Source organism: Parasteatoda tepidariorum, chromosome 2, assembly GCF_982258835.1.
Source record: "Parasteatoda tepidariorum strain Cologne lab strain chromosome 2, Ptep-v5.0, whole genome shotgun sequence".
Lineage (NCBI taxonomy): Eukaryota > Metazoa > Arthropoda > Arachnida > Araneae > Theridiidae > Parasteatoda > Parasteatoda tepidariorum.
Genome location: NC_141756.1, coordinates 89544581 through 89688759, shown reverse-complemented (window position 1 = coordinate 89688759; position 144179 = coordinate 89544581). Strand labels below are relative to the sequence as shown.

At 28.0% G+C, this 144179-nt stretch overlaps 1 protein-coding gene across 2 annotated transcripts; it reads right to left on the bottom strand.

Moving 5' to 3' along the window:
* Positions 1 to 32814: 32814 nt before the first annotated feature.
* LOC107445732 (uncharacterized) lies at positions 32815 to 134467 on the bottom strand. 2 transcript variants are annotated; one of them, XM_016060211.4, is made up of 10 exons: positions 133813 to 134467; positions 64188 to 64288; positions 47889 to 48064; positions 46432 to 46568; positions 44035 to 44188; positions 39710 to 39934; positions 37828 to 38064; positions 35163 to 35291; positions 34837 to 35083; positions 32815 to 33287 (listed from the first exon to the last, which is right to left on the bottom strand). In XM_016060211.4, the coding sequence occupies exons 1-10, from the start codon at positions 133978 to 133980 to the stop codon at positions 33245 to 33247; spliced, it is 1617 nt and encodes a 538-aa protein (XP_015915697.1). In that variant the 5' UTR covers positions 133981 to 134467; the 3' UTR covers positions 32815 to 33244. The 2 variants fall into 2 exon arrangements, with proteins under 2 accessions (XP_015915697.1, XP_015915696.1); XM_016060210.4 differs by having other exon boundaries at positions 32815 to 33292; positions 133813 to 134456.
* Positions 134468 to 144179: the final 9712 nt, after the last annotated feature.

Sequence of the window (144179 nt, the reverse complement as noted above, 5' to 3'; positions counted from 1 at the left end):
ATAGGCGCAAATGTATCAGGACTCATTATGTTACAAATAATGGAAACTAAGCAAAAGTCACAGGTCTAATTATTTGGAGTAGATTCTATAAAAAAAAAGCAAATTAAATAGTTTGATGTTAATGTGACACTGGTGCTATAATAATAAGCTGCCACTGGGGGTCTAGGATTTGTCCTAAAAGAAGATCCGAAGGCAATGTGCATTTGGACACTACACTGCCACAATTTAAATCGGAGAACAGTTGTGGCATAATTTATCGACCTCCACACACCATGACCCGCAACCACCTAACTATACGTAGAGTTTTTTGAATCTGAAACCACAGGGCTTCTTGCTTTGGAGTTGATTCTCAATCTATAAATCCTGATGGGGGAAAGTGTAGAAAGTGTAAAGAATTCGGCTTAAAGATTTGAAATACTAGGTAGGCGAAGATTAAACCCATCACATGGATTTCATGAAGTAAAAATATTTAAAAAAATATCGAGAAACATCGATTAAAGTAAAATTGGAGGAAAATATTGGTTATACTATCCTACATTATTTCAGCCTCTTTATTATTATTTTGATAATATCTTGTCCCTCTTCCTACATTATTTTTCCACTGAATAGCACGAAGAAAACCCTGTTCATTAGAATGTGAAGAAGTCAATTTACAGTGCCAAATATTCCAACTCACGTGCTGAAAGGATTAGAAAGCTTTTATTTTTTTCATTTTTAAGGCAAATAGCAATTCGAAACAACGCAAATCTACCTTTGTAAGCACTATGTAAACAGTTTGTAAGCACTGAGTTGCACAGTATACATTTCAACATTTTGAAAAGGCAATTTATTCTATAAATGTTATCATTTTCAATCAGAGTGTTGATAAATAACTGAACTAATCAAAAATAAGCCTATATACTATTGAGTTGTCTGGAATTTTTTTTCTTTTTTTTATAAATTAAAGGCGATTTTCTTACATTGAAAAATATTTTTTTAAACATAATATTGTTCTTTCTGGTCGAAATTGTCCTCTTGTTGACAGTAGCATGATTCTACATGCATTAAATTTTTGTTCCTTACTGGCAAAAAACTGATCACGAGAATTTTTGATCTCCATACTTGAAGGCTTTACGGTCTAAAAAATGCCTTAGAGACCGGAAAATTGCTGCAGACAACCCATTTCTTTTTCCATTGATCATGCACTACAAAAATATATAATTTTCTGGTGATTGAGAAGCAAATCACAGACGTCAACGCGACGGTACAAATGTCTTGCCTTAAAAACTTGAGCAAACCATACATCACGCTATGAAATAAAATGTTTAGGTTTTTCAGATGATCATGGAATGGTCGGTTTCGATCAATTTTATCTCTGAGTGATCTCACGAGGTGCTAGTTTACGTCAATTAATGCCTTTATTGTGTCTTCATCAGTTTTGACTGACGCAGTGCATCTACACGATTAATCGAAATTTTTCATACTGATTTCGGCCCTGGTGTACTGCAATATATCTCCTCTATATACATCGGATTTTTTTGACTTGAACAGTATTGTTTTCCTATTATAAAATTGTAAAATATGGCTTTTCTCTTCTCATACTTGAAAATGATGACGGTCAAGTTGCCGAGCGGTCAGCTTGCCCGACTGTGAAGTCAATGGTTGCGGGTTCAAATCCTGCTTAGGGCATGGATGTTTCTCTCTGTGTGATGTTCACTGTTGTGTGAATCAGGCCCACTCCATAAAGGGGTATATGTGGCAGTGTGGCGTGGGTAATGTTGCTCCGCGACTTAGATTCACAGGTGTCAACCGCGTATCGTTAAATGAGCAACACTTCCGGCATCTTCCTAGGTGAAGAACGAGTGTTCAGTGCCTGCCGTAGAAAAAAAAATATTTGAAAGGGCACCAGCCAAAATTTACTGCAGAGAATCGATCAAAATTTTCAAAAACAAGATCAGTTGTTGAACTATGTAATGATTATGCGGCTTAAGTGTAAAGTACGTCATAAAAAAATGTAATTTATTCCTGTGTTCGGAAAAAAAATGAAAAGATTTGCCGAATAACCTAATTGATAATGTAACAATATAAATAATTTATAGTATAGACAGTTTGATACATTATTTAAATTGAAATTTTCCTCGTGGCTAAGTCAAATTGTTCTAAATGTGATAAACTATTTTGTTTCCTAATATTATATGACAAGTTAAAACGGCTGTCAACTAAAATAACATAGATGAGGCAATTTAGATTTAGCAGCACCAAAATTTCCTTCAACTATTTTAGTAAGTCATTTTCTAGGAAATGATTGTCATTACCATGTTGTTGCTTCTAACTAATTAGTTATTTCATATTTATGAAAATAACATACAAAGCTGAATATCACAGACTGCTTTAGGATATTTTGATGATGAAATCTAAGCTCATGTTTGAAAGATCCTGTTATGCATTATGTCTCATTCCTGGAATGCATTAATTATTAATTTCTTCAAAATTCCCATCTTTTATTTTGAATAATATCTCTTAATATATATTCATATAAAATATTTATTTATGTCAATAAAAAGTGCTATTTAAAAAATATTTGAAAAATAATAAATAACAAAGTTTTTTAATTATTAGTTTATTTCTGCAAAACACATCAGGGATTAGGATTTAAGTATTTATTCTTATTTTTTATAATTAGCTTTTATTGGTATTCACTCAATGAAATATAAGTTAGGCTTTAGAGCGTCGCAAATTATATTAAAACATTTTTCAAATTATTTTTTGAAGAGAAGTTAAAGCAATAATATTTTTTTTATAATTTTATATAAGAATGTTTTTCAAAATATAGTTCTAAAAATATTTTAGTTCTTTTTTAAACTGGTAACGGAAAAAAAAATATTCGAAATTCTGATGCCTTTTCATTATGTAAAATAATGCGATATTTTATTTTCTTATAAATATAGAGATTTTTTTAATTTATTGAACATGATTTAATTTTTATTGATTACAGACTATTTTATAAAAGTACAATTATAATTTCAATTATTGAATTTTTAAAAGTATAATTTATTGATAAATTGAATATTTTTTGAATATTTTTAAATAATCATTCATTTTAAGGTTCATTTAATTTGATAGTATTCAAAATATAAAATTAAAGTTTAACTTTGAGATAAAGGTATACGACTATATGGTAACTATACTACTATATGGAAGGTAAAAGGTATGGTCAAAATTTCCAGACTTGTAGCAAAATATGTCATGCTCCTGGTTCTAATGGAATACTAATTTCGGAAATTTTTGCTGAAGAGAGCTTTGGTGAAATAAACAAAGAAATATGGTTTTAAAATATGTGATAAAATTTGGTAAATGGGATAAAACTGTTTACTTTTATCATGATACCTTAGATCATGGCATGAAACCATTTATTAGGCTAAATTTATTTTTCAGTTTTGTTTTTTTTTTTCTACAAAAAGTATAATATTTTTTAAAAACAGAATTTCTGGCAACCATTATCATGTGAACAGATGATAACCCCATATTTTTGTTTTGCCAAACAGAATTGTGGTTTTATTTAACAGAAAATATCATTACCATACAGTACGGCAATTTTATCAGAATTGTTTCTTTGTATAATCAAACTTTATTTTTAAATATTAAAAATTTTTCTACAGCACCTTTAAATAATTTCTAACTCAAAATAAATACTAAACTATCTTTATTATTCTCCAGTACTTGACAACTTTTAATTTTCATAGTAAGCTTACCACAAAATTTCCTCATTCTCTAACAAACAAAATAAATTAACAAAAATCAGCCTTCTACATCTATTAAGTAAATATAACAATACAGCATAAATATGATATCCTTTTTAAAGACTTCTTGCGTTTGGTTTTGATTTTTTGACAAATTTAGACAAAAAAAAATTTAAAAAATTGACTCCCTCCTGATTTTTAAAGAACCGAACTTTTAACTTTTCTTTGGATTTGAATCTTAAAATTCCTTAGACTTCTTTTGTTGATACTTTTAAAACTCAAGAAAGCCAAGTTTATTCTGGGTTCTCATCTAATTTTGTGCTCACCACAGGTCTCTGAAGACTCAAACTAGCAAAAACAGATGTTTAAAAAATACATAAGGGAATAGGAAGCCTCCTTTACTGTTTTCTCAGAGCTTGTATAACTACCCGAAGTTCTTCAAAAGATTTCTCTGTTGTAAATAAAACAAAATCCTACCTCATTTCTCGAGCAATTCCTTAGAGAAATAGTTTAAAAATATTACAAGGCATTTTTACACAATTTGATTCAGAAAAACACTGTTACAATAGCAAAACCGCCCACAAATAGCTAAACGCACAAATGATGACAATTGATTTAAGCTAAAAATTTGGTTATCATAGGCAATAACTATTCAAAAATTTCTTGCATGGCTGGTTTAAATGAGTATTATCTTATTTTAAACGAGTATCAGTGAAATGCATGAAAACACATAAACTGTATTTTGAAACATTTAAAAAATATCAAAGTAAATCTGCATTCAGCAGGCAACAACACGCATGAAGTCTCCAATTCTAACTGTTGGTTTTCTTTTGCAGATTTTATTTTATTTTATAACCGTCGTGGAACAGACGACCCAATTTTTAGTGCTTACGACTGCTAGTGTTTAACTCCGTAGCCTTGTAATTTTGAACCCAATCCAGAAAACAAAGGAACTCCTTGATCAAGAATTAGGAGAATGTTTCCTTCATGGAGGACTCTTCGAAGGAACTAATCAGAATTTGCGTTACATGAAGAGGAAGACCACAGGAATCTCCCATGGTCAGCTTAACAGCAAAGAGACTCTAACCCATAATCCGTCTACCCCTGAGGATATTTCACGTCTCCACTGTGGTCAGTGCAAATAGGTTGTGGATTCGTATCAACCAGCCATCCCCGGGATTCGAACCCGTTTCACCTCATTGGAAGGCGAATGCTCTATCCCTTGAGCCATTGCGGCTCTTCTTTTGCAGATTCAGAAAGATAAAAAATGCAACGCATTTTCTTCACTGAAAATAAAGAGCTATTGTCCGCTTAAGCACTTCCTCGGTATTCTTTTCGCTGACGTTTCTTTTAGTCAAAGGGAGTCTTCCAGGTATGCTTTTAATTGGTACGACTTAGATACATTTAACGTATAAGTACAATTGCCCGGTATTCTTTGCATAGATGTTTTAAAATGTTAAGGATACTTACTGACTTTTTTCCTGATCTAAATTACAGGAAATTTGTAACCATCTACGAGAAAATAAGAACTACCTTACAATTAAAGAAAAATGAATAAATGTAATTATACTACTAAAGCAGTTCCCAGATCCTAGAATTGGTGAGTGGTAGTGAGCAGGGGTAGTGTCTCCTATTTTTTGTATGCAATTTAGCTGAAAACATCTGGCTATCATATGTTTCACTTATGTAGAATTTTTGAGAACTGATAAGCGCGAATTAATAGCTTTTTGATGGCACAAAAGTGCGTTTACTTAAGTTAAACTTTTATTTATAAGAAATGATCATATCAGCAATAAATAGTAACAAACTTATATTTTTAAACAACTCATGTTTTTTTTTTTTGAAAGTACGTTAATAAAGAAAATATATGTAGTCTTGTTTTTTTCTAACTAGTTTATATATTAACGTTTAAACTTTCATTTAATGTTTTCTTTATCTATTAAATAATGAATCTAACTACCTGAAAAATAATTTGAAAGCAATGTGGGGCACTTGCGGTGATAAAAAGAGGAAAATAAATTTTAATTTGTGAATGGAATATCTAACAACGAGTATTTTTTTTAATATGTATATAAAGTTTAGAAATTATACTTCGGATATTGAAAAAAACCAACGAACCAATCAGTGATTTGCCGCATTTATAGGTGGTGATTTTATACACTTCGCAATTTATTTTGAAGGTCTTTAAAGTGAAATGCCTTTTGGACGAATTCGAATAATCATATTTTCTATAGATTGCAGGAATAGTGGGACGAGTTCTTTGCGTAAGCTTATGGATGTTTATTAACATTAATCATGTAATATATCTACCACTACAAAATTAAAATTACAATAAACTAGTATATAAAAAAACACGTTAACTCGATTCTATGTGGAGGTACCTTTTGATAGATGTAGGTTGGCATAGTCTATAGCATCTTGCACCCTCACATTGGTGACCCGGGAGTGTTGTGAACACGCCTACTTTAACAGAAACTCCAACTTCGATTTGAATACACCTTCTTTGATGGATGGTAATCATTGAAATGTTAAATTTCTACTTGCGACTGTTACCATATCCAACTCACGCTGTTGCTACTTAACCTCGATCACGCACAAGTTTAACCTGTATACACTCGGCTGTTAATAGCAACACAGGAGCGACCACAACCGTGAACTTAATACAGCTCTCGCAATCAGCATTTAAAGTGCGGTGGTCTTAACACAGCTCTCCCAGATTCGACAAAATTGCAATGAATCAACTAGTGGAGTCCCATTCATCGAATTCTATCACAGATACAATTCTGGTGGTGGAGTACTGAATTGTATCTACCACTACAAAAATACAATTCCAATTCACTAGTATATAAAAAGAAATATGCTTACTCTATTCTATGTCGAAGTACCTTTTGATAGATGAAGGTTAGCATAGTCGATAACATCTTCCCCCATAAGCATATTTATGTATAAAATTACCTAAAGCCGTTTCTGGTACCCTTTGATCCGAACTTGAGCTAACTTGGCTAGAAGCAAAATTTACAAATCTATATTATATAAAACGCTTATACGTACGTATGTATCAATAAAACCGATGATATTTCTTTCCTCGCGTTGACAACAGTTTACATTTTTAATTGTAGGCGTTTTGTTTTTAATTGTAGGCGTTTTGTACAAATCTCTATACTTTTTTTTGTATTTATTTGCATTTTACAACTTCATATTAAACTTCTGTTGTGTGTCTGAATACTGACATTTAGAACAAAATTAAGGTTTAGAATTGCCTCGGAGAAATTTGAATTGTTAGCAACGACTTAAATAAAAAGTTTTATTTTAACTGACAAAAACTATATTATAATTTTAACTTTTTCCACTACTATACTCATTTTCTTACTCTTTTCTTTGTTTTTTATACATTTTATATTTTTGTGATAGAATAAAAAACGTATAGTTGTTCTGCTTCTGAACACTGATGAAAACACAAAATGACGGGCTTCATCAATAATCAAAAATATATGCATTTATTTTACAAATTCCATATTATTAGGGTGGACCCTTCAGAGAATTAAAAATACAAAATTATCTTCATCGAAGCTAATGCTTTACATCCGGCGTTCAGTGGCAGACTACTATTTCATATTGTTTTACAACACATGGCTTTAGCCCTCTGGTGGGAAAGACTTTAAAACAAAACTTACAACAGTTACTTTTCTCAACAACTGAAATTTAGAATAGTGTGATTAAGAAAAATATGTGAACTGTTTGCAATTTCAAACTAATATTGAAATGTACAGGTTTAGAATTTTCTACAATAAAAAGTTTTCGGAACTTCAGTGTTCAAAAAAGTATATAAAAGCTAAACGTTAAGAACGTTCCAACGAGCAAGCAAAGCGAGCATCGGATTGCGAAGCAATCCGAAATGAACTGCGAAAGCAGTTCCGGAGGTTGGCGAGAGCCAGCGAGCAAGGGGCGAAGCCTCCTAGTAGTAAAATATTTGCTTAAAAAATTTGTAATAATTTTTAACTTACTTTAGAGTTGAGTGAACTTACCACTATTCCACACAAAAATATTTTACTACAAAAAGCCTATCGATCTGAGCTTGAGCTATCTTACTTTCAAGCTAAAAATACAAATAGTAAAATATTTTTAAAAATATTGTAATCATTTTTTAACTTACTTTGGAGTTGAATGAACTTACTACTATTCCACACAAAAACATTTTATCACAAAAAAAACATCGATCTAAACGTGAGATAACTTGGCTTCAAGCTAAAAAAACGAATATAATTTTTTTTTTTTAATTGTAATAATTTTTGACTTACTTGAACTTACTACCATTCCACACTAAGGCATTTTTCATATTTTAGTGCGAATCTCTGTCTCTACCATTTGTGAAAATACTACATTTGAGAGTAATTAACCTTTTTATCTAACTATTTCCCTCTCAGAGACTAAAAATGAATAACGACAAACAGATTTTTGAATTGATAATTGCTTATTTTCGTTCAGACATAATGAAGGGACGATAGCTATTAACTAAATTCATTACACTTATCTGAAAGAAAAACTTTTTGAAAGTAGCAGCATCTTAGAGAAAAATTTATTTTCTTCGTTCCTAAAAAGAATTCCTACTTCAAACTTTTAATGTCAAAAAATGTTTCTTGAAAAAACTGTTTCTTTGACCTAATAGCATTTTGTAAAAGCCTATATTTTATGTTCGAAACATCATGTCTCTTTCTAGACATTACAGTTTCTTCTCTCCATTTTTTTCTAAAGCTTTGCAATTAAATGAGTTGCGATAAAGCATAAATAGTTCCTTTGAATGTTCAGTGATTTTTAAATTTATAGTAATTTCCCAATTTTTTATTAGTTTGGTCCCAGAATTCTCTCTTAATGCGCAAATTCTTTGGTATACAAAGTACTGTTTTAAATCTAGGCACTTTGTGAGATTTTTCTACTGATAATAAATTCTGCTTAATACATTCCCCTTGATTTCGGCATAGAAAACACTTTTCGGTATTTACTATGAAACATTTCATCCAAACACGTATATGCGTATGTTGTACGTGATGCATGAAACTATCTAACTATAAAGAAATCTTCCATGTAAAATGATTAAATAATATTAAGTATTCTCCAATAAACTAAGGAAAACAAGCTAAAGCAAGCAAAGCAAAAATAACAAATAATATCAAGAATCAAAATATTTATATATTATATCTGTTGTTGCTGTACAACCCAATATCGCACATAAAATGCTTTTTCAGCTCTAGAAGAAAAAATAGATAATATTTAACCAGCTAAAAATTTAAAACATAAATGTCGAACTAATTTTTTATTACATTTATGCAAAATACTTGATTTTCTCCAATTTGGGCGTGAAGATTTAATATCTGAAATTAGTTTTGATCCAAAAGATAAAGATTTTCTTAAAGTAGCATTTTTAGTCCTATTACACTGAAGAGTTTAAAAAATTTGTACAGGCATGAGTATGCAAATAAAGGGGGTATGGAGCCAATCAAAGTACAGCGCTGCGATCGGCAACGCGTATATAAGACAACGAGTGTCTAGCACAGTTCTTAGATCGGTTACTGTTGCTACACTGCCAGGTTATACAGAATTAAGTGAGTTTGAACGTGGTGTTATAGTCGGCGCACGGGAGATGGGACATAGCATCTCCGATATAGCAATGAAATTTGGATTTTCACGTACGACCATTTCACGAGTATACCGTGAGTATCGAAAATCCGGTAAAACATCAAATCTACGACATCGCATACATATTTGGGATACCTTGCAACGTGATGTTCAGAAGATATCCCCACCCCCTCTTACTCCCACTGGTTTATGGACAGCCCTACAGGATTCATGGTGTCAATTATCTCCAGCACGACTTCACACATTGATCGAATCCATGCCACGTCGTGTTGCGGCACTTCTGCGTGCTCGCTGGGGCCCTACACGATATTAGGCAGGTATACCAGTTTTTTTGGCTCTTCAGTGTATGAGAAGCACTCAAGAAAACAGCGCACAACAGGTAAGCACCTCTAAAGGCGTATGGCGACATTTTCGAGCATATGTTTCGATGCAATTTTAATCTTGATGATGTATTCTAACTCCCATTGGAGCAAAACTTATTTCAGATTTGAAATCCTCTCACCCGAACTAGGCAATGCAGCAAAAGGCTTCTTCCTCAGTGTTATCTACAACGTAGATTTCCTCGTTATTCAATATCAATATATAACAAATTAATCTGAATTTTGACTTTAAATTGATTTCATCTTAAGCAGGATGATTGTGAGATCTCTATTACTTCGATCTGGACGTAGGATTAGACGTCTTTAATCCTGATGTTTTATCCTTACTTTCCCAGAAGTTTGTTGCAGCATTTACGTAATCCCCTGTTTTATAGATAGTTTTAATACTTGTACCTTTCAACAAGAAATAGACTAAATATGCCATTTAAAAAAATGTAGCTTGGGGAGAAAAATCGACCAATTGCAGATTTGAAATCAGTAATACGGAAAATATCTAAGAAATGTTAAAAAAAATATCATGCAGCAGAAAGCAAAAAAAAAAAAAAAAATCGAAAATATAATTCTCAGTGAAGTTTTTTAAATGCATAAAAAGCTTTGCTGTTTTCGAAATGTTGGTGCTTTATTTAATAAATTTAAATGTGTGGCTAAATATTGTAATTTTATTTAAAAACTATAAAAATAAAAATGTTTCTCTGCTAGCCAATAAAGTGAGTGCATTTTTCCTTTTATACAATATCGTCATTATTCCCGTTTTTTTAGCATGATCTAAATTTGAATTTTAATAGAAACTTACAATGAACTCAGCTATTTTACGATGAGATAAAATGCAAATGTCACACATTTTACATAGCACAAAGTCGAAAGTCTTTGTTCAAATCATAAGTTAAATGAAATACTTTTAAAAACACAACAATGTCACACATATTCTGAATAAGTAATGAATTGGGACAAAAATGTATCGCAAAATAACTTGTTTAAATATGCTCCAATTGAAACGGAAACACTTTATTGAAAATACGAGTACAATACATGAAAATAAATTTTTCTACTTGCCCAATCAGTTAAGTTGTCGCACCAAACAATTTTCCAGATTAAATAAATGTTCCTCGCATCAGAACAAAAGCGTTCCAATATCTGCTATCTTTATTACACTGGAAGAGAGGACTAATAGAGAATATATTCTTCTGCTAACACTTTATTTTGCTCTCCGCTAATAAGGGTGAAAGCTTCTAAATTATGTTCTTAGTTTCTATCTGCAAGTGTTAGATCCTGTCTAAGAATGGAAGGTTTAGAAGGAAAATATTCTATTTAAGGAAGTTCGTTCGCATTAATGTGCTTTAATAATATTTTCTTTCCTTTTTCAGTTTAATAATTTCCTTATTAGAAAAACATACAGCGTATAAAATTGGTAAGACTCTAAGGATATTTATTTTTAAATTTTCTCTTCCGTTTGGTTTCAATGATAGGATTTTTAAATAACAAGACTGACGGACAAGCATAAATATGAATTGTGTTTGCAGATGATTAAAAATACAAAAGAGAAAAAATACAACATGAGTTGGACTCATTCACCTCACCTAACAAGCAGCAAATATGCGAATTGAAAACTCAATCTGATCTAATCTCGGAATTCAAGTTTCCTACAGCTTCCAGAAACTTCCAGAGAAAACTGCCGTTTGCATTATTTATTCCGTTGGGTAGACTTCAACTAACTCGGCACTATTTCTATAACGTATGGTGTGGTGGAAGTCGAATTCTTGGCCATAGATGGCGCCACTGGAAAACAAGAACAATCGCACCCCCTCTGCCTAAACAGGCATACGCAAACAGCAATTTCTATAACTTCTCAAATAAGCACATCTTTAGGCATGGAAACCTTTGCAAAATCCTTCCAAAATTTGAATTATTACTGGTGCGGATTATATTTGAATTCTTTCTTCGTGTGCTCCTGAACAGATCATGATAGGGAAGCGTCCCTAGCCACGTACAACGACATTTCCAGGCATGGGTTTATATGCAGTTTTAATTCTAATGATGTGTTTTAACTGCTCTAAAAATTTGTCACAACATTTATGTGTCCCCCTCCCGTTATAGACAACGTATTTAAACTTGGTTTTTAAAATTCATTAAACCGTAAAATCCATTTTTGCAGTAAAATATAATACCGTAATTTTGACAGTAATATTTATTTAGTTAGAGTAATTCAATGATTTTACTGTAATTATTACTGTAATTTTACTGTAATTATAACTGTAATGTAAAAAAATGCTGTATATAAAATTTTTGGTTCCCTTATTCGTTTCTGTAAAAATAGATATTATCATAAAAAGTACCGACACTCTGAATACCAGTACTTTTTTCCGGAATTATTTTCAGTGCATAAGATAAACTTAACTATTAGAAATATTTTTGATAAAAATATTTTGATCATATTTCATTAAATATAAAAGAAATTAACTTTGTCAACAATATCCAGCTTATCACAATTCAAGAATGTTTCGTTGTACTATAAATTTAAAACTCCACTGTACCTTTAATTACTCAGGGTGCCAGTGTGTTTTATCGTAATGTGATCAGACATTTTTTTGCAGTGTGGACAATGTTAAAATTTACAGCAAAAAGCCTTGTCTTATTAAGCAAATGTAAATTTTTTCTATTTATATCATGGATAAAAAAAAATAATTAAAATATTTCTGTTAACTTTTCTTTCAAAGCAAATTATTTATTTTCACATATTAAACTAGAAAAAAGCGTTAGAAACATGCTATACACGCAAGAAAATCAATACAGAAATAAAAAAAAAAAACTTCAACTTTCACGGAGAGCCATTAATATCATTTTGAAGTAGAAATTTTATGTTACTAGGAGAATTAAATTTAATGTTCTACTAAAAATTTGCTTTTCATTAGCCTCGTATTTAAATTTAATTACTACTTAAAAGCATAACTTTATGAGCATTTTCGAACAATTTACAACCCATTAAAAATATTTATTAAAGCTTGGACTGTATCTTTTGCTTAATTTCATAGCATAAGCTGTAGTTTAAATATAATTTTTATTATATTTAAACTTACTTGTGGTTTATTTATAGTTTTACTTTAAAGATTGTTGAGTTAATGAAAGTTATTGTTCTTAACGTTACACAGTTTCCCTATTGTTTTTTCGCATAGTTATAATTTAAAGATAAATTAATTTATAAAATATATTAAATATTATATAAAAGATAAATTATTTATTAAATTAGAACTTTAATTTATTTAACTGAAATAAAACTAAAATTATTATACGGACATTTAAAAAATTAACCGCTGGAAACCATAATTATGTTTGATAGAACCAAAATATGAGAATTTTAAAGCATTCATTTGATGATTTTTCCATTCACGAGGTAACGGCTTACCATAACTTCTGGTTTTAAAAATCGTAGTTCTTATTTCGTAAGACATATTAAACTCAAGAATTTATTTAATCGAATAAATGGTTTTTATGCTATACACTGAAGTATCATGATGAAATTAACAAATTTTATTACATTTACCAAACTTTATCACATATTATGAAACCATATTTCATTGTTAATTTTACAAAATTCATTGCCAAAGTGCTTCGTTAAAAATTAACAAGTTTTTATGTGTTTTCATAGAGCCAGAAATAGGGTAAATTTTATTATATTCTGGTAGTTTTGATCATACTTTTTTTCTCACTGCGAGCTCAATCCCTTTATTCATTTATTTTATTTATTTAATTAATATTTATTTAATTAACATTTATTTATTTAACATTTATTTATTATATTCTTTACTATTCCATCATATTGTTTTTTTTTTCATTTGAAAAGTCATAATTTTTGATGCATTCAATGTCACAATCAACATTTAATACAAAGTGTTTAATACATAACACGCAATCAACATTCATATCACAATTAACATTTAATCAAGTATAAATGTTAAAACACATGATTCATCATGTCCCAAAACCTTTATTGCTGTTTCATTTAAGTCACATATAGAAAATTCTGGGTACAACTTTTTATATTTTTGTGGCACCATACACTGATATAAATTTTGGAGCATGTAGAACCATAATATCATTCAAATTTGCTGCTACATTCTGCTAAGTCACAAATTGAACCACATCATCATACTCCTTGAACTTGGTTACGTAATGCTACAGTTAAACTTGTTAGAAAACGTATTATTTAGAACCTAATTAAAACTGTAGCAGGCTTGCTCTGTATATTGGTTTAATATACAGAAATTGTTATTCAATTTTGAAAATTTTTTCTAAGAGTGCAAATAGGCCATATATATTAATATGATGAACAGATAAATATCACTAAAATCATGAATACTTAAAAAATTAAGCATACAAAATAAGTATATGTGAAAATTAAAACACTAGAACGACAGACTATTTCAGTTTACTTAAAAACAATAAAGTTTGGCTTTTCATTTAAAGTTGAAGAAACAAAATGTTGTTTCATTGCATTTTATTGGAATGTTGAATTTCGACATTCGAAAACATTTCTATATTGTTCTTTTTTCCCACGAATTGTTGCTTCAAGTAACAAGCGAAAAAGTTCCTTTTTCGTTTAAATGGCTTTAAAGAACTTTAACAGCATAAAAGTTTGATGTCAGCGTATTGGAAAATCGGAATTGTCTCTCAAAATACTGACTTTAAATGAAGTGCTGAGGAGAGGAATCTAAAGTGAAAAAAAAAGTTGAAGAAAGTGAAAATATATAAACCAAGCATAAACAAAATTCCAGTTCAAATGCATGTAAAGAAAGAAGCGATTTTAGTCTGGTTAGTAATCTTCTATTGTGTATTGGCTGGAAATTAAAAACATATTTTTTGTATTATATTAATATACATCTAGTATTATATTATTTTACATTGTGCGTGGAGAAAAAAAATTCTAGTAAAATTACCATACAAATCGGTGACATTTCTTTTAAAAAAAAAAATATTCTGGTTAATAAAATCAGCGTTCGCCGTCCAATGAGGTGAACCGGTGAATTTACGAAACTCCTATCACATATTATGAAACCATATTTCATTGTTAATTTTAAGAAAATCACTGGCAAAGTGCTTCGTTAAAAATTAACAAGCTTTTTTGTGTATTCATACAGCCAGAAATAGGTGAAATTTTATTATATTCTGGTAGTTTTGATCATACTTTTTTTCTCAGTGCGAACTCATTCCTATTATTAATTTATTTTACTTATTTATTTAACATTTATTTATTTAACATTTATTTATTTAACATTTATTTATTATATTCTTTACTATTCCATCATACTGTTTTTTTTTCATTTGAAAAGTCATAATTTTTCATGCATTCAATGTCACAATCAACATTTAATAAAAAATGTTTAATACATAACACGCAATCAACATTCAACATCAACATTCATATCACAATCAACATTTAATCAAGTATAAATGCTAAAACACATAATTCATCATGTCCCAAAACGGTTACATATAGAAAATTCAAGGTACAACTTTTATTAATATTACGTAATTTATTACGTGGAGAAAAAAAATTTTGGTAAAATTATCTTAAATCGGTGACATTTCTGTTAAAAAAAAAAAAAAAAAACTTCTGGTTAATAAAATCAGCGTTCGCCTTCCAATGAGGTGAACCGGGTACGAATCCCAGTCGATGCGAATAGACTTAGAATCGATTTTTATTGAAGGGAAACAATTGAAGCCAATAATAAGTAAATAAATGATTAATAAACTAAAGTTTGTTTATTGATATTGCAAAAAATATTTACTTTATTAGTTATGAATTTAATGTTATATTATAATTAATGTCGAAGAATAATTCCTTACATTCACAACAAAATAACACCATACTATAGTTACAAGTACCTAAATTATGATACAATTTTGAAATAATTTTTATAATAGTTCTGTAAATATAGAATCATTTGATAAGAATAATTAATGAGTAATTAACAAGCTAACATTTTTCATATTGACTTTGCAAATAAGTACTACTTAAATACATAAAAAATAATTCTTTAAATGCTTATGTTTGATTTCAAGATTCTTCTTATGAAGACCATACTTTACTTAACTTTAAAAAAATATACAAATTTTCAAAAATATTTTTTTCTACTCAAATGTATCAAGTTACTCTTAAGTGCCTGTTGGGCATTAATTAATTAGACTACTTAAATTAGCCAGCGAGCAAATCGGATGACATAACAAAGAACGTTTTCCACTTGATTTAATCAGACATATATTCTACATGAATGCTTTTTAATGCGAACAAAATACAGCTGAATAAGCCGACACAATAATTTTATTTAACTTAATAACAAATGTTGCTGACATAATCTTCAACTAAATTCGAGTGTTACCAAACGGCAACTGAAAAAACTAAAAAGCGTCATTTTCGAATAATCAAATTATTTCAATCGATTTTAGCGAGATCCCATTATTCCTTAAAGGTCAATTTTCAGAACCTTTGGTTCTCTTTTGCGTGCTGGCGTTTGATTAAACGTTCTGCAATGATAAAGCTTGATTTTTCTTTCTTTTTCAATCTTCTTTTCTCTGTTTTGTTGATGAGGGAGCGAAATTAATTTGGGTTTCTCCAAGTAATTTCATTAGTAAAACGAAATAATGATGTCCCAGTCCCTCTCATTAAATTCTATTTCCTATTGCAGCTGCAGCCTAGAGCTTCTCTTGTCGGCGGATGGACTTCGTTTCTTTCCAGAATATGCATATTCTGTTGCTAATTAAAAAAGGAAATATGCTTGTTAAATGTATTTGACTATAAGCAGAAGCAATCAAATCTCTTGTATTATATCTGAACGAAAATTTAAAAACTTTGATGCTGGGTAAATTTTTATTTGTTTTAGTTCGTAATAAAACAATTTTATGAAAGTTTCGTAAGTTTGTCTTTAACAAACTTCCTAAAACTGATGGTTGAACAGTTATTCAAAGTAATTTCTAAAGTAATTATATTTTATGGTTTTAATAATCAGATGCGATAGAATAATATGTTTAATTTTAGATAACGTTTTTGGAAAATACAATTTATTTTAAAAAGAAGTTAGCTCCGTTTTAAGTGTAAGTTGTATTTATATTAATTTAGAATGAATATAATGCATTGTATTCTCTCTATATATAAAATATTTTTGACTTTAAGCAGAAGCTATTAAATCTCTTGTAATATATTTATGAGAAAATCTAAAAACTTTGATGCTCTGTAAATTTTTATTTGCCTTAGTTTGTAATAAAACGATTTTATGCAAGTTTCGTAAGTTTGTATTGAGAAAATTCTCTAGAATAGATGAACAGTTATACAAAATAATTATATTTTGTTCTTTGAATAATGAGACACGAGAGAATAATATGGTAAGATTTAATTTGTATTTTTTTGGTTAAAAAAAAGTTATTTTACACGAAAGTTTACTCGCTTTTAAATCTAGGTATGATTTTTTTTATATTAACCATCTACAATGTATTGCATTCTATACAGATATGGTTCAAAATATTAGAATAATTGAAAAACACAACATTAAAAACTCTCTTAGCTTGCATATTTGTTTTTTAATTACTTAAATTGAAAATTTAACCAGTCAAGTCTGCATATTACACAACTTGTTTAAGCATTAAAAAATCAAACTGCATATAAACGATCTTGCATAGAATAAACAAGTTTTTGGCAGATTTTTTGTTGTTGTTTACATTAGCTAATGAAACTTAATGCTCTTCACTGTAGTTTCTTTTACTATACCCCATGAACTTTTATTTGGGTTAAGATCTGGTGAAATAGCTGACCATAGCAATTTTGCGTTGCTCCAGCCAGAATTTAGTTTATTTTGATGTATAAGGAGTATATAAAACTTGCTGGAAAATAAAATCATCCTCAAACAAGCCGTTTGATGATCGAATGTTTCTCGAGTTGTTTGCTCGAGAATGTCTTGATAAATAACTGTATTAACTTTTTCTTTAACGATTCATACCCTTTCATGTATATCTTCTCCCCTGCAGATACATACCATCAGACTAGCTGCAAATTTTACAAAATGTTTCAAACGCTCCTTATTAAATGCTTCTTGTTTCATCCTCCAAACTCAGACGCATTGATTGCCACCAGAACTTGCTCACTAAATACTATCGTTATATCGATACAATACAGAATATGTTTTCGACACTAAATGAAATGTTCTTACAATCCTCTAAATCACGTAGTAATCGTGATTTGCACTATCTCATTCTTGCAAGCTTTTGCTATGCAGTTATACGTGATTTTGTTTTTGGACTACGAGATTAAAATCTGAATTTATGAAAATGTCTTAATATTGTCGATTTAAAATATTAATTCCTTCTTGCTTCGATTTACGAAGCAAATATCGTATACAGCGGGAACGATTTTTTTTCAATTATATTCTCCAATATTCTGTCATCTCTAGTGAAGTTTTTGATTTTCGGCAATTATTGCAACAGTTATTTCCAAACGTTACATTTGTCCGATACTGTGAAAAGATTCTGCTAACGCTTGAATGGCGGAAATTCAAATAGTTGACAATATATAGTTTTTTTTTTAAGATGTCATTATTTCGTAGTTTTATTTTTCAGGAATATCAAGTAAACGCCTTGTTTTAAAACAAATTCCAAACGTACACAAAAAAATTCTTTCTAAAATCATCGTCTGCGATAAATCTAAATTTCTCATGAGATACTCGTAAAACTATTAAAAACAAATATTATCGTATTATATTCTATAAATTTTGACTGATAATATTAAATATTATAATATTTTGAAAGTTAATAATTTTTAAATTACAATGATTTTCTTTAAAAATATGTGAGCAATATTTAAGCTTCTGTCTCAATTTGATTGAAAATAAATTCCTAAAAAAATATCGTTTGCAGACATGCATTACATAATACATTAAAATTGAGTGTTTTCTTTTCATTGGATCAAAAAAATTGATTTTTCTAATATTTTGCATCAGAGTCGTATAAATGCAATTGATTTTAATCAGAAGCAATTAAATCCTTGTATTATACCTGCATGAAAATTTTAAATCGGTAATGATTGGTGGTATTATACATGCTTTCGTTCATAATAAAATGATTTCAAGCAAGTTTCGCAAGCTTGTATCTAACATATTTCCTATGGCTTAAGAGTTTGTCAAGATTCATAAAGTAACTATTTTCTACATAATAATATGGAATGAGAGAATATACATATTTCCTACAACTGATGGCCGAAGATTCATAAAGTAACTATATTTTCTACATAAAATAATGAGACATGAGAGAATAATATGGTAAATTGTAATTAATGTTTTTATTAAAATATAATTTGTTTTACACAAAAATTGTCGCGTTTTTAAATGAAGATTGAAATTAATTTTATATTAACTATGTAAAATAAAAATTATGTATTGTATTCTATTTAAATTGCTTTGGTCATAAACAAAAGTAATTCAAATCTCGTACATATTTGTGCAAGCATCTAAAAGAAAATTATGCTTGGCAATTTTTTATTTGTTTTGGTTCTTAATGAAATGATTTAATGTAAGTTTAGAAAGTCTGTATTTAAGAAAATCAACTGTTGAAAATTTATTCTATCAAAAACTGACTGTTGAAAATTTATTCTAGGCAATTTTTAGGTTGTCATATCTTATATTTTAAATATTTCTCAAACATAATTATTCTAAGGTAAATTATAAAGTAATTAGAAATTTATTTCAAACTTTATGTATGGAATGCTCGATGAAAAATTTATTTTTATGCTTTAAATTTTACCAGTTCTGATATTATAACTTAATTTAAGCTTAAATGTTGAAAATATTTAATAAATGTTTTAGAAGTAATATTCATTGTTAATTGAAAAGTTTTATTTCCTTTCATTAACTAATGAATATTTGTTACGAACTTGAAATGAAATCCGATTTTTGAATTGAAAATACATTTCCAATTTCAATTATCTTCTTACCAATCGCTTAAATGTTAAAAAAATGTAATGCGTTTTTAATGTGTTTTTCTTTTTTATTGAATACGATTATTCTATTTCTTCTTTAGATCCTGCAAAAGCAAACAGCTTCTTTATCAAAAATAAGTTAGAATATCGTTTTTTTTTTTTTTCTTTATACATGTCATTACGATGTTTTGTTATGCAAATTGCTGAAAAAACCAGGAAATGAAATTTTATTCATAAGTTTAGCCTGTTATTTAAAGAAATAAATATTTAAAAAAAATTCAAATAAAGAATGACTTTTCACATATTACAGATTTTACAGCATTTATGAAGTTTTTAATCTGTTAAAGGAACACAACGCAAAATTGAAAATAAAGTTTATATTTAGCAGAGGCTTTATTAATAAATTTTTTTATTCTAGTTGTCTTAGGAAAAATATTTAAAAAAAATACTATATGTTCATCTTTAGTAAAAACAAAATATCCAATTCACGTTTTTATTATACTTTTATGTTTTATTTGTTTCATTTAGTTTTTTCCTATTACGTTTCTTAATTTTATGTCTAACTAGAACTAAAAAATGTTGAAGATATTTGTTCAAACGTTTTTAAATGTGGTACTGTAAATCAACTAGTAAAAGAAAGGGATATGCTATTTTTATATTTTCAGTAATCAACGAGTAATGTTATTTGTTTGAACAAATTCCTGCTGATTTTAGTAACATGAAAGAAGAAATAAAGTGTACAATATAAGAGAATTACACCCTTAATTAACCTTCGATTTTATAATAAAATTTTTACAAACCAAAACAGAATCTTAATAGTTTGAAGGCTTAATTTTCATTTTGCCAATACATTAGTGCCGACGGTATTTTAAATTACGAAATCTGATACAATAACATAGTTTCTCTGAGTAAGTCTGTCTTTTTTTTTCAACTGTTTTAAATTCTTGACAGCTAAGTTACAGGGGGGGTAGACACAATTTTAAAAAAATATGTTCAAATAGTTTAGTCAGGAGAGTTGCTAAAAATGCAGACCTTTCAATGTTAATTTCACTCTTTATGAATTTCTCTATACCTCGAAAACATACAAAGTGACTTGAAAACGTTTTGAGCACAGTAAAAATATTCATTAAGTATCATTATTATTAGAAATAATGTATAATTATTAGTTAATATTTTCACTATTTAAGAAGTTTTAAGTTGCAATGCAAAAAATTTTTGCATCATTTCAAAGAACATAATTTTACATAACAATAATTGTTTAATTTTTATTATTGTATTTAATATTAATCGAAAGAAAATAAATTTAAGGTTAGAGAACTTTTAAATCATTTTAAAATGCTTTATTTTAAATTATAAAATGCAAACTTTGAGCATTTCGGGTGAATAATTTTCGAGAAATACAATTCTTTTAAAATATGATTTTTAAAATTCAATCACTTTGAAACTATTCTACACATTTTGTTCAAATTTTGCATTTTTTTAATTAATTTTTCTATAATTTCCATCGCTAAAGCAAGTCTGAACTATATTTGTAAATATATTTTACATACATCTTCCAAAAGTAATATGATCATTAATCAAATCAGTAAACTAAAATTTTTCAAGAGACCACTTTAAGAGTGTTTAGGTGAAAAAAGTTAGAATCTTTAAGTAGACAATAAACTGATAACGTTGCCTTACATAGAAATTAAGGAAACATATGAAGTACCTATGTGGTAACAATATTAATAAACAGTTTGCTCATAAATTTCACCTTTGAAAAAAAAGAGTGTTTTATCACTATATTGATTCAAAAACTTTCAAATTTTTTAAAACCATATTACTATTGCTTATTTTTTTGTTTACTTATTTTACATAATATTTTACATTAAAAATATTTCTTTTTTTTTCACATTATTATTAATCAATTTACGTCATAATACAATATTTAAATATTTTTTTTAAATTTTAAATAGTATTTTTTTCACATTAAAAATATTTCGATTCATTTAAAAAATTCTTTGAAGGCATTTGTCAAAAATCTACGACCTTGATCTTTCTTTAAGAACTCAAAAAAAATGTCAGAGAAAAAAAATATATTAAATGTCTTGTTCAAGCGTGATTGAGTTGGAAACCGATATGTCTTTTTTTCCCGTTATGCAAATACATTTAAGGTTCAACAAAGAATATTAAAATCTGCCCACACAAATATCAACTCGAATTAGTTTTCGGTCGAACTACTCGATTCTACGATCGCTGCTCATTCATGCATGTAAAATATCAGTTATTCAAACAGTCATTTTCTCAGGGGAAAAAAAACGTTTAGGAATATTTTTTCCCTCTCCGTTACCGAGATTTTCTTTCCACTTTTTCTCTATTTTTAAACTATCTGTTTTGAAGACTAAAATATTTCATCATTATATATCACTTACTTAACCCTTAGTTCTTTTTTAAATTTTTTAATCGAAATTTATTTTTAAAAATTATTTTTTTATCAGATTTAGAAAATTTTATCATGTAGTTAAGGTAAAATATTTCCTTCTCGTATTTACAATTATTACTTCTTAGAATTTTATTCCATTGCATTTAATAATTTTTGAAGCATTCAAATGCTTTTTAGATTACAAAAATATAGCTTTGAAATAAAATATGTTGTGTTTGTTTACGAAAATTATTATTTTCCAAGAATTAATTTAAAAATACTTAAAAAAAAACCAAAATGAATAATTACTTTTAGAAATAGCTGTGTAATTAATAAAACTGAAAACTATTTGATGTTCAAAAAAATAGAAAATATCTATTTTATGTTTATTTTTCTGCTGCTTAAATTTTCTGATGATCAAGACAACAAGCGGAAATAAACACGCAGTGAAAGTTTCTCAAAAAATATATATATACTAAATTTTGTTATTTAACTTATATAGTACTTAATTTATATACTTACAAAATTTACAGACGTAATTAAAATAATCCAAAATATAAGAATTTAAAATCATAAGACTATTCAAAAATATTCAAAGTATATTAAAAAATATTCAAAACATATTCAAAAATTTAAAATATTCAAAAGTATATAATCAAAATATTCAAAATATATTCAAAAATTTAAAATATTAAAAAGTATATAATAAAAATAGTTTCCAATATTTAGTCTTAAATACAAAAATATTTTAAATATATTCAGAAATATTCAAAATATATTGAAAACTATTCGAAATACATTAATATTTAAAAATTTAAGACTACTCAAAAATATATTCAAAATGGTCCATATTATACTATTTTATATTCAAAAATATAAGACTAAAAACATTGGACTACAGAAAAATATAAGACTATTGAAAATATAAGAATAAACGTGGCATTGAAAATTTTAACTTAATCAACGTGTTCAGAAAGTTCAAATTGCATTTGTAAAGAGAAAAAAACATGACATTTTCATCGTAAAATGCTTGACTTGTTTAAGATTAGAATCATATACTGATAGGCACTTTATGATATCCATCACACAGTATTATGCAAATAAGCAATTACATCGTAGTGTTGCCATTAGATAGCTTCTACTATGTATTTAACTGTTTTGTAGCTGATATATCATAATGAAGAGGGATGCTTTCCACATGAGAATTCCATACTGCTTCTAATGAAAAGGATTAGTTTGAATATCCTGATTGAAACTTCACTCTGTTACTTTCACCACCCCAATCTCCAGATTTAATCTCCGTTCTATTGTGCATTGGTAGAATGACATTCTAAGAGACATTCGTCATCTTGATCCACAATTATCTAGTCTCACACTATTGAAAAGCGCTATTATTGAATACAAACGATCTATCAATCTCTCGTAAATGCCATGCAAAGAAAAACTAACTTTGTTTTAAGCTTTTATAAGGCTATGGGAAGTATACTTCCAGCCAATTTCATTCATTCTTAAGTTTTAAGAAAAGGCTATTTTGCTCCCTATAATTTAAGCTCCATCTGCTGATAACATCAAAAAAATACAAAAAAAAGGAAAGACGCTATTTACATAAAAGTCAGTAACAGTAAAGGCTTGTAAGTGGTCAAGAAGAGAGGCCAACAACGGCCAACTATTTTCTCTTGTACGTTATGCTTTCGTTCATTTGACCATTTCTTATAAAAAATCAAATTACGAAATCAGATTTCTTTTAGATAATACGATAAGATAATTCTAGATCATCTAGATCTTTCTTTTAATCAATCTCAATCAGAAAAATGTTTTAACATAACATTACTAGAAACAAAAGGCTCTATTAAAGTGAAAGAATGTGATAATGAGAATAAGGTCTAAATAAAACGACCACCCAGTGTATGCGTCCATTCAAAAAATAAATATTTCATTCATTTTTTTTTTTTCAATTTAAGAAATTTTAGTGATTTTGAGAAATTTTTCTCAAAGAAGAATGTTTCCGTATTATGTGGCAGAATAATCAATTTCTTGAAAATACACAGTCGAGTTTTAAATTTTAAATTTTATTATTTACCCTTATAATTAAATTTTTTACGAAAAAAAACTTTACAAAAGTATTAATATAGCATAAAAACACTAATGTAACATAAACCCTCACTATTGCATGCATATTTTTAAACATTTCAAAATCTATTTAAGCCACATTTTTTAATTACCTATTTTGAGCCGTAGTGGCTAAGAGTATAGATCGCTCGCCTCTCAATGAGGAGACTCGGGTTCAAAGTCCCACTATGGCTGGTTGATTCGAATTCCACTCCCGGCTCGCACCGGCCACAGACCTAAATTATCCTCTATATTCTCGCACTGACTTAAAATATCCTTAGTTATGGATGGATCCTAGGTTAGAATCCCGTGCTGTCAGGCTTAACGTGAGTGATTTTCGTGATTTTCCTCTCGATGTAAAGCAAATTCGATTTAGTTCCTTAAAAAAGTTCTCCGCTATCTCAAATTTCTCCCAATATTTGATCCAGGAGTTCCCTTGTCTTCTGGGCTGGGTCCAAAATTTCAAGACTATGGAGTTGAACGTTAATAGTCGTAAACTCAGAATTGATTCAGCTGTTCAATAATGGTTATAAAATAAAATCTAAAAAAATCTATATTTTAATTTATTTAGTTAAAATGTAAAAAAATCAAATAAACATGTTGCGTTATTACGTAGTGAAAAAAACAACTTTGAAAAAAAAACACACAACCGAGTTCTTTCCATTTTTAATTATAAATTCTATTACTTGACCTTATAATTAAGATTTATTAAGGAAAAAAACTGAACAAAGTATTAATTAAGCGTTAAAAAATCATCAATTATATCCCTTAAACCCATAATATTTAACCCATATTTTTAAACATTTTCAATATCTTTGAAAGACCGTAAGACACAAGATGCTCAAATTCCTAATCTCAATACTCGCTAACCCTTTTTCATTCATTTCTCCGCCTTTTTTTTTAAAAAAAAATGGGACCTTATTTGAACCCCGTTTAGCAAAGAATCTTTCTAGCAATCACGGTGAAAGCTCCAAATCCCGAGAGAAATTCGAGAAACATGGCGAAGAATGCCCAGCCTTATTTCTTCTTCGTTAAGCATCTACGGAACTATAATTTTCTGCTGCCTTTGTTTTACCCAGCTCTTTGGGCATGAATTTTTACTGCTTTCTGCAATTGCACTCCTGAGGATCCATGAATAAAGTGGAGATGGTTTCACTTAAGTACTGGAGTTTGAGCTTCAGAATGATTCTTTTAGAATTTGTCTTAAATTTTGACCGGGAACACATTTACTCTTAAAATATAAAAATGCCAGAGTACTGTTGACTTTGTTTTCATTTGTGAGAAGTAAAGAATGTTGTCTTTTTATAGTTTTAAATAAATATGTGAATGCAAATTTGATGTAAGTCATTAAAAACCGCGCGTAAAGTATAATACTTCAGAAATGTTATTCATTTATTTCCATAACAAGAGCTGAAACACTATACCTCATTAAAAGCTATACCACTGTACTAATATTAAAAGTATAGTTTAAATTTTTATGAATTACGATCTATAACCTTAGTTGGAAATATTTGTCTTAATATTATGTTCAAGAAGAGGCTTCAGCACTAACTCGCTGCACTCTATTCAAACAAACTGCTTTCTCAGTTTTTTTGTTTTATTTCGGATTTATTCGTATTCCAAACCAGTTTTTCTCACTCACTGGATACTAATGCCTTTTAGTCTAGAGTTATATGAACAGTGATATTTCAGTGTAAATAATGCAAGTATGAAATACATATCCCGCTTTAAATAAATTTTGATTTATATATCTTATGGTACTATACAGTTTCGTCAGGCCATTAAAAATTGTTACGGCAGTACCTATTTTAGTATATATTAGGTTCCTATTAGCACAGAACTAATGGTAATTATGGCGTCATTATAGTTTAAAATTTTTTTCTGGCCTTTGAAATATAATAGTACCAACATTTCTCTTGTAAAATGCATATCACATGAAATTTCTACATATTTCAAGTCAGGTATTCTACGTATCCATTACGTACTTATTAATACGTATTTCTACGTATTTCAAAACAACCGTGATATAATGGGGCATGTAAATGTTAATAAAACCTATCGTAACTTAATCAACCAGAATGTAAGGATAAAAAAGGGTAGTTTTTGATGAGGGTTAATTAAGTGAGCGGGCCTATTCCACAACAGTAGAAATAGAACTAAAACATCATAGAATCAATTCTAGCATAATAATAATTTTTGCTCTGTGAGCGTATTATCTACTCTTTAAACACATTTCCGTTACAAAACAGTATTGCTACAATTTGTTTCCGGTAACCTAATTTATTTATAAAAAAGTGTGCATTGAAACGAATTTCATTAAAAAAAAATTTCAGAGATATTGTCCTGGGATTTTAATTACACAGATTTTTTCACTTACATCTTCCAAAACACTGAAACATTAGAAACTCAGTTGGGGTCACTTTGCCATTCGTGTTGTTTCAGAAGGTATGCCTGTGCTTCAAAGCTATTAATTTTTTTTTTTTACTTTTCCTAAATTGTTTCTAAGAACACTGTATCATAATTCCATGAGCTTATCTTGATTATTAAAATAAATAATCATAGAAATACACAAAACATCCAAAAGAGGGCGTTTTGACAGTCATTTTTTCAACTGGGTTTTGTTATTACAAGGTTTTAAATCTTGTTAAGATGATTTGTAGAACAGAAATTAAATCGTCGTGTTAGAAAAAATGTCACGCAATAGTTTCCGTTAAATCATATGGTATCCTAGATTCGATGTTCGAAGTAGCTTAATTAACCTCTTATTTAAATACACATTCGTTATTACGCCTAAAAGAAACCATGCACATGCTGATTATAAATAATTATTTTTGTTATAATCCTGAACCAGAAGGAACCGTTGGTAAATAGTTATTGATTGTAAGTCAGGAAAAATTGCTAGCTTGATGAACAAGGTACGTAACTTTAATTTCAATGTTTTGTTTTCAACTGACATAAAATTTAAAAAAGAATATTTTTGAATGGCATTTTTATTTGTTGAAAAATGGTTACAAATTCAAAAATGGTCCCAACTGAATGACGACTCGGGAGGAAATATTGTGCTCTAAGTATGGAATCACAACTTAACTCCAAACACAGTGGTACTACTGATAAAAAAAATTACCTCAGTAAAACATGCACAGGACTTTTTTTCTGTTTAAAGAAATGCCCATATAATTGGTATTGCATGTCTGAATAAATAAAAAAAATTCTTGTGTTTTGATGGTCACATTTTCGCTAAAAACACTGAATGTATATGAGCAAAATAGAAAGAATATCATAATTCTAAATAGAATTTATGTGGACGTATTTTCAAACAAAAGCATAGAGTAGAAGCCAAGTACTGTCAATAACTACAATCGAACAAAATGACAGACTAGATGCAAAGGAAATATTCTACAGGGTGAAATAGGTCACACTTATTTAACAACGTTTGTGATGTTGCTACCTTCAATTCTTGGATAGTTATCGAGAAATCTTGAAGAGCTACAAATTACTGTTTTGCGCGGCAGACTGCCTCTAAATCATATATTTCGATCTATAAAATAAAAGAAACGTGCCTTTTAACATCGCAAAGGACAGTATAAGATTTAACCTTTCATAACTATGAGAAGCGTTAGAAATCGATTTGTCAATGTTTTGTTGTCACTTTTACGTCGCGCAGATATATTATAGTATGCCAAGGCTAATGCCTAACTAACAATGGAACTTCCACATTTTAAAACCTTTTGCATTCTAATGCGTATTGTTTTGTATCGTATCTTGACGTTGCATGACTTGACTATTCCTCGCATGATTTGAGCTGCTGCCAATGAATAACCTGTAATATAACATTACACTATATTGTTATATCATAATTTAGTTAATAAAAAATTAACTAAGAAAAATTCGTCTGTACTAGTGTTTAACAATATCCTTGATACAAAATGTATAAACTAACATTTCAACTTCTTTTAACTTTTCTGCCAACAGCTGCTACAAAGACAAGATTTTCTCGAATTAATTTCCTTTCCCGTAACTTGATTCTTGTCTGATATGTTCCGTATATAGCCAAACATAATAGGATTCAATAAAGAAATATGCTTATAAATATTGCAACTATCCCTCTCTCTTTATTTATGGAATATTGTAAATGGTAACTTGGCTTGGTCCTTTAGGCCACAAAGCTTATAATCTAATAAAGGAGTTTTTCTTTATCTACTTTTATCACGCTTAATGAGGTGTAAGCGATCAGTTTTCGTTCAAAAGAAAAATACTGTGAGTGATTGATGATGGTATAAGAGCCTGTAGAATGGATGCAAGAAGATCATTTTTGAAACTTTTTTTTAATTGTTAGATGGAGAAAATATGTTCAAGCATAAATTTTTATCTAAAGACTTTTAATAAGGATGTAACCAAATACTTACATTTTATATTTGTAGCAAGTGAATAAGTTTGTTTTTTAAAATTATGTATATTCTTTAGTTGTAGAATTCATATTGCCGTTTTTAATTTAAATGTCTTTTACGCAAATATAAATATTTTCTTCTTTTTTTGACGAAATTTTTGAATTTTACTTCATTAAATAGATTTAGAAATATGTCCACGTTTAATATAGTGTTTATCTTTGAATAATCTATTTAACTGAATGAAATAATTATCAAGATGTTGGTGGACCTTTAAAATCTTTAAAACAAACTTATTTATTTTAAATATTATATGTATTGAGGCTAGAAACCTAATTAATTAGGTATGAATTAAAAATAGTTAAGTTTAAAAACTCAATTAATTGTCACAATTCAATTAGTTTAAATACTCCTCACAATACAATTTTTTCTGGATTTATTATTTATAATTTTGTATTTTTTGGTTATAAATAAGGTTTCCAACAAATGCTACTTAAATGAATTAAGCAATTAAAATGTAAACTGTATATTCTTTTATATTTTTAATTTTTGCATTTTTTTGGTCACAAAGCTAAGGTTTTGAATAAATGCTACTTAATGAATTAAATAATTAAAATCTAAAGTGCAAATTCTTTAAAAAAAGCAATTTCTTATAAAACATTTATGGAAATTTAAAATTTTATTATTTTAAAGCATATAAAAACCATTTTAAAATTATTTTTAGTAATTTTTGTAATAATCTTTATTCCATATCAACTTTTTTAAAAAAATTAATATGATATTTAAAGATTTGTAGTGTGAGAGACTGTTTTAATGAGATGTAAATTAAAAATTTGCTTCTATTTAAATTAATGTATTCAGCTTTTTTTAATTATCTCATTTGACGCTTTGTACATACATAACTAACGCACGAAAAATGAGGTTTTTGGCATCAAGAATAAGAAAAATCATTTAAAAGGTCCACTTTCCCATTAAGATTCAAACATTTCCCATAGTAAAAACCAAAAAAAGAAGCATAAGAGGAACACCTAGATTTGCTAGTGCTACTTGCTGCAGACATTTTGCATAGAGTTTCTATTACGCAAGACGTAACTCTAACATTATTTCTAAGGAAATTTTCGCGCATGTGCTGTGTTGCTCAAACCACGTTAACGTTAGAGTTATTGTGAAAGGTAGCACATCGCAAAATGTCTCTAATGCCTAACAATAAACACTAGAGTTTACACTACTAGTCAAGAATAGGACATAATTTTGCTGTCATGTTGTTGCTGCTTTAGTAGTTCTTGCTTTCATTTATAAGAAAAAAAATTCTGTTAAGTTGCCAAATTTATATTGTTTTTCAATTTTTATCGCATTGTTTTTGTCAGAGCTTCTCTTGCCAAAACAAATATTTTTTACCTTTGTCTTCGTATTAACATAGTTAGTATTTTTACCAGTACTGCGCAGGTTTTGTTTGCTACTCAACCATCTCACTAAATTACGCCACGCTACATAAAGTGTATGATCACCCATGATCTATAATTTTAGAAATTTTACAAAAGACAAAAGTTATTGTAAAACAATGCATTAGAGTGCGGCACTCTTTCGTAAAGAACATTCGGTACATTTCGGTTAGATTGGCGCATGTGAAAAGTCGCCAAAACCCAATGTCGCTAAACTAAAATAGAACCAACGTATTTTTAAATGTTTTTTTTTAATTTTAAACCTATAAAAACTAAATGAAGTATAAAAATTAGTAAATAAAATAATAGTTGAACTTCCTTGCGCTCAGCTAACCGAAAAGTACCGATGATTCGATGAATTTTTTGTGGAAAATATAAAAAAAGACTCATAAAACTTAAGATGTATTTTATTATCCAAATACAAGCTGCATTAGTTTAAATTAAAATACTAAACGAAGTAATACATCTATGAAATTCAAACAAATTATGAGCATAAAAAGCATCACCATATACCTTTAACTGAGTCATTTTAAATACATCTATTAAATACTTACTACATTCATGTTGACTTTAAGATAAACGAAATTCATTTTAATAACTTGATTCGTATTCATTCTCTTTAACGATTACAATTAAATACAAAAGTTTACGAATGGTATTGTATTCTACGTGCATTCTGTAACTAATTAATAATTTTCTTCGTGAGAATGGCCAAAATAATTGCGATCAACATGCGTTCACTATGCAATTGTAAGCAAAATAAAAATATATACAGATATAAAATATTTAAATATCATTTCCTGTAAGATGAAGATACTTGAGAAAGTTGTACCAGGTTTGTAAATGCATGATTTTTCGCTATCTTGAGAAGATTTTGCGAAAGAAATCTCTGAAACAATTATTTCATCTGCTTTTTTTCCCTCATAGTTTTCAGGCTACCAAAATTTTAAAAACTTATAAAAGTAGCCTTAATTTATTGGGAATTTATTTCATTTGTAAAGAGAAAATTATCAGTCATTAATATCGAATCTAATCATATTATATTATGGGAAAAGGTAATGAGCATATCTTAATTAAGAAACATTTATTTACATATAGGACACTTAACGTACAGGAAGAGGCCGTCTGCCTCATCAGCTTCCATCACATTCGCTGCGCGGGGAGAATCAGAAGAATGACAATCTAACCACTGTTTAGTTAATGTGCGCAATGGGATGCGTGATGAGATACGCAATGCTGTGCGTGAGCACAAAGTAGCAAATGCGCTTCCTACAATATTGTGAAGTTAAAATCAAAACTTAAATTAAACAGATAAACATCGTTAGTCATTGTCCTTACATAAAATGTGATAAAATTCATTTCACCAATTACCACCAAATACTAAGGCTTGGATCTAAATTTTTCCAGCAGCAAGCAAATTTTTAAATTTGTTTCTTCAAATCTTCATCATTTTAAATTCTTACTTCGAAAACATCTGCCCCACAGTATCCAAATTGTTAATAATTATTCAAATCAAAGCAATTTTTTAAAATTATATCGTTACATGTAGTTTTCAATTTTCGTTAATTTTTTTCATATTTCTCCCTACCTCTACAAGTTTTACTAAAATATATTATTGTTATGAGAAAAGGAGGTTGAATTTGCAATACTGAGGATTCATTACTGATATATACATTATTGATCATCATAATTTTTAATGAAAACTTATAATAATCAGTTTCCAGAATTGGGTTAATAAAACTTTCACTAAGGAAGCTTTATGTCGACTGTTATTTCCAATTTGTATAATCAAGAATATCTTTCCACTTCAGTTTCTTAAGATTATTAGTTTAAAGAAGCTTATTTTAGGCTTAAGAATTAACATCAGGTTAGAAATAGGAAAGAATTTCACTTATATGACTTCATTGTTGAGAAATTTTAAAAGTGACTTCAAATAATTAAGAATCACGAGAGACTTTTACTTTTCTTATTTCATTGTTGATGAAACTTTCAATAAAAAAGTATATTGTCCGGACCACGAATTAATGTCATGTGGAAAATAGGAAGGAATTTCACTTATATGACTTCATTGTTAGGAAATTTTAGCAGTGACATCAAGTAATTAGGAATAAATTATGAGGAGCTTTTACTCTTCTTATTCGTTAATTTTTCGAATCTTCTTATTCGAATTCTTCTTATTCGTTAATGAAATTTTCACTAAAGGAGCTTATTGTTATGACCAAGAATTAACGTGAGGTGAAAAATAAGAAGGAATTTCACTTAAGGGAATTCATTGTTTGGAAATTTTAGCGGTGACATCAAATAATTAGGAATAAATTATGAAGGACTTTTACTCTCCTTATTCCATTGTTAATGAAATTTTCACTAAAGAAACTTATTATTATGACCAAGAATTAACGTGAGGTGAAAAATAAGAAGGAATTTCACTTCATTGCTAGACAATTTTAACAGTGACGTCAGATAATTAAGAAGCATGAAGGAATTTTACTTATCTGTCATTTCTTTTAGAAGTTATTCTAAAAAATTTTACCTTCACGTAAGAGAATTTAAAAGCGTAGTTTGATCAAGTGAAATTGAATATTCACTTTTTTCTCAATATAAAATACATTAATTTCTTTTTTTTCTTACTTATATTAAAATTTAAAAAAATAATAAATATTATTTAAATTAAATAAATAAATATTATTGAAATTAAATAAATAAATATTTTTTAAATTAAATAAATAAATATTATTCAAATTAAATAAGTATTCTCTAGCTAATTATTTTTTTTTACTGTTTGCATAACATTTGCAATTGTGAACGCACGGACTTTAATACAGCCATTTCACTCTTTTAGTACAAAACTGATGGTAAATTACAAATGACATTTCGATAAATATATCCTTTTCTGAAAGATTGTGCCGCCATCTTTCTAATCAAATTGCAACTTTCTTATATAGCTTTGTATGTACAATATTTTCCATTCTTTTAACAAACCAAGATTTTGAAAAGTATGCATATTCCGCGTATGCATACACATTTACGTTTTGAATAAATATGAATATGTATGCATATATCAGTCACACTCCAGTCAACGAAGACAGTGTCATCTTCTCAGTTAAGCGATGGGGTTTTGATGAAAGTGAAAACATAAGGGATTAGCAGATAAGAGGAGCATTGAGGCTGTCTCCAATGTCCACACTTGTAGCCTCGTATGGAGGATCCTTGGGTGGACCCTCAGAAGCGTTCCCACGAAGATTCAATGAAAACTTGCCTCGGTCTTCGCTGGGGAAAAGAATTGTTTTAGTGAGAGGAAAAATATATTGTTAAAAGAACACATTGTGCAATGAAATATTGTCATATACCAGAACAATTTTCAGAGAACAAAAATTTTTAATTTTATTTTAAGAAAAAACATCCTTTTCTCGAGAAGAGAAGACTATTTACTCCTAATTTTGGGTAAAATTGCTATATATTTAACGCTTGGTTCATGATATTTTTAAATTCTAAAATTCTTGTTTTAAAAACCATAAGTTGATTCATTTTATGATAACGTTTTACCATAATAGCATCATATTTTGAGAGGTTTCGTCAAAGTCTGCTTTCATTCCTTTACCCTTTATCAATAGGTTAACGAATGAAGTCACCGAATTTTTACAATTCTTTATTTTAGTTAAGCGTAATGTTATCCTTGCGCTATACGTATTAAGTTAATTTTTTTAAGTTTTTTTTAAAAATGTTAGGAAAGTAGAAAAAAATGGACACTGTCACTTTAATACAATTCCTTTGCCTCGTCTTTCTATACTTGACCTGTTTATATAAAGCACCTAAACTTATTTAAACCAATTTTATTGCTTAACTTCCTTAAAAAGAACTGAAGTTGTTTAACAACAACAATTTTGTATCACAAACTTTATTTGTAAATTAATTCAACTAAATTTTAAAAAAAGTACTATTTAAAAATAAATCTTTGAATAATTATGTTTGCTGATTAAATCTTAAAATGAAGTTTTTAGAGCATTAAGAATAAAAAATGCAAAACTACGCTGCATAAATTTTAAAGAAAAAACTGTTAAAATTTTTTGCATTAAATAATATTTTTACTATTATATGTTTAATAAACTAAATTTAAATCCGTCTAAAAATGGGTAATTTTATAATTACAACGGATTGTAATTTAGTCGGATTTAAATTTAGTAAATAAATAACAAACAATCGGCAATTGACTAAATTCACTACTTGATTTCTACTATTTATAAGCAATACTATGTACTAGTTCCTTGTTCTAGTACTACTAAAACAAAACTATAAATTATGGGGAATGTGAAAATCAAATATAAGGCAAATAATAGCCTTCGTTGTTGTTGCTGTTGCTTCGAATGGCACTTAGAAAAGCCAAGCTCGCCTGCCATTGAATTTTTGCGAATTTAATCGAAAAAGCGTGCATTTTGTTTGACAAGAGAACGTTACAAGAATGAATGTACATCATAGCTCAGAACCCCAAGGTTGGATGGAAGCAATACTCTATTGTGAGGCCACTTCCTCTATTTAGACATAGCTCTGAAGGGGAAGGAAATTTTATCCAGATCTCTGTACCCATGGTACTGCCCAGAGACCAAACACACGACTTTCAATTTCACAGTTAATTCGAGTACGCATATCGTATGTACCCGGTGGGTCTAACCATTCTCATGATCAAATCCCTCTCTATACCTAAGTCCAATTCTCTAACCTCTGAGCTATTACAGCCCCGAATCTTTATTTTAATTTTAATACATGCGTAATGAATGAAACACGAGGAAATATTTTTCTGTTATTCAAATACTCACAGTTTCTGCTGCTTCAAGTCAGAACATGATCTTCCAATTTTTCGAGTAAATCTTTGGTAAGTTTTGTTGATACGGCAGTGACAGACGACAGCTACTAATCCCACCAGAGCGGCTGCCATACTCAGCATCGTTCCAACTAGATACAAATTGTGCCAACGATCTAAACTTTCACCGTGATGCCCCCCTTCATCTGGCTCCCCAGGATCCTCCAGAGTTCTAGGCAAAGGTTGTGCTGCTACCATGGCTTCTGCAAATAAAGTGAATGAGATACAGGTAAATTATGTGAAAGATGGTGCGCGCTGCATTTGAAAATGTGACAAACTCACCCTCGCATAGATCTCCAGTGAACCCTGGATTGCAAGAGCAGAAATATGAATCTAAACTTGGCCAACAGCTTCCACCATTTTGACAAGGATTTGGATAACAAGGATCATAATGCTGGGTGCAACCAGGACCTTAAAAATAATGGTTAAGTTTAAGAAATATCACCTTTCATTAGATTAATTTAAATTACACACTAATTACGATCTGTGGACGAATGAAAGGATGTATGAATGGGTTCACCCAGTAAACGGGTGTGACGTATAGGTGTGGCAGAAGTCGAATTTTTGGCCATAGATGACGCCACTGGAAAACAAGAACAATCGCTCCCCCTCTGACTTAATGGCATACGTCAACAACAAATTACACAGTGTTGACACTTAGGGGTAAATTTGCCGCCAGTTTTGGTATTGAGGTAAACTATATTAATTTTAAAGAAAAGAACTGTAGTTATCAAACTGTAGTTAGCAAACTGTAGTTCAACTGTAGTTAGCAAAAATTATATAAAATTGGCAAAATTACAATTGTTTGAAGGAGTTAGTACAGATACAAAGCTGAAAATGTGCATGTCTTTTAAACGAAATGTTATTGCAATGAAGCCATAAATTTACTATGAATGCAAGTGTTGTAAGAATAAAAATTGAATAGATAAAAAATAAAAATTGAATAAATAAATTAAACAATAGCAGGTGAAAATGCAAATAAAAAATGTGGATACATACACTGAAAAAAAATTACATCAGCACCAAAACTGGCGTCAACTATACACCAAGCAAATTCAATAAGATTTAAAATTTGCGTTTCTGCAAGTCCCCGTGCTGGTGGTTTTTTTCAAATCGTTAAAGATCATTCGGGAATTATAATTCTTTTTTAAGAATAATTTTTCCCCCTTGAAAGGGAAGGTTAGATTTTAATCTCTAATAGGGTATTTTTTTCTCGTCGAGGAAATAAATTGTAAGTTATGATATGCGAATATTTTTCTTCGAAATAGTATTCAAATAATGGCTATCTATCTATAACTTAAGTATAAGTCTTTTTTATCTATCTTTTATAGCTTTAGTATAAATAAAAGTATCCGGCAATAATCCATTATATGAGCCGTTTACTGACCATTTTGTTGAACTCCATAAATACAAAAAGTGGAAAAAAGGATGGAAAAAATGTTCTTTTCCTTTATAATATAAATTCTGTCATTTAATTGTGAAATACTCAAAAATTAATAATAAGAGTTTCAAAATTATCAGGGCCATATTTTCCAGTTTGTGGTTACTCCCCATTTTTTGTGAGAAAAAAGAAAAGCTAAGTCTATTTAGAAAAGTACGTTTTTGTGATTGATTTCGGCGTTTTCTAATTAAAATACTTACACCATTAAATTGAGTCTCAGTACGTAAAATTCCTATTACTTGATCATAGTTATTCAGGGCGGTCACTTTCTTCTTTTGTGTATATTTTGCGTATATTTAGAATGTTTAAAAGTTTTCATTTCGTTAACCAAACAATAGAATTCCTTTAAACATGCAATTTATGAATTGCGATAAAAAATAAAACTTAAATTTTTCAGCAATTTAACCTTATCTTTTCAAAATAAGGCTCTTAATAATAGACCTTATAATATCTTCTATGAACTAGGATTAAAAGCGTCATATAAAATGTATTATTGTTGTCATTGATGAGACTTTCAATTTTGACGTGAATATTGAAATAACAGTTAATAACACTTTTCAATTTTTTCAACACATAAACTGATTTTGAATTATTTGAATTTCTTTTTTATTGGTGTAACCTCGATTCTTATTTATTCGCTAATTTAAGCACCGTTTCACAATTTTTATTGTGCAAGGTGACATTACATATCGGTGACAAGACCTAACATTGTAGAAAAGATCACTTAATTCAAAGTGTGGATGAAATTAATGAATCCAACGTGTTTTATTAATTTGGGTAATTTGATATCTATATATATATTTCTCCATATGTCTATATTATCTATATTATATATTATCTATATATATATTACACGGCGATAAAAAAAACCTCATTACAACTCCCCGAATGGCAACGCTAGAAAATAGACCAATGATAGCCGCTAAAAATGTCGCATGCCAAATCTAGCTGAGGTGGCTCTACATATAGCGCTTTTAAAAACGGAAACTGAAATAACCAGAGAGAGCATTCTCACCAAATGTGATCTCTTCCGAAATTCACCCTATCAGCTGCTGCAATCTCATACTATTAAGCTAGGCAGAAGTGAGTAGTCTTTGTCGATAGATCTCTATTTTAGTATTTTGTCGAAAGCGCTTTTTTTCACGCCAAAATTTTAACCTTTTTAAAGAGGTATCAGTTTTTAGAAATTTTATCTTAAGATTTTATACTTTAGCGCATTTCTAATAGGTTTGACGAATTACATGTCATTTATTTGAATTCAAATTTTATTTTAATGACTTAGTACTTATGAAGATGTAATTTTTTTTTAAAAAAAAGTTGTTATATGGATTTGAGTGATTGTTTTGAATTCTTAGAATTTTGTGCATTTGCTATGTACTTAAGTTAGTAGCGAGCGAAGCGGCAAACCACATAAGATTGCGAAGCAATTTTCGGGGGTTGGCGAGCGTTAGCGAGCAGGGGACGCAGCCCGCTAGTTTAGATTATTTGATATTCATAATAAATTACCATTGTATCCGGGATGGCAGATGCAGCTGTAGTTGTTACCTCTGTCCACGCATTGTGCTGGTGAGAGGCAAGGATTGGGTTGGCAGAGATCTACTTTTATCTGACAGCGACGTCCTTGGTAGCCAGGTCCACAGTGGCAACGGTAACCGGCAACTAAATCTTCACAAGCTCCTCCGTTGATGCATGGGCTTGAATCACACTCATCGTACTCAAACTCGCAATGATCACCACCGTAACCTTGAAGACAGAAAATTTAAAGAGGACTCAATAACACTGGATGATCTCCATCTTTTGGTTAATTTATTCAGAGAACAATGAGTTCATGTAAACTAAGAGTAAACCGTGAAGTTTCAAACGTTGAAAAAATATTTTCCAAGTGCACACAAATTATCCGTAGATTAAGAGCATAATTCTGAGAAATTTTACCAGCTTTGGATTTTGATACATTTATATTTTTTAATGGTTGGAAGGAATTAAAGATATTCCGTCATGGCCAAGAGAAAAATCTGTGGCCCTTTTTCGCCTTGCCACTGGCCATGACTGTTTATCAAAACACCTGTATAGAATCAAAATCTTTTCAAGCCCCCTTTGTCCATTATGTAACCTACTAGAAGAAATGGACGCTAACCATCTGAGACTTCCTCCTCCTGGGCTCTTGTGGGAACGTTATTGGAGGGCGAGATGCATTATTACAGACCTATAGACTCTTTCCTTTTGTAGCTCTTGTTCCCGTTTTTTGTTCTTTCTTTATATTGTTCTCAGCTACAAATTTGTCTTTCATGTCTGCCATTGGAAATAAAAAAAAAAATTTTTTTAATGTATAAAAATTCAGGGTTTACTCTATATTTTTCTGAGCTTACTCTTTCTGTAATTTAAGTTTCAAAATACGTATGAGTGTAAAAGAAAATTTTCAATGAAGGATTTCAAGTCATGGTAAAGTGTCCTCTTAAGTAATATGGACACTAAAGCTGGGATTGAGAAAAAACGTATTAATTGATAATTCAATATTACAAATTCAGATTAAATTTTTAAAAATAAAATTTTAACTCGGGAATCAATTATCTTAATAATTTTTTGTGGCGCACAGTTATAAAATAAACTCGAGATACCCGAATATATTCGGAGACAAAAAAATTTCTTATTTGTGTCATTGTGTAAAACTTCCTAACACACCCTGGACGTGGATGTATAGCTATAATGATTCCAGCATCATGCCGGGAGGTCGTTGCTTAAAATCTGTCAGACAGCCAACGAACATCTTTCTCATACATTTCTTCACCTGTGTATTTTTTTCAAAAATGGATATAGTCTGCTTCAATTTTAAATTTTGTATTTTGCTCAAAAATGAGTACAGTCTGTTTCAATTTTGAATATAAAAATGAGTATAGTCTGTTTCAATTTTGAATAAAAGACGTTTTCAAATTCAACTGTTATTTGGGTCGGAGCTATTTTGTCACATCTTTGCTCAATTTTGAGAAATCATGTTTACAGTATTTGGTAGGTAAGGGTTAAGGTTTACAGAAAACCGCTTTTCCACCTCTTCCAACGACAAATATAACAAATGACCGGTCTCATTATTAATAAAGCTGGACAGTACAGAGGACGGCTAGGACAGAGGGTGAGTAGTCAGGAGCCGAATTGTTGGAAGCCTTATGTGCTTTTAAAATAGGGTGGCTTCTCCGTGCAAAATATTTGGTACAGTTGAAGTTTAGGGACTCGGTGCATCTCTTAGTGGGTTAATTTCATCAAAAAAGAATAATTTAAAGTTACTTTGAGGGCTGATACTTTGCAGAAATAACCTCTTCCCAAGCAATAAAAACTTTTACAACTAATAATTATGAAACAGTATTTTTGTGATCAGTAAATAAATATTGATATTCACCAGGTAAGCAGTAGCACTTATATCCTCCGTCTCCATCTTCACAAACCCCATGAACACAAGGGTTAGAAAGACATTCATTCACATTAGTTTCGCAGTCAGCTCCTGCAAATCCTTTTGGGCACTCGCATGTATACTCAGTCTGGTTTCCAGTACATGTTCCATTGTTAAGACAGGGCTTGCGATCGCACAAGCTCACCTCTCCTTCACAAGATCTGCCACGGTAACCTGGAAAACATTGTTTTATATAATTTAATTAATATTTATGAACTAGTTTTGGAATTTCGATCTTTCAAATTTTATTTAAAAATTTTATTAGCCATACATAAATAGTGTCACGCTTAGAGAGGAGGGAGGGGTTTCATTAAATCGTTACGATTTTTCACAATTTAGAGAAGTGGGGTAACAAAATGCGTGAAATCTCATGGTTTGGTTTGAATAAAACCATTTAAATTTACAAATTAAATGTTTTTTTCTTTATTATTTGTTTACATGAATTTATCGTCGAAGTAAATACGCACCCAATCATTATACATTGTAAAAACACTTAGTGAAATTTGACATGCAAGACATGAGGAATGACATGTGTTTTGTTTCTAAGTAGCTAGCAGATGTTGATTTAATATAGCATGACGTGTGACAAGGGGGCTAGATGTTATGGAAAGTTAGAAACTTTGTGACAGAAAGAAAAGGAGAGTAAAAAGCACTGAAAAAAGTGGGACATTTTTAATGAATGGCCCCTATAAAACTAGTTAAAAGAAATATACAAACGTTTTTTGTCAGAAACTCTTATTGCGTAGGCCTCCTTCCTATTAGTACAATTACTATTAGTACCAGTTACCTATTAGTACTTACTAATTAGTACTATTCACCTATTAGTACTTACTAATTAGTACTATTCACCTATTAGCACTTACTAATTAGTACTATTCATCTATTAGTATTTACTAATTAGTACTATTCATCTATTAGTACTTACTAATTAGTACTATTCACCTATTAGTACTTACTAATTAGTACTATTCACCTATTAGTACTTACTAATTAGTACTTGGGAAGCTTACTATCACCTACTAACAAAATTGGTTTCCGTAGTAGTTGGAAAAAAAGGTGTTTCTAGCAAATTATAAATATTTCAGATCTTGATGTTTTATGTGACGAATAAATGGAAAATTCTAGTGCATGTCTATTTATGTATATTAATCTTTCAACTCTAGTGATATATTGATCAATAATATTAATATGTTTGTCCAAACACATCTAGATTATTTATTTCCATACATCACGATGCTCAGAAAAATTTAAATTATTAAAGAAAAAATTAAAAATTTTGGATATTGTTGAGCCATAATATGGTTAAGTTTGCTCCAATTAGAATAATAAAATAAAATGTAATTATCTAATTCCTTCCACTGCAAATATTACAATTTAAGAGTGTAATAAGCTAGAAATAATGTCGTCTTCATTTCCCGGTTTATCAGAAAATGAAGCTTTTTTCTGTTTTTAAAAATTGAGTGATTAATTGCTTTAAAAAATTGCTATTTGTTTCTTTTAATAAATATGGTAAAGGTTAATTTAATGATGTATACATCTGTAATTGATTATGTTATAATATACGCCATCAGGACATAAAACAAATTAGTATGATCATTATTTATCAAACCCATTTTTTTACAAAAACATTTCAATCATTTTAATGGCTTAATATGCATTTTAATGGACCTATTTTGCCATTAATTTCTCGTTTTACCAATGCTTAAAAGATAGATCATACTGTTTTTTTAATTAATACAATATAATAAAGAGTGAAAAATGACGTTTATAAACTAGCGAGAAATAGTTTCTATATCGTCTAAAGATTAATTTTTTTCATCTTCTTTTTTTACATAGGGCCATTCATAAATTGATTATCCCATTTAAAAATATCTTAAATACATAAATAATTGTTATTTCGGGGAAGAGTAATAATTGTATTTGCAACCTACTTAATTTGAAATAAAAATTTGACTAATATTAAAACAAATATATAGATATCGAAAATAAATGTATGTACCTTGCATTCATTTTTCTGTTTAATATGCACTGAGAAAAATGTATGGTTGAAACTACTAGAATTTTGAAAAATTTACCATATTTTTGGCTTTATGGGAACACCAAATATACCGTAATTTTTACATAAGCACTTTTGTAATAATTTTGGTAAATTTAACAATAAAACATTGCTTTATAATGTGTATTAAAATTTATTATGTGTGTTAAAATGTAGGAGCTCTATTATGATACATTAGAGCAAAACCCTTTTTTCAATAATTTTACTTTTCAGTTTTATATTTTGACCAAGAGTATAATAAAAAAACTATAATTTTGAAAACCAGGAATTCTGGTTAACCGTTACCATATGAATGGTTTATATACCACGTACTTATTACCAGAATTACGGGTATTTTATGAGAAATGTCTTTAGCATACAGTACAGTATTTCTTTTCCGTGTGCAATCTCAAGCTGAGGAACTGTTATTCAACTATTAAGAAATAACTATAATTATAAACTCTTATTAAATAACTATAAATAATTAATTTTACGCATGTAATCTTTACTCTAATTTCAAGTGAAAATATTTTAATACCATTAAAATAGAAATTATTAACTTTAGGAAAATGAAAGGAGAATTATGAACTGAATCTGTTTCCAAGAATTTAATTTTAAAAGTTATTGACTTAACTTTTATGACCAAAGTTATTGATGGAGTCTTTTAAATTCTGTTCTTGATTTAAATTAGATTCTTTAATTGGTATCGTAGCACTACTTTTCAGCTAATGATATTTTTTTCTTCATTTTTTTCTTCTTTAATGGTACGCAAGCATTGAGTAAAAATACCATTTAGAAGTTAAACGCATCTAATAGCAGTTCAACAGTTTAATGGTTCAATGTGCATCTAAAATTACCTATTTTGCCAACATTATTAACAGTCTTTTGACAGTTTGACAAATGTTAAAATATCTTCGAAGATAAGTCCGTTTTTCGAAAGTAAATTTATTTATACATTCTTAAATTGGTGGTTAGTTTATTTTTTCACCAGTTCTTATGAAGAAGTAAGAAAATTTCCTTGCATATTAAATTTAATGAAATAGTTGCAAATATTTATTTTAATGAAAAAGCTCTGAGCTCTCATGTCATAAAAAAACAACTTCGGTAACTAAGTGGTAAGATTTTACATATAGAAATTTAAAAGAGTTCTCAAAAAGAAAAATTCAAGTTATATTTTTGTAGAGATTCTTAGAAATCATAAAATCATTTTTGATTCTAAAATAAATTAAAAATGTTTTTGTTCAATAAAAAACACAGCTTATTGTTTTATCTATTTCATTTTTATTTTTATTATTATTGTTATCAATATAACCATTTATCAATTTATCTTTGTATTTTTGTATTCAGGGTTTTAAAAAAAATGTTTTCATGATACAACACCAAAAATGTGAGTAATCATAAAAATATTTCAGTTTCTAAATTAATTCAAACAGAAAATGATTTAGTTAAGTAAAAAATCTCCAGAAACTGAAACGGTAAGATATTATTTGATTAAACAAATAGAAAATTACTTGATTATACAAATTGGAAATAACAGTCAACATGTTTCAAGCACTCAAAAATTGGCATCCATTTTCAAGGTTTGCCAGACCTGAATTATTTCAAGACATTTGATAATATTTCAGGAGATGTAAAGACATTTAATTCAAGTCTGGATGGTCTTGACAATGGGTGCCTATTTTTTATTATTATAATTATTTCAAGACATTTGATTATTTTTTTATTTGATTTGATTATTTTTTTATAATTATTTCAAGACATTTGATTATTTTTTTATTTGATTTGATTATTTTTTTATAATTATTTCAAGACATTTGATAACATTTCAAGGGATGTAAAGACATTTTATTCTCGTGAATTATTTCAAGACATTTGATAACATTTCAAGAGATCTAAAGACATTTAATTCAAGTATGGAAAGTCTTGACAATGAGCGCCTATGTCTTAGCTCCTGAAAAATGTCAACTGTCTTTTCCAATTTCTGTATTTTTGAAGCGAATGAAGTTTTAATCAAGAAAATGCTTTATTTAATAAAAAAACATTGTTTTCCTTGTTTTATTTTTATCATTATTGTTACTAATATGATCATTACTGTAATACTGCAATTTTTTAAGCAATTTGGTTATTCTAGAATGTCAAAAGTTTTCTCCGTCAAAGCTAAGCAAATCTAATCTCCAGAGACAGACTAAAACCAGATGGTTAAACGACCCAAAAGAGAAAAAAAACATGTTTGTCCTACCATGTGGGCAGAGACATTGAAAAGTAGTTCCCACTAGTCCCTCGGCAATGTCCACGCAAAATCCTCCATGTTGGCAAGGGTTGCCGTAACATCCATCCCTTTCTTCGCAATATTTGCCCACGAATCCAGCACAGCAACGACACGAAAAAGACCCCTGGGAAAAATAAAAAAAAAAGGCAGACATTAAATGAGATAGAGACAATGGAGAAAGAAACAAAAATAGGGATTTAGGCACGTGTAAAGTTACTGGCGAAATCGAGCAGTAAACAGGGTTCGAAATTACCCGTTAGAAGTTTTTGAAAGGCGCAGAATTAGAGCTTTTAAGCCTTCTTTTATTTAAAGAGTTTCCTTAAAAGTGAATAAAAGGAGTGCAATCAAGCTGATCATTATTTAGAGTGTTCAGGATAATGATATTCCGTGAAGTGGAAATTGAGAGTCGTATTCACGGAATCATTGATTGTCGGGTGTGTTCATCAAATTACTTGATCTTTACTGTGATTAGTTGGACATTACTTTAAAAGAATTCAATCGTAACTAATTAATAATTAGTGAAAAAAGAATATTTTCCTGGAAATTATTTTGCAATAGAAATATGCGTCTGATATATTGTATTCTTTGCAAAATCTTTTACTCGAGTAAACTCACTTAAATTCTTTGACAAATTATAAAAATTTTAAACTTAATGCACATTTAAATGATGTTTATTTTTGAAATCTTAATATACTATTGCAATGAAACGGATAGGCATGCAAAGAAAAATGATATGAAGACATTACCGAACTAAAACTAAGTAAACGAACAAAAACTAAATAAACGAACCAAAACTAAATAAATCTAAAATTTTTAAACGAGTAAACGGGTATTAACATAATATTTCTGAATAAAAAAAAATTTTTTTGATTTGATTTAATGCATATTCGATATAAAACTTTTATGATATGAAATTCAAGAAAAGTAGTTTTATCTAAACATAAGTTATTTGATTTGTAACTAAAATAATATCGATGCGTAGTAATAGATAAGAAGTTTAATACTTTTCACTTAACACTGAAGACTTATTTTTCTTTATTTACAGTTATATGTTTAGACATATGTATTTTTACGGAATTTCTAATTCAGTAAACAATCTCGCGTGATGAAGCAAGATTTCTATATATACAAAAATTATGACATTTGAATATTCACGCCCCTGCAAAAAGTATAATTCGTTGCACGACGATGTTATATTTATACTAATGATTTTCTTAGTCGAAAAAAATTTATTAAACATTCGGAAATAATTTAGTAAACATTTTTGTACATTTGAACCGTAAAGAAGATTTAAAATAATTTGAGAGAAGATATAAGTTGATTTAAATTCAACTATAAACTGAACTACCTTCTTTGAATAGAAAATTAAAAAGAAAAACAAATATTTTAATAACAAAAGAGTAGGAGATTTAACATCAAAAGTATCAATTTTAAATTATAGTATGGCTAAAAATCTCTTTAACCTAGCTTGTTTCAACACAATGCAGACATTTTAATAACTCAACTATAACTCTATCATAATTAAATAGTTTACATTTGCATTAATTATAGAAAAATTTAGTTTGTAAATTAAATTTTGCTATAGTTAATTATTCCCAAAATATTTTGTCATTTTAAGCTCAAAATGAAGTTAAGTGAGTTTTTTGTGTAGAGTGTATTATAATTTTAACAAAATAAATTGAATGCCTAAAAATATGCGTTTATATTCGTTTCTATCCTCAATTTTATTTTTAAATCCACTTTTAGGACTATTCAAAATCATATTTCAAATATTTTTAAAATTGTTTAATTTATTTAAAGATTGCTTAGTTAGTTAAATGTGCAACTATTCTAATGTAAAGTAGAAGTTTTTAAAAAACTATATTCGAAATGGAATTATAAAGAAAATTGATTAATTACAATGTAAATAATTATAACTCAATTTTTTTTTCTCAAAATGTATGCCGAAATCAAAAATATCCATCAGATTAAAAAACTCTTTATGCAATTCTGATTTAAAAATCAGCTTATATTTTACAAATTATCAGTAAATTTCATTAATTTTCATCGACGAGTTTAGGCATCTGTTGTAACAGAAAATAAACACATAGTCAATTATTTTTAATAAATAGAATTATGCATGACTACCGTTTACAGCAGCTATTGGAAAAGAAAAATCTCTGCGTTTAATTGATTAAATACAAATGTTTTGGGAAAATTTTAAAAACGGTTTTAGAGAAATTTTAAATATATTTTGAATTTCACAAATTCTGGATTTATGCTACTGCATACACTGTCTCATATGTGTTGCAAATGCTATTCCCATCTTTAAATTTGCATAATTTATAGCATGTTAAATAATTTATATGAAAAAACAATTATTCTTACCGTGTTGGAAAAATTATCACAGAAACCTTTTCCAGAGCACAAAGATTGATCTTTGCTTTTAGAGCATTCGTGTTCCTGTATTTTGATCTGAAGACTCCACAATATGTCGCATTCTAAACCTTCGTCAGAGAAGTGGACTGGAAGTACAAAATATTTTTTTAATTAGTATTGTATCAGTGGATATCGCCGAAGAAAAATTCCCAACTTTAAAAATTTATCGCTATAGAATTCACATATCGATATAAATGTATTGAATCGTTTTGTGCACAATCTATATATTTTATGTAAATCAATGGAATCGTAAAATTTCTTAACTGGAGCTAAAATTATAGTTTTTTTTAAATGGAACTTTACATAGTACCCACTGCTTTGCAGACCGATTTATGTAAATCTTCTTATAAGAATAATAATTATCTTTATTACATACCTAAAAACATTTGTGCCTTTTATTGGCGAAAATAACTCATGAATGAAGTAAATACATCAGTGCTTGTTGCAACTTTCCAGAATCATTGATATTTTAAATTTTAACTATTGACTAATGGAATGTTGAGCCATGATGGCTCAGGGGATAGAGTGTTCACCATCCAATATGGTTAACCAGATTCGAATATCTGCGATGGCTGGTCAATACGAATTCAGCATCCAGCTTGCGCCGACCACAGTGCTGACGTAAAATATCCTCAATGGAAGACGGATCATGGGTTAGAGTCTCCTTACCATCAGGCTGATCGTAAGTGGTTTTTGTGGTTTTCCTCTCCATGTAACGGACATGTGGGTTAGTTTCATCAAACAGCTCTCCATGAAGGCAATTTCTCCCAATGATTGATCCAGGTGTTCCCTTGTCTTCTGGATTGGGTTGAAGATTACAAGGCTACGGAGTTGATCATTAGTAGTCATAATCCCAAAAAATTGTATCGACTGTTCAATGACGGTATTATAATATAATATAATATAATATAATATAATATAATATAATATAATATAATATAATATAATATAATATAATATAATATAATATAATATAATATAATATAATATAATATAATATAATATAATACTATACAATACAATACAATACAATACAGAACACTACAGTACTCTATTATATTATATTATATTATATTATATTATATTATATTATATTATATTATATTATATTATATTATATTATATTATATTATATTATATTATATTATATTACATTATAAAGTAAGAACGGATTCTCGATCACAACCTGAAGTAGTTTTGCTTGTCATAAATTTTAGAAAACGAGCATTTGTATCATTATGCAGACATATGACTCAGTTGTTCATCTATTTGTCTCGTAAAATCACAATTTTTAATAAACACGTATGACAATATTTGTAATTTGAAATTCTGTAAAAGGTTTGCAATTATGCCATACTTAAAAATAATGAAATGCAAATAATTGGCTATCAATAGACATTTCTTACCAAATGCATTCAATTCCCCAGGCTGTAATACGTCATCCCTTAAGGTCATGTTTCTTGAATCTACGCTTAACAATGTTTTATGATGATTGTTATCACACATGGAAGATTCAGGGCGGCTCAACAAAGAGATCTTACTTGTGCCATTATCTGACGTATCATATAGATCTATGAATAACCTAAAGAGACAAGAAAAGATTAGTTAAAACACAAGTATAACTATTGCATAAAGAAAAGGATCCTCTAGCCTTTTTTCTGATATTTATTCCTGTCCTTTTACTCAATTGCATTATGCATCATGTTTGACTTTTAAATGCAAATGAGAAAAAAAAATTTAAAATTGTTTTGTTAAGTTCAATAATTAAGGTTGAAAGTTTATTGTTACAATAATTATCGCTCTGAAAAAGGGGCATGGTCAAAAGTACCAGAATACGATAACATATATTAACCGTGCTTACGGGCTCGATGGAAAGTCCATAAAGCTCGTCAATTTCTAACGAAATGCTTTGGTAATGATTTCAGTAAAATTGACAAAATATTATAATAAGCTATATGCTGTATAATATGTAATAAAATTAAGCAAATGTTGTGATTTATTTTTACCAGAAATGTCATTACAATACAGTACGGTAATTTTACTCGAGTTTTTTCACCGGGCTCGAATCATCATGATTCTTTAAATTTATTAACTTTTTCTTATCTGTAAATATTATGAGTGCTGCAATTTTTACATGTAAATTGCTTAAAATTAGATATTTGATCGTGTTTTTTTTCAATATATTTGATATATTTAAGCTATAATTTCAAAATCCACAATTTCCGCCAAACCGTTACCTTCTGAATGAAAAAATTATTAAATAAATTATTTAAATACTGCATGTTTAACTTTCCATTAGCAGAATTTTTTATTCTTTTTCCAGAAATGTAATTACTGTACATTACAAAAATTTTGCCAAAATTTTTTTCACCGTGCGATTTATAAAAACCAAAATGGATTCAAATATAGTGTATTTTATTTTTAAAATCCAAATAAAATACACTAATTAAGAAAAAAATCATTAAGGCAATCGGATAATTTTTCTTATAAATGCCTTTCGTTTTCAACAAGGCTTTTCAAAACATTTCGGAACAATTTATCTTCAATCTCTAATATAAACCAATATTCTCTAGATAAAATTGCTTTTGAATATAAGTGAAAATTATCTTCTTTTAATAAGGAAATAATTAAATTTTGTATTGGTCAAACAATAACAAAAATTTTATATTTTTTAAAAGAGGAAGATGCTTTGTTTTAATAATTAATTTTACTAATCTCAGTAGCTCAAATTATTAAACACGGAAGCTTATGCTTAAGATACTGATTTTTAAAGTTTCTTTCTGCTATATTAAAAAAAATGTCTCACTTTATTGACTACCTGACATTAGAAGTTAATCTTCATCAAAAAAAATAATAATAATCTCTACTTAAATAATAGTATTAGTTAACAAAGCTGTTAAATTTTTTAGAAAAATTTCAGAATGTATTTTAACAGAAATAAACATGTTTGCCTCTACCTCGCATGGATAATTTGTTTCTTTTTTCTGCGTAGAAATAAACATAATAAACAGGAATTTTTTAAATCTTTAAAAAAAAATGACCGAAAAACTTTTTTTCCGTTTAAGGCTTAAAAAACTTCCTACTTGAAATTCAAAAAAGCTATCGTTTTCAAAGAGAATACCTGATTTTTAAACTCCTATTTTGTTTCGATTTCCTGTACTTCAGGTTTTTCAAACTACTTAACTTTTTTAACTGAATTTTGATTTTTAACTTCTTTCACGTCGTTGATTCCTCTAGAGATGCAATTCATTTTAAGTTTCTCTATAAGTTAAAAAATATCTATTTTAAAAAATTATGTTATACAAGTAATGTTTATATGATCTTTTCATGATAAAGTGGAAATTTCGTGAGCTATATTCGTTGAGAAAAAAGTACTTGTATAAAATAAAATTTGCGTAAAGTGAGTAGCCCAAGCGTGTATAAGTGTTTCAAAAATTAGATTGCAGTTCTATTACTTTTTTAAAACTATTTTATTATTTCAATATTTTTAAGTTTTATTAGAAAACATATCACTTCCATTACAAAATATTTTTTAACACAGAAAGTGTCTTTATAAGCATTTTTTTAATAAAAAAATCTAAAAATACTCACTTTTTAGAACTGAAAAAAGAGAAATTAATTTAATTCTCATTTTCTGAATCAATTATTGAAAAAATATCTTTTTTTATAAAACATGCCAAAACTGTTATTGAAAAATTGATCTTTTATATAAGACAAAATTAAAAAACTCCATTCTTACTTTGAAGTAGGCAAAAGATCCCTTTAGGTTGATAATGTGTTTTTAAGCATTTTATGAATAGTTTTACCAAATGCATATTTAACTACATAGCTAGTTTCGGGGAAATTCTATGACCTTTATTAAATTTCCTTGACAAAATTTAAAATTTAAAATTTTTTTCCATAGCAAAATATAAATAAATAATAAGTTAACCATATATAAAGCCATGGGAGGTGTTCTTCCCATGTACTTAATTATTTTTAAATGCCGATAGGAATATATTTTCATGTGCGGCAATTTGCAGATAACTTCAAAAGACAAAGAAGCAATGATAAAATTTGTTAATATCTGCATTGCATTACTTTGTTAGCTGTTAGTAAAGGTAAGATATTTTCCTTTGTTAGTTATGCACTCGTTCATTTGATCATTTCTTAACAAGCTTATTTGTTGTTATAAATACAGAATTTATTAATTCGGTAATCTATATGCACAGAAGTTTGTGGAGTCGATTCTTTAGAATAGGTTAAATTTCGAATATACTACCCACTTTCTCACCAAACAAAATTAACTCAATCAAATTAGTAATTGTAACCTAAATGTTATTAGCTAAATGAATTTTTTATTATGATTTACTCTCATTCCCAAAGTAATTTAACGTAATATCATTGAAACAAATAGTTTATAAAGGGGTTGAGTAATTAAATATGGAAGCATTTTATGTGTTACTTTAGGTTAATTTGATTGTTATTTAGTTCATTTTTTTAATTAGTTGAAGTATGTTGAATGTTAAACCTTGCACCAATTTTAACCTCGATTTATGATAAATGTTATAGACAATCAACTTAGAATTTTGATGAAAAAAATCCATTATAGTTTTGTTTCATTAAAATTGTTTTGAGCAAATACTGCAGTACTTTTCAGGGAAAAAATAAGTTTTTATTGAAAAACAAGCATGGTTGAAAGTACAACATAGACAGTAACTTGTACCACTATTTGCTGAAACTTCTTTGTTGTATTCCTTACAGAGTTATAATATTTCGGGCTCTTTTATTTTATTTTCTAATCAAATTTATGGGAAAAAATGCTATGTAACTGAAAAATATTAACATCTAACATTTTTGAGTTAAGTTGCTCAGTTGTGGGGCTGGATTGAGTTATGTTGTTCAATTATGTGGAATTATTTCTATTAAATGTATTACGGAGAAAAAAAATTCTGTATTGTAATGATATTTCTTGTAAAATAAGCATAAACCACGATAAAAACCGTTTTTGTAATATGCTCTAATTTATCATGATAAAATTTCCACATTTTATTACATTCAAAAAATTTTATCGCATTTTATATAAAACCATAATTAATTGTTAATTTTACCAAAATCATGAACAAAACATTTTGGTAAAAATTACCGAGCTTTTAAGTATTCTCTAAGAACTAGAAATGTGGTAAATTGTACCATATTATCATCCATTTATTTATGTTCCATTATATCCATACTTTAATTTGACTTTAGTTAAAGTTATGAAACAAATTAAAATTCTAAGCAAGTTTATAAAATAAACAAAATTTTATAAATCTGATTTTATTATTTTCTAATAATTTATTCAATAAAATCAAAAACCGAAAAATAGTAGTAAAATTTTAAGAAAGAAAAAAAAGTAGTTAAAAGTCAATTTTTACATATTTAAGAATTATTTTACTTCAATTATTAAATTGAATTAAACAGTTTAATAAACTATCTCGAAATGTCCGAAATGATTCAAAACTTGTTTTCATGTTTTGAATTAATCATATTATTGTTAAAATATTATTTAAAATTTATCTACCCACAAAATTTGATTTTTGATGAAATATTTTTTTTAAAATTCTCATACTTTAAATTAAATAACATTGTTAGAAAAGAAGTTTTCCAATTTCGATTTGACATTTGATTGATTTTGATTTGCAAATTTTGTTTTGAATATAATGGGAATGTTCGCATATTGATATATTAGCATATTAACTATGATCAAAATTTATTTTGACTTAAGGCAATAAAAACTAAAAATAAAAGATAAAAGGAGGACATCATAGCTTCAGATTTTATCTCAGAAAACACGTGTAATATATTGACAAGCCAGCACAAGAACATTGTTCGTGTCTTCGGTAATAAGAACTCGGTATAAAAGACGAAGATTTTTGTCAACATTATAGCTACAGATTCAATCTCACAAAGCACGTGATGTTCAACACATTGACATGTTAGTACATTAGCATTGTTCATTATTTATTTTGTCTCAGGCAATAAAAATTCGAAAAAAAGACATAGAAGTTTTTCTCGGGATCATAACTGCAGATTTAATCTCACTAAACACATGATGGTTAGCACATTAACCTGTTAACACATTAACATTGTTTAAAATTTATTTTGCCTTAGGAAATAAAAACTCGGAATAAATGACGAAAAGATTTTTCCCGAAACCATAGCTGCAGATTTAATCTCGCAAAATAAAATGTGTCTTGTTATATTTTCCCTCGAAAAACCAATGCAGAGTCTTAATCAAGACTGACAAAAAAAGGTCATTACTTTTTCTTCGCATTTTCTTCGGGTAGTAATAACCGTGTATTTAATTTCCTTTTTTTCCCATCTTTAGAAGTATTAATTTGTTTGCTTCTATTGCGTCAAAGAAATGAAATATCCTTCGGTAAATTGAATAACAAACAATGTCTGGACACTCTGAAACACTTATAAAAAAAACACTAAAACAAGTTTTAATGCATCTTAATTTTAATATAATCGATATTTTTTTCTAAAAAGACTTTCAATTTAGCACTATATGAAGTTAAAACAGAAAACATTATTTTATATATTTACTAATATATATAATTATTATTACATGCATTTATCAATATAAATTACAAATATTTTTACTAGCATTTGCCTTTGATTTTCTAAACCAAATATCAAAAAAATGTTATTGTAACATGGAGAAAAATTTCTGCTGAAATAACCATACAGTATGATAATGACATTTCTGTTTAAATATGACTGATAATTCTGGTTAATATAACCAAAATATACGGTGTTTAAACCATTCAATTGGTATTATTTTTCTTATCATATGGTAACAGTTTACCGGAAATTCTGGTTTAAAAAATAATAGTTCTTACTACTAATATTTTGTAAACCAGATAATATGTACATAGATATGTACATAATATCATTTAGAAAAAAATACAAATCTGAAGGAAGTAAATTTGACCGAATAAATGGTTATTATATCATGCTTTAACTTACCATACATAACAAATTTTACCACTTTTCCAAATTTTATCACATATTAAACCATATTTTATTGTTAATTTTACCAAAATCCTCAAAAAAATGGTTTAGCAAAAATTACTGAGCTAAAAATACGTTAAATTTTTTTATTATTTTGTACTTTACTTACGGTTTTTACTAATATACTTTCTTTCTTAGTGAAGAGAAATACTAATTGTGATAATACAATAGGTATTACACAGATATATTTTATATATATATTTCCTAGCTTCTAAAATTTCTTTAATTTCTTAAACTCATTTTTTAATCATTCCTAATCGAATTTTAATTAAATTAAGTTAAATAGTTAATTTTTATTAAAATTTATAAAACGCAAACATAAAATATTTTTTTCTTTTCTTATCGATCAATGTAACGGCTAGCTTTTCATTTCAATACTAAAGTAGATTGATTTTTTCACTGTCGCGCCTAATCGAGAAGAAAAATCCATTTATAACTCTTTGTTCTTTCTTTCTTACCACAAATATGTCTCAGTTACATGATTATACTAATTCTCACAATCTTGTTGGCGACTCGCGATTGCAAATAGGGAGTTGGCTTTATTTTTGGCGATGTTATCTTTCGATAATTCTCCAACGCTAGATCTCTTCCCCATGCTCCTAACTGTCCGTTGGGAACAAATCAATTCACGTTCAAATTCGAATTTGGGGCTACTGGGGGTGCCCGTTTAGGCCTTCCAGTCCCAATCGTTGAATATTAATCTCAACTGAAAGTTCTCAATGTGGAGAATGTTATCCTGATCCCTTTAAAGGATTTCTTATCTTTATTATTTTTATATTTTAATTGTCGCCATTTTTAGTCTACTAATATTTGCTTAATAATTCAAATTTTTACTTAAAAAATTTTATTCATTTCTTCGAGATAATTATCATTATATTACTTTCAAATTAAGATATATATGTTACTGCCAAAAGTCAATGATGATACTTTAACTACCACTAAAATATTAGTAATGGTGATCACCGCCATAATACTAATAATATTATTTATTCTACGAAATATTCAGGAATGTTGAAAATTAATGTTGAAAATAAAAGAAAAAAACCAAATAATTAAAAGAATTAGACAGATGCTTTATAACTATAAAAAGTAGCATCATCATTGCGATGTCTCAGAATAGTAGAAATTCAATAATGTAGCAAAATTAATCCAAACAGAGCAATACAATAAAGGTCATAAAGAGATGAATTCTGAAAGGTAGTGTAGCAAATTTTGCAAATTTTAAGCATCTCATAAAGTTGTTGAAAATTAATGTTGAAAATGAAAGAAAAAACCAAATAATTAAAAGAATTAGACAGATGCTTTATAACTATAAAAAGTAGCATCATCATTGCGATGTCTCAGAATAGTAGAAATTCAATAATGTAGCAAAATTAATCTAAACAGAGCAATACAATAAAGGTCATAAAGAGATGAATTCTGAAAGGTAGTGTAGCAAATTTTGCAAATTTTAAGCATCTCATAAAGTTGTTGAAAATTAATGTTGAAAATAAAAGAAAAAACCAAATAATTAAAAGAATTAAACAGATGCTTTATAACTGTAAAAAGTAGCACCATCATTGCGATGTCTTAGAATAGTAGAAATTCAATAATGTAAAAAAATTAATCCAAACAGAGCAATACAATAAAGGTCATAAAGAGATGAATTCTGAAAGGTAGTGTAGCAAATTTAGCAAACTTTAAGCATCTCATAAAGTTGTTGAAAATAAAAGAAAAAACCAAATAATTAAAAGAATTAGACAGATGCTTTATAACTATAAAAAGTAGCATCATCATTGCGATGTCTCAGAATAGTAGAAATTCAATAATGTAACAAAATTAATCCAAACAGAGCAATACAATAAAGGTCATAAAGAGATGAATTCTGAAAGGTAGTGTAGCAAATTTAGCAAGCTTTAAGCATCTCATAAAGTTGTTAACTACTCAAGAGCTTTTATTAGAATATGTTAACAAACAGGCGCTATGCTAATCGAAATATACCACTTAGGATAACTAAAATGACTTGAAGCCCATAAAAAATGACACTTAGACGATACCAGTTAAAATAATTTTTAAAAAAATTTCATAACATTATTAAATTATTATTTTTTTGTAATTTTTGTTGAGCGGCGTTGACTCTAAGAATAGAGGGCTCATCTATCAATGAAGTGATTCAATTTTGAATCACTTAAGAGACGAATGAAATTATGCGCCTAAATCCCACCAACCCCATTGCAGACGTAAAACAAACCCATTGGTAGTTGATTTCAAGATTGGAATCCCCTCTCCATTGGGCTAACCATGGGAGGTTATGTTGTTTTCTTCTCTGTGTAACGCTAATGCTAGTTAGTTTCATCAAAAAGTCCTTCAGGGAGGCTAGTTTGTCCCTATCTTCCAGATTGGATTTGAGTTTACCAGGGTATAGAGTCGAACATTGATATTTGTAAACCCAAAAATGGGTTAGTTGCCTAATGTTGGTTATAAAATAAAATATTTGGTTGATTATGAAAGTATTCACAACTTCATATTCAAGTCAATATAAATCCTAAATTGTAGCTAAAATCACGTACAACTAGTTAGTTAAATGAACAATCTGTATATTTTTTAAAAGCACAAAAAATTATTTCTATTTGCTATTCATATAAACTACGTTAAACAGTTAAGAATATTACTCGATTAAATATTTAAAGCAAATAATGCTTTTTAATCAAGTCATATTGTACCGCTATAGTTTCTTCGGATTATTTATTTAACAGTTAAAAGCATTTGCATTTGCTCTGAAAAATAGCAAATTTCTTAAAAGCCCAATCAAACAGAAAAGTAAGAAATTTCGATAAATGAAAGAAGAAAAACAATATCCATTTTTTAGTTTAATTACCTTTCCGATTAGCTAATTACGTCATTGAAAATCTCAATTAAGATATAAGGCTCCAAAAAACCAAGAGCCGCACTTTTTTGAAACATATTTACGGATTATATAAAAAGGTAATTATGGATAAAATTTTTTCGTCGTTAAAATTAATCGATCAGATTTAACAGACTCGTTCAATTACAGGGAACAGAGAGTAACTACTACAATTTAGATGTGCAGTGAAATATGATACCCAATAGTCGTTAAAACTAGTTTTAAAAAAACTTCACCCCAGACGATAATGATGCCTTCAAAATTTATTTCCGAACGAAGCACAAACTTGATTAAGTTGCTGCCACAAACGCCGGGAACCTAACAAAAAGTATTGGGAAAATGGATGTTAAAGTAATATACTGGAAGGAAGAGTTAATCCAAGGGAAATGAAGTGGTGTCGTTAGACAATGATTTAGACAACGCCTTTAAACATTGGCTAAACGTCATCGTGAGGCATACTTCACTAAAAACTAACGAAAATATTTATTTTTTGCAATTTTGTTTTTGATCACAATGTATATTTTTCTAGCTTTATTGTTTTTAATTTACATTGTCTTACGTTTTAAATTTACCTACTATACAAAAACCGTTTAAAAATATTGAGAAAATATACGAACAAGGAGGTGAATACAAGAGAAATGAAGTGGTGTCGTTAAACAATGATTTAGATAACGCCTTTAAACATTGGTTAAACGTCATCATGAGGCATACTTCACTAAAAACTGACGAAAATTTTTATTTTTTGCAATTTTGTTTTTGATCACAATGTATATTTTTCTAGCTTTATTGTTTTTAATTTACATTGTCTTACGTTTTAAATTTACCCCCTATATAAAAACCGTTTAAAAATATTGAGAAAATATACGAACAAGGAGATTAATACAAGAGAAATGAAGTGGTGTCGTTAAACAATGATTTAGACAACGCCTTTAAGCATTGGTTAAACGTCATCATGAGGCATACTTCACTAAAAACTGACGAAAATTTTTATTTTTTGCAATTTTGTTTTTGATCACAATGTATATTTTTCTAGTTTTATTGTTTTTAATTTACATTGTCTTACGTTTTAAATTTACCCACTATATAAAAACCGTTTAAAAATATTGAGAAAATATACGAACAAGGAGGTTAATACAAGAGAAATGAAGTGGTGTCGTTAAACAATGATTTAGACAACGCCTTTAAACATTGGTTAAACGTCATCATGAGCCATACTTCACTAAAAACTGACGAAAATTTTTATTTTTTGCAATTTTGTTTTTGATCACAATGTATATTTTTCTAGTTTTATTGTTTTTAATTTACATTGTTTTACGTTTTAAATTTACCCACTATATAACCATTTAAAAATATTGAGAAAATATACGAACAAGGAGGTTAATACAAGGGAAATGAAGTGGCGTCGTTAGACAATGATTTAAACCACACCTTTAAAAATTGGGCTCTTGCAATTCGAGAAGAAGTGAAGTAATTATGCCTAATTATGCGATTAAAATTAGATTTAATTGGAACCCAAAAGCGACGTCATGCATGAGTTTCGAACTCTATTGGTTTCTAAATCGACAAATGCTAGGATTTGCCAACGAAGACGACACTTGTAGAGATCCAGTTTGTTTAAATTTAACGTGAGATATAGTAAACAAATAATTTTAAGGCACAAATCTTTAAAAAAAAATACAAACATTTTTATTTGTTATGATTTTATGTTTAGTCATAATGTATTTTTTCTTAGCCTATTGTTTATCTCTAACAATGCGTAACGCTTTTTTGTAATTTTCGTTCTACGGAAAAACCTAACAAATTAGTATTGGTAAAAATGAATGTTAACTAACGAGTTGATCCAAGTGATATGAAGTGGTAATAATTGCAAGCAATGATTTAAACACCGCCTTTAATTGCTGGTGCAAATACTAAAGTAAAATATATCGGATAAACAGTTTTATTTAAAAAAAAATTGACGAACATTCTTGTTTTCGATCATAGAGTAATTTGTTTTTCTAAGTTTATTGTTAATAACTTTAAACTTTACAATTCATTTTTTAACTTTTGCACTGTACTCTCTCATAAATAAAACTCACTTTTGATGATTCAGCAATCTTTGAAGTATATTTAATTTATTTTGAGAATCATTTCGTCACGCAATCACGTGATTTTTGACTAAAAGCGAACTCTCAAATATGTGACAAAATATTTTCTCATCTCTGGTCCTCATCTCTGTGCATTGTGCGAAATTGTTAACTAGGAAGAAAACTAAACGATCGAAACTAGAACGATGAAATGAAGCCGACCGACTGTATGATGGTCCAGGAGTTGGTTTGATACCGGGAAGATCCCGAGATCAAATCCCATTTCCGGCACCTGTATGTGAAATTCGGAAAAGTGATTAACATTACCACTCGTTCAATACCAGGAGGCATTACAAATGTTTAAATTTTTCTTTTTTTATTCTAAATGTTTAATTTTTCTTTTGGAAAAAAACTATAATGACGAAATATTTCTTTACTTCTGACGAAATTCGTTTTCTCGGAGAGTTATTTCGTTTCCTTGACAAAATGCTCGCTTGGAGTTTAACGAATTTATTAAAACGAAGAAAGTTTCTTGAAATTTGAGTACCCGCTCCTTACAATGAAAAAAGAACCTGGAAATTTACATTAAAAAGAATTCAATGAAATGTCAGTAATTTTTAACTTAAATATTTTTTCCTTTTTTTTGTAAAACTTTGTAACAGAAAAAATGTGAATAAAGAAATGAGAAGCATGATTCATTCCCGATTAAAAAACCAACATGCCATTCTGCTGTGCATTGTAGACGGTTTTAAGTCCAAAAAACTATTCTTGACGTCACAGTAAATTACCTCGATTGCCATCTATTAATATTAACCTATTTTTTTTGTACAATTAACTGTAAAAATATATTAGTATCGTAAAGATTACGGGTAGAAAACAATTCTGGCAAAATTACCGTACTGAATAGTAATAACATTTCTGGTGAAAAATAAATAAATAAATAAAATAATAAAAATTCCGACAATAAAAACTAAAATAAACTGAGTTCAAACCATTTATTTGGTAATTTTTCCATTTGTATGGTAACGATTTACCGCGAATTGCAGCTTTCAAAATTATTGTTCTTATTAACAAATATTTGGTATAAATACAAGACTGAAAAGTAAATGTAACGAAGGAAATAGGAATTATTTACCATCCTCTAAAGTATCATGACAAGATAAACAAATTATACCTCATTTATCAAATTTTACCATATATTATAAACCATATTTTAGTATTAATTTTAAATAATGAATTAACAAAGCATGGCGGTAAAAAACACCGACCTTTTTTGGATATCCAATAGGGCCAGACTCACGGTATATTTTATTATATTCCAATAGTTTGAAGCATACTTTTTTATTCCTTGCTGTATATTTTTCTGTAATATTTACCCTAAAAACTTTCTGACTCATTTACTTCTTTCTTGCTAATTTATTTACTAATATTAGAGCACACGGAATATTTATTATGCATTATAACCAAAATATATTTATGACCAAAGTAATTGCAACAAAAAATGTTTCATTCTTAAGGATAAATAAGTAAAATTATTTCTCAATTTGAAAAAAATAAAATATTGTCAGTAGTTAGTATTAAGATGTTTTTGCATGTTATTAAAACAGAATTAATATATTTTTTTATTTTCCTTACCAAAATCATTAAATTTTGCGACAGTTAAAATTGAATTAAACTTTACATTTATAAAAATATTCTCATGATTAGAAAAAAATTTAATAAAAAATTATTTATTACTTATTTAATATTCTCTGACTGAAGAGCAAATATTCTAATTTATCAATTTTCTGTTTTCAATTTTAATTCCTTATAGTTTTGAGTTTGAAAATAAACAACTGCTTTCTTTCAAACATTAATAATAGTAAGAAGTCTAAAAATTTGTAAATTACAAAACCACAATTTCTGGACATTGTTGATTCGTTTTTAGACTCCGCTAATACATTATTAATTATGACTAAAATGATTGTGACACGTGTGTGTTTATAAATGCAATAAAAAACATGCTGGTATCTCATATTTATCTGTAAATATATATATACCTAGTTTACAAACATAAAAAGACAATGAAACAAAATTAAAAATTAAGGTTGAACTTTCTTAAAAGGAAAATAACTAGGAAAACTAGGATAAATAGGAAAACTTTTGCCTTTTTTAAGGAGTTTTAGATTGTATGTTAATCGACAATAATTTATCTAACTAAGATAATTTATTCAGTTATAAGTTTTGATAAAACGCTGCAATGTCGGAAATTTTTCGAAAAAAAAATGGTTAAATAACAGTTTATTTAAATGTTATTTTACCATATTCAAACAAAACAGTCAAATAACCAAAATTAAGATGGTATCCAAACTTTTAATTGTGAGAAAAACCATTTACTAACTGCTTTCACCTAATACGGTTAAACACCTTATAATTTTATCACCCCAACTAGGCCCACCTAATGAAGCCACTTAGTATCTTGATCCTAGAAACGTATTATAACTATGAGAGCTAATCCGCCAATCTCATGAAAGAGAGAAGGGTTCGATTCCCAGCATTGACATCACAATATTTCCACCATTTCCTTCAATATATATCTAGAGATTCCAGTCTCCTCAATTTGTGACCATGGACTAATGTAAATCGATACACTAATTAACTCATAGATGGCAGCACCAATAAGGCTGCTGAATACTAAAAGACAATGGGTGAATCAACCAGATTAACTAATTAAACCATATTCTACGATTCATTTGATAAAACACAAATGATCCACAACCTAACTCCACAGCCCATTACCTAATTAAAAGCCTAGCAGCAGTGTTCAGTTAATTTTTTAAGGTTTTGAAACTATGCTGGTTGTAAATGGTTAGAAGAACCGTATAGTTTTGCCTTATGGTTATTTTAACCATACTATTACATTTCCAAATCCTTAAATGTAAAAAAAAATTACCATAAACTTTATGGTTAATTTAATAGACAGATTGCTGCTGATTATTTTGCCCTAATTTTAGAACGAATACTCTAACAGTAAGTTTTGAAAGAAATGTTAAAAATTATAAAAAAAGAACCCTTTTGTGCTTTAAAACTTTATACTTCAAAATATCTGCAAAATTATTAAAAATATTATAAACTTAATGCTTTAATATTTCATTTTGTCATGAAATGCAATTTTTTTTTAAATATCACGTTTTTATTCGTGAATACTTTTTTCTATAAATTTATTTCCCTTTGCTAATATTTTAAGTTTCTTTTTTGAATCATTGCAAATAATATTTCACTCCCGCGGATTCCAAATGAAAATACTTTTATTTTTCTAAATTTAATACCACTAGTGAATATCAATCATAGTTTACATTCTACTCCCCTTTTTGAACAGTTACAAAATCTCTCTGCTACTAAATTAATGACTATAATTTATTTTAAAAATTGCTTCAAAGTCAAAATCTGATAAAAACTATTTTACTAAACTCAAACGCATGAAGTTAAGTAATAAACTTTGCTTAAAGAGAAATTAAAAGCGATAGTTAACAAGATAACAAAATACTGAATATAGTATAGTTTTTATATTGTTATTTATGATTTCCCCTTTAACATATACGATGTTTCTTATTTTTGATCTAAAACATTGCTCATCTCCGCGGTTATATTTTTATCGATATTTTGTAATTGTTCTTTCATGCTTGTTGATTAAACTGTATAAACCTTATTAACAAATTATTACTGCGGAGCAACTATTCTAAAAATGCGTTATAATTTTACTTGAATTAAGTTTCAACATAAATCAAATTCATTTAATAAGTTTATTTTTGTATATTGTTAATGCTATGACGAATCCAACTTTTTTTGATGATGCAGTTTGTTTAAAACTTCAGTTTGTTCAAACTTGTTTCATTTTGCATTGCGACTCTAAATCCTTAACATTTCTTGACTTTTTTCAAATAAAATGTTTGTAGGACAAGATTTCCTAATTAATTGTCGGGTTAGTAATAATTTAATAAAGCAGTAATAGCGAGAAAGACTTATTTTTCTTCCATAAAATTCGTAACAAATATTTTCAACGTTAGAAAAACAATGTTAAAAATACAATAGCAGCGCATGGACTATAAAAACCTTTTACTTTTAACTTCTGTCAATAAAATTCTTAGTAGAATTTGAAGCTGGATATCGGAAAGGAATGTACTGGAATTTAAAGAATTCGTACACAAAAATTTCTATTTTGGTAAAACGACGAGAATTGACAGTGTAAACACTCTTTCTACAAATGTTTTAGTTCTATTTTTTATAGATTTGGTACACAAAACTCTTGAATTCAATAAAAGTAAATAAATTAAATAAATGCTAAAAAAAGTGCTTAATGTTAAGATATTGATTCATTCTTTCCTTTTTATAGAATCCTTTATTTAGAAATAATCATAATGGAACAATTTTGTAAAAGCAATTTTATATCATTTAAGCAAATAAGTCATAAATTAATTAAAAGAAAGCCATCATACAATTTATTATTTTGACATAATTACACATTTTCACATGATGATGAATAATTTTCTAGACTTGTTAAACTAAGTTCTATATTGGTTTAGGTAGAGGAACTAGAACCTGATTGTGAGAGAGAGGTTTATTAAACTGACAGAGGATGTTCCAATATTAAAACGGAAAATATATGAATAAAACTGTATTATTTGATGAGTAAATGACTTTCAATTAATATTTAAATAGCTTGAAATATACTTTTTTTTAAAGAAAATCATTTTAATGATAAAGAACATTCACTCTTAAAGTACTTCTATATAGAATCCGAGGTCTAAATTTTTATTCCTCACAATATATTCTACTTAAAAAAGTATTTTTTACCTATGTTAGAATTTTGAATTGAATGTGGGGTTTAATGGCACAAAGTCCAGAAAAGGACATGCTGCTCCAAACAAATGGGTTTTTTCAACTAATGTAAGATAAAGTATATTTGTTTTGCCAAAATATATTGTTAAAACTATGCATGACATGCAAAACATTCAGAAATCAGTAAAATCAGATAAAAGTGTAAATTGATTGAAATTGCATAAAAGAGGTTAAAACGGCCTATGTCAGAATAAATCGAGTTTTAATTAAGATACTGAGGAGTCTGGAAATTTGAAGAATGTAGTTAAACAAGTCTTTTACTACACTAAGAAAAAAAAGCATTTTCAAAACTAGCAGAGTATGTTTAACGTTAGCATGTTTATAGCTCTATAGAAGCGCAAACTTTTTATCGGAGTGCTTTGGTAATGATTTGGTAAAATTAAGAGCAAAACAACTTTTAATAATACGTATTAAAACTATAGTAAATGTTTTTTGTCATTTTATCATGATACCGTAGAACATGTCATGAAAATTATTTACCTGGTAAAATTTAATTTTTATTTTTTTTTCAAATTGCATGGTAATAAGTGCTATAATTTTGATAACCTAATTTTCCGGTAAACCGCTTCCATATGAGCGGAAAAAATACCAAAAGAATATTTTCAATTGGTTTTATTAACCAGAGTTAGGTTGTTGCTTTTTTAACCAGAATTGTCATTACCATGGAATATGATGATTTTACCAGGATATTTTTTCTCTGTGTAAAAAAAAGGATTGCAGCGAATCTCACTTTTTTAACTTAATTTTTAATTTTGTTAACATTGCTTTCCATTCCTAAATGCCTAAAATTTGTTGAAAACAATGACAAATCACACAAAACGACAATTTTTGACACTTACTCAATCTCATCCCCGCTTTGCACAATGATTGAAACTGTTGAAGTGACTTCTTTGCTTTTCTGACTTTGATTCGAACATTTTTCACCAGAGTAACAAGCAACCTAAAATAAAAAATGAAACTTAACTTATTTATTTAACTTATGAAAGATTTACAATAGTATTAACTTATGAAAGATTTACAATAGTAGAAAGATTACAAGAATACAATTTACATATTATAGAAAGCAATTTTGTAGTTAGAAAACTGAACACAAAACTGACATTATCTAAGATCCCCCACTAAGATAAAAAAAAAATAGAAAAAAGGAGCAATTGAAGGGAAAGAAACTTGAATATGAAATTAGTAAATTTTAAATTTACATTAGAAAATTCGCTGCCATAAAATCATTTTGTAATAAAGAATAAAAATGAATAAAAAATAAATAAAAAATACTTTCTCTAATATCATATCCCATGAGTGCAAATTAAAAAATCTCCTTTTTTTTTTGCAAATACGAAAAATGTTGAAATCGTTTTATAGATATTTATCGCTTTGAAGGTATTTATTACAAAACTCGCACAGGGCAGTCAAGACATACATACTTCTACCCTCAAAAAAGGTATGGTACAAACAACTAGAATTTAATAAAGTATACCCTGTTTCTGGTTCCATGAGAACACCAAAAAGTTCGGTAATTTTCACCGAAGTGCTTAATGTGTGAAAATTAACAATAAATTATTGTTTTATAATGTGTGATAAAAGTTGGAAAATATTGTAGAATTTGGTATTTTAAATGTGATATCTTAGAGCATGGGATAAAACAAAACTTATTCAGTTTAGTTTACTTTTCAGTTTTGCACTTTTGATTAATTGTCTGGGAAATAAGAACTATAGTTTTGAAAACCAGAATTTTTGGTGACCTGTTACCATATGAACGGAAAAGTTATTAATTGAATGGTTTAAATACAGTATGTTTTGTTCCTATTAACCATAATTATGTTTTTATATTCTACAAGAAAATATATCATTACAATACAGTTCTGCAGTTTCAAAAAAAAAAAATTTTATCCATGCATGTCTCCCATTTTCTGTAGATGCCAAAAATGCAATTTATGATTTTTTTCAAATTTATTATCTTAGAATATAAAGCCCCACAGATCAAATTTAAAGTTGTTATAAAATTCTTATAATCGTAATATTTATAGAGGACTTAATATACTAGAAATTTGAGATTAAAATGTGAGAGGAATAGAATTTATATGCTGAATTGTGGGTACTGTTTTTCTCTTTTAAAATTAACTAACTGAGTATATTGATCATAATGTAATTTAGTAAAATTGTATTGACGAGCATTTCAGATCAGAGAACCAAAGGCAAAGACAAACCTGAATTACAAATGCAAGATCTTATACCCATGAACCATTTTAATTTCCTTTGATCAAAAATTAATTACAATAATGTCTATAAGCACTTCTGCAAAGTCTAGAGTCCGGAATTTTCATGAGATGAATAATTTGCAAAATTCGCTTATATATTGTCGAAATATTGTCGAATAATATTGTCGAAAAATTCATTGGTCTAGACGGAGTAAACATTTTGGTAAATTTATCGTGCAGTATAATAATGATATTTCCTGTTAAAAAAATTTAATTTTGGTTTAAAAAAACAAAATAAACGGTATTTAAGCTAATCATTTAGCAATTTTTCATTTCATATCGCAACGCCTTGTAACAGAGGCTCTGATTTTTAAAATTATAGTTTTTACTACCAGGCATTTAGTAAAAAGTACAAAACTGAAAAGTGTATTTAACCGAATAAATAATTTTTAAAACATGATCTGAAGATAAGATTACCGAATTTATCAAATTTTATCATATTTTATGAAACCGTATTTTATTGTTAATTTTTCCAAATTCATTACCAAAACACTTCGATAAAATTATTAAGCTTTATGGTATTTCATATCTTACCGTACTCTGCTAGTTTTTACCATGCATTTGCCATTCTTAGAAATATTAAATAACTGTTTCTTGTGCATTTGTTGTGCTCAAATTCGCATCAAAGTAGATTATTAGTTTAAAAAGCTATTTTTATTATTGATAAATTACAAATACTTCTTATTGTGACATAATATGTATGACTCTATAAAATAAATATAATTCTGAAGTTCTAATTTTGGAAAATTAAAATAATTAATTTTCAGTTCTTTTAAATTCATTTGTTTTGCATAAATTATTTCTCATGAAAGCTTATAAAAATCTTGCCTGATCAGTAGAATTTATTTGAAAAAATCTATCAGTTTCAAAAAAAAAAAAACATTATAATACGCATGTACGCATTTTTTTAAACTTTTTAGACGGAATTTCATTAGTTCATATATTTATTATCCTTATAATCTGCCTAATTTTTTTTTTTATTTTACTTTAGTTTAATTTTTTATTCAATCAAACTTAATAGTTAAGTCTTATCAAACAATAACTGTTACTAATTTAAGACACCAAATATGTCAAACGCGCATCTAGCTGAATGCTGACTCTATTCTTTTTGGATTTAATTTGGAAGAACCATGTATCATTTTAATGGATTTCATCATTCCTTTATTATTCTCAAATATGATCACTTTTGTCATCATTTCTCAATTAATAACAAAGCAAGGGCGTTGGCTCTTCTGTGAGGAAGGTGGAGCAGTCTTGTAGGCTCCGCCCTTGTGAGAAACCTTTCCATCATATTACCACTGAATATTTGAGAATTGTCAAAGTGATAAAAATGAGATAATTTCTCCTTATCGAAACAATTGGTTGATTCCAACGAAACACTTTCTTTTGAGAGGAAATATAGGTTTTAATTAAGCTTCATTACTGAAAATTGACACTCTTAATTAAGAGCTGCCCCATTAATGATTTCCGAATCTAGCTCAGAGATTGAAGTGAAGTATTTAGTAAATTATCTTAAATTTCGACTTTCATTATTTTTAAAGAATTCTGATTAAAAACAAGAAATGTATATGAAGCGTATGAACTCTGCAAATCAAAATAGTATTTAAATTTTTTAATATCAAAATAAAAATGTGAAACAATGCAGCATATTTTAGAAAAAATTTTAAAACATAATTTGTTTATTAAAAATAATTAAAAATAATTCTTACCTTAAATTTTTACTGTAAAAACAGCGTAAATAAAGCACAAATGAAAGTGCATAAATACATACTATAATTTCAGTACTATTTTTAAAAAAACTTTTTTCAGTGTCTAGACGTCAAATGAAGGGTAAAATATAAAGAGAATAACATGTGTAAAGTAGTTAAACCAATAAGGACAGAGGAACAAGTTTGAACAAGTAAATAGGGGAGAGATAAGGAACAGGTGAGAAGGGATTTGGCGATAACCCCAAGGTGCAACAGATTAAATTAAAATATTGCGAAATTGTGGCATTTTTGAAAAATTCTTAGAACGTTAGAAAGAAAGAAAATTCTAATAATTTAGTTGATGATCTTTCAAGTATGACAACGTTTCCCAGTAGTTGGATGTCTATTTTATTCAATCTATTGCGCTCTGAGGTTCTTGCCCAATCCTCTCACACTTGTATCTTACCTCTCCTTGTTATATTCTTGTTCAAACGTGTTCTTCAGTCCCTATTGCTTAAACTACTTTAGACGTGTTTCTCTCTTTACTCCTCTGCCTTCATTTGACGTTTATACCCTTTTGTTTATATTACTGAAATCATAGTATGTTCATTTATGTGCTTCCATTTGCGCCTTATTCACGTTTTATTTATTTGTTTGCTTCAGACTACATAACACTTAGTATATAGTTTGTCTAAAATAAGAACTCCTCCAGAGATTTGTCTGTACTTGTGGCGGTGACTATGGTAACGAGATGTGACTATTTCAAGGAGGGTTGCGAGGTCACTGTTTTGGAGTGGTTTCGGCTCTGGTCGGCCAGAGAAAGGGAATCTCTTTCTTTGGTCCATTGTGTTAGTCCTAGAGTGAAGCTACCCTCCCTAAAATGAGCCATTCTTGTTTCCATAGCACCAGACGGCTTCAGACTTTGTGGTGGGAGGAGTTCTTAGATTAGACAAACTATAGACTACCATTTGTTGAATTATACAGATATTTCTAAAACTTTTATTTAACTTACAAAATACCATAGCTTAATAATCATTGTTATTATATTATTATTATTCTTTTCATTAAAATTATCTTTAAGTAAATGATTCTTATAGGTCAGTAAAATATAAGAATTTCAATCAGATGATGTTGATGAAGTTGAGGTAAGGAATGCAAAATGTTTAAATATACATTGTTTATTTTCATCTACTTCTGTCAGTATATGTTTTTAAAATCTTTGTCAAAAAGGATACGAAATGAGGTATCCTTATTAGTCGAAACTCTAAGAAAGAGGAAAGAAAAATGTTATCGAGTTATGTCGTAGCCCTAGTAAGAAAAGCGAGATATGAATTACATAAAAACTCTTTTACTGCTTAATCAAACTTAAAGGTGCTTCTAATAATCATTTTTAACCCCCTCAGATACCTCAGGTAAACAAATAGGTTTTGTTGTTTTCAATCTCGTTTTTCTCAGTTATTTCATTTCGATAGCAATTTTGTTTTTTTACCAATTAAATATTAATTTTCGACTCCTAATGTTTCGCAATTTCATTTTTGCTAAAAAGTGCCAAATTTTTATGTTAAGGAAAATTATTACGAAAAACACTATATCGTAAGCGTGTATTACGTTTATTATGACCATTAATTTTGAATTTTTTTTTATTTCGTAATAGTTCATAAGACAGACATAAATCTACCGCGAAAAATAATCCATAATAAGATATGCTTTAAATATCCTAAAGCTAAAAGTTGACAACAAGTTTGTGGATTTATGAAAGTGTGAGTAAGTGTGGACTACAAAAATTTCCTCTAAAAAACTAAGAATTAGCATATAACAGATAATGCTAAAAATGTTTATTTTATAGAGAAAAAAACCTGGATTACCATGGCCCCTATACACATAATAAAACTAGAAAACATGAAGGACTGAATTCCTAGAGATGGCTTTAAAATAAATTTAAAATGGGGTAATGTATCGGTAAAATATCGGAAAAAATAGCTCTTTATTAAGCACGCAAAGATTGTGGGACATAAACTACAAATTACAATAAAGATTGTACAATAATGTTCTGTTAGTATTCGAATCCAATGAATCAAATCGTCCCATTCTCAAACATAAAATAATAATAAGTTAAGGCAAAGTTTTAATAAAATATATCCTTTACGTACAAAATTTGAAACTTTGGTTACATATTAAAATGCTACATTTATGTAAATAATGCCTGATTTAGTCAAATTAAATACGATAAATATGAAATCCTTTTTAAAAAAAATATTTCTAAGTCCACATTAAAATAGCAGATGTTAAACTCATAAATAACTTGAAAAAACCAATAACATCTCAATTGTTTTTCAAATTCTGAAATTTATGTTACAGAAAATACAATAGAGACCAAATTTTCGCTGAACTTCACTGTTCTTCGCGAATGTTATCAATCATTTTAACGTTACCCAACTATATTAAGCTGGAATAAAGAATTTAAAAAATATATATTCTTTGGTACTAAATATTTAAAACTTTCCTCAAGGAAAATGGAGATTCTACATTCTTGAAACAAACGGTTGAAATTTTTAGGAAAATACATTATTCATGAATAAAGCATAAAAACGAAAGTTTCAGGGTAGGTGACGTTTCTCAGAACGTTTTTCTCATTGCTGACTTTGAAATCTTTTTTTTAAACCAAGCATATTAAACGTCAGAGTTAGTTATACACAGAGGAAAAGACTTCTGATAAAATTACGATACTGTAATGACATTTCTGGTAAAAAAATAATAACTATTCCTGTTAAGGAAACAAAAATATATGGTTTTTAAACCATATATTTAATGGTTTTTTCAGTTCATATGTTAACGGTTTTCGGAAATTCTATTTTTCAAAATTATAGTTTTTTTTTACCACACATTTAGCACAAAATACAAAACCGTAAAATAAAATTAATCGAATAAATGGTTTTTAACGCCATGCTCTAAAGTTTCGTGATAAAATTACTACATTTTACCTCACCTACCAATTTTTATCTTATGTTATAAATAAGTCATATTTTATAGTTAATTTTACCAAAATTATTACCGGTTGTCATTCGGTAAAAATTACTGAGTTTTTTGGGGTTTTTTCCTCAGAGCCTCAGCGTCTCAAAGGATAGAGCATTCGCCTCCCGATTAGGTGACCAACGTTCGATTAGGTGACCCACGTTCGATTAGGTGACCACGTTCGATTAGGTGACCACGTTCGATTGAGTGAATCACGTTCGATTAGGTGACCCACAGTGGTCGCTAGATGATACGAATTCTGGTCCCGACTCGCACCTAACACAGTGCTGACGTAAAGAAGTCTCAGTGGTTGACGGATCCTGGGTTAGAATCCCCTTGACGGCTGGCTAACCGAGAGAGGTTTTCGTGATTTCTACTCCATGAAACCCAAATGCGGGTTATTTCCAACAAAAAGTCCTCCACTAGGGCTAGTTTGTTCCGTTGCTTGATCCAGGGGTTCTTTTCTCTTCTGAGTTCAAAATTACAAGGCTACGGAGTTGAGCTTAGATAGTCGTAAACTCAAAATTGGGTAGGCTGTCCAATGCCGGTTATAATAAATTAAAAATAAAGTAATGTTTATTGTGTAACTACACATATTTTTTTGTAAAACAATGTTTTATAATTAGATAAACAAACGTATTTTTATAATTACTTCTTTAAAACTTATAAGCTTTAACAACTAGACATTAAAAGTAATGAAATATAATAGTAATAAAAAGTAATAAATAATAATAAAAATAATGAGCAATAATAATTATACAAACCATAAGACAAAGAAAAAAATTCATAAAAATAAGAAATAATAGCAACTTAATTTTAGCATTTAATATGAATACTGTCACATGTAGTTAAAAATGAAAAAACGGAATTATTTTAAGTGTAGTTGTGTGACTTAATATTTTATTCTCAAGTGCATTACGTTTATTTAAAAAAAATTCATTTAAATATAATAAGGAATTCAGAGAAATTCTAATTTGTAACTACACTATCTGATCTTCAACACGTTCTGTGCTTGCATTTGTTAATATTCTTTCTGTGTACTAAACTAATCAAACATACTTTAGTTTTCTTAAGTATGTTTAATTTTCATTTCGCTTTCATTTATATAGTTTCATCACGTTTGATTATAATTGAGGTAGCATCAACTGGGATAACTTTAGCATTTGCTGGTCACCTTCGTCAAAAAAAGATTGCATGTGCAGTATTTACTCAGATAAAAAAAAACTCAGATTAAAAATTTCTGGAGAAAATCTAATAACATTTGAACCGTTTTTATGGCTTTTAATTATTTGCATAGTGTTAAATGACTTTAAATTTTATTAATATTTTCAATGATTTCGGTTTATATTTCTAAATTTGGATTTAAGAAATAAGCTGACTACCCTCAAATTTTCTGCAGAATTTTTTTTCTAGAAAGCTTCAGAAATTAACCATTTTTACCTACAAAAATACATCCCAATACCCCTTAAGTATACATCTCAAAACATTAAGCTTTTAAGCCATTTTAAGAAGGCGAAAATACTCGAAATGACTAATAGATGTCTAAGAATACCCTACTGATATTTTAGAGAAAGAATTAATTCTTCTTTAAGAGAAAATTTCTGTTTTTGAAGAAATTTCTAAGTTAATTTCATGAGGTCAACAAAAATGTACTTATTTATTGAATTAAATAAATTGCAATAAATTAGTGATAACCAACAATAACAATATAATTAAAAGAACGTCATACTACTGAATGGAATTTCTGGTTTAGAAAATATTCCCTAAATTTCATGAGAATAGCAAATCATTATTTTTCATAAATAATTACGACTTTACGAAAAAAAAATACTAAACAAGTTACTGAACAAAATAACTAATTTTTCCAGTTTCGAATTATCAGTAAATATTAAAAAAGTACAAAAAATTTATATAATAGGAATTCATTTCAGTTTAAGAATAAAGTAAATTTATTTAAACTTTGTATTTTTTTTATAAAATTTAATTTAACGAAGCAGTAAAAGCATGTTTGAAAACACGCATTTTATAGACAAGGTAATTTATAAAACTAGATTAGTGAAACTAGAACTTTGTAAAACTATCAAATTTCTAAAACTAGATTACATAAGAATAGCTCATCACCCCTATGTGCTTTTTAAGCATACTAATTAATATGTGTATTATATAATCGATCTACTCAGCACCTTTGTGTCATTATATGCACTCACTAATACATCACAATGTAATTAAAGTTTCATTATTAAACTAAGAATAGCTAAAGTGAGAATTCCATAACGCTATATTATGACATTGGTAGGCAAAAATATTTTTTATCTTCCTAATATTCGCATAGACATATCATAAAGCCAAAGAAGTACTCAAAAAGAAAAATGTTGCTACGTAACAGCTTTAAGTCATTATATGTTTTCACTTATGCATGACCAAGATAAAAAAATTTTCACATTGCACTGTAATTGATGTTTGATTATTGAATATAGAACAGTTATGGGGAGAATCCCAAAACGCTTAATTATAGCATTAGTATACAGAAAGAATATTTAGCTCCCTAATAATCACATAGACACTATGTAAGAATCTAAACAATATTTGTGCTGTAACAGACAATTTATTTGCCTTTTCAAAAATAGATTACTATTCAGCTTTTGTTGCATAGACTTTTGGAGACGGATCAACTAATGTTTGTAACAAAACTGGAAAGACTTGTTATTGAAAAGAATAAAATACTCAGCTTTCTGACTGGAATATTTTTGGAATAATAATGAAACAAACACTTGACTCGTTATTTCAGAATAAAACATTTGCCAGTTCTTTTCTCAAAATGGCGTTTGTCTGCCAGATATTCTTTAAGGAAGTGTATGCCAAATTGTTTTGTGCGATCATTTTTATTATGACTCGCTTTGGTGTTTAAAACGCAGTAATTTGATATTTTGCTACTATTTATTAAGCTAAATATTTTTGTAAATTCAAGGCAAATTGAATTAATTATTTTTGTAAAATATGTTGTAACTATTTTTAATGTGACATTAAGTAATATTCAATAATAATTATTCACCAAATTAGATGCATAAAATTTTTTCGTTTAAACCATTTAAAGGTTTAGGAATTTTTCTATCCAATTGATTGAAAATATTGGAAAACATTTTTTTTTTAAAAATTGGTTTAGAATGATGAATCAAATCCGTATATAATTAAAAAAACATTGCATTTTAACTAGCTAATTAATGACCGTGTCTGCACATGCTATGCCTTCGTTTGCATCATGTTCTAAAACAGGCATCTTTCACTGTTGTTTTGCTAGAAATAAATAATTTTGTCATAAATTCAATATACATGATGTAATAAAGTATTATTTAGTATTTGTTTAAAATTGAGTTCAGCCAGAACAAGATGTTTCATCAAAAATTATACAGCTCATAAAATCAGTCTCACAATTAAGTTCTAGAAATAAAAAAATGGACTGCAAAAATACAGAAAGACATTTATAATAATAATTATTATTATTATTGCTGCTTCCATTATTATTTAGAAGAAAAGAAATAGACAAAAAACTAACTAACTGTCAAGAAATATTTCGGTTACTTGGAATAGCATGGTCCTTAAAGGTTACCATAAAATCGATTAATATAAAATTCACACAAAGAAATAAAAATACACATAAAATGGAATATACATAAGTACAAAATCGAAAAGTAAAAAGTATTGAATTATTAAAAACAAGAACTGATTTGCAAGGGAAATGGATTAAAATACCTGTTATCAGCATTTACTAGTATGGTTATGAGAGGGGAGATTTCCTGAAAGCTGTTCGATTATGAAATAACCAATTTTATCCTTTAGAAAACATCATGAAAGTATTAATACAATCAAATTCTTAGTAACAAAAATAACTTAATTCTGATATAACATCATTTTTAATTTCAGCCAAATCATTATGCATTATGCATGAAATGATACAAATTGATATATTATTATACATGAATGATACAGATAATTATACAGAAATGATTATCACTTATACTGAATGATTCATGTCTCACAAATTATTTTTTAAATTTTATTGTGATTTTATTGTTAAAATTAAATTCATAGAAAAATATATGTCTCATTGTTAATTTATTTTTGCTAATGAATTTTTATTTCATATAACCAGCGTAGAATAGTCGACCCGATTCTGAGTTAAAGATTATCGATGTTCAATATTTGCAGCCTTGTAAAATTGAACCCCACCCAAAACACAAGAGAACTTCTAGCAATTAAGCAATCAGTAAATAAGCAATTAAGCCTATCAATCATGTAATTAAGCAAACTTGGCTTCAGAGAGGACTTATTGATGGAACTAATGGGCTTTTGCGTTACATGGAGAGAAAAACTACGAAAACCTCCGATGGTTAGCTCGATGACAAAGAGACTCTAACTTATGATCAATCTACCACTTAGGATATTTTAAGTCAACACTGTTATCGGTGCTAGCCGGGAGCTGAATTTGTATCAATCAGACATCGCTGGAATTCGAACCTGGGACACCTCAATGGGAAACGAACATTCTATTCTCCGCTAATGTTTTTCGTTTTTAAAAATTTCTTTCCGACAAATTTTTTTAATATTAATTTCTATGCCACCGGAGCACTCAAAAGTAAACTAAAAGAGAATTGTGTTAGGAATATAAGTTTAGGTGGATAAAGAAAAAAAATTTTTTTACTATTTTATGCACAGAAATCAGGCTACAAACTATTTCACATAAATGAATTAAAAAAGCAATTTATTTAATTATTGAATTGATTTTTTCCAGTCCTTGAAAAACTAAAGCATTGATTTTGGGAGACAAAAAGCAATGATTTTACTATGGGGACTCCAAAATGAATAAATTCTTTTTATTATAACGATTTAGTTATACAAAAACTATTAAAAATAAAAATAAAAATGATTTTTGTTAATTACTAGTAACTCTTAATTTATTCATTCCCTTTAATTTCATTTGCATCAGCAATCTTTCAAAAATGCATTAGTTTCTAATTTTAATGTAGTAATTTATGACTGAAATGTTCATTAAGAGCTACCTTTAATTTCATTTACTTTTATTCTAACTGTTCATTTACTTTTATGTAACTGTTTCTAATTAAATGTTGAAAGTCAGATATTCAATAAGAGCTAACTTGAAATTACAGCTTTTATATTTTTAACCCTATTACTTACAGCTGATGCGTGTAACATTCGCTAAACGCTAACTTCTGCTTTGTTAACTTAAAAATTTAAAGAATGCCGAGTTTCTGTGTCAACTGTTGCGATAACGTGCACGTATAACTTTCAATAAGATTTTTAATTTAACTTAACATTAATTTAACATTTTTTCGCACAAAACGCAAATTTTCTTGTCATTCTCTATTGGTAAAAATTCGAAAAACCAGTACAAAAACCAGTAAAAATGATACTATAACCAGTATGACCGTACCTAAAATTTAAAACCTGGTAGGAAACTATTCCTGAAATTTTAAGACATGGTATGGCGTCATACTAGAAATTTTAAAGCCAGTATGAATCATACTGGAAATTTTGATGTCTGATTTCACATACACAGGAAAATTTGAAATCAGTATATTAATCAGTATCAGTATATTAATCAGTATACGTAAAATCAGTTGTGTTTCAAATACAATTGAAACACAAAATATTTATTCAATATTAAATAAAGCTCCGTAATAAAATATTACATCCAAAATATTGATTTACAGACAAAAGTCTCTATTTAAACAATTAATTGGACAATTTTCGCTTTATCTCGAATGAAACACAAAACATTGGTTAGGAATTAAATTAAGCGTCAGTAAAATACGTCATGTAAAATATCTATCTACAAACAAAAGCCTTTATTCATGCAATTAATTAGTCAATCTGTAGTACGTAATTACGTGTATATAATATACAATAACTCTATTTCAATTATTTTCTCTTCCTCTCAAAATGAGATTATAAAAATAATCCCTCACTTCCTTAGAACAAAGAATCTATTCGAAAAATATCTGTATCGTTAATATCAGTTTGTCTATATCTGCAAAATATCTGTTAGCTTAAATACTGTATATAATGAAGCTACCCGTATTCATGTATAAATGTTGTCATTTGGCGTGCATTAATTATTATTCCCAAACGAAAAAAAGTAATGAACACGAACATTTGATTCTCGATTTGGTGCTTCCAATTTCACGATTGGTTAAGTTATTCTGCTTTCTGGATAATTGGTCTTTTCGAAAGTTGCAAATGCGGGTGAGAATTGTTATGTATTCTCGGACAAAGATAAATCAAGCTTTACGTGCTCTTGTTGCCTGTATCAATAATTCATGATCTGGGTAATACATTCGAGTGCGTTTTGGTAATTTCCTAGTAATCTGCTACTATTCTCACACGAAAACGAATCGAGGACTTGTGCACAGGGAAAGTATTCGAAAATTAGTATCTTTCTGCCTCCCAATCTGGAGATTGTTTAAGAAATGAATATGTTTCTGTGTCGAACAAGATGAAATGAGTTCTAATTCTGAGAAGTGAATTATTTAGAGAGCGAACCTTCTATGTTTGCATATTTAGAGTTTCAATATGTTTCAAGCATTGTAGCATAATACAGATTTTTTTAGGAACAAATTACATGTTTCAAATATTTTTTTTGAAAAAAAAAATAAAAAGATAAAATATTTTCGATAAAAAGCAACTGTTCTATAGTTTTTACAAAAAAATACTAAAACTAAAAAAAATATTTATACTAAATCGAAATATGAGTTATAGAATTTGAGTAGATATAGTCTCGGTTTATTTTCAATTATTAAGTTCATTTCATAAAAAGTTAATCTTAAATTGTTTTGGAAGAATTTCATATGAACTTAACATACGGAAATGTCAGCAGTTTATTTGATGTTAATATTGTAAATCTAACAACGCCGAATTTTCATGTGCTATCTTTAAAATTTTATAAGAAATTCTTGCAACACATTTTACTATAAACTTTATATAAAATGACCATAAAACTTAGGTAATTAACAAATTCAGTTATATTATTGGTTACAACCAATTCCATTTCTTATTTAATTTTTAAATTATTTCATTTCGTGCTTTTTTGTTTGGATTCAATGAAACATTGAAATAAAATTAATTTTTTCGAATACTTTCTCGTTCCACTGATATAAGACTGCGTTCAAATAAAATCACCGAAGTCAAGCATCACTGGCAGAAGTCAGTGAGCGGGTGGGTGACCACTTTGAGAAGCTTGTGAAGGGTTAGCGGTTAGCGATATCGGTCCTCGTTGAACTGCTCTACTCGAAATTCCTCAGCTTCGCAGGTTATTAAACTAATTAAATACTACTGCAAAAATAACTGTATATTATTTTCCGGTAAAAATGAATTTTACTGTAAAATGAAGTTTATAGATGATGCATCTAAATTGTCGGGACTTTATACCGTAGTTTGATCCAGAATTTTTTACGGTGTACTTGCTATGCATTAGACTTGTGTTGGCTAAAATTTTATGAAAAAAGTTCCTTTCGAAGAAAAAGAATATGCGCATTGCCACCACCTTTTTCACAACACCAAGCGATATAAAAGGAATAAAAAATGCTATTTATAGGATGATTTTATTCCATTTCATAACCGCCATTGAATAAACGACTACCTGTGCTCAACTGCGTAGTCTTGTAATTTTTAACCCAATGAAGAAGACAAGGGAACTTCTGGATCAGGTATTGGGAGAAATTCACCTTCGTGGAGGACTTTTTGGCGGAACTAACCTGCATTTGCGTTGTATGGAGAGGAAAACCACGAAAATCTCCCGCGGTTAGCCTGAGCGCAGGGGTACTCTTAGCAATGATCGGTGTACCACTGAGGTTGGTGCAAGCAGGTGCCGAATTCGTATCGACCTGTCATCGCTGGGATTTGAAAGCGGTTCACCTTATTGGAAGGCGAACGCTCTATCCCCTGAGCCATCACGGCTATTATAAGCTGATTATTAAATTTTACGTAACTAGCAATTTTTCAGGTGAGTCATAATAGTGGAGATTCAGTCAACAATGTAATAAAGAGTGAAAAAGAAAACAAAAATTGCTTTTTTTTCACTGGTCTATGTTTACTAAAGAGAATTATGGTGGCTTTAACATTGTAGTGTTTAGTTCGTAAAGTTTAAATTTCATCCAATAGTTCTAAGTATTACAGAAACCATCATCTTCTAAAAGTGGTTTTAAGAGTTTTCATTCCATTTCACTTTCCCTTTCTGTTTTTATTTATCACATTCAATTTTGTCCTTGGTTTCGTATGAATAAATTTATTTGACTTCTTCAAAATTTTTTGCATCAGTTAATGTATCCTTCAAAAACTATTTGTGAATTCTTTCAAGTTTATCTCAGCGTTTTATTACTTTTAAAGTAATGTTCCTTTTCCCAAAAATAAAATAACTAGAAATAAAAACTGATTATTTTCACAATTGCAAGTTAGCTTAAATCATGACTTTGTTGATTAAAACAAAATGCACGCGTATTGAGATCACTTTCAAAAAACTCAGGTTTATTACAAGTGGTACTCAACGAAAAAGAATTTAGAAGACTATCGAGGGATTCCATTGAATTGCATTGATTTCTTAGTCTATTTTTGTAATAAATTTTACTAAATTCTGATGGTTTTGAACATATTTATTAAATTTCATGATTTATCATAGCATATTTTTAATTAAATTTTACTAAATTCTGATGGTTTTGAACATATTTATTAAATTTCATGATTTATTATAGCATAATTTTTATTAAATTTTACCTTGTTCTGGTAGTCTTGACCATGCTTTTTTTCTTAGAGTACTAATGAGTTTTCTTAGAGTAATTCCAAAGCAAAATTAAACCATGTGGTTGAGAGGGACACTTATATATTAATTACCATTTTATTGAATTCCAGAAATAATAAAATATTATTAGTTTTTATAGAAAAATGTTAGAATTTCTGCATAGCATAAATCTTAAAATAACTATTTGAAAAATATGAAAAAAATACGTTATTGAAACCACAATTATGATCTTAGTAACATAATTTACGGAATATTGTTTAATTCTATTAAATTTTATAGATTCTTTTGTATTTCTTATTAAGTTATATTATATTCTGGTAACTTTGATCATGCTTTTTTCTCAGTGCTGTAAATGTGATTTCAAAATAAAATTTTAAAAAAAGAAATAAGTAAAGTTTTTGAGAGAGACATTTATGCATGTCATTGAATTGCAGAAGAAATAGTTTTTGCAGAAAAAAGTTAGAATATCTGCGTGGCATTAACCTTAAAATAAATAGTTGAACAATATTATAATAGATTATTAATTAAAACCACAATCATAATTTTAGTAACACAATCTATTGAATATTGAGGAAAATTTTTATTGTATTTTATTGTAATTTTTAATTAAATTTCAGTATATTCCGGTAGTTTTGACCATACTTTTTTTGAAAGTGCAGATGATTTTCAATCGTGACTTCAAAACAAAATTTAAAAAATTTAATAAAAAGTGTTTGATCTTAATAACACAATCCATTCAATGTTGACGAATTCTACTGAATTTTAATTATTTTTTACTGTATATCATTGTGTTTTGTACTATATTCTGGCAGTTTTAACCATTTTTCAGTGTAATTGGGATTTCAAAACGTAAAATCAAACTTTCCATAAAATTCGTTGCAATTACCCAAACTTGAAATCCTTTATGTTTATGGAAATTAATTTAAGAATGTTTATAGTTATTATTTTATCTTTTTTGCAACAAAAGACAATAAAAGCAAGATTTGAAATTCTTTATAAGTATAATTGATTTGAAGTGTAAAATTTTAGCTATTTTACACCATTGTTTAAGAATTAAATATTCGTTTATATAAATTAAATCAAGCAAAAATAAAATACTTACATCATACAATCAAAACTAACTGTTTTATAAATATTAACACCCATGAAGACATAATTTGTATCTGCTAATTACTTAAGTTTCTTACTATGCATTATATATTTATTTAAGATAATATCGCATTATTTTATCAGATTTTTCTAGAAAACTGATAAGAATATTATCATAAAAATAATGTAAATCTGCTCAGAAGCTTAGTTTTATGAGTTATTTTCCCTGCTGCCAAAAACGCCATTTGCCTGATGGAACTTTTGCGGAAACGATGCACATATCCTCTAAGCACAGGATGGCTTTTGTATACATCAATTGTTGCATAAAATTCTGAATAGCAATTTAGAATGCCTGATCTGTGATCGTTTGGCAAACGATAGTTTTGCCTTGTTTCTTGGCCGTCAATCACTAAGAGAAAACCATATCGTTAATCACTTTTAGAGCAGATTGGTTGCTCCGTGATGAGAATTTAGTTTCTGTCTCTTTCTGGCATGAATATAACAGTTTATATATTCTTTTTATTAACCTCAATAAACAAAGAGAAGATGAAAAATAACGTTGGAAAATAGCCAAATATCGATTCTAAGAAGCTCTTTTCAGTGATAAGAGGATAAGCAAACATCTTTTTTGTGTGTGTTTTGGCAACATTTATTTTTGGTTCATACGTTAGAATACATTTTTTATAGTAATCGCTTTAGAAGTTATCAAACAATATGAAATAAAATTCATTTAAATATGTTAAGAATTTTTAAAAAGTATATTTTTTAATGATTATATTCAGGGGCTTATAAATAATTGTCATGGCAAAAACTTTATTTATTGCTGTTATTGGCGGTTTATGGCTATTTATAGCTGTTATTATTATTATTGAAAATTTGAAAATAATTGTTATGGTAAAAGCTTTATTTATAGCAGCTTTTATCTTCATTAAGTGTATGAAAATTCTACATGGAAATTCAGTGTAAAAAATTACGACTAATTTCTTAATTTTGTATAAATGTATGATATTCTGTAATAAGATTTTAGTAAGGAATTTCAAAGATTCTACTTTCAAATCTAAATTCTTGAATGATATTTCTTTCTACTGATTTATTATGTTATTAAGATCATTGTTGAGGTTCAAATAAATATTTTTTTATTTTCGAAATTGTTATTTTAAGATTAATGTTATGCAGAAATTCTTGTATTTTTCTATAAGAACTAAATATAATTTATCTTGTCGGCAATTCAATTCGTACAATGTCGTTAATGATTTTAAAGCTACGACTTCTGGTAAAACATGATGCGAATTATGGATTCAAGTGTTTATTTATGTTTTAATGAGGATATTTTATAATTAAAAAGGAAAAATAACACATTTAGCTGTTGTATTTTGTTTGTAAATAAAAATGATGGTTTGTTTTTGAAATTTGAATTTTAAGTGATGATATCCAATAACTGTTTTTTTTTCAAATGATAATCGTCATTTTAAAAACAAATGTTATAAAAATAAAATACCTTGAAGATTTTTACACTTATACTATTTTATATTTATTATCGTAAGTTTTTATTTTTAAGAATAAGTAAAATATGATTTTTAATTTAAAAAAATACACTCAGATAGAAACTTTAAAATGCTAAATATTTACAAAGTGTAAATTTATTTTTATCAATTGATTAAATTAAATTATTTCACCTTCATTTAAGCTTCTTACTTTTTTTAAATTCCTTACACTTAAAAAAACCCTTAGTAAAATTTGCGCAGATTTAAGAAAAAAATAAGAAAAAATTTTATCTTCAATTTTTATATTTCAAATACTAATCATGAATAATACTGGATATATAACTCTTAGTTTTATCACAAGGGCAAATGTAAAGATAAAACTATAAGCCATTCTATTTAAGCTTAATATTGATTTAATTCATATGCGGATAAAATAAATTCGGTATAATTACCACACTGCATAATGACGTTTCTGGTTAAAATAAGGAATTAAATAAATAAAAACGTAATTATGGTTAATCATACCAAAATATACGGTATTTAAATCATTCAGTTGATAATTTTTCCGTTCATATGGTAATAGTTCACAGGGAATTCTGGTTTACAAAATATAGTTCTTTTATATTATAGTTTATATGTTGCTATTATAGTTTTTATTACCACACATTTAGTCGTACAAGACTAAATAGTAAAATTAGAGAAAAAAAATTAATTCATGCCCGGATCTGAAGTAGCATGACAAAATTTTAAAGAATTAACATACTTATCAAACTTTTTTGCATATTTTAGTGCATATTATATGCATATTATAGTGCCAGAATGGCTAAATATTTAAGGCACTTGGTCGTTATCGTTTAGGGAAGGGCTTCCATCCCTGGAGTTGATTAAAATTAACCCCAGATAGCAATCGATGGATAAAAGCTTGTATGTTGTTTTTTCTACGGACACTTGCAAATACTAGCAAGCCTGCTTAGTAAACCCAAGCAAAATTAAAGTAGAGGGTACGTTTCTTGTTTTTCAGTTGTGTTCAGTTTGTTCAAAAATACGTCTGGAGTTATACACACACGTACCACCACAGATCGTAATTTTTACCTGAACCAGAGAAAAATCAATTTCTCCCCCAGAGATAAAGCTTGTTTACAAATTAGAAACATCTAGATCGTATTACTGACAACAATGGAACCTTAAGCTTCGTCATCCTCTTTGTTAACAACTAGTTGTTGAAGTACTTTTCCCAAAGTTTAGGCCAGGTTAGAATAAAATTTAGTTCTTTTTCCTTATGATACTCATTGAGAAAATCAATGAGCAACTGCTACTTAATAAATTCGGGGATTTTTGTTTTGTACTAAGACTTTCTGTCAAATTGATGGACATGTAAAAAACTCTTTGATTTTTTAAATTTTTAAGTAAAAAATATAACGTTTGTAATTTTTTAATTCAGTGATAAATTGCTTCGTTTCGAAAACCTCTGTACAAATACATAAAAAAATCTGCCTTTATCTAGCCCTTGCACTGTCTAAACTTTGAGAATTATTATTTTTATGTCTAAGCACAAATAAAATTTTTATGAAGTGCGAAAAGTGATTATTACAAATTTGAGTGGTGAAAAATAATTATTTTTAGAACATATATTATTTTATGAAATGAAAAAACAACTTTAAAAAGGGTTATATATTTGATTATTACAAATTCAGGTTTTATAAACTAATCTGTTTGTAAGACGTTTTGCCTTATAAAATGCTGATTTTAAATTACTTTATAAAAATAAACTATAATTAAAGATAAAGGTAATGAAAAAAGCCATTAAAATAGCCATTTTCATTAGTTACAAAGGGGGGTCTAAAAATCCATAAAATGTTTTAATTAAAAAAGAAGTCATACAATTCTGACAGTCCATAATGTTGCAAAATTAAAGCAGATAAAAAATTAAACCAAATAAACGATATTTTTTCTTATACACAGAGTGCATATTTTACATAATACACATAGATTAATCTCTAAGTGTCCTTGCTTGTCTGCGAGTTCCAATATATCTTGGTAATATCTCCGTTATTCTGCGAGTTTCTATAAGGACCATGGTAAATCAAGAAATGGTCCGAATCCATAATGCTTGCAAATTCGACTCGCAGAAACCACTGTGCTGAGACGAAATATTCTCAGTGATTGATAGAAAATGGATTAGAATTCCTTTTACTCTTCAATATATAACTATATTATAGCTTTATAGCTTTCAAAGCTATATTATAACTTTGAAAAGCTGTAAAGCTAGTCTAGCTATATTATAGCTAGCTGTATTATAGCTTTATAGCTTTTCAAAGTTTTTCTCTTTCTTTGCGACCCAAACGCAAGTTTGTTTCATCAAAAGGTCATCCATAAAGATTAGTTAGACCCATTGGTTAATCTAGAAATTTCTTTGTCTTGCTTCCTTGTCTCCGAAGCCTTATTCAAAATAACAAGGCTATGGAGTTGAGCACTGATATCCGTATACCGAAACATGGGTCTGGAGTTCAGTACCAGTTATAAAATTTAAAACAAATAAGATGCTTGTTGATCGGACACATGTTTAAAGAATTTTTTTACAGTCTCAGAAAATGTATACTTAGCAGTCATGTCTGGTCGTTAGTTTAGTTATTTTTGTCCATAAATATAAAAATGCACGGAATTAGTAATAAAAACATTCCATTTAGTCTACGGCAGTGATTCCCAAAGTGGTCTATATCGACCCCCAGGGGTCGACGACAGCCTACAAGGGGTCCATGTCAAGTGAAAAAATATTGGGGATCCATGAAATGAAAATGGGGGACAATGATAGGGGATCTCATATAATCAGGTCGAGACTTAAATTTTGGCATTTCCTGAATTGAATAATCAACATATACTGATAGTACCTATTTATTTACATTATACTACCTTATAAAGACACATATCTATCAGCATTCTGGATAATTTATAAAAGAAGCTATGAAGTAAGAATTTTAATAAAATTTATGTTATTAGGATTATTTTCTGATATATGAAACTAAATTATTATAAACTAGCAGTTGCATGCAGCTCCGCCTGCATACGTTTTTATTTTCTCTGCGTATAAGGTTTTAGTTTGTAACAAAAAAAGTATTTTTCCTCGGTAAACTGGTTTCTGGTAAATTAATTGGATTGGTAAATTAATTTAAATTTAATTAATAAATGTATAAAATTAACATGTGTTTTTTTCTAAATTTTTCACACTACACTTCACTACAGTTCGAAATTTAAATCTGTCACAGTGAGTAGCACTATACCAGCTGTCAAAAATACATTGAAAGTTGATGAATTTACAAAAAACCAATATCAGGTAAGCAGGGGGTCTACCTGAAACTGAAAAACATGGCAAGTGGTCTACGAGACAAAAAGTTCAGGAACCACAGTCTACGGTAATGATTGCTGGCAATAAATTGAATTGCAAACTATATTGATCAAGCAGTTTGAATTGTATATTCAATATTTTTCTAAAGGAAAACAAATGCGAAAGCTTAATATCAAAAGCAAAATATCAAGTTTTCTTCAAAAGCAGAAGCTTTATCATGAAAAGCTAAAGTATACAACACGTTGACTAGAAATGTATGCTTTTGTAGAGCATTGAAAAGACTTGGATAGAAACCAAATATTACAATATATCTCCAAAAGAGCCCTTACAACTATAATTTATATTTGACCTCGCTTCTTCCTTATTCAGTTACTTTTTGACACCTTCTTTTCCTCCCAGAAACTTCCTATATATGAAAAGAACTTTCCTCCATTTTGTTTTCTCCGCTGAACAGAAATATATTTTTTCGGAAGTAAAACATACATGGATCTTTGCAGAAACTCTCTATAAATCAAGGAAGCTTTTTAACCTGTTTCGGTCAAACGAACGTAAGGGCGGAAGAAAAATGTTGAGATAATGTTGCCAAGGGAGAAAAAAAGGACATAAAAGAAAAGAAAAAGTGAAAAGGAACAGTGCTTGATCTTTTTGATCGTATAGAATCAGCCGCTATTTGTTCTCCGGCATTTACTCGCAGACAACATTATTTGTTGGCAGAATTGTCTTTGTTATTGTAAGGTCGATGTGGGATTATGATTTTGCCAAGTAATTTAGCCAGCAATACGTTTGATTTGTAATTAAACGTTAATGCTGTCATTTTAAACAGGGTTTGACTTTGATACTGTTTCTTAAAGCTTATTATGGTTCCTGTATTGAATTTGAAAAAAAGTAAATCATGGTAAGAATAATAATAATTGCAGATCTTAATAAATATTTTTGTTCACAGCAATAAAAGGAGTTTATCCAGAAATACTAATAATACTTATCAAAAAATGTATTTTATTTAACTTAATGTTTTAAACAATTTTTCTAATTCAATTTGTTTTTGCTTTGCCTTTCTAAGAACTTCTGGTCCCGCAGTGGACTGATCATCGAAGAGCAGATCACCGAAGTTAAGCATCACTGGCTGATGTCAGTGTGCGGGTGGGTGACCACTTGGATCAGTCTGCGTAGGGACCGAGGGTGTGCGGTATTGATCCTCGTTAAACTGTGCTACCGTAAAGTGCTCGTCTTCGCGTGCAGGTCGTTGGGCTACCGAAGCGGGGGTGCCATCCCCTCTGCAGAGGATCAAAATTGTGATGGCATGTCTTCGGATCATCCTCATTGATGTTTCCCAGACCGTCGCCAATAGCCCATTGTGCAGCTTTAGTGCGACGTAAATGAACTACAACAACAACCAAAAATACTATTAATTCTTACCAAAGAATTTATTTTATTTAACTTAATGTTTTAAAAAAAATTTCTAATTTAGTTTGTTTTTGTTTTGCCTTTCTAAGAGTTTCTCCGTTACAAATTTTATGGAACCATTTGATACGTAAAACTCCTCTTAACTGTTGTTAATAAATGCATGAAGAATCATACTGAAAATTAATAAACGGAAATGAAATGGATTGGTCTTGTTCTACGTAAAGTTTTTGATTGGAAACCTCCGGGCAATGGAAAAAGACCCAAAAATACTTGGCACAGGGTGATTGTAAGTGAATTGAAAACCATAGGGTAGACGTACAAAATGGCTAAATATCTGACCTCAAATAGAGTGAGATTGAGAGCTATAATAGAAGTCCTATGCTCCAATTCAAAGTGAAAAGGAATATGCATGTGTATGTGTCGAAACAATTTTCACTTGCAACTTTTTTCCCAATTTAATGCGGAGAAATTATTAACTACGAAACCTGTCACTTCAACAAATTTAGAAGCATTTATTTTTTAAACAATAAAACTACAAAGTAGTCAAGTTTTCATTATTTGATCGATTCCCTTAAAATTAAGAAGTTTTTCTGAAAAACTGATGCAAGCATTATTAATCCTTACATTAAAATTTTATTTTCAGGTTTTAGATAAGCAAGTTAGTTTTATAGAATGCTTGTAACAAACTAGATTTATGATTGTCAACAAATATTTTTGACTTTCTTAAGCCTTTCAAAATTACGGCATAATATTTAACTCTAAAATTAAAATTAAAGTGTTCGAACCTTAAATGTCTGTCATAACCAAACAATTGTAATGTTATTTCCTATATTTTGAAAGGTCGTCAAAGCTTATACATCGAATTTTTCAATATAAATTTTTCAGACAAAAGGCGTTTTTGTGTCTGTTTTCAATACGTAAGATATCACCTGTATTTATCATTCATCATATTTATGACTGAACTTTCGATTTTCAAGATTGAACTTTATTACATAAAAATTCTGTTATTAGTGTAAGAGTTATTCAGAGTTTTTTTATTTTTTTCCATTTGATAAAAATCTATTTGAGACTGTATTACTGTTTAGACTTGCACAAACTAATTTGGAAAATAATGGAAACTTAATTCAAACTTATAAACTCTGGATCTTTAAACTGTTTGAAATTGTATTACTGAATTGAAAATAAAATTTATTTTGTTTCTGTTTTTGTCTCTCAAGAGCATTTTAGTTTAGTTATTTAATAAAAAATAAGTTCATTAACCAATGCTAAACAAATGCTTCCGACGTAAATATTAAAATGAGTTGTATGCAACTGTACTTCAACACGAATATTTTAAATTAGAAATAGGTTAAAATAAACTTTCTTATGTCACAAAATTTAAAAATATTTTTGCACAGCATTTTAAGATCAAATTATAATATTTTATTCAAAAATATGAACTAAAAAAGGCAATAGCTTATGTTATGCCGAGAAATATGCAACAATATCGCAACAATTGATTCAAATGTGTAACTTCTACGAATGAAATAAAAAGTTACCTTAAAAAAGCATTAGAGCGAAACTATATCTTTACTATTTGTAGTTTAAGTTAGTTTAAATCTATTGCAGTTTGTAATCTAAATCTTTAAAATAGCCTTCTAAAAGTCATTGTGATAGTATTTCGTGAATAGGACCTGAATTCCTTTGCGTTTACCCAATATTCTAAACGCATAAGAAGTTTAAATAGATTTTATCCGTTTAAAGAGGAAGTAAAATGTCTTTATCCCTTTCTAAATAAATATAAACCTTTATAAAATCCAAACAGTGTGTCAGGTAAAAAATAGGTTGGATGATTATATAGCATTTGTAAAAGTAAAAACTGAAATCTTGTTCTTTTCTTAGTATCTTTGTTTAAATTTTCAAATATTTATTGATTCATGGAAATAGGTTAAATCCTATCCCTTTACTAAAAATATTTTTATAAATTTGTCTTTAATTTTCGTTATTTTCTTTGGTTGCATTGCTAAGAATTATCATTTAATTACATGCTTTTTTTAAAAATTTTGATTTCCAAATTAATGAAATTCAAATTCAGAAAGTTTTAAGTCGACTCAATTTTCTAGTGTTTATCCTATTTTTCTTTCTTCCTGAACTTTGTTTTCCTGCTTGAATCATGAAATTGATGAAAAATCTTGACATATAGGAATTTTTATGTATACATTCAATTGTTAATTAATTTAAAAAATTTTGAATTTCAAATTAAATAAAAAAAATAAAAATTGAAAGTATTGGAAAAAATGTGGCAGTTTTAAGAAGACAAAGGAAACACATTCAATTTATATTAATTTATATTCTAATTTTAACAATATTGATACCAGTTTGTGTTAAAATACGTTTTAACAAATTCTTACGTTCTCTTACCAATTGGTCACCGGAATTTGTTTACCAAGCGTAGTTTCTATAAATTAGCATTTAAAATTTAAAACTTTAGTCTGTCCAGAATCTCCCGTAAATATTTTATTTTATAAGTTGTGCTATTTCATCCTGATTATAAAACGTCTTAATCAACATTTTTGATTGCGCAGCATTTTTAAATGTGAGAAACATTTCAAACAATTTGCTCTCAGAAAATACACTTCCTTGACAACGTATTTGATAAACGAAAAAAAGAAGAGATGTAATATGAGCAAAATTAAATGAATATGCATCGTATTTTGAAAACTTAAAAAATATAGAAATGATCTTATATTTTGTAATATTCTCACTAATTATCCTGTAATAAAATGAAACATTTCATTCTGTTGGGACCTTATCTTGCAGAAGCAGTTATGACACTTCTTCCCCAGAGCTTAAATTATCATGGACATATTCTTAACCATTACAAAAATTAATAACGATATCAAATTTTGTCATAATTAAGAAGATTTATATATGCAATTCTCCTTTTATTTGATTGTGTATGAGCGTTATCACGTTAACCATTAAGACTATCCCAGGTTTTCTAATGAGTTTTTCCAAAATATCATTAATATTTATGGATTCAAATAAAAATAAGTTGTTAAATAACTTGCTCTCTTTGATGACCAAATAAAATGAGCATAATATCAGAATTGTTTTATTTAATTTTCTCTAAAGCTTATTTACTGCATTTTCTACTTAAAAGAAAAGAGCTTATAGGAGATGGAAAAGTATTTTTACTTAATTTTTCTTTTCTCTCTACTATTTAGAAGCAAAGTAACTAAATTTGTTATTTTTGGCCATCCACTGCTCTTAATTATAAAATTAGAGAAAATTTCGCATAATGTGAATGTGTCGATTTCAGCTTAGCAGGAATTTTTTTTCTTTTTATAAGGGTAATTTATTTGGGTTTTTTAATTGCAAAGTAAATACATTTACTTCCCTATGGTCATGTATTGATTTTAATTCTAATATTAGAGAAAATTTAAATATTATTTTAAGGTATCGATTTCAGTTTGGCATTATTATTTGTAAATAGAACGAAAAAAACGACACTGAATATTATGCAATAAATTGAAGTAGTATTGTAGCGTATCTACCACTACAAAATATAATTCCAATTCACTAGTATATAAGACATGTTAACTCGATTCTATGGTGGGGTACCTTTTCATAGATGAAGGTTGACATGGTCTGTAACAACACTATCCCCATATTGGTGACCTTCGGACGTGATGTGAACATGCCCTTCTTGACAGTAACGCCCACTTCGATCTGAGTACGCCTACTTCGATGGATGGTCCACATTAAAACAGTTGACTTGCTACTTGTGACTGCGACATTATCCACCTTCTCGCACTGTTGCTACTCAGTCTCGTCTCGATCACGCACAACGTCGGCTTGTATACACTCGACTGCTAACGGCAACACAGGAGCGACAACGACCGTGATCTTAATACAGCTCTCACGATCATCAAAAAGTACGGTGATCTTAATGCAGCTCTCCCGGCTTCTCACAAAACAGCAATGAATCAACTAGTAGTATCCGTGCATCGAATTCTATCACAGATATAATTCTGGTGGGGAAGTACTGTAGCGTATCTACCACTACAAAAATATAATTCCAATTCACTAGTATATAAGACATGTTAACTCGATTCTATGGTGGGGTACCTTTTCATAGATGAAGGTTGACATGGTCTGTAACAACACTATCCCCATAGTATAATTTTGAGCTTCAGATTTACTTCGAATGTGAAATATTTAAAATCCATTATTATGTTTTGTTGCTATTTAATTACGTCATCATTCCTTACTTTACAGATCGAACTCGTAACAACTCGTTGCTTGTCAGACCTTCATGGAGGTTGCACCTCAACAATGTCTTGACAGATGGTATAATTTTTACAATGAGGTAAGCATTGTGCGCAATGCAAACTTTACTTCTTTAACAAGCTTGTGTCTTCCATCTGAAGCAGGGAGAGCTTTAAACCATTACTGGGAATCGAACCCCAGTCGTTCATAAATCAGTGCCTTTAACCATAGACAAATAGGGGGAAATATGGCTATTTTTTCTCATTAAAAACGCCTTTTTTTTTAAATAGATGCTTTTGAAACAAAACAGCCGCGTCTAGATATGTTAATAAATTTGCTTTAATATATTAATAAAGTTTGTTTAAAATTTTTAGTATAATAAATCCAACAGTACTCTTAAAATATTTTTTTATATTTGTTTTAAACTAAAAATAAATGGTTCTTTCTTGAACAGTTTCTCGTTATTAAATCTCATCAGAAGAAACTCACAATGTAATTCCACGTTCGTTAAGAACAACGAAAAAACACTGTTTTAATTACGAGCAAAAGATTTAATCCCCGTTTTGTCGAAATTTCCTCATTATTTCAGGAATGTTCGAACGTCTAAAACTTCTAATGATAGAATGCTGATAATATGGTAATAATGCTATGCTTAAAATTATATTAACAATGGCTAAGAAAAACAAAACACAGGACTGAAATTAATGAGATTATTAAAATTTTAATTAGAGCATAAAACCTTATAGACTTGCTTATAGCTTTCTGATAAGATTCACTAAAACATGCCAACCGCTATTGCATTTTTTAAATAAACTGTAGAAAAAGAACTTGTTGTGTATATAGATCTGAAATACAAAATCCTTGTTTTTACTTTCAAAACTTTCAAAATACTTTAAGGTATTTTGATAATATAAACATTACTTTACTTTTAAAACTATCTGAAGTACTGTTTAGAATCGTTTTTTTTTTTTAAATTTTTAAAAGATTATATTAATGATGCTTACCAACTTACAGCTCTATTTAAACAAAAAAAAAGAGTTTATCTGAACGTTATGTGAGAATTAAATATTATTTATTCATTATTTTAGGTAAGGTCAATGATCAACGTGAATGGCATGTGAGCTACTCACCGAATTAATATTTCTAAAATTATCTGAAACAGTACGATTTTTTTTTAATTGTAACAAATTTAAAATTTCAATTATAGTTTCGTAGTAAAAGTAATTGACAAAACTATGAATGTGCTAACTAATGCATTAAAGAGCAGAATTCATCGAGAAAGGGTACATATTTATCTCAGAGACCTCAAAAAATTAACATACTAACCATACTACAATTACTCCTAATTAATTTAGGTAATTGGTACTACAGAGGTATAATGGTAATGCGTGATATTTTAGTAGGTACAAAACAGACCAAAATGGGAATTTAATGCAGGTACTGAGATACCTAATATAGGTACTGTGAACTGAGAAAAAAGTATGATTAAAACCTGGTAATATTAAATGGTAATATTTACCGTGTTTCTGGCTCAATGGAAACACCAAAAAGCTGCGTACTTTTTACCGAACCGCTTCGGTAATGATTTCGGAAAAATTAACAATAAGATATGGTTAGAAAATTTGGTAATTTTAACATGATACCTTCTGGCATGGCACGAAAACTTTTTATTCGGTTAATTTTACTTTTCAGTTTTATATCATTTACTAAATGTGTGGTAATAAGAACTATAATTTTGAAAACCAAAATTTTCAGAAAATTGTAATAATATGAATGGAAAGATTAATTAATTAATGGTTTAAATATCGTATATTTTGGTTTTGTTATCCAGTTGCATTGCATGTTCTTACCAGATACCTCATTACTATAGAGTACGGTTGTTTTACCGGAATTTTTTTCTCTGTTTACATAAATGAGTGCAATGATTTTGTCTTCAAAGGAAATATAATAGATTATTTTTCATTAAAATTACATTAAGGAGGAGTAAATTTAAACTGCACTATAAAAATACATTGGTTATTTTTACACCTACTTTATTATTCTTCATGTCGCAGCAAACTTTGCGCAAATCTGAGGTCTTAATTTTTTTTTCTAAATCTCGTTTTAAAAGAAATCTTTTTACCTAACTGTTCTTCTTTCGCGAATCTTCTAATGTGGAATACTTTTTTTTTCTTTACTTATTCCATCGAAAACTCAATATGGTAAACTCCATACTGCAGTTCCCATCTAATTTCATGCGTGTTCCGCAAATCTCTAAAGTATTCAGGTACGTACTAACACGTGTTTCAAAAATACACTAGGGGAAACACTTTTTAACTGTTGTTATTTCACTGCTTGTAAAATTACTTAAAGTTTTTTCCGAGAAAAAAATCTTACTTCTCTTTCGGTAAGAATTCTTTTTTTAGTCTCGAGCCATTCCCCAAGGTATTTACGTTCGATAGAAAGTTTTCATTTTCAATTTTTTTTCCTCGTAAAATTAAGTTTATAGTCTGAGTTCTTCCTTTTAAGAACTCGGCAGGAATAGAAATGTGCAGGTCTAAAGATTGCAGTGAATAGTTTATGTACGTGTATACTTTGACTTCATTGAAAGAGGACAACGCAAGGAATCAAATTTGAAGATTCAAACATGAAAATTTTGAATGAAAAAACGCAAAGAAACACCCAAGTTTTATAGTTATTCATTAGACGTTGCTCATATCATCGAAAGTATTTATTAAAATAAATTTTAATAACTAATTTAATTTTAAAATTCTCCTTAAGACAAAATCATCCCTCTTCAGGGGTCTGTCTAGAAAAATCCTTTTATAAAAACGGACCCTTCACAAAATATTTTAACTTAAAAACGGACCCTTCACAAAATAATTTATCTTTTAATCGGACCCTTCACAAATTTTTTTTATCTTCATTATTGTTTTGTTAATCGAATAAACCATTCCCAGGAAGGGGGGGATGAAAGACAGATGTAAACGAACTGAGTTTAGTCTTGGGCAGATGCTTCTTCCTTTATTCGTCCGAAATTAATATTCTGCTGCAGCAGTATAGGCTAAATACCAAATGTTTGTATGCTGCATCTCTAATTTAGTAGCAGCAATTGCCGTTATTTTTTTGAAATTTAATTTTTTACAGTGTTGAGCATAATCCTCGGTATGCCTTTACAGTTTAAAAACTCCTTGAAAAAGTTTTTTCCATTAACAGGATCCTATTTGCACAAATTCACAAAAGCAGGACCCTGATTGAAAGAATGTGACTTAAAGTTTATTTTATATTCACAAATCACGAGTGATTTTTTCACAATTTTGCAAAAATGGACCTTTCACAAAATGTCTGGACAGACCCCAGCTCTTTAATAAGAATACTTCTGCTGTTTAACAAATTCAACGTAAATGTGCAATTAAAAGTTAATTGCTACTGGAGACACTTATTTTGTACTGTTTCCCACTTTGAATTAGTGGTGTTTTTTTCCCTTGCTTTTTATTTTAGTAACTATGCATTTTTTTTTAAAGCAAAATTAAGTTAAGAATAATGTTAAAGAGAACGTTTTTCATATTAATGTGGTTTAAAACAAATGAGTAATACGCTTTAGTTGAAGCATGCATGGAGAAAACAGTTCTTCTAAAATTACCATGTAAGAGGTTATAAAATTCTTGATAAAAAATATAATTATGGTAATAAAACCAAAAAATACGGCATATATATGATTCATAAGGTAATTTTTCATTTGCGTGGTCACGGTTTACTGGAAATTCTTGAAAATCCGTAATTATAGTTAATAGAGCCGAAATATAAGACATTTAAATCATTCATTTCGTAATTTCACATTACATTTACCAGAAACGTCATGGTAATGACATTCCTGGTTAAAAAAAATAATAATTCTGTTTAATTAAGCCAAAATATATGGAATATAAAGCATTAATTTGTTAATTTTTTCCTTCATATGGTAATGGTTTACCGAAAATTCTGGTTTTCAAAATTATAGTTATTATTACCACACATTTGATAGCGAAAATGCAAAACTGAGAAGTAAATTGAACCCAATAATTGGTTTTCATGGTATTCCCCAGGCGTCGTGATAAAGTTATGAATGTATCACATCCGGGTCACCAATGTGGGGATTTAATTTTTGACTGTATCAACCTTCATCTATCAAAAGGTACCTTAAGATAGAATCGAGTTAACCTGTCTTATATACTAGCGATGTGGTATTTAATATTTGTAGTGGTAGTTAGTTACGCCACACTCTCCTGAAACTAATGGATAATATTTCCCAGACTAAGAGTATCGCCTATTATTTTTTTGGAAGGGTGAGGGTCGGAAATCTGAAAAACTCGAAAAAAAAAACATGTTTATTCAGAGAAAGTACGTTTTTGTGTCTGATTTTGTAACTTAAAATATAGTCTGCACTAATTGATTAGCATATTTGAAGTCACCCCTTTGGACCACTAAGTTTGAGCCATAAAACGAGAAGATCAGATCATTAGATCAAAAGTTACGCTGAGTGGTCCATTTTTTTGCGCATTGTGCACTAAACATATTAAAACAATAATTGTAGGTTATTGTAATATGTTTAAAATCCATTTAACCAAATATTATGAAAATCGTATTATTTTTTAAACAAAAATAAGACATTGACATCAGTCTTTAGATATTACATGAGCATTGCATTTTGAAGTACATTAGGTCAAAACACATAATTTCCTGAAAATAACAGTTAAGAATAGTACCATGTTTACTATTTGAATAAATATTCACAGCTATATTGATGATCAAAGAAAGTTTTATTTACTTGCAACTCATGCATATTTCATTAAATGCAAAAGAAGTTAACTCTGTCAACAATATCCAGCTTATCACAATTCAAGAATGTTTCTTTGTACTATAAATTTAAAAAAATAGGGTAAACTCTGTACTCGAGTGGATAGAAATAAGCAAACAATTGGAGTGGCTTGAACAATTGAAGTGCTTTTTTATTCATAGCACTTATTGTCGGTCTCGCTCCTCAGGGAGTCTTTGATGGCAAAGAAATTCCAGAGATGTACCTTTAGTCGGTTTAAGAATGATTAATGAAGCTCTGGAGGGAATTTGCAATTGTTCTTTGTCGATTGCTTGCGGTTTTCTAAAAATATTCTGTTGGGGATTTAAGATTTACAAAAGACGACCTGAATAAATTGAGATCGATTGCGTTATTTTTTTTTTCTCATTAATGCAATTAAAATAATCCGATCAGCTTTTAAAGCTATCTATTTTGTAACTGACTTTTCGTTGGTTTAAAAAGTTAATATTTTCTAACTGACAGGTGTTAAATTTTAGTTAGCTGTATCAATAGTCGTTTTATTTTAATCATTGTTGATATGCTAAAAAATTATGGATCAAATTATAGTTTTAATCACGGCCACGTTGGGCGGATTACTCGTAAAATCCATTTTTTCTAAAAATCCATTTTTACCATAAAATTCCTTTTTACCTAAAATATTATAACGTAACTTTTACGGTAATATTTATTTAATTGGAGAGAATGGGTAATTTTACGGAAATTAGTACTGAAATGTTTACGGTATATCAGATTTTTCGTTCCGTAACATAATCAGGTAAAAATGGATTTTGTGGTAGAAAGTACAGGCTCACTTATTTCCAATACTTCTTAACGTAATTTGATCTGCATTTTTTTTTTTTTTTTTACAGAGAACGGCAAATCACTTATTGGTTTAATGGTTTCAATATCCTAATTGGTTTCAATATCCTAAGAGTAATATGTAAACTCCATATACATATTTAAAACAAAATATACTCGGAAATACTATTTAAAAATTTAAATTCTTCTTTTTAATCTTTTTTGCCTCCCAATAATTTTGCAGATAGTCAGATTTGTTATTTTATATTTATAGACAACTGTTTTACAATATGGCTCATGTGTACTGGTTTCCTTTACGTTTTTCTTTTAATTTTTTTTTCTTGTTTGTTTTGCGTAGTTTCACTTATGTTTATCTTAGTTTCACTTAAACATGTGTTTAATTCATATAACTTACTTCACTTTTGTTTTTATTTACTTATGTTTCTTGCTCACGCTTACGAACGCATAGTTTAAAGTGATTAGTGATTATTATTGCAAAGAGACACCGCCTTATTAATTTCTAAATTTTTACTTTTTTTCGAATAAATGTGCTAAAAAATACGTTATTTTCTTCTTATATTTAAAACTTGATGAGTTACAGCCATGAATACCGTGCAGAATTCGTAAATACAATTTTTTTTTATTTTCATGTCTTATGTTTCGCAGCATATATTCATTTGTTTTCAATTCTGGTTTTATTTGTTTTTAGTAATCAAAATCTCTAAAATGCAGCCTAGGATGTTTTGATAATGTTATGTATTTTTAATTAAAATTTTGAATTTCTCGCCAATTTCTGTGTAAAAACAAATAGTTAAAATATAAATATAGAAAGCTTTAACGCTATTTTCAAGTAAGTTTTATTGCTTATATTCTCATAAAAATATAAATTACATTAAGAGATTGAGGGGAATCGATGGGACGTGGTTAAAAAGTAGAATTTCTCTGAAACGCAAATGAAATTAACACACAATTTTAAATTAATCGTTTAATCATACCGAAAGCCCCATGACAAAAACATTTAACTCATCATTTTAAAGAATGTAAGCTTTGAAGAAGTGCAAAATAGCAACAAAAAAAAGTTTTGTTATTTTTTATGCAATTTTATTTCATATATTGCAACGCTGAAAAAAAGTATGTTAGAAACTACTAGTATATGATAAAATTTACCGTTCTTCTGGCCTTAAGGGAATACCAGAAAGTTCAGTGATTTTTACCGAAGCAGTTTGATAATGATTTTGGTAAAACTAAAGATAAAATATGGCTTTATTACATGAGATAAAATTTGGTAACTGTGGTAAAAGAACTTGCCAATATAGATGGATGATCCACATTAGACAGTTGATTTGCTTAAAAATAAACTGCTAAAATAAATCCGGTGAAGTAAATAAAGTCTCTTGGTCATTGAACAAAAAATTAAGAATAATAACAATCAAAAAAATGCTGTTATCACAAAAATGAAGAAAAAAATAATGAGCGAAATACAATGAAGTAAAAATATAATGAGCAAAATATGACATAAATAAAAAAAAAATAGCATGAATCAACTATTGGTATCAGTTCATCGAATTCTATCACAGATAAAATTCTGGAAGGGGAGTAATGTGGCATAACTAACTACCACTACAAATATTAAATACCAAATCGCTAGTATATAAGACATGTTAACTCGATTCTATCCTGAGGTACCTTTTGATAGATGAAGGTTTTGTTATACTGGGATGCATCGAAAACATTATATTAATTAAATCCCCACAAGAGCGATCCAAAGTTTGGACCCATTTATTTTATTTTTACTTTTTGAGTATTTCACCATATCTGGAGAACATTAAAAGCAAACTACACAATTACAAAATTCATTTATCCAAAAATAATTTCATGCAGAAATAACTTTCAGTAAATATTTATTATTTTATTCAAATAATAGACGGAGAGCTTTTGAATCGTAAGGTATGCCATTTTTACATAATTTTAAAGAATGCAATTTTACATGGCAAAATGCGAAATTTGAGCAAAATTGGTCGAATAGATTCTGAAAAATCTAATTTTAAAAATACGACTTTTTCAAAATTCAATTCATCAGGAACTATTCGACCGATTTTTGCACAAATTTAATATTTTGCCATTTAAAATTTAATTTTTCAAAATGATGTAAAATTTTTATATATTACTATTCAAAATTCTATCGACTTTTATTAAATTAAATAAAAGAAAAAAATAAATATTTGGAAAAATTATTTTTTTAGTTATCTTTATAAACGCAATATATATTTGTGTGCAGAAGTTTTTAACTCTCTTAAAATGTTCTCGAGATATGGTGAAATACGCAAAAAGTAAAATTAACATTAAGGGGTCCAATCCTTGGACAGCCCTCATGAATAAACTATTGGGACCATATTCCCCAGATTGCGGCTACCCCTTATATTTTGGGAGTCAAAACTCCAAATCCGTCGAGGAAAAGGTGTGTTTATTCAGAGAAGGTACGTTTTTGTATCTGATTTCAAAACTTAAAATTTCGTCTGCACTAATTAAGTAACATATTTGAAGTCCCCACCTTAAACTGATAAAATCGAGACCTAAAACTTGAAGATCCGATCATTAGCCAAGAAGGTGCGGAGTTCGAATCCCTCTTCGGGCAAGGGTGTAATTTATCTATATATCTTTGTTGTGTCGTGCCGTTTATGTAGTGCCAGAGTTAAAGTCGATTATCAAAAAAATTGGATACATTGAGGATACTATAAGGAATTTTAGGTGAAAAATGGAAGGATGAAATATCTCTTTAATTTTGACGAAATTCGTTTCCTCGAAGAAGTGACGATAATTATTTCGACACTTTAATGACATTTTGATTCGGAGCATATACTAGAAAATAGTTTTGTTAAAAACGAAGAAAGTTTCGTGATAATCAAGTATCCATTTTTTACTGTGCACGCATCTTTAACTTCGCTTATTTTCGGAAACATGCATTTCGACTTATGTCTATTATCATAAACTTTAATTTCAAGCTGTGTCAAGATTTAAGCACTCACCGACAAAATGTAACTTATAAGCTCACCTCATTCCAAACGCAAAAACATTCTTACAGCCACGATAAATTCTTTAAATTTAATCTTAAAAATAACCAACTGTGGAAACATGTTTCAGAAAAATAGCCAGCGTCAAAACAGGTGTCAAAAATACTTCCCCATTAAACACCAAAATACTCCTGTTTTATTTCAACGTTTGAAAGTTTACAATCTTGTTACATTATTTAAAACTTCTTTTCTTGTGAAAAGTTCCGGGAAAATAGTGTTTCGTTAACTATGCATCACAGCAAAGGTGATCGAAACTTTCTAATAAAACGACGAAACTTTTTAAATATTCCAGCGGTGATAAATGATGGAGTCTTTAATTGGATACCGGATACTTAAGAGGGAAGCAGACATGACACGTTTTTTTAAGTTAAAGTAAAATGACGTTTCATAATTTAACTATAAATCATTCTTGCCTCCATATTCTAGAATAAACTTGTAAGGTATCGTTATTTATTTGTACTATATAAGAATATTTATATCATTATTTCAAAATTTGCAATGCTTTTATAAATAGCTTGTGAACATTTGAAATTTTATTTTCGGAAGAAGTATTCTAAATTTCTAATTATTTGTATTATTCTAAAATTAAAATGTATTATTCATGAATTTTATCTTTTGTTATTTTATATTTTTTATCTATAATTTTTTCCTATTTATGTAAACACTCACTTTTACCATAAAATTATAGTATTTTAACTAACTTTTTCTGCGTAATGTGTTTTGGTACATTTGAAATCAAATGAAGATCAGCAGAAAAGAATGATTTATGTCCATGGGAACTGATTCTGTGAGAAAATGAATTCTGAACAAGAACATGTATCGATTTTTACAAGCATGGCCCATCTTCACTGTATAATAACTCTCGGGAAAAACCTATTTTTAATTACTATATTTATTTTTCAAAACTTAGCAATACTCAAAATACAATAGATGACGATCTTATCGTCATCTATTGCGTTATAAAAAGTAAAAAAGTTTAAATGTTATTATATTTATTTTTGAAATAAGTTTGACTGTTTATATTTTAATTCTTTAGAAAGATTTTTATTCAAATATTTTTATTCAAATATATTTATCAAAAATTTATATGTTATATTCTATACTGAAATATCTAATAAATTAAAGGCTTCCCACACAGCCCATGGTTCAAGGGGGTCGTACAACTTCGTGATTTTTTTTCTTACGGCAATATTGTGAATGCGATGTATAATCCAAACAAATGCAATTAATGTGATGGCTACCAGTTTGAGTGGGCATAAATCAGCCTCTGAGAATGAGACTCCAGTTTTTGCCCTTGTCCACTAAATCATTGCGGCTCTTTGAAAATATATAACAATATAAATATTGCTAATAATATTTAAAGATAGCTACTTTACTAAGTATTTATACATTAAATAAATAAATAACTACATACAGTTGACAAAATAATAAAAGCCAAAATCTTAAAAGCTTTTTATTTAATGAACGAATTTAGAGCTTTAAGATGGATGCAATCTAAACGGTTCGAATAACATAACTTTAAATACGCTAAAATATTTGTGTAGACGATATTTTAAGTTATAAAATTTAAATTTTTCTGACGGATTTAGATTTTTTTATGTCTTAAAATGTGTAGGGATAGCTAAAATCTGGACAACATAATCATAATAATTTAAACAGTACGGAGAAAAAATTCTAGTAAAATTGACGTATATAACGTATTAACGTATAATAGCGTATAGCATGATAAGTAATTATACGTGACATTTCTAGTAAAATCCATAATTTTGGAGAAAAAGCCAAAATATACGGTACATAAGACACTAATTTGGTAGTTTTTTAGTTTATATAGTTATGTTTTGCCGGTAATTTTGGTTTTCAAAATTATAGCACTTCTAACCGCACATTTGCTAGAAAATACAAAACTGAACTGTAAAATACAAAACTTACAGTAAAAAGTTCCGGCGCCCTGACTATCGGTACTTTTTACCATAATTTTTCCGAAGTATTTAATAGTGTAGCTAAGACGATTAGATAAAAAATAGTTTATACATTTATTAATTTATAAAAGCTTTCGATTATAAAAGTTCAAAAAAGTACTCTTAGAAATGATAAACACTTTTCATATAGTTTCAGTTTTTATCAGTTTTTAGATTTAAATTTAGACAAAATACTCTTTGATAAAATCTGAATATATAACAGTGTTCTTTTTCTTTTTCTTATAAGTTTAGATGACTATTTCAATAAAAAATATTTTTAAAAAATATATCTATTATTACAACTTTTCTTTTGTTAATTATTTCATTAATTCATTTTAATTATTTGCTACAACGAAGAATATTGTATAATTGAAATTCAGAATTTGACTTAATTATGCTAAAGCACGATACTGAGTACTAATTTAAAAACTCATGCAGAGGCATTTTGAAATTTAAATAAAATCATGTTCATGCTCTACGTTTTAACTAAATTTTAAAAAAAATTATTGTCATTTGTGCTTTTATCGCATATTTTGGCAGCTTTGTAATGTTGCATTAATTTTTTTCAGGCTTTTTTCAATTTTGAAAATGCAATTATCAATCTCCATTATATATATGCGTTTAAGTGTTTAAAAATAAGTATGAAAAATAAAAAATAAAAATAATTGGATTATACTGTTTCGTATCATTCAAGTCAAACAGAAGAAATTATGGTATATTTTACGCAAATAGTAATTAAATTTAAAATGAATATTTATACCCTTATCATTCCAAATACACTTCTAGAAATGGTTCAGTAAAAACGGTAAAATAAATATTTAATTGTTATTTTTCCATATTTAAACAAAACAGTAAAATAACTATAAATAAGACAGTATTCAAACTGTTAACTGTGCGAAAAACCGTTCATTTACTGCTTTCACCTAATATGGTTAAATAACCAGAATTTTATCTCCAAAAACTAGACCCAACTAATGAAGCCATCCTTTAGTTCTTTGCTGATAGGTACATATTATATCCGAGACTATGTATATGTCATTCTCATGACCGAGAGAACGATGGTTCGAGTCCTAACGTTGATACCACAATCTTTCCCCCGTTATCTTAAACACATGAAAAGTTTCCAATGTTCTGCATCCCCTAATTTGTGACCCTGGTTTGTTAGAATACGATACTCTCATTTGCGCATAAATAGCAGTACCATAAAGATGCTAAAACAATTCCAATGCGCAGTTAAATTTCTCTTTTACGGTTTTGAAGCCATTCTAGTGGTAAATATTTAAAACCAATATAATTTTGTATTCATGGTTTTTGACCATGCTAGTTGTTAACGGTATCAAAACCACAAAAGTAAAAAATGTTCTTTACCGCAAACCTTGCGGTTAATTGGATGGACAGACTGCTGCCAGTTATTTTACCATAATTTTAAAATCAAAATTCTAGCAGTGTACTTCGATAATTTATATAAATAAGATTATAATTTAAAATTTATAACATAATAAAAACATTTTGTAGTTAAATGAAGAAATTAAATAAATATTACTGAAAAAATTAAACATTAAATATGTTAATAAGTAATGAGTTAATAATTAAATAAGTAATAATATACTCCTTCCTAGACGGCGAGTAAATAAAAATGCTATCTTCCTTTCGTTTCTTTTCGAAAAAATAACATACTTTTAGGTAATTTAATGCTCTTAAAACGTAATAAAATCACTTCTCTGTAATGCGGCAAAATTTTATACGAATGTCTTGAACAACTCTTTCAACCACTGTATAGAATATTTCATGGCCGTGGGGAAAATGAATTGAATTCTTGTCATGTTTTTTCAGTCAAGTAAGGCAGTTGATGTTTTTCCGAGAACTTGGACTCATTTCTTCGAGAAGAATAAATATACTGCAAATGGATTTAAAAAGTTATTTAATGGCTGACAAAAAAATAAATATAAATTTTGAAACTTCTGGCCTGTGGTTGTGTTTTATTTATCTTTTTAAGAAGAAAAGTTATTTATCTTAGATAAAAACTTAATGGACTTCCACAAACTTGTTCACGGTGCAACTATTTGCTTATTAAGGTTATCATTCGTTAAACATCTTATTTTTTCTACAATTCAGTTTATTTTTCTTAAATGCGGTAATAGCTTGAGATATAAGATCTAATTCAAAACACATTGTTTCAATTTATGTGTTTTGCTGTTGTCGCAACCGATGAAAAAGAAAGCTTAAAAATATTTTATAATTTGTCAAGATAGTTGAATAGTTAATGTATCCTACTGGTAAAAATAAAACTTTTTTTTCACCCTCAGCATTTCTCACTGTTTTTATATTCTAATTTAAGGTGCCGCAAAAATGACGAAAAAACTTATTTATCGATAAAAATTTCAAGAAATAATAATAAAATACACGATAATGTCTTATTTGAATGAAAAAATAATCTTAAATTTATTGTTGCAATGCGCAAAATATTGCTTTCAAAATTTCGAAACTTAAGTAGCAATAAAAAAAAGTTTTTAGACGAAAAAATATTCACATTTCTGATATTAAAAAACCAAATTGGCAAATAAAGTTTTGCATCGTTATAAGAAGCATTTAACTTTGTGTTTCTAATACAAAATTAATACTGTTTAAATATTTTTACAGAATCTTAGTTTTAGAGCTAAATATATTTTTCAGCTCATATTTTTAATCTGTGTAAGTTTAATTTATTTACCTTGAATTCATAACTAAGTTTTAAAGTTCAAAAAAAAAAACACTGCAGTGAATATGTACTTAGTTTTCAGTTTCAGTTTACTTTAAATTAGGTAACAATTAGAACTTATATCTTAATTCAATTGAATTATTAAAGTGTTTTTATCAAATAACAAAATATATTATAGAATAACAAAAAAATTTATAAACATTGCAGAAAAAATTTAAGTTTGTATTCAAACACAAATTTGACTACAACTTTACGCTTTGTCGAAAGAATACTATGAATTATATAGTATATAGTATATTTTTATTTTAATTTTAATCAAATTTTTGCATCACTTTTTTTGAAATTTAAGATCTTTCATAAATATACTACGTCTTTAAAAAAAACTTTTGTATTAGGTAAGAACAAATAATTAACAAAACTGTAAAAAAAAGTTAAAAAGTGAAAATAAAGTTAAAAACTTTTCTAAAATTCACCAGTTTCTTTCTAATATATTATTTCACACTCAGACTCTCTAGTGTAAGCATTATGATTTTTTAAATTTCTATTGCAAACTTTTCTGGTAAAATTAAAATTATAAGTTAACTAGACGTGTCTCCCATTTTAAACTGTAAGTGAAAACAACGTAAATTTAAACATACTCAACATCCATGCCATTTATTATTTCAAAATGCTAGCAATCTCCAAAAAGATCCATTCTATCCACTAGGAAGCAGAAACTTACGATAGAAATATGTAAATTTGGGGTACGTGTTTTGCAAAAGTTTTTTAATCAATGGTTTTGAAATTCTTTTCATACAATTTGCACGTTATAAATATTTGAAAATGCATATGATTTCTTAACGTGTGTATTTTAATAATTATTGTACTGTTTGAGCTAAAAGCTTGATTTTAAGGCATCGAGTTATAAAGCATAATTAACAAAACTCACAAATTTATATATTTAATAAGAACTTTTCGGAGCAGGTAAATATTAATTTTTTTATTTATTTACTGAACGCAATTGCGCCTGACTAACTAAAACGGTTATATTTTTATATTCTAGCTCTCTCAATGGGTTGTTTTATTTTTTACATTTAAATACTTTTTATTATAAAATAAATAATTATTCAACTTCTTTTTAGCAAATTTAATATTAACTTCCTCTACAATTAAAGAAATTTAACGAGTCATTACTAAAAAAGTATTAAACCACTTTTGTTATTTATTTTTCTTTGCTAAAACTACGTTTATGCTTTTATTTACTTATCAGTATTGACTAGGAATATTTTTAAATGTAATATTAAAGATTTCTCTTAAAAATAATTTTATTCCATTTTCTGCATACAATAAAAAAATAAGCTTACAAAAACCTTTTATTTCGACTTTTTTCAAAATAATTTTTCTGATATTATGAAGCCAACTTTAGATACTTAATTGTAAACTCCAGCCAAGGGATATACTAGCCAAGGTCCTTATCCAGCCAAGCACCCTATTTTTAAAAGCTTGATGTAAATTATCTTATTTAAAAATAGTGTTCTACATTCTAACTTTCGCAAAAATTTTTTAATTAGTCTAATTAATTTGTGATACTCTTTTCACGCATTCAATGAATTATTTCAAAACTAAACTAAAGCATTTTTAAAATAATTCTTTTTTATTTATTTCTCTCTCAAAAGTATTTAAAAACATGTGTCCATTATACAAAAAAAAAGACTTCACTATCGAAAAGGAATAAAGATATTTTCTCAGTAGGTAATTTCTCTAAAAGTCGATAGTTAAGTAGGAGTACAGCTGTTTTTCACGATGATATAATCTCAACTAAACATTTTCTTTCTGCAAATGAAATATTATTTTATTGTAAAGTGATGAAGACATGAAATTCTACCATTTACAACGAAACTTTTTTTTTTCAATGCTTACAATCAGCTTCCGTTTAAAATTCGTTCATGTACCTAGTCAAAAGTATAATAATGCCTTCTTTAGTGTTTTAGTTTCTTTAGAGAAATTTGAAGAAATAATCGTATATCTCGACAAAATATTAGTTTCTGAATTTGACAAAAGTTTTCTGTTATTCTACATGTAGGTTCATTCAAAGGGTAAATTATTTCTTGATAAATTTATATTGAACTAACGAGCCTTTTGAAAATTTAATGCGCAGGAAACCAAATACAATATTTACAAATAAATATATTTTGTTAGATAAACTCATGATATTTTGATAAAATTATCGGAGTTTTTTTCCACTTTTATAATGAAAGAAATGATAAATGCTACACTATTAAACAAAACAAAAAAAAACTTTTAAAACTTAACAACTTTTGCAATAAATGACTTGTAAGTAATGTACATGATGTAGGTAACTTGTAAATAATTTCAATAATATATATATAACTTGTTAGACCGTTGTTGGTCAGTGGTTAGAGAATCGGAGGGGTCAGGATTCGATCCTGGACTCCACTAAGACCCCCGAGTACCTGTGATAAGAGTATTTCACGCACTTTCACCCTCGGTAGGTCTTACAGTGATCCACTTCTGAACTGTTAGGTTTTCGCAAGTACTTTCACCCTCGTGGTGCTCTCTTGTCAAACGAAAGGCGCACTTTCTTGATTTATTTACAAAAGGCCAAGGCTGGCGAGTTTGATTTATCCAAGCGTCATTAAAAACAAAAAATATAATTTGTAAAATAATGTATACAACTTGAAAATAATGCATCTAACTTGTAAATAATGCACATAACTTGCAAATAATGTATATAGCTTGTAGATAAAGTATGTATGTAAATAATCATGATCAATAGCCATTTGAATTTATCGCCATTTATCATTTTTTGGGTCTGTGTTATTAAATAATTACAAATCATATGATTACAACAACATGAATAGTATCGTGTGCTAGCTTATAAATTACAAACTTTCACAACTATTAATAATTTTTAAAAAAAAAGTTTATATTATCAGATAAATAAATATTTTTTCAGAAACTCGTTACCTTCTTTATTCCGTTTTCGGAATTGTGAATAAAAGATCCATTTAAATCAGTCCGTAAACATCCCCAGGAAAATCGTCTCACTTCAGAAGCGATAGAAATTTAAACTAACACAGTAAAGCTCTTACGATGGCAGCTTTGTTTTACTCTCTGAGACGAGATGTATTTTTATTTTCCCATTTTACAGTTCAATAGAAGCAAATAAAATATTCAGTGTTCACAAAATTTACAGCTTGAACTTTTATTAACTATAATATTTTAAATATCTGTGATAAAATTAAATGAATCTATATCTTGGGTTATAACGGGTATAAAAAAGTTTTATGGCATTATTTTTGAATTAAAAATAATAGTTTTCTAGCGAATAAAAATAAATAGCTATGCTTGCTTTTATTTTATTTTCCGAAAATGTATTTTTAAGTGTTTAATTAAATATATAAGCTAAAACACGATGGCTAATGAGAAATATTTACTGATAATTAATGTATATTGTCGGAATTTTCATTCTAAAAATATGTTTAAAAAAGCAACAGCAGTCAGTTCATCCAAATAACCGTTTTGCTTACGGGGAGGAACATTTTTTTACCTTTACAGTTTTGAAACCGTTTACAACTAGTATGGTTAAAACACCATAAATACAGAACTATGCGGATTTTTAACCATTTGCAACTAGCATGGTTTCAAAAGCGTAACAAAGAAACTTAAATGGACATAGAAGCTTGACTTTTGCGTTAATAGGCGTTGAAGAGAGCAGGACACAAATTTAAGAGTGTGGACATGTGTTGAACCTATTCATGTGTTGAAGGGAATATTGCGGTGTCAACGCCTGGACTCGAACCTCAGCTATGTCGGCCATGAGATTAAACGATTAGCCCTCTTGGCAATAGTATGCGCCCAGAAGTACTGAGTGGCTTCATTGGGTGGGTCTACTTGGTGCTATAAAATTCTGACTGTTTAACTGTTTAAGGTGAAAGTAGTTAATCAACTGTTTTTCAAGCAGTTAACCGTTTGAATACCATCTTATATGTAGTTATTTGACTTTTTTGATTGAACATAGAGAAATAACAATTAAACAAATTGTTATTTAACCATTTTTTCCGTGAAATTTAATATAGTGTGATAAATGCACATTGTATAGTGCTATAGCCGAGTAGTGGGGAAAAATAAAACATATCAATGCGATAAACAAATTGAATTTTTTGAATTGTGTTTGTGGAAATTAATAATAGTAATCACTACCTTAACCTATTATTTTAATACATTTTCTATGGAACTATTTTAATTATTATTATTTTAGTTCTTTCTACTGTTTAAGTTTTTGATTTTTTAAATTCGTATTCCATATTTAAGTTTTGCAATTTCAGTTCTTGATGAATTATGTAGAAATAAGCTGCCTGAAAATCATTATTTATTATCCATCGATATTCATTAATTATTAATAATCATTACTCGTTAATTATTATTACTAAGTCCATAAAATGATAGTTCTATGTTAAAAACTATTACTGTTTTATAGCAAAACTTTTTTTAATGAGCATGATTTAATTCTGCGATAAATATAAATAATATAAAGTACAGTCTTTGAAGGTACATAAATAATACAATGTGTATCATAAACGCGCATATAATAAACAGGAATATAAATAATAAAACAGGCTTTGAAGGATCTTTTAAACTATATTCTGAAAGTGCCAGTAAAAAGTTTATGACTAGATTTCGTCCCGAGGTTAATTTACTTTCTTATACTAAATACCATATTGTTAATATAGTTCCACGCAAACTCTTTATTTGACTAGAATTTTTGTACTTAATTGTTTAACATGTCGTCCATATTATTTAAATGATAATTTATTTAAATAATAAGAGCGTGCTTTTTAGAAAATACCGCAACATGATTTTAAACACTAATAAGTCATGAAAAGTAATAACACAAATAATTTTACGGCCATTTAAATGCTTATTAAAAAAAATGTGCTTCCTTTAAGAAATTACCTTTTCTCAAAAGATCAATGGATAAAATTAAGTCTACTATTTATGGTCCTTATATTGTAAACAGCAGTGAGTTAATCTAATTCAAAATTCTTTCAGCAAAATAGTAAATTTGTAATTAACTAGTCGTATCTCACTACTGAAGTTGAATTTAATGATAACATTCAAAACTTTAATAGTAATACTCAAATGTATTAGCTTTGATTTTTTTTTGTTTATATCACCTATAAAATCTCCGAATAAAGCTTTTACCGTTGAATGTAATCGCAGCAGATTCGAAAGGGTTTGATTTTATTAATGGCTGAGTTCATTAATGATATAAAACTTTCTCCTTTTTTTAGAGTTGCAAATATAAATATATAATTGGATTCTCAAAAGCAAATTAAATTTTATTTAGAAATCTTAATACAGTAAGTGAAGCTATTTTGAATTAAATTTATTTAAGATCTAAGTTTCTCAAATTGAAGTCACTACTTTTCATTGATTCCTTAATGATAATAAAAATGAAAGTAACTCCTTGTTAACTATTTACCGATTTAGTTAGAAAGAAGTGAGCATTTCTTATTTCAGTTTTTGAAGGGCATGTTTCGAAAGATAAGGACTGATGTCCCCTACACCATTACAAGTAGCTCTTCTATGTTCTAACAAATTCGAAATCTTATCTCTCTAAAGTGATAAAAAAATAATTCGTCCCCAAGGTTAATAGCATTGTTACACGACTTATAAAAATGGATAGTTTTAATAAAAAGTAGCCGTTGGGCACTGATGTTTTTAACCCTTACGCACAAACATTCCATTCTACCTTTACTAAATTTCGATGAATGTCCAAACTGTTATCAATCAGATATCTAGGGGTGGGCCGGGATTCTAATAACTGAAGAGTAATGTCATTATTACCATATATAAAACATACCGATATTGAAAATTTGATGAAAATAAGCGTCTTTTAGCATAAAAGTCCTACTTTTAATAAAACTGGAAAACACTCGTCAAATGTTAAGATGCCGGCGAATTCTGAAAGATGCCAAACTCTAATCAGGGCTGTTGAGCCAATGAAGAAGAAAAAAAAAGGACTAAGTACACTAACCGGTGAGTTAAAAACTGTTGTGGTAATATATTCAAAAAACAAAATTTTATAAATTTGAATTTGGAAGCAAAATAACGTGTACACTATATTATTCAATATGATTTGGCGTAGAAGCTTACTTGCTATATCAGGAAATTTTTTATGTTAAATAATATTTTTTCACCATGCGTAAAAGCTTCCTTGCTATATCAAGCAATTTTTTTTATGTTGGCTAAATAATTTTTGCACTGGGCATCGAAACTTATTTGCTATGTCAGGCAATATTTGTTTTACCCCAGGTGCTGAAGTTTACTTGCTATATCATCCAATTTCTGAAATTAACCAATTATATGCACTAGGCGTAGAAGCTTACATGCTATATGAGACAATTTGTTTTTTAAATTAACGAAAGATTTTTTGAAACCAAACTAAAAATTTTAAGAATATCTTTATTGCATCTATACCTTAAACTCAGAATTCTTGTTAACAAATCTGTCCTTACATTTAACTTTCAAGCATAAACTGTATATACTTTAACAATAGAATAAGATTTCTTATAAAAACCCATTCAAAAGACAAATATGTCCACATTATTGACATAAGAAGATAAGAGAATGCAAGCTCATTATACGAGTCTTAAGCAAACACACAATCTGTTAAATATATTACCTGTAAAAGTTTGGTTTGAGTATACATCAAAGAAAAATAAAACAGTTTATTGGAAATAGAAACACAAGGCACACTATCCGGACTTTCAATGCTATTTGTCTTACTAGCTTACTAGCCTCGCTAGATTAAATAAATGTTTTCTGTATCAAAACAAAAGGATTTCAAATATCGGCTGTCTTTATGCTGCCGTGAAAAGAGAGGACTAATGGCATTTTCGATCTTGGCGAAAATGTTCTTAAGGTTTCCTCCAAAATGAGAAAGATAACTTTTGAATGATGTCTTCAGTTTGTATCCGTATGCGAAAGATCTGGTTCAAAATGTAGAAGATAAATGATTTGGAAAAGGACTCCGTCTCTCTGAAGTAATTTGTTTTTGGGAAAATAGTAATGCTATTTGGTAAGATTGCTAACAGGATCGTGTTACTTTTGTAGAAATGCTAGGTTGTTTGTCAAAGAAACCGATAAGCTGTTTTGTTTTCTTGACTCATATGTAAAAAGTAATGGTTGTTATATTAAGAAGCAAGCATTAATGTAGAGAAATAGCCTGCGTAAGGATAATTAACATGTGTAATTTTGGAAATGAATTTTAATCAAGACAACTAAAATATCTGTTCTATTTAACATACTTAAAAGGAAAAATTTTCTTTTCTAGATATTATTCTTGGCACATGTATAAAATATAATGATCATTAAAATGCGAAACTAACATAGAAAAATAGCATGTACAAGATAATTAAAATACGTAATATTTTAAGAATATACTTTAAGAATATAAATTAATAAAAACATCGAAAACGTTGGATAACAGGACATTGATCTTGTCGTAAATGCTCCTAAAACTTACACTCTCTCTCCAAACTGGAAAAGATATGTTTTGAATGATGTCTTCAGTTTGTATCCGTTTGCGAAAGATCTGGTTCAGAATGTAGAAGATAAATGATTTGGAAAAAGACTCCGTCTCTCTGAAGTAATTTGTTTTGGGGAAAATAGTAATGTTATTTGGTAAGATTACTAACAGGATCGCTTTACTTTTGTAGAAACGCTGAGTTGTTTATCAAAGAAACCGATAAGCTATTTTGTTTTCTTGACACATAAATAATAAATAATGCTTGTTATATTAAGAAACAGGCATTTATATTGAAAAATAGCATGCGTGGGGATAATTAAAACGTGTAATTTTCAAAAAGATTTTAATCAAGACATATGAAACAGCCAGATTGTATTTAACATATTTAAAGGAAAACTTTTCCTTTCTTAATATTATTCCCGACATATAAATGACTTTAAGAACATATATTTTTAAGAATATATATTACTCAAGACATTGGAAACATCTGGATTCCATTATTCATATAAAAGGGAATATTTTTGGTTTTTTAACGTTAAAAATATTATTGACTTATATATAAAATATACTGGTTTTCATATTAGGAAGCAAACGTTATAAAGAAACAGTTTGCGCAGAATAATTAAAACTTGCCATTTAAAGACTTTTAATCAGAACAAGTAAACCATCTGGATTGCATTAAGCGCATTAAGAGGTATAATTTTCGTCCTTTATAATTTTTCCTTTTAACACTATTCTTGACTCATAGATAAAACATGATGATATTTAAGCGAGTCAACAAACAGTAATAGAGCAAAACAATTTCTGTAAAGGAATTAAAATATGCAATTAAAAAAATGTATTTCAATCTGGACTTCTAAATTATGTAGATTCCGTTAAACATGATAAAGAGAAAAGGTTTCACTTTCTTCTCTTAATAAGAAAATTATAGTAAAAATGTACAAAATTAGAGAACACATATCTTAAAGTAGTAAGCATATTAACGTGCACTTTGGTTTTTAACTAAATTGGATTTAAACTAAATTGGATTTATTATGCTTCATGCTGAACAGAGTGTCTCTATATCAAATGCGAAACCTAAAATGAAATTTTAAGAATTTTGTATAGTGCTGTCAAAATAATTAAAAAATTTTAAAAAATCTATGTTTAGTTTAATCTAGGGGAAAAGTTTTTTGAGTACTTTAACTTTTCTTAGTATTTTCTTAAAAGGAAAAGGAAAAAATAAACTTAGCTTTAAAGAAAAAGAAAATTCCATGGTTTTCTTAAAAGCATCGTATTATTATTGCGCATTATTCAGAGTTACATACAGCACTGCTATCTAGAAAAAGAAGCATTTAAACTCATCATACATGCATAATTTATTTTTAATACTTAGTGTTAATAAAGGGTGCTAAAATTTGTTTAATTTAAAAATTTGAGTTATAATTATTGAAAATTATATTATAACCATTTAATAAAGTAATTAACAAGGACTAAGCTTCACGTAAGCCTTGATTATTTCTGCTACTAACACTATTTTTCTACTACAAAAACAGATACTTTGCATATTTTTATATCTAAAACAGATACTTTGTATATTTCATTAAATATTAAGATTGAAAGATATAAAACTATTACATATGTTTGTTATTCTTTGGTATCTGAAATAATTAGATATATCTTTCAAACTTCCTAAAAATTACATAAAATTATTGGAATAATTAAAAAAAAAAGTATGGATAATGTTTTCTATCTTTTAAATGATTTTTAATTTTTTCATAAAAAATACATATATACATATATTTTTGCAGATATTTTTTCACAAAATATTCAATATACATATATCATATTTAGTTCAAAATAACTAGGCATCTTCAATAAAGAAAATAAGTAGTGTAATATGTATTGCAATAAACATGCGAGTTTGCATACGGTACTACAATAAGTAGCAAGCTTTGAAAATCTTCTTTGTCAGGTTTGTAAACCACCACAATACATCTCAGTTCGTATTGAAATTTGATGTTGGTCTGTAATAGAAAGTACTACTAACCCTGCTCATTGCATTCAAGTCTAGTGAAAGATCAATAAGATTTATCTGCTCAAGCACGCCAATTTTGGCGCAAAATCGTCCTTCGCCAACTGCGACGATTAGGGAAAAAAACTTTGGGATATCATAAAGAAGACACACAACATCCACCCATAATATTTAATCCATATAAAGGGTATTCAGTAATTATCATCCTTTATCTATATCATAGAATTCTTACGAAAACTGAAATTAAAAATCTGCGCCATTGAAGGCCGGGGATTAATACTTAAATGAGAAAAAGAATGAAAACGTAGTCAGAAACTGTGAATTAGACGGGATCAAAAACATCAAAACATGTTTGATTTTCTGGTGAAAATGAAAGGACGTGAAAAGCTATCTAAAGCAAACACATTTAGATTCCCCAAATCAAATTGATTTTAATTCTGTCATCATCATTAATTATTCAGCGAGTTATGCTGATATTTTCGTTTCCTGCTGAAATATTTATCTGTGGATCCTAGAGTATACATTTTTAGACTTGAAAGTGTTCTAAAAGTAAAGAACAGTTGTATATATTTACGAATAGATTGATAAACTTTAAACGTATGATAATTCAAGTTACAAAATCAGACACAAAAACGAATATTTGTTAATAAATATGGCAATTTTTCTGAGAAATCTAATGTTTTTACGCTTAAATTAAAGGGGTAACCACAATCTGGAAAATGTGATCTTTATAGTTAAGTCAGAAAAGTGGTTAAAAGTTCAAGATCCTTAATGTTTATTTCACTGTTCGCTTTCTTAGCCATATCTATGAAAGTATTTAAGAAAATCAAGACATTTTTAGAAACAATAGTAAAACTCACCTATTCCAGGGTAATTTCAAGCAGAATATATTTTTTTAGGATTTAATTTAATAGTTTTCAGAGATTTTTTTAATTGAAAAGTATACAAGTTTTTACCACATTTAAGCTATGTGGTAAACTTAGAGTTGACCCTCAAATTCTTACGATTGCAGCTTTTTTTAGAGATTGCATCTTACTTTAAGATTGAAAGTTATAACGTTATTCCTTTTTCTTGCATTCTGCACACCTCCTACAACTGTACAATCAATCTCAAATTTGGAAAAAAATAATTTTAATAAGCGTCTAAATTGCACTTTCAAAATCTCTAAAATTTAATAAATTCCGGATCACAATACGGTTAAAAACATCAACACTCAGAGCGCAAGGTTTATCAGAAATTGAAACGAGACAAAAAATCTGATATACCGTGATTTTTGCAGTAACTATTACCGTAAATCACTGAATCACCCTCAATAAATAAATGTTATTGTAAAAATTACGGTTTAATATTTTACAATAAGAATGGATTTAAACTTAAAATGGATTTTGCAAATGATACACTCAAATTGCCGGTACTTTATTCGGTAATTTAATGAAGAATTTTTTACGATGCATGGGCCTAAAGCAATTTAAATATCTAACTCATTTCAATGAGTACGATTTTTATGAAATATTAATTTGTTGTTCCATAGCGTTATATTGTGAATAAATATATAATTTTAGTACTTATGGTATGTAACGCTTAAACTATATATAAGCAAATCAAACTTTTAAACAATCATTATTCTTTAAAAATAAATGAAAAATACCACAATATGCATTTAGATTATTTTTAAAAAAAATTCCTTTTGTGTAGAATTATAGCACAGATTACAAGCAATCTATTTGTTTTCATATTATATTATTAATTTTGAGTTCCTGAAAGTTTTGAACAATAACATCAACAGCCGTTAGATACCATCCCACCCATTAGATGCCATAAGGAACTAGGAGTGTTAAAAAATGGCAAAAAAAATACCATGAGGCACTATAAGTGCGTAGAGGGTATTTTTTTATATTTTTATTTTTTTCCTATTTATTTTTTATTTATTTGTATTTTTTGAAAAATTGAATAGAACGGCGAAATATTTCCTCCTTTTGACGAAATTCATTTCCTTGAAAAAGTGACGATAGTTAATTTGTCACTTTGACAAAATCTTTACTCGGAGCATATACCAAGAAATAGTTTTGGCAAAAATGAAGAAAGTTTCATGAAATATGAGTATCCATTTTTTTACAGTGTGCCCTATTTTCTCTCTTGGTTAAAACTTTTAGGGTATTTATACAAAACTTATGCAATAATATCATTAGACAAAATAATAAATTACACTAAAATTTTTGCAACGAATTTTATTTAAATTTAATTGCTGTCATAGTTTTAAGTTCTGATCTATGTTATGCTCCCACTTTTTAAAACTGCTGTTATATTAATGAAATCCGAGCCTACGCTTTAATAATGGTTTATCAGTGTAAAAAAATGAATACTTCACGAAACCTTTTTCGTTTTTGCCAAAAGCGTTTCCTGGTATGTGCTCCGAATAAGCATTTTGTCAATGTGACGAAGTCACTTCCGTCACTTTTTCGAGGAATCCCATTTCGTCAAACGTAAGGAAATACTTCGTCATTCTAGTATTGATCGTTTAGTCTTCATTTAGTTTCATACTTCCAGCTCTGTCATTCTAGGCAACAATCACTCTTAATATAGTACAATGATGTTCCGAGTTGAGGAAACATTTTCTTTATATATTTGAGAGTTCGCGCTTCGTCACAAATCGAGGGATTTCGTGACGAAATGATTTTCAAAGTCAGTGAAATATAGCTCAAAGATTGTTGAATCGTCAAAAATTAGAGTTTTGTTTCTACGAATGCGGTTAAGACCGAAATGCATGGATGTAAATATCTAGAATAAGATAATTTAATAATTTTGAACAGCAAAGAAATTAATTCTTCTCAATCAAAACAACTTAATCAGCGCAACAGAGAAAGCCATACATTTCAAAGATTTTCTTCATTCCCAAATAAGAAAACTAATTTAACTCAAAATAAATATCGTGTTTGAAGAATTATTATTAGAATGCTATTGAACTAAATATTGCTACATTTTACGAACATTTACTCAGAGCCATTTGATATTTTTCATTGAAAATTTTCGCAATCAGAATATGTTGATAATTATGACTAAGTTTCATCAATAAATAGATTTTGAACTTGTTAAATGAAGATAAATTATTAAAATTAAGCTTGCCTGATTTACACTGCGAACTTGTTCCACTCAATTTTACCTACAAATTTTAACTTCTTTCAAAAAATTTTAAAACTTCCATAAAGTTTCTTTGCACTTGTTCTGTCACGTTTTGTTTTACTTGAAAAAAAGGTTTTAATTTTCAAAATCAATATCTATGAATTATTTTGTCAATATTAAAGAAGATTCAAATATCTAGATTTCGAAATTAATATCTCTGAATTATTTTGTCAATATTAAAGAAGATTAACTGTTTCTTTTTTACACGTTGAAAAAAAATTTATTCCGCAAAATTTCATAAATAGAAGAACATTCCATTTTAAATTCCTGATGTGAATAGAATCTATTTTTTCTTAAAAAACCAAACGAGTATTTATTGATCCATATGCTTTTCAGAATAAAATTTTTCAGACATTAACTTACTTCCCTTTTTATTGGTTAAAAGCATTTCTTTGCAATAACTTCCGGAAAAAAAATTTCCTTAAAATAACCTTTCTTATTTCACATATTTCTTATTTCTACAATTTATTTAGTACCGGGGTTTTGTGAGTTTGAGGCTGGTTCAAACATCTGTGAACGTGTTGAGTTGGATTGAAAGTATGGGACTCAGAGGAGCTGTTGAATAATTTTGACTGGAATAAGGGGCCCCTGAATAATCAGCTATTTTTAATTTTACGGAAATGATTTGATTACTACATTTCATTAGAAACTTTAAGCTTTTTAAGCAAGCTAAATATTACATGTTTCATTTTAAAAAACTTTCTTTTTTAATTTAGTTTACAAATATTCTTGAAAATTGAAGTTGTTTTTATAAATAATGGAATTACTTTAATTGATTCTTAACAGAGCTATTAATAAAATACATAACAGGAAGCAAGTTGTGGGTAGTTTTGTTTTATAATACAAAGATGAAGTGTCACTTTACATTACAATACTTTTCTCTTTTCTTTCTTCCATTTTTTAAGAACACCTCTGGACTTCAATATTTATTCGGAGTAGTCCAAATTTAGTCTCTAACCTTGCATTAGGCTGTGGTGCTGTTTCCCGGTGACGCTTTCTCACGTCATCAGTCAGATACATTATAAATGGTTCTGTTAAAATATTTCTTTCATAATGATAAAAATAAAAAAACACAATAAAATATGATAAATTTTTTTTCTTTGATCTTTTCAATTTAAAATTAATATTGGGTATCTAAGTACTTAGGCCTTGACCTCAAAGAACGGCCTATCATAATAATTGGCTTTCAAGAGATATCACTATTCTAGGACCAGGAACAGTCCGATCCTGTTAAAGTATGAAGAAAAATCCTCAAAACTATTTTCAATGAAAGCAATCATTCTTAAAGTCTAACTATTTCATTTTTATGTGTAGAAATTAATTTTTTCCTGCAAATTTTCATAAAAAAAACCGTTTTAAATGTCTGAAATGAATAGACCAACTTTTTTTTAACTGCACACGTATTTTATGATCCATGCGCTTTTCTAAATAAAAATTTTTATATACTAACTTTCTTCTATTTTTTTCATTGGTTAAAAGCATTTATTTAGAATAAAAGCTGCAAATAATGAACCCTTTTTTTTTTAATTTTTGTTTAAAAATACTGATTTACAAAGACAGAAACTTATTTGCACAATTTATTCAATACTAAAACAGTATGAGTTTAAAGCTGGTTTAAAATCTGTGAACGTCTAATGAAAAAACCCTGAAAATTTATTTCAAAGAAAACAATCAATAAAAGTAAACTTTAGTGTTTTGTTTTGCATGTTCAAATAAACTTTTTCCTGCACACTTTCATAAAAAGGACAAACATCTTATTCAAAATTGCTGGGGTGTATAGAATAGCGTTTTCTAGCACGCGCGTAATTATATCTATTGATCCATACGCTTTTCAGAGCAAATGTTTTCAGACATTAACTTACTTCTCTTTTTATTGGTTGAAGGCATTTATTTGTAATAAAATTTATTAAAAAAGAAATTTTTACTTTAAAATACCATCCTCTAAAGGCGGAATCTTATTTCCTAAATGTATTCGGTTAAAGAGACTTATGAGCTTGAAGCTGCCTTAAAATCTGTGAAAGTATAACGGAAAAAATAAATCCCATCTTCATTTCCATTCCACGCACGATGCTGCATTATTCCACGGTATCGAATGATTTTTTTTCCCCTTCCCTCGTTGCCCGGATGAGATGACGGAAGAAAGCAAGTGGAGACAGCATCCCGTCTTCCATGTCGATCACACGAAACCCAACTCGATTGAATTGCCTCCGTCATCGCCATCCATTCTCAATATTCCACCCAAGAAGAAGAAAAAAGAAAGAAAGAAAAAAAGATGCCCACCGCAGACACAATTTGTCGAAAAATACTGCTGCATTCTCGGCGCCTCTCTTCAAATCACACGTCGTTGAACAAAATCGCAATTCCCTACCCTATTCAATCATAAAGAATGAGAGTGTACCCGGGTAAGAGGGGAGTTTGAAAAGGGAATTTGAAACGAGAAAGAGGGTGTTTTTAAATAGGATACCTTACTAAAACTTCATCCGAAAGTGTGTTTTATTTTTTCCTTATCCCCGAAAAATACATGCTTTGATTGAAGCATTTTAAAAGGAAGAAGAATGAATTTATCTTCCAAACCTGGAGGTGAAGTGGGTGTTATTCTTTCACAGGAGATAAAAATCTTTTCGAAGAACTTCGGTGTGTTCTATAGAAGGTCCTTAAGCTGGGTTTTAGGAGAAAAAGTTTTTCTTAATCTTTTCTTAGCAAAAATCTATGGATTTGAAAGAGCAGATTTTAATTGAAATTTTTATATTTTTTGGGATGCGAAAAGTTTCTAGAAAACGATAGTTTAAATTTGTAAAATAAACAGTGAAATTTTACGCCTCTTTAAGATTTATCGTTGATATTTTAAAGCCTCAAAATAAAAAGGACTCAAACGCTTAAATAATTGAAATGATGCCTCGATCTTCTTCTTTTATTGAGTAATAATAACATATATTTTATTTAGACTCTCCTTTTTTCATTAACTTATATTCTAGTTTAAAGAAACCAGTGCCCTTTATTTAAAGTTTATAAATTATAAATATATATATATATACATCTATATATATATATATATATATAGATATAAATATAAACATACAATAAGGAGACGAAAAGAATTAAAGAAAAAAGAATTCACGTGGAAGATTAAAAAAACTATACTTTAATATCAGGTTTTAATAATATTTAACATTAAATAATATTAAATAGATGTTAGCAGTATGTAAATGGACGTGCTGATCTCGCTAATAGCTGTATTTGCTAACTTTTGCGTTTCATTTTATTTATTTTTTTTGAATTTTCATTTTAATTTGGATTTTTCTTGAAAATTCATTTTATTTTGCATTTTTTATATTTTATGTTTTTATATTTAATGTTTTTAATATTTTGTATTTTTTATATTTTGTATTTTTCATATTTTCGTGATATATTTCGCGACATATTTCGCGATATATATATATATATATATATATATATATATATATATATATATATATATATATATATATATATATATATATATATATATATATATATATATATATATATATATATATATATATATATATATATATATATATATATATATATATATATATATATATATATATATAAATTTTTGGTCCCCTTCTGATTCAGGTTAGCACCTTGCTTCAGTTTTATCAATTGCTAATAATTCAAATACTAAATTTAAATGTAAGGATAATAGATTTTATTCCTCTTCTTTGTGTTTACATATATATATCCGGAGATTTCCGGACTATGTTGAATTTTAACAAATATTTATTTTTGCGACAGTCATAATAAAATAATCAATGCACTCATGCATGGATACGTGAGATTGACCATACGCTCGTTATGATTTAATAACAAGAGTTAAAATGGGTGCATTTAATGAAAAGGTGCTATGCACTACACGATGTCACCATTTAACAATTTGAGTATCCATGTTCATTTTAAAAAATCGTGAACTTTCTTTTCCATTTGAGCATCTTGCAAAACATAATTTAAAATAAATGCGGTGCATGAAAAAGTTTTGGATATTTTTTTTTCAACCCCAAAAAGTTAAGCGCGAAAAGTATGTTAAAATCTAAAGTTAGAAGAAACACCTTTTAAAACAATATTCTTTTTAGAGCATTTTGTTTAAATAGAAGAAATCACGACACTTTTTGGTTGAAAGTTGAGAAAATTTTAAAATTTAAAATTAATATATTTTTTATAAACGAAAAAAAGATAAGTCTTCCTGATTTATAATATTAATAGACATCACTCTTGATGTATTGATTTGCATTATTTTGCTATTTTTATTAAAAATGTAATAAAAAGATTACGTTTACTAACACAATGAAAACTTCAATAGCTTAAAAACTTCGACAAATGAATTTTTTTCAAACTTAATTTATGAAAAAGGGATGTAACGTAGCAGGTTCCCTCGTGCTGTTCCTTGTCAAACACTAAATCTTCTACAAATGTGCTCCTCTCTAGACTTTTGTCCATTTGATTATGAAAATCTCTTTATCAACTATTGAGAACCAATATATATCGGAAATTTGGACACACGTATATACTGACTATTCTCTGATGAATGACGTGAAAGAAGCAGGCGCGGGAGTTTTCAATTATCTTTTTTTTCCTTTTACATCCCTGTTTGTGCTCATCTCTCTCATTTGACGGGAAATTGGAGCTGTTTATATTGCCCTGTAGCAAACGACTGATACGAAAATATGTTTTCAATCGAGTTGAGATTCTCTAAGATACTAAATCTGCTTTCCAAACTCTAACAAACAATAACGAGACTGCTAACTCGCGTACCTTCAACTGTTAAAAATATTCCGAAAGATCAGGTCAATTTTGTTATTTTGCAGAAGATTCCTTCGCTCTGTGGAACGAAATGGCTGCTTTTCTAACAAAGAAAGAAACGACAGTCATCGCGACTCTTCAGGCTTTTGTCTTTTCACTCGATTTTTTTTTTTTAATTTAAACGACTTAAAACTCCTCATGCACCACAAAGTATAGCATGAGGCTAACGAGTACAGTTGTTGTACTCGATTTTTCACTCGATTGAAGTATAAATAAAAAAAATGGAAATTCTCAAATGTATGCCTTTACACGGAGAACAAATAATTGGATATACACCTTCATATGGACGATCTGGTTCCAGACTGTCCTAGAATTGCAGGTGTTGCATTTTTTAGACTCTTTAGACTTTTGACCGGCAATGATTGTTTGCCTGTCTACTTGCTTTGTTTTAAATTTATAGACTCTTTTTTACATTATTTATACAACTCTGAACAAGTTTTCAAAACTGATAATCTGGACAATTGCAAAGCACTTACAAATTTAATGATCAGCCTCAAAAGTATTAGAGAGCTTCAGAAATAATTGATGAGCTCGAGAACTAATCATTATAGTCAAAGGTTAGCATTTGACAACATTTGGCAACAACAACTTAGTTCAAAAACACACCTCAGTAAAAATTTTTAAAAAAATACACTTTTTCCCCCTAAGCCTACTTTTCCTAGCTATAACAGAAAAAATTAAAATAAAACGAAGTATTGAAACATAAACTGCTACTTCTAAAATTGGTGAACTTTCTTGAAGCACTTCTGAGAGTTCGTATTTAAATGAATGAAAATAATACATTTATAATTTCAGATATTTCGAACTAAAATAATTCATAATACAATTGAATTTTATGTCTTCAAACAATTTAAATTCATAAACAATTTAAATTCATAAACAATTTAAATTCTTAACGTACATTTTCGAAATTAATAATAACATGACGAAAGCTTATTAAAATCACAAAAGAAATAATTTGAATAACAGTTATAACAAAACATCTAGAAAACATGCATTCTACTACACAATGAAAAATTTGTTTGCAAAATTATGCAATTAATTAGAATGCAATTTATTAGAATTATTCAATTTATTAGAATTTTAATTGTTTTCAAACAATTTAAATTTTTAAACAACGTACTTTTTCGAAATTACTAATAACATGACGAAAGCTTATTAAAATCACAAAAGAAATAATTTGAATAACAGTTATAACAAAACTTCTAGAAAACATGCATTCTACTACACAATGAAAAATTTGTTTGCAAAATTATGCAAACATTCAAAAAAACTTTCTGATTTATGGCTATATACCGTAATGCTTTAAAGATATATGACTTCATTTGCTTTATGCATGCTTGAAAAGTGTCATTTGGTACACTTTTCTTTCTTTGCTAATGACTTTCCTGGCATAACAGAAAAGAGAAAACTAAAGTTTGGACATTAGAATGAAACTTGCTCTTAACACGGCAGCCCATTAGACGTAGGAGGAGGCGCGTGATGCCTCCCCGTGACATAAAATCAATTTTTATGAGTTGTGTCTTGTCACTTTGAGTTTGTCGTGTTAGTATAAAACTGACAGTGGACTTGACTCAAAATATATTACATTGAAAGGAAAATACGTCGACAAATAAGGACACCTAGTAAGACAAATTATGAAAGGTACGCATGAAATGAGGGGAATTTTAAAAAGCTCTTTAAAGTAAAATTACGAGCAGATGTCGTTGGCACATACAAAATCTTGTTTTAGTATTTCTTTATGGTGATTTCAAAAATTAAGATGACAGAAGCAACAAAAATTCTATTAGTTACTATTTGTCTACTGTGTAATATATTTATATACTTGTGGTGGGCAAAAATTAGTTTAAAGTAACAACAAAATATTAAATAAATAATCTGAAGAAACTGAAATGGTAAGACATTACCCGATTAAAAACTTCTATCGCTTCAAAATGGGAAATAATATAAACAGGAAATAACAGTCGACTTTTTTCAAGCGCTCAAAAACAAGCACCCATTTTTAAAACTTGGCAGGTGTGAATGAGAAGAAAAAATGATTTTAAATATAAAGCGAAAAGTTGCCAACGAAAGCAAGTCACATCAGCTCATCTTGATGCCTGGGAATTTTGTTTTATTCATACAAATGCTGATTCCATTGTAAACGACATTAATTCCTTACCACCTCTTCATATCACGTGGAAAGGCATCTTACCCTGATTTGCCCCGTTCGGCCACTGTGGGTTTTCTTGTTCTGTTTTTAAAATTTTTTCTCTCTCGGCTACTGTGGTTTTTCTAACTTTGGTTAATTAAAAATCATTTTCTTTTAATGGTAATCAGTCTTCATCTTATTTTTGTTGGAAATAACGCTATTTAATGAAGTATAATATTTCATTGGTAATAACAGACATCGAATAAGTTGCTATTGATAGATTAAAAATAGAATCAAAAATAATTTCTGCCTTATTATGATGATCATTTTTTTTTAAATCACCGTCTTTGGGAGCAGAAAAACATACATTAAAAAACTTCACATAGCGTTTCTAGACCTAGGTTCATCTCTGCGTTAGGGATACATACATTAAAAAAACTTCACATAGCGTTTCTGGACCTAGGTTCATCTCAGCGTTAGGGGTTCGGGGAGTTCGAGGGTGGTTAAATAGGGTATATTTTATAAGTAAAAAAAGGAGTTTTTAAAACATCAACGAAGTAGGAGTTACTCTATTGTTTACGCTATTAGTAAATAGTGTAAACAATATTTTTAGTGCTCAAAATATTTTTTTCTACTTCAGTATTAATTCTAGAGAAAAATTTAATTTGTTTCAAAAATTGACAATTTAGGTCAAATTTCACAATCAAGTAATAATTTTCAAGTAAACAAATTTGGAACAAAGCATGTATGATTACTCATTTTATGTTAAATGTATCGATCTACATGTTTTATATTCCCGCTTTTTTAATACAGAACGTTGTTAATGAGAAAAAATTCTTATTTTTAGTTACGATTTTTCTCTTTGAAGAGTAAAAACTTAGCTTATTCATAGTGATACATTATCACGGCGACTAAAACAAAATAAAACCTCTGTCGGCATTTTTTTCCGTATTGGGCTTGTTATTTCTTAACTACTGAGAACTAATGTGACCTTGATTTACTACAGTGGATTAAATATCCTCATGTAAAAAATAAATAAAGAAAAAAAAACATGTTAAATTAGAAAATAAAATGAAACAGTATACTTGTCTTTAGCATTTTAACCTAAAAATAGGAAACATTCAACAGCGCTTCATTTACATTTTTTGAAGGTGCCTAAAAAAATCCAGCGACAAATAAAAAATAATTAATTTTTTCGGGTGAAAATACTTCCATACGATTTCTTTTTTATTTTGACAAAAAATTGCAGCAAAGCAGTGATAAAATGTGACTGTTTGCTTTTTTTTATCGATAAAGTGTAAGATATTCTTTGTTAATTTTTTATTTTATGCTTCTTCTCGAATTTTTCTTTACCGAAATATACTTGATTTAGTACAACGGGTGAAATGATCAAAATAAATAAAAATAAATAAATTTGTAAAAAATAAATACCATATTAAATTAGAAAATAAAACTATACAGCGACTATACTTGTCTTAATTATTTCAATTTAAATGTAAGAAGAATTAAATTACTTTATTTATATTTTCAAGGACACTCCATAGACAAAAGTTAGCAACGTGGAAAAGTTAGAAATTTTGGATGAAAATTGCACCACTGTCTCTTTTATTTAATCTGCAAATTGGGGATAGGCAGAAAAAAAATGTAATTTTACTTGATACCATGTAGCATTATGGTGATCATTAGCGAAATAAATGTTTAAATATAAAAAAATAGGTTAAAAAAATTACTTCTACTGACAAACCTACTCTCAAGATCTTCTTAATTGTATAAGTTAAGCATTGTAGTATTTCACAAAGCCATAATAAACTTTTAATGATACTTACAATATTTTTTTTCAGTTTTTATTAATTACTAAACTGCTTTGTGGAAAATAAATTATCTAACTACCATTTTCTCAGTTTCTATTATTTTACGTCGACTTGTAAATTTTTTCATAAAATATTATAAAGTTGAGTAGGGTAAACTAACCAGTGAAGGAACACTTAAGCTTCGCTTGCCTTTTAAAAAATCATATTAATTTCAAAATTCGTAATCTTAGTTAAATGACAGTGTCAACATATTTACTACTAATTGCAAATTACGTAAAAAAATTTTAGAGAACTTGCATAATATTGTTTTAAAGTTTTGGAGGTTCAAATAACAAGTAGTAAGAAGATCAAGTGAAGGAACAGCTCTTAGCAGTGAAGGAACACAAAACACTTAATTTTGGTTATTTTTTTCAATGCTCTTTATGAATTTATATGCCATACAGATATCTAAAAACAAGCCTATTCTTTAAATTATAACATACAAATACTTGGCAAATGCTAACTTTTTTTGTAATCATGAATTGTAAAGTAAAGTGTCAACATATTAACACATACTGTTCATTCACTGGGAAATCTATACCCAGTAAAGGAACATGCCTGCTCCTTCACTGGTTAGAAGTTGTTTTTTGTATTTTTAACATGCTTTTGATGCAAAACATCACTAAAGGTATAAGAAAATTAAAGTTTTTCTTTCATTTTCATTAACTTAGAAAAAACCCAGTGAAGGAACACTTGTTCCTTCACTGGTTCTTCATCGTTTGGTGATCCAGTGAATAAACACCCTCATATCTCAGTACTTTATTACGCTATGATGCTTAAAAAAAATAAAACGTAACTTAAATAACTATATTTTGAATTCTTATTTTCACAGTGAGAAAAATAAAACTATTACATGCAATTAATTCCACTTCAAACATAAAAATACAAACACTCACCTTATAATTTTTTCAAAGAAGCAAGGTGTTGCAGAGATAATAACAAATTTAAAAATTTTTCGAGAGAAGTCTATGTGACCAGGTAATCCAAAACATTGCTAGATGACTTCCTACTGTTTGGCAGTGAGCTATTTTTACTCATCAATCTAAAGAAAAACTTTCAAATTCTTATTTTTAATCAATATATATGAAATGTTTCTTCACTGGGTAGTGTTCCTTCACTGGTTGGTTCACCCTGCTTGAGTATTAAATACGTGATAAAAACATCAAATATTTAAAGAAACTTATAAACTGAACAATACTATTTTTAGATATTTTGGTAAGTGTATAACTAAGATTCTGAAACTAGATGATTTACTCATCAACCACAATAAAAGTCAAAAATATTGTTTGAACTATTAATAAAACATCTTCAAAAATAAGATTTTTGAAGAAAATTTAAAATGCTTGTTTTTTTATACTGAGCACGTGCGTAATAAATACTCGTATATATTTAAATGTACTGAGCATATTTCATTCAAACTGTAATAAAAAAATCCACTTTGATACAGTTTCTTCAGGGAAAAAAAAACTCCTCCAAAATTTTCTTTCTCCGAAATTTCTTTCTCTTTACCTCTTAAAAGAAGCAGCCAACTAATGATTTATAGCACCAATAATTCTTGATATTTCTCCCAAGAGAAAAATAACTTTTAATCTTTATAAAAGAAAAATAATAGGATGCCATTCTCATTCACGTATTCACATGTCAATCAGTAGAAATTTTTTACTTTTATTTTATTTCTCTAAACAATGTACACTAAAGTTATCTGTACTAAATATTCCCCCATCAATTTTTACAATTTTTGCAATCAATTTGTACAGTTTTATATGTAAAGATTGATATTTTTAAATTAGTGATATATAATTTAAAATAATTTTGAATGCTAAGTATTTTTTTTTAAATTTTTCAATTTAAAAATATGTAATCTTAGTATAAAAATAGCTATAATTAAGATATGCAATTTTCCTTGATACAATGTCAATTATCTCAAATTACTGTTAGTCAAGGTACACATACAAATAGAGCACAGTTTTTTTCACTTAATACAAATACTAAACAAAATACCTATATATTATGTGATTAAAAGTTTTAACTTTTCAGAGATTTTCCTCGCATAAAAAGAATAAAATTCTTAAAAAATTTTCATAAGAAGGTTTGTACGTCTTTTATTGAATAATTTGCTTTCAAACTAACCAAAATTTAATATAGGAAATCTTTCGCGTGAACCGATATACATACTTTCTTTTTACAATATAAGTACATGTAGTATTTTGTCATTACAAACTTAAAATGGATTACGTAATAACTAATTTTTAATAAAAATTTTTGTAATGTTTTTCCTCTCGTAACTAAGGCATGTGCAAACTCTGTGAATATTTATGATCTACTCTAGTGAATATTCTTTTATTCCAAGTAAATTCATTGATTCTTCTGAAAATTTAATGAGGCAATTGCCTTAAAACATAAAACAAATTTCGAAATTAATTAGCATAATTCACATTTCGAATTTCCTTCATGAATGTTTAATAGATATGTTTGGAGGTAACATATTTTTTTACGCATCTGAAACGAAAATAAAATATAGTTAGTTTTTAGTCACATATAACGAAAAGAATATCAAATCTAAAATTGAAAAATAAGTCGCAAACTTAATCTTAAAAATGAACAAACTAATATGATATTCTTTTACGTTTGAGGACTTTTGATTAGACATTAAGTTTAATGTATTACACATATATTAATTTCGTATAAGAATGAAGTATACATAGAAAATAAAATAAAAATTCATGAATGCGAAAGAATTTTGCTTATAAAATTTTCGTCACATGCAAAAAGAACATTTTTGCGCATTCTTTAGCTTTGTAGCTTTAATTATTTATTTATTTTAATCTTTAAAACTTCCCAGCACCCATACTTAAGACCTTACACTCTTCACAAATATATCTTTGTGACACATATTCATAACTCAAAATGCTTGTTACTATTCTTCTTAAAGATTTAGTTTACAATAAGCTTTTGCAACCTCTTTATCTGTTAGATTACTTTTTCCTTAATGAAGATTTAAGCAAATTGCACATGCATATTTGCACATTCTTTAGCTTTATTTATTTATTTTAGTTTTTAAAACTCCCCGGTACCCATTCTTGAGACCATATACTCTTCACAAACATATCTTTGTGACACATATTCATAGTTCAAAATACCTGTTACTATTCCTCGTAAAGTTCTAGTTTACTATAAGCTTTTAAAACTTCTTTATCTATTAGATTACTTTTCTCTTATTGAAGTATTTTAGCAAATTTCAATTATTTTAGGCATCTGCTCAAAACCTTAAGATATTAGTTTCAAATGGAAATTAAAAATTTTCCAACAAACGTAAATTTTTTTTGGATTATTAGTTAATATTTTCAATTAAAATTCCGTCTTTTCTAGTACATTTTCGTATATTCTGCTTTAAATGTACTTTAAAATCTGTGTTGTGATACGTATCCAACTTTGGTGCTAAAATGCTCCAAAAACTATGTAAGTGAATACTTTATTTTAAGTTAATACCGAATCGCGAGTTCATATACAATTTTAAAGAGCACAGTTTCTAAATGTCATCTTATGACAAATCTTACATAAAGATCGATTCTATTTATTCCATTCATAAATTGCTTCCGCCAAATTTGGCGTGCGTTTGTAAGCCGTCAGGTGGCAAAGGTAAATTTTTTTACAAATTGAAGGCGAAAATTTACCTCGTTCACTGCTGAACGTTTTGCTAAATCAACGCTTCAGTTTTTTTAAGCCTAGTTTGAATTCATAATAATATACACTCTCTTGGCTTTGTGCATGTTTGCTTGAAAAACTAATTTTATTGTAAAAAGTATTTTACATATACATCCTAAATTAATGATTCTTTATCTTAGGAATAATTTTACGGAATCGTCCTTACTGAATCTATTGAATATCTATCATATCTTACAGTAATTATAAATTTTAATACTTCTCCGGGATAAAACTGGTGGCAGGGACTTTACATCATGTTATTTACTGTATCAATTCGGTGTAAAGTAGATAACACCAGTTTTAGTGTTTAGATATTCTAAACTTTTTTATAGTCTGAGGAGAAAGACTTTAAAAACAAATAAAACCATTTCTTTTCCTTACCGATAAGGTTTAATGAAAAATCTCTTCAGATAAACAATTTGGAAAACTATAAAAAAAGATATACTAAAATTGCAAATCGAAATAGAATTTTTTAGAATTGGATCAAAAAACCTTTTTTTTTAATAGCTTTTTAGCCTTCAAGGCGATAAAAAGTTGTCACTGTGGTCAGATATTCAATAAAAGAATTCTTCGTCTAATGGAAAAATATGTAGGTCTCCCGAAACATGCCCAAGATTTCGTGTTTTTTTTTTTTTTTTGGTCAAAAGTGTATATTTAAAATTTTAGAAGCATAAATGCATTACAAATTATAGTTTGCAAATAACGTTTAGATTCTAAAATATCATTAAAAAATTAAAAAATTACAAGTGAATAGTAAAAGCTAGGTCTCTGGAATCCACATGAAAACCTTAATTTTCATTTTCAAACACATATGTTTTCATTTTCCTGATTAAACTTTAGATTTGTTTTAAGCTTAAATTCTTGATTAGGTTTGGATTTTCATCTGTATTTTTGATGGTACAACTCATATATAATTTTTTTAAGATTTTTGATCTTGAAAAACAAACTTTTTATGACATTTATGCTTTAAAAAAAGACTAAAGTTGACGTTAGTTGGAGTCAAAAATCTCAAAAGACTAACGTTTTTTGACTCGGATATTTTTTAATTTAAATTTTTACCATTACATTCCATTTTACTGATCCATTTCATGTTACGAAACAAACAAACGGTGTACCATAATTTTTTAAGGTAATAATTACCGCGGAATCACTGAATCACTCTAATTAAATAAATACTACTGAAAAAATTACTATATAATATTCACGATAAAGTGGATAGTACGGATGATGCACCTAAAATACCAGTACTTTATGCGGTAATTTGATCCTGTATTTCTTACAGTGCATTTTCTTAAATCCCTTAACGTATTTTCTTAAATTAGTCTTTTTTGAAAAGACTTTAAAAGTCAACAATTATTTTTACAAGATTGTCTATAAATTTAAAATAATGGTAGTAAATTGTCGTTGAATGTATTTTAATTTTCTAAAAACCAATTTATCGTTAAACGTTCTGAGTGAGAAGATATCACCTGAAAACTTAAATCAGTAATATAATCATCACTCCCGACCTCGAAGTCTGAAACTTTGCCCCATAATGATTATGCTTAGCGTTTGAAATAGTAAAGAAAATTAAGTACAAAGTCTCTTGCTATCGTCGTTAAATTTCATTTGAAAAATAAAAGGGTATATTTTTTTTCTATTTTCTTAAACACGCATTTTGACCTGTGTCCATTTTATTAAACATGTATTTCAAACTATGTTCAAAAGAGCTATGCTCATCGACGGGATATTAGAGGACGAGGAACAATATATGATATGTAACTTTTTTTTGCTATACAATCTTGCTTCGCTTATTTCTTTTCTTAACGATAAGATTTATAGACTTGCATAACCTTTGTCCTATATTTTTGTAAAAATATATGGTATTTACCATGTTTTTGCTACAGTTGTCTTTTAGTTTGCGATTAAGAAGAAAGCAAGCATTTTTCTCCAGAAGACAATTTATTATGGATCGAGAGAAAACATTTGAAAAAGGTCATACTTTTTTGAGTGAATTTGACAAAAAAAATTTATTACATAACGCAAGTAATTTCTTTTATGTTAAAGAAAAAATATGTAGTTTGAAAGAATATTTAATGATTTACTTAGCTCTCAAAGTATATAAATACTATAATATTAGAAATGCAACCTGTAGGAAAAATATAATGCTTTGAGTTTTTTCATTTAGATAGGTTTTTTCATTAGATTTAACTGTTTTTGAAAACGAAGGTCTAGAACGAAAGTTAAACGCAATCACACTTTTAGCCCTTAAACAGTTGAACTTAGCCTCAGTGACAAGTATGATTGTTTTCTTGTAAAGAAGTTCACTATATTTTCTTTTATTTCGTTAAAAAATAAGTCGCAAACACGGTTACAAAATTTAATCCCTTTCACACTTTAAACCATTAAATTGTTAAACTCAGTAAGTGGATGGTAGAATTGCCTTCTTGCAAAATAAATAACTGTGCTTTATTTTGTTACGTAATACATCACAAACTCGTTTACAAAATTTAATCGGTGCTACACTTTTAACCCTTAAAACACAGAATTTGACATCGATGAAGGGTAGGATCACTTCCTTGCAAAACAAACAACTAAACTTCCTTTTATCATAAGACAAAAACTCGTTCACAAACTTTTGTCAGAGTCACACACACGTTTAACTCTTAAATCATTGAACTAGACTTCAATGCAAGGTAGAGTTGCTTCTTTTAAAATCAAGCCATCATTCCCCATTTTATTATTTAATATGACACAAGCTCGTTAACGAAGCTTGATTATAGTAAGGCTTTAAGAACTTAAGCACTTAAACTTGACTTTAAGGCAAAGTAGGGTTGTTTTCATGGAAAACACTCTCTCCGGAATTTTCTCATGTTAATCAATTAAATCAAACGTCCATAGAGAAATTGTCTCGGGAATTTGAAAATAGTTCGACGATTTATTGAGCTGTTTGAGAAACAAAAAAATTAAAAACTAAAAAAAAAAACTGCGTCATGTAACATTTATATCATTCTCTATAGTAACAATATACTTTATAGATTTTATAGACTTTTATTGCCTTTTTAAAATATTTAGACTTTTTTTGATACTATCCGAAATTGGACTTATTTTTTAAAACATTTGCAAAATATATGATTATGATTTAAATTCTTTGATAGATTAAATCGATAACATATTTAATAATTCCATAACTCTTATATTTAATATTACTTTAACTTACAAATGTATTTTTTTGAGTACCATAAGAAATATTTTAATTTCAAAAAAATACCGTGGATTTATTTTAGCGATACCGGGGTTATTTTGTCAAGTGTTTTTCTTGATTAAATTTATATATACCAAAATCTCTAATATTACGCCAATAATTAAAAAGAACATAAGATATAACAAAATATTTTGCGCATGTACTCTCATTTGATACTTAATAAATTTGTGAATATAATACTAAATTTGGATACTTCAATATTTTTTTAATTTCAAGTTATGTAAAGTAAACACGGTAGAATTGACATACATTATCGGTTTCATATTTAACTATTCATAATGTCTTATAAGTATACACTTGCAGCATATTATCAAGCAAAACTGCATGTTGTTTTTATCTATCTGCAATTTCCAATAAAATCAAGGAAAAAACGCATTGAGAATCTTCAACACATTGAAGTATCATAGTTTTTTTATCCCAAAAATAGTTTTACTACAAGATCGATTTTGTATCAAATCATTCAATTTTCATCATTCATTTTTTTGTATCAAATTAATAATTTGACATTCAAATACATAGGAAAAAAATTGAATTCCTTATGCTCTCCTCCCGTATGCTTGCTATTTGTTTCCAATTTTACCTTTAGTGTGTTTTTTTGTACTTACATTTTATCTGTACAAAAAAAAATTATAACAAAATAGTGGTTATATTTGATAACAAAATGGTGTCGAAGAACGAGGTTAAGTATAAGGTATTGTTCTATTTCAATGATATTAACAGATAACTATGTCAAAAAGAAAAAAGAGAAGTGGAAAAAAGGAAAATAGAAAAGTTCTCAATAAAGAAGAAAAATACAGTAATATGATTGTCATAAAATATGTTAGCGTACTGAATTAAACTAAACTTCAATTATTAATTTAAGTTAAGATTCATTATTTTCCATAAATAAATAAATATTTTTTTAAGACTTCTTCTTTCTCGTAGTAATATAAACTTCCTAAAACATTTAGATTTAGTTGAATAGGATTTAACATACATAGGTATAGGGTTTAATTTCTCTTTTAATTCACAAAAAAAATTATTGCTCTTTTAATTTCCATACTTCATACTTTTTAAACCTTATAACCCGATATCCATAGTTCAAATTATCCGAAAACATGGCACAACTCATACAAATTTAATGGCTAATTTTTCTAAATTGGGTTAAATTTGTTCTTATTATGGTTCAAAATATTGTTTATTGGATTCAAAGTTTAATTAATGATAGTTAATAACTCAGAAAACTGTTCACATTTTACATTATTTTAAAATTAAAATAAGCAATGTGATAAGAATATGAAAGTATATCACTTACATTTGAAGAATTTAAAGTGAGAGTAAATGTCTGTTTCTCAACTCTCCATTCGACTCTTGAATTATTTTTATTTCGAACACACTCTGGAAGAGAATCCACTGCTGTAGATACAGTCTCCAAACTTACGTAAACCAAAATTAAAATCCACAAGAGCTTTAAGCTCTCCATTGCTTAGAACAAATGAAACGGTAAATGAAATCGTCTGCGTTTAAAGTTTTCAATATAAAATCGTCCGTAAGTAAAAACACAATTTTTAGCAAACGATTAATTTTCAGTATTTTGCATTTGAAAATATTTATAAACTTTTCTCAGTTCTTAAAAAGAATTGAATATCGTTTCAAGTAGAATTTTTTTAATGAATTTAATCCGTAGAAATGTTTAAAATTTTAAATCATATTCTTCATTTTTCTTTATTCAGAATATTTAAAAAAAGCATTTATTTGTTATTTTCAATGATAAATTCATTAGAATTTTAACTTGATCTTTCCAACATCACAAAACTTTTGATGCAGTTATCGATGAACTGAATCAAACGAAATCCTGCAGTTGCAACACAAAACAAGCCTCGCCAGAAGTGCTTATCGGAACAGGATTTGCGACCGTGTTTCCCGCTCAAAATCCGGGCTAGAAATGATTTCTCACCCAGCCATCCTTCGAAAGGGAACACCAGGAAAAGCTCTTACTCTCCCACTTTCTCCTGCTTCTCCGGTTTTGGGGTTTTCCGGTACAGGGAAATAAATTCAAAGAACGCTGCCTGGAAATAAAAAAAGTTTATGGTCTGAAAAAGAGAAGAAAAAAATTTAAAACACAAAAACTCAAGGAATAAAAGAACTTAATTACCATAAAGTATTTTTAATGAAAAAACAGTCACATAAATTGTTTCACCCTTAGATTTAGAGATATGTCTCATTACACTGACTCTCTTACATACAATTTTACATTCTCTTACATACAATTATATACAGTTTTATTTTTAAAAAAAACTTTAAACTACTTGATATTATTAATACAATTTTTAAAAATCTTTACACTAAATCATTTTAACTAAATTAAATCATTATGTTAGCTACATGTAATAGAATTTATAATTAAAGTAGAAAATACTGTGCTTTTATTTACTTTTGTGGTAATTATGATAAAAATAAAATTAATTACGTCTCCATAAACCCTTAAATTTAAGGATTTTTAAAAAATAGTTACAAAACAAATTCTGAAACGATTTTTAAAAAAAGCAAACTGAAGAAATAAATGAAATCTCCTTCAAATCTAATATGAATGAGGTCTAAAACGATCATGAAAATAATGTTTCTTCACAAACGAAAAAATTCCAAAAGAGAATATTTTAACTGTTAGGAAAAAGAAAAAACTTGCTTAAATGATACTAAATATGTATTATAACATTAAATTAAATATTTCGAATCACTAACATTAAATTATAATAATGAACTAAATTTCAAGTTCATAGTTATAATGTTTTCTATTACTTACACAAAATGTTTACAAATCTCTGATAAGAATTTTAAAAAAATTTAAACTTCTGAAACTGTTGTTTCTATTTAAAAAAGAATATTAATATTAATGTAATTCAATATTAAAAGGTTTTCTACAAGAAACTACGGATTTTGAAAAATATTTCTACAATACCCCTATTTATTATGTTTAAACGGATCTGCGTAATAAATGAATGAACAATAAACACAAAAGAAATTTCGATTTACTACTCTTGCTTCACATTTCTAGTTAACAGATCTTGTTTTTATAGCTGCAATTAGTCATTAGATGTCCAGTGTGTTTTTAGTCTATTTATGTGATAGAATAATGTGACAATGATACATCCGAGGTTTCAAAAGAAGGCATCTGAAACATTGTATAAACTTTGTACTAGAGTTAAGTACTATGATAACGTGCAACCAACACGTATGGAGTTAAATTTACATCATTATTATAACAGATGATAAAGAGCCAAAGTAGTTACTCTTACACTACACTGTTAGAATTTCCATCCTAAAATTATAACAAAATAACCAGCAACAGTCGGGCCATCCAATTCACTGTAAAGTTTAGGGTAAAGAACATTTTTTACTTTTACGGTTTTGAAACCGTTTACAACTAATATAGTTTCAAAACCATGAATACTGAAATATATTTTTTTATAATTATCTGCAACTAGAATTGTTTAAAAACCGTGAAAAAGAAATATAAGCAAAGCTTTTCCTAAGGTATAGGGTACTGGAGAGTACAGAATTCCAACTGGGGAATACAAGACACTAGAAACTTTTCAGGTGTTGAAGGGAGGGGAGAAAATATTGTGATGTCAACACTGGAACTCGAACCCCAGTTCTGTCGGTTATGAGATTAACAGACTATCCCTCTCGGTTATAATATGTACGCAGTTTCAAGGAAGTAGGTAGCGTTATTAAAAGTGTCTAGTTGGTACGATTCCGGTTGTTTAACCGTATTAGGTGAAAGCTGTTAATAAATAGTTTTTCTCACAGTTCCCAGTTTAATAATCATCTTATTTACGGTCATTTTACTGTATCATTTGAATATGGTTAAATAACAAATTAATAAATAGTTACTCAATCATTTTTTCCGAGAAATTTCTAACGGGTAGTAATAAAATTAAAACATTCTTCTATGAACTCATTTTTCAAACTTCAAGAAATCAACAAGAAGATTTGCTTCAAGAATGCATTTTAAATTGTTTAAAGCATTAATTATGTAATGACTTAAGTCCTATATCGACGCATGATTCCGTAACCAAAATTAAATGCTTTGCTCTTAACAATTAGCTTTATGTTAAGAAAATCCAGTGTTGAGTGAATGAAGAGGTTATTTAAACAGCGGAAGAGTTAATCACTACGAAAAAAGTGAAAACTTATCAGAAAAAACTATAAACTAATAAAAGGAAGTAAGAATTTTCTGGAATAATTTAAATAATAAGAATGATTTCATTTTACGTACATTTCATACAAAAAATCCTTTTTATTGAGGTGGAATTCGAAGAGATTGCAATATTATTATCTCAATAAGCTAAGCTCAATTGAAGGAACATGAAAAAATGCTGCAATTTAAATGCTTTAGATCTAATTGAAGCGATTATAGTTTCAATTATTTTAAGCTGTAAAACACCTAGCATTGCAAACTTTTTATTTAACCGTTTATTGCTGTCTTTCACCAATCTATGTAAAATGCACAAAAAAAATTGCTCCCTGCATGACTTTTGATCTAATGTTCAGATTTTTACTTACTGGGACTCAATCTTAATGGTTTGGGGTAGTGAACTTAAATATTTAAATTAATTAGTGCAGACGATATTTTATGCTGTGAAATCAGATACAAAAACGTTCTTTCTATACAAAAACATAGTTTTTTTCAACGGATTTGCATATCTTACCTTCTAAATACAGAAGGTAGTCGCAATCTGAGAAGTGTGTCAGAAGTGCTTAGTCAGGAGAGGCCCTGATTTTGGCAATTAATGTCAATTTTACTTTTAGCTATATCTAGATTATTTCACTATATCTTGAGAATTTTCAAGCGATTTGAAACATTTTTGTGCAAAATTATAAAATTTGCTAATGTGAAAAGAATTTCATGCAAAAAATAAATTTTAATAATTATTTTGCAAAATTTTATTATTATATTTTTAAATAGTTGAAAAATTTTTAAATTGTAAGATATACAAGTCTTTAACATCAATTTAAAATGTAATTTTGCATAGAAAAAAAGCAAAATTTGAGTAGTTCCGGAGAAACTGAACTCAAATATTTAAAATTCAATATAGGAAAAAGAGGCACGCTTGAAGGATTTTTTTGAAAAACTGATATTTTATACAATTAAAATTTATATAAATATTTTAATTAATTTTCTTATAAATTATTTTAAGTAATATTATTAATATTAATTAAAATTTTGTGCTTTACAAATGCTTATAAGTTTTCGTATCTTATGAATCCATAACAGAAAATCTTCTAACCAGGGAAACTAGGGAAGTGTGACTCGCCAATTTTGAAATAAACTAGTGGGATGTATGCTTTATGAGGAATAATTTTAGGGGGCAACATTCGTTTCGGCCCATAGAAGGTCCTGTGAGAGATAAAAAATAATTCTATAGAAAAATCGGTATTTTATTACTTCAATGCAGACTATTAGTTATTGTAATTGTCTCATACTCCTATTAATTTGTAATTAATTGGTTAATTGATTAATTTGCTAACTAATAAATTAACTAGCAAATTAAGCAATTAATTAATAATTAATTATTAATTAATTAATTGATTTGCAATTACATACTCCAATTAATTTGGAAAATTTTTTGAAAAAAAAAATTTAAAAATTTGATGTCAATTTTTTTTAAAATTAACCTAACAAGTTCTTCTGAAAAACTACAGATATATAAAATTTTCGAAATCAATTTTGGCAATAAATATGCATTATATAGTACATGAAAGTACCTCAAAATTAATTGGAGTATGAGATAATTACAATAACTAATAATCTGCATTGAAGTAATAAAATACCGATTTTTCTATATATTGAATTATTTTTTCTCTCACAGGACCTTTTATGGGCCGAAACGAATATTGCCCCCTAAAACTATTCCTCATAAAGCATACATCCCACTAGTTTATTTCAAAATTGGTGAGTCACACTTCCCCAGTTTCCCTGGTTAGAAAATAAAAAAAGTTATAAAGCGATTAAAAATTTGGAAATATTTAATCAAAGCTGCTCATCGGTAAGACACCTTTGAACAATTTAATAAATAATCACTAAATTACTATGCTAATTATTCTCTTAAAGGCTTGTAAAATTCGCTCTAGGATGTTCTTTCCCCGCTTCTTTCATCAGAGTCAGTATTATTTTATTATGTATATATTTCTAAATATGCATTTTTGTATCAAATTTCTTAAGGAAATGTCATCTTTTAATTGTTACTGTAATTTCACATTCTATTCAGTATTTGTTCTTGAAGCGACAATTTACATATTATTTACTTTACTTTTACTTTAATTTTATTTTACTATTTTATTAATTCTCCAATTTAGAAATACTAAACTAAAGGAAGACATAGTTCAATGATTTGTTCCGGTATAAAATCCCCAAATAATTATTATGCCAATCCCTTAGCAAAAATTATAAAATGCTTGTTTATTTTGTTCCGAGAAACATATAATGCACATTAAAGATTAACTTTAAGTAAATAAAACAAGTCTATTACATTTGTTTTGAAACAAAATAGTAGTGATTATTAAAATCAAACTTACTTTTACGCTTGATATTTCTAACGTTGTGAAAATTTATGTGAAATAGAAAACTATAGTTCTTTCAACTAGTTCTGTAAATTAATATTTGCCAAATAGAATACAATATTTTTCTCGCATTTTATCTAGCAGTTTTCATAATAAATTATAAACATTTTCTTTTTCTTTTGAGCAATCTTGAGACCTTTCGTATTTTCCTGGCATTGATAAAATATAAAATTACCTCCTTGTATAACAATAGCAAATAGTGAAACATTTCTATTTTCAATAAAAATTGTTATAAAGTCATACAATAAAATATTTTAATTTCAAGTTTATTATAGAAAATGCAATTTGAATTCTTGTTTCGAAAATATTTGATTTCTTGAAATCATTTTTCAGGTGAACAGAAAATATTTTATTCGCCTTTTTAAACTCTTTTTAATTTAAAGGACTTTAAAGGTACAACTATATTAACTTATTATAAATAGGATGCATTGTTGTTTTTTCCCACCAATTTACCTTTTGCTTTTTTCAAAAATATGATGAGTTTATCTAGAAAAAAAATTATACTGCTAATTGATCAATTGATTAAATAGCTAAACACTTACACTTAGTAGAGTTTAAAGAGGTAACTGAAAGTATTTGGGAGCTGTTAAAAAATTTTGGGATAAAATGGTTAAACAATAATTTATTTAATTGCTATTTTGCTATATTAAAAAAACAGTCAAATAACCATAAATAAGATAGTAACCAAATTGTCAGATGTGAAAAAAAACAGCTTATTAACTGTTTTCATCTAATACGGTTAAACAACCAGAATTTTATCGTATTATCTAAGCCCACCTAATGAAACCATTTAGTTCCTTACAATAGCGTAAGTACTATAGCAGAGAGGGCTAATCTGTCAGTCTCATGACCGACAGAATTGTGGCTCGAGATGAATTGTGGATTAACTGTTTTCATCTAATACGGTAAAGCAACCAGAATTTCATCACACCAACTAAGCCCACCTAATGAAACCACTTAGTTCCTTGCAACAGTGAACTTATTATAACCAAAAGGCTAATCTGTCAAGCTCATGACCATCAGAACTGTGTTATAATATTTCCTCCATTCCCTTCAACACTAGAAGATTTTGCAGTGTCCTGCACTCCCTAATTTAGATCTTGCATTCCCCAATGCCCTATCTCTAATGCTCAGTCAAATTTCGTTTTTACTGTTTTGAAACATTCTAGTTGTAAATGGTTGAAAAACCATATAGTTTTTGAATTCATGGTTTTTAAACCATACTAGTTGCAAATGGTTTCAAAACCATAAAGATAAAACTGTCCTTTACCGTAAAAGTTACGGTTAATAGGATAGACAGGCTGCTGCCAGTTATTTTATCCTTATTTTAGAAGAAAATTGTAGCACTGTGAGTGAATTTTAAACGTCAATTTTCTACGTTTATTCATAATTTTAGTAATCAATTTTGTGATTTTAAATCATGTTAAATATAATTTCAAACGATTCTTTCATTGCTGGTTTGCTTCATTGATTAAATTTGATTGAATTTTATTTCCTCTCATATTTCTTTACACTATAAAAATTGTTCTTAAAACTGTAAAAAATTATTTCTTAAAATTGAAACAAAATGTGTCTAAATAGCTCGTTCTTATTACTACACACGCAAACCCTATTATTGAGTACAGATACAGGCTAAAAATGATCAATTATGAATATATAGTCGATAATACATGCAAACAGTATAAAAATTCTGGTAAAATTATCATAGTGTATGGTACTGACAGTTTTTGAGAAAAATCCAAAATTCTGATTAATAAAATTATTACATACGGTATACCATTCATTTGGTAATTTTTCCTTTCATACGGTAACGGGTTACTGTAAATTCTGATTTTCAAAAATATCGTTCTTATTACCACACGTTATTGAAAATACAAACTGAAAAATAAATTTAAACGAATTAATACTTTGATGCTTTACTTCTCTAAGGTATCATGATAAAATTACCACATTTACCAAATCTTATCACGCATTATGAAAACCATATTTTATTGTTAATTTTATGAGAATGCTTCGATAAGAATAACCGAACATTTTGTCGCTTCTATAGAGCCAGAAACGCGGTAAATTTTATCATATTATGATATATTTGAACAGTTTTCTCAGAGTTCTTTAAGGAACACCATAGAAAACTCTGAATATTTTTGTAGCAAATTAGAGGTTAAAGGTAAACAAATTATAACGAAATTTAAAAATAAACAACATGACATCTTTGGTTTCTACTTTTACTTAATTTCTTAATTTCCTGTAATGAAAAGATAAAAAAAAACTTTTGACATTTTACTGTTACAAATAAATATTTTAAAGAGATATTTAAATATTTTACTGTTACAAATATTATTCATCTGTTTTAGCCCATTGTTACTATCTTATAAACAAACATAAGCCAAATATTAAATTCTTTCCTATAATAAACTTGAATTTGCCAATTTTCAATAACTATCTTTATTTTTACATTTTCCTTTTAAAACTTAAATTTTCAACAATGAAACAACTTTAGACAGATAATTGTTACATAAATCTCTACAAATACAACAAATTAAATTAAAATATAAGTTAAAAATTTCTTTTAGAGTAAGATCTATGATGAATTTTCCTATAACTGTACATAAACTGATAACCATTGCAATAAGATTCTTTTTTTACACGATTCTATTTGATAAAAACGATTATCCAATAAATATCTTGCCCATTGTTGCATATCAAGGAATATACATGATGAATGTCTTTAATCGATTAGATCAAATGCTTTGATGTTTGCGACATGACATCTCTCGAGCTTTTCTCCTAAAACTTACTGAATATATGATACTGGCCGACTAAGATGAAATATAGACATATCTTTGCGTCATTAGATGATATTAATCAAAGATCACTATTATTGTGGAGAAATTAATTCTGTTCATTGTTGGGATATCTCTCATATTAATGGCATATGCCTCATTAACTCATTAGTTTTAATAAGGTACAATGGTGTACAAATACAATATCTTTCCTGTTCTTAAATATTTTAAAGAATTTTTCTCTTCTCAAATATTTTAAAGATTTATTTTTATTCAATTACGACAATTTTATTTCGATTAATTATTTCAAAAAATCGTTAATTATATAAGACTATTTATTTATTTCATTTTGATATTTTTTCTAAATTTTGCTAAATTTTAATATAAATTACTTTAGACCACAAATATTTTTCTTAATTTATACAAATGCTTGACTTTGTTTAATTCGAGTGCTGGGATTTCAAATCGAAAATTTGTTTTTCTCCTAAAGCTACAGATTTGTTATTTAAAAAACTGTAGCTTGTATAGAGAAAACGATAGCAGATTTGAAATTGGCAATGTATAATATCCAAAATCTGTTTTAAAAAAATCTCATACAATAGAAAACAGAAGAAATTTTTCCCTGGTGTTTTTAATTACAATTTTATTCTTGTATTGCTTTATAACTTCCTTTATTGAATAAATTTTTAACATGGTAATTTTAAAAAAATTAATATTTGTAATTCATATAATGCAGACACATGATAGTTCATGAATATCTATTTCAATGGGAGTGACGTACATTAATTAGCATAATAAAAACATAAGTTTTTAATTACAACGAAAAAAGTAAAGCATTCTTGCAACAATCCGTCACGAACAAGTAACGTTATAAACATTTCAGCTTTACAATTTTGTATATTTGTTGTTGTCATTTTGAAAATGTGACCAGAATTGCACCACGACCATATATGGCAACGTTACTTTTAAAAAGTAACGAGTAAAAGTACAAGTATTTTTAAAAAAAGTAACGAGTAAAAAGTAAAAAGTTCTTATTTTAAAAAGGAACGGGTAAAAAGTACAAGTAAAAGTACAAGTACTAAACAAAAAAGTAACGATTTAAAAGTACATTTCGAGGAAATCGAAAATTCAAAGTAACCTAAAATTTTATTGAATAATATTCTTATGTTCTTCAATGGTTTTGCAAAATTGGTTTTATTTATTTAATTATTTTTAATTTTGAAAGTTATGGACATTAATTTATTTTTAAATTCGGAGGAATATTATTATATAATTTTATGATATAATCGGATAATATAATTTTAAAATCAAGTATAATTTTAATATGAAACTTTTTATGGATTTGCACAAAAAAGAAATTTTATCTATTGATTTTAATTTTTAATTTATTATCTTTATTTATTTAAATTACCATTGATTTAAAATTGTTTTACTCTATAGAAACGCGTTTTAAAAGCACAAACATAAACAAAGCAAACACGGGGTTTCAGATAGCTTTGTGATCTTTGAGCTAATAAAAAATAATTGAATGTGCATCAGTATAAGTTGAAACAGAACAGTCTACAGTTTTATTTGTAACAATGGCTAATGCTTAAGTCCTGCGGGAAAATCATTTTTCGAACATTTCTGCCAAACGGAAGAATTAAAATTTGTAAACGAATTTTAGTATCTGCGGCTAAATTAATACCTTCGAGTTTTCAAGAGTTAAAATAGTAATTATAATAGTTTTCAGTAGCACAAATAGTTCCGAAGTTCTTAGAGATTTGACTGGGCGTTGTTTGACAAGGTCGGGCATAAACATAATTTTAGTAAAAAATGTACTAGGTAAAAATGTATTTAGTAAAAAATGTATTAAGACAAAAATGTATTATTAGTGAGTCCAAAAAGAAAATTGAAAAACGTAATAACAAAATCCAACGTTTTTTTTATTTAAAATGTATTAAACAAATGCATAAAACTCGAAAATGGATGAAAATAACTTCCAAATTAATATTTTTATTCATTTTGCAAAATAATTGCATTTTGACAGCATTTTTTTTTAATTTTTTTTTCTTTTAGAAAGCTTACCGAGTTTAAGAAAAAAGTAACGATTTCATTCAACATTTCCGTTACAAATACTTGTACTTTTTCCCAAAAAAAGTAACGAAAGTACAAGTAAAAGTACTAAATTTAAAAAGTAACGAAGTACAAGTAAAAGTACGTACTTTTTACTTGTACCGGCTGTACAAGTAACGAAAGTAAAAGTACTGCCATATATGACCACGATTAAGTCGTG

What these genes read in the sequence shown, in the direction of transcription:
- LOC107445732 (XM_016060210.4), bottom strand. Translation starts at nt 133,980, where the DNA reads ATGGAGAGCTTAAAGCTCTTGTGGATTTTAATTTTGGTTTACGTAAGT. An exon ending in TAAGTGCTACTGCTTACCTG is followed by an intron (nt 38,065 to 39,709) that starts GTGAATATCAAT and finishes TCTGTCTTCAAG; the next exon opens with GTTACGGTGGTGATCATTGC. An exon ending in CTGCCATCCCGGATACAATG is followed by an intron (nt 35,292 to 37,827) that starts GTAATTTATTAT and finishes ATTATTTTTAAG; the next exon opens with GTCCTGGTTGCACCCAGCAT.